At 32.5% G+C, this 110,885-nt stretch overlaps 3 protein-coding genes and 4 long non-coding RNA genes across 7 annotated transcripts; 1 reads left to right on the top strand and 6 right to left on the bottom strand.

Annotated features, from left to right (window-relative positions):
- Positions 1-17,005: 17,005 nt before the first annotated feature.
- On the bottom strand, positions 17,006-25,293 carry LOC143078406 (IgGFc-binding protein-like). The gene is made up of 5 exons (XM_076253279.1): positions 25,211-25,293; positions 23,571-23,624; positions 21,625-22,887; positions 20,872-20,899; positions 17,006-17,358 (listed from the first exon to the last, which is right to left on the bottom strand). Exons 1-5 carry the CDS (start codon positions 25,235-25,237, stop codon positions 17,126-17,128), a joined length of 1,605 nt encoding a protein of 534 aa, XP_076109394.1. The 5' UTR covers positions 25,238-25,293; the 3' UTR covers positions 17,006-17,125.
- Positions 25,294-39,836: 14,543 nt separating this feature from the next.
- LOC143078405 (uncharacterized) lies at positions 39,837-42,635 on the bottom strand. The gene is made up of 3 exons (XR_012979209.1): positions 41,414-42,635; positions 41,105-41,132; positions 39,837-40,499 (listed from the first exon to the last, which is right to left on the bottom strand). It is a non-coding gene; the product is annotated as an uncharacterized LOC143078405 (long non-coding RNA).
- A 19,545-nt stretch (positions 42,636-62,180) lies between these two features.
- Positions 62,181-65,523, bottom strand: LOC143080633 (uncharacterized). Its single transcript, XR_012979748.1, has 2 exons — positions 65,086-65,523; positions 62,181-62,926 (listed from the first exon to the last, which is right to left on the bottom strand). It is a non-coding gene; the product is annotated as an uncharacterized LOC143080633 (long non-coding RNA).
- A 6,902-nt stretch (positions 65,524-72,425) lies between these two features.
- On the bottom strand, positions 72,426-74,243 carry LOC143080631 (uncharacterized). Its single transcript, XM_076256563.1, has 2 exons — positions 74,088-74,243; positions 72,426-73,150 (listed from the first exon to the last, which is right to left on the bottom strand). Exon 2 carries the CDS (start codon positions 73,148-73,150, stop codon positions 72,560-72,562), a length of 591 nt encoding a protein of 196 aa, XP_076112678.1. The 5' UTR covers positions 74,088-74,243; the 3' UTR covers positions 72,426-72,559.
- Positions 74,244-74,469: 226 nt separating this feature from the next.
- LOC143080629 (uncharacterized) lies at positions 74,470-81,467 on the top strand. The gene is made up of 3 exons (XM_076256562.1): positions 74,470-74,552; positions 74,774-75,052; positions 80,603-81,467. The coding sequence occupies exons 2-3, from the start codon at positions 74,779-74,781 to the stop codon at positions 80,914-80,916; spliced, it is 588 nt and encodes a 195-aa protein (XP_076112677.1). The 5' UTR covers positions 74,470-74,552; positions 74,774-74,778; the 3' UTR covers positions 80,917-81,467.
- On the bottom strand, positions 81,019-82,894 carry LOC143080630 (uncharacterized). The gene is made up of 2 exons (XR_012979747.1): positions 82,632-82,894; positions 81,019-82,160 (listed from the first exon to the last, which is right to left on the bottom strand). It is a non-coding gene; the product is annotated as an uncharacterized LOC143080630 (long non-coding RNA).
- A 9,463-nt stretch (positions 82,895-92,357) lies between these two features.
- LOC143080628 (uncharacterized) lies at positions 92,358-107,293 on the bottom strand. The gene is made up of 5 exons (XR_012979746.1): positions 107,134-107,293; positions 106,758-106,811; positions 96,674-97,939; positions 95,757-95,784; positions 92,358-95,063 (listed from the first exon to the last, which is right to left on the bottom strand). It is a non-coding gene; the product is annotated as an uncharacterized LOC143080628 (long non-coding RNA).
- Between the last annotated feature and the right edge of the window lie 3,592 nt (positions 107,294-110,885).

Raw genomic sequence — 110,885 nt, 5'->3', positions numbered from 1 at the left:
TATTGTAGGTCAGTGGATTCGGGCACCTTTTTCTCCAGGATAAACTATATACCTTTCCTGGATTAACTAGTTTCATCTGGGTTTAATGAGCCTTGTATTGTTACATCACTTTGTTTTCTTATATTATATTTTGTTGGACAATTGATTGTGGCTTGCTTTTTGTCTTTTTCCTTTGTGTCCGTTATCTCAACATACATTGTATTGCTTGAAATTTCAAATGGCTTAAAAATACCTTGATGTCGAGGATTCAAAAAGAAGAAAAACGACACAGTATTCATATCCGTTTCTTTTTATTATATGTTATGCAATTATTTTTGAAATTATGATTGGAAACTTTATGCTGGGTATATCACACAATATCAGAACGTGAACATAAAATATTGAACTGTAATATGATTTCCAATGAAAGAGTTATCTAACAATTCAACTGACGTGATTAAAACAACTAGCTGCTACCGTTCGATATGATATCAGCCCGATATTACATAATGTAAATATTTTTTTCTCTTTCTATAATACTTAGGTTTTATTTGTTCATCTTTTAAATTAAAATATGATACTAAACATCGTTGCACGTTTGTCAATACTTGGCAATGAAAAAAACATTTCAATGATATTTTGTTCCCTCAACAAAGTACCATCAGCCGGCCGAAACGAAACAAAGCAATCTTCATTTATTTGTTTTGTTGTTTGTTTTACTTTGCTCTATGAATGTTTTATCATCCTACTTGAAAATAGTTGTGAATAAGATTTCGAATTCATACTCCTTGAAAACTATTTGTTCTCATGTGGTCCTCTTGCTAATTGTTAAGGTTTCATCTAAATCAATCAATCCATTCTTCAGTCTGCAATTAAATAGACATATAAATAGAGAGACGCAGAACCATTGTGATTCCTTTATATTCTCAACTTTTGTTATCAATAAGAATATTTAAAATTATTGTTCGTTCCGTTACTTTAAGTACCATACGCAGGGTGGGAGAATGAGCTTATAGTACAATGCAGAACAGAAAACACAAATTAATTTATTTGTCTTTACTTTTTGTTTGTGTGTTTTACAATGTGATTTACGCTGCTGGATAGTAATGTGTTCCTAGTTGAATCTTTTGAAGTTTTGCATTCTGCACTTTTACAAACAAAACGGAGTGCTATACTGGAAACGTCCATATATGAACCTTCAACTGAAGAATTACGTAACTGTGAAAACATATTTTTATCAATGGTAGAAGATTAATATTTTAAGATTAAACCAATGGATGCATGTTTTAAATCATAAGAAAGTACTCACAAATACTTTAAAACATAGCGCACTTTTCAGTGTAGGATGATTCAAAGTCTGCTTTTAGTATTTTTCTTAGCAGTGTTTATTATCAAGTGAAATACTGGTACAAAATAACACAAAACATACAACAAAAGGACAAACAAGCATGCAAACAAAATAGCTATCAAAACATATATTAAGCCAAAAAAAACAAACAAAACTCTAATAAAGTTTTGCAATAAAACAAACAAACAAACAAAAACAAAAACAAAACAAAATAAACCAAAATAAGATAAAACAGTTCTTAAGTACTGATTTATATATATGCACATCAAGCTAATGGGATGATGCACTTATGGTGGTACCCAACACTTTGACTAAAATTAATTATGCTCGTTTAATATTCATAAAGCTTTAACAAAATAATAACTTTGACCCTTTGAAAGAAATATAAAAATTTCAAAAAACTTGTACCAATCACTTTCATGGAAAATTCAAATATGAATATATAGCAGTAGGATAACAATAATTTTGATCGTTGATAAGCGTAATATTTCCTTAACAATAGAACGTGATTAAAACATTTAGCTTATTTTACAGATTTATCTCCCTGTAGTGTTAGATACCATCATAAGTGATTTCAAGGTTTGACAGACATAGTTCTGAAAAAAACATGAGACTCATCAGTGACTCTCACATCAAAATAGTTATAAAGCCAAACAAGTACAAAGTTGAATAGCATTGAGGACAAAAAATTTCAATTTCAAAAAGTTATGCCAAATACGGCTCAGGTAATCTATTCCTCCTGGAATAAGAAAATCGTTTATGATCTATTCTTCTATTGTTTTGATTTCTGTTACATTGTACAATAGTAATTTCTTCTGTTCATGTAGTTAACTTTCTGTTTTCGGTCAGACTAGTATTTTCTTCTGTCGTTGTAGGCAATTTTTGGTTTATGTTACAGTTATAATTTCTTTTTCTGTTGTTGATGAGTTTTGGTTTTCTGATACGCTCATAATTATTGTTTCTTTTGTTTCTATTATTGTAAAGTGATTGTTTTTGTTACCCTTGTATTTTATCTGTTGTTGTAGTTGATTTTTGGTTTTTAATTACACACGCTATTTTTCTGTTTTAGTATTATTTTTTTTTCTATTACCCTAGGTTTTTTTCTGTTGTTGTAGGTGATTTTTGGTTTTTAATTACACACGGTATTTTTCTGTTTTAGTTTATTATTTTTTTTTTCTATTACCTTAGGTTTTTTTATGTTGTTGTAGGTGAAATTTGGTTTTCAATTACACATGAAATGTCTTCTGCTGTGGTCGGTTGTTTATTGCTTTCTATCACAATAATAACTGCTCCAGTTGTTTACGGTGATTTTTGTTTTTTAATAACACCAGTATTTTTTTCTATTGATGTAGGCTTTTTTATTTTCTGTAACAATAGTAATTTCTACTGTTGTTGGTGATTTCTGATTTTTTCTACATAAGGAATACCTTCTTGTTTTAAGGTGAGCACCCTTTGAACTTTTAAGTCAAGAGATACATTCTGATCTTCCTATCAGTAACTGTTAATATTCTTTGATACTGTATTTTTCCTTACATCGTTACTACAATGCCCTTCTCTATTCACGAATGTGACCTTCCGAGTTAGACTTTTTACCAGTTTTGTAATAACACAAGCAACACGACGGGTGCTACATGTGGAGCAGGATCTGCTTACCCTTCCGGAGCACCTGAGATCACCCCAAGTTTTTGGTGGGGTTCGTGTTGCTAAGTCTTTAGTTTTCTTTGTTGTGTCTTCTTTACTACTGTTTGTCTGTTTGTCTTTTTATTTTTTAGCCATGGCGTTGTCAGTTTATTTTCGATCTATGAGTTTGACTCTCCCTCTGGTATCTTTCATCTTTCTATTACACATTTTTGGATTGTGATTTTAAATAAAACTTTTGATTCTAATGATTTTTACACGCCTGAAGCTTCTTTCTAGATTTACTTCATGCACTTGGTAAACCGTTATCCTATGGCTTTTCCTGAAAGAACTTTAGTTATGTTCTGTCAATGCTATCATTACAGCAACTGGGTGAAAGGCTTATATCTCAATAAAAATAGTTTAACCCATCTACATGTGTATGTGTCTTCCATAAATCAGGAACCTTGTTAGTGACTGACTCTATTTAAATCTAAATGATTTTTGTTTTGCAGAATGAAGTTTTGATGGAAGATTTTTGTTGGACTTACATTTATTCAAAACTTTTATACACGAAGCGATTTAGAACTTGATATTCTGTAAAGATACCTATCTAATGTTGAATTTTGACCTAAAAATGTCTTTCAATGAAGGATTCTTAGTTTTGAATTTTCTTTAGAGTTCGGTATTTGTTTTATCTTTTCTTTGTCATTTGGTTGTTGTCTGATTGCCATTAACCTCACATTACCTTTCATTGACCCTCATTTTCATATTCCATGTCAGTGGATTTGTGAACTTCCCCCCTATCCAATATTAAAGTTGTCTTTCTGGTATTGTTTTGCATCTCCACCTTTTTTGTTTTATCAACATTGTATTTATGTGTTCTTGAATGAGCCATTTGAGTTTATATCTCATAGTGTGTCTTTCTTTATTGTAATGTCACACCACTACTTCAGTTTAGGGTGAAGGTTGGCGCCAGTTAAAATATTTAAACTCGAGGCAATTGTTTGCACCTGTCGTATCGTATGTCAAGAACCTGTTGTTCAGTTGTTGTCGTTTGTTGATGTGGAACATAAGTGTTTCTTGTTTCTCGGTTTTAATATAGATTAGACCGTTGACTTTCCTGTTTATAACCATCTATTTTATACTGACTGTTTATAACTTATATAACTTCTTCAAAATAACAAACACATATTTTTTTCTCGTAAACGAATAAAAATTGACCAAAAATCTTTGAATGATGGATTCAAAAGAAAACAAACATTTACATAACTCTGCACTTAAACTTACAGAATGAGAAAATAAACAGCTTTAAACTATGTCTCCAATGCCTAGATAAACACATGATGTACTAATGATCTTTACAACTTAGATAGATTATTCAACATAAAGGAAATGTTTTGCAAATCAAATGTAATGGAAACATTCTGAAAGATTTGATAAAAGCACTTGCGACACAGATAAAAGCTAGAAATGGCTGAAATATTGAATTAACTTTGAAAAGATTTCTCGGCCAAATTATATGCCACTTTAGAAAAGATTATTAATAATATAAGATCCGAAGTAACCTATCAACCCTAAACCGTTTAACAAGCTTAGGTAGTGGTAGGTTTGCTAAAAAAAAAATAGAAACTACACAGTCAGCCAGACAGACCACGCCGTTTTCATCATGTACAAATAAACTCATCAAAGATACCAGGACTAAATTTAGTATATACGCCAGACGCATGTAGTGCATGATAATATTGTTTGATTGTTGTTGCTAGAATAAAACAAAACAACAACAACAATGTGATAAAGGAAATGTTTTTCCATACAGAATTATCTTTGTATCATACAACAAAACTACAACAGGTTTTCTCTAAACAATTCAGTGCGAAATGAATGTCAAATTATACGGAATCTAAATTAGAAACTACAAAACCTCATGGAAATAAAACAAACAAAATAACATGAATTCGATAATTGACTAATATGAAATTTACTGTAGGTTAAAGTTAAATGTATATATTAAGTCGGAGGGATTGCAAAATATCAAGGAAAAGGCGTATATTCATCATTTGAGTCTCGGCGGATATGCAACAAAAAAAAATATCGCTACTGAAGAGATGAGAGAAGGGTAATCAGCTTACAGGGTTATTTCAATAAAATTTTTCTAAATGCACAAAAACTGTGCAGCCATTTATCGCACCGATAAGTCACAATGTTCACGTTTTGCTTTCAAGGATCCGAAGGAGTTAGTTAATTTCAACTCAAAATTTAATTGCTGCCCCAAAGCTGCTGTTTTTCTTCCGTTTTTCTGGTGATTTATTTTTTTGTTTTGCTTTTGCGTTTATTATTATCATTATTTTGGTTCAAACTTCATGAATGTCATAAATCATTATCTAATAAAAGCAATTTACTTTCCAACAGAGCCCAAATGACATACACGTTAGCAAAATATTAATCATCGAACGCCCTTCAACAATAGGCAAACCCATAACCCGTGCTATAGCAAGACATAAAAGGTCCGACATGACATATAATGGCCATTTTTTGGTACAAACAATAACAGAAAACCAAATATGATATGCAGCAACAAACGACACCCACTAAATACCGGTTTCTGACTTGGGACAGGCAAGTACAGGTACTGATAGCTTTAAACATTTTGCAGGTGCTCATCCATCTATTACGCGAGAGAATGTGATGTTAATCATACTTATATTGTTTCATGAATGTTACATCACGTCAAAATACTTCTAATTAAAACTGTTTACATGCTTTTACAATATTCTCTTCTTTAGCATTTCTCGTTAAATCCTTTTTCAATCAAAAGGAAAAATACATGTATACTGGAATTTTATTGTCTAGATTTTTCAATATGTTTTCTACGGAAGCGTATTAGCGCCACACATTTTTTTTTTATTTTTCTTCCTATGTTTGCGTTATAACGCAAACCTTTGCGTTATACTAGTAACGCAAACCTTTGCGTTACAACGCAAACATTTGCGATATAACGCAAACCTTTGCGTTATAACGCAAACCTTTGCGTTACAACGCAAACCTTTGCGATGTAACGCAAACCTTTGCGTTATAACGCAAACATTTGCGATATAACGCAAACCTTTGCGTTATAACGCAAACATTTGCGATATAACGCAAACATTTGTTTTATCTTATTTCTTATTTAAGATTCAAAGGAAACAGTAGTTATTAATGGAGGAGGCTGGATATAATAAAATTTATCACCTTTGTAGTAATTGCAAAGTAAACTGCTTGAATAATTAGATCATATCAATGACTAATAATGAGCAGAATAATATAAGAAGATGTGGTATTAGTGCCAATAAGAAAACTCTCCATCTAAGTCACTATTCGTAAAAGTAAACCATCATAGGCCGAATTACGGTCTTCAACACGGAGCATTGGCTCACACTAAACAACAAACTATAAAGGTCCCCAAAAAAGATATCCAAGTTACTACTAGTATATATATTACAAAGAAAATTGAGTAAATTGAGGTTATACCTAAGAAAAAAATCAACCCTGCTAATATAGCTATAACCGAATATAAATATACTTCCAAAGTAAGCTCTCGTTTGAGAACTGTGTAAAGTAGGTTACATTCAAACAAGCTACCCTTTGGCAATAAATGTATAGAATGAAGATGTTTTATTAATAAAATTATGTTCTCTCTATTCAAATTGCTACCCAAGCATCTTAAAAATACTTCATTATATTAAAATGAAAATTCAATGACTTTCTATCAAAGAATCTTGATCATATTCTGAGATTTAAAAAAAATGTTTCCTTATTAATAATTCATTTTAAAGCAGAAAGATCATTTTGTCTATTTGACTTGGAGGTTTCACAATTGTATGACATTATTTTTGATCTTTCAGTTTTAATATGACTATATACTATATCTATTTTCTTGTTAAATTATATACTTTTCTAATGCACAAATCAGTCTTAATTTAAGTATAATTGCACTTCAATTATTCCATTATTCCTATGCATATTAATTATAATGATTTGGCCTTGTATGTATGTTTCTTTTTTTATCTACTAGTAAATCACATCCGAAATGAATGACAGACGGACATATATACAAAACTTAATGAATAATTGAAATAAAGATGTTTGCGTTATAACGCAAAGGTTTGCGTTATATCGCAAAGGTTTCGTTATATCGCAAAGGTTTGCGTTATAACGCAAAGGTTTGCGTTATAACGCAAACATAGGAAGAAAAATAAAAAAAAAATGTGTGGCGCTAATACGCTTCCGTAGTTTTCTTTTTGTTTGTTTGTTTTTTTTTTTTTATCAAAACACACTTTATTTATTGTCCTGAAATACGTCATCTGACCAAAGGCATACACTGTAACTACAAATCAATTCATATTTTAGTTGTTGATTATAAAGTAAATACAACTCGATATGAATAGAGATGTCACTATTATCGTTAAATGTTATCTATGTTTTAGTTCATTGACAGCTTTATCTGTACATATACATTGATGCTACATACTTTTTAACAAATTTTCATAGAATAAACCTTCATATGCATTTCTTATAAAAACTGGGTAATTGAATTGTAGTTGTTGACGTCACCACTCCCTTATTCCCTCTTCGCTTCCATCTAAACTAACATGTATCATATAAATCAAAAAAAGGCAGCCGAAGTTCGTATTTGGTAAAACCTTTCAGAATTATTTGCCTTCTATGCTCACATAGTGATTTATTATGCTTTTTGAATTTTTTATTAGCGCATCAAGGATGACTTTGTTTTATAGACGTAATGCGCATTTGGTGAACCAAATGATAACCAGCCTGATATCTTTGTTGATTTTCTATAAGAGCTTTTTAAAAAATCTGGGTTAATTTCAGATGTCCTAGATGTGTAAACTGTTCTTACTATTCTATTTGAACCTGTCATGATGATCATGACAAGAACATGTCACCTCGTACAACCCTAAGATCACTGGATGCAAAATTACTAGGTTTTTTTTTTTAACGTTTTGTAACAATTTTCCTTTTCTAGATTTTGTTATTTCTATCCAACAAGAGAAACTATATGTAAAAATTTACGACAATGATTCTCGTTTCCCTTTTTTGGCACCCTCCTATGATGTTTATAAATTTCAACTTAAATATGCCTGTAGGCGTATCTAGAATATAATGGACGTAATTCATATACAACTGGTAAATTAACTATTAACAACAATGTATATAAAGTGCGAATCCAGCTAGTTAATTTTCACTATCATATGCGAGTATGTCTATTGTAGAATAAAGGATCATGGGGAAACTGTATTTGTTACGTTTCGAAAATATCAAAATAATTGATTTGAAAGCAAGTTTCAAGATATTTTCATTGTGATATGTCTTTTTAATTTACAAAAACAGCATTAAAGTTCAAACAATTGTTATAAAAGCAACACAATACAGCATATCGATTATTGAAAGCGATCCATTTTCACTATAGATGCGATGAATTATCACTATTAGTGCAATCATTTCTGATGTAGAATTTTCGAAGATGCGAGGAATTTTTATTGTAGATTTATGTGTTAAATGGACTTGCAACAAATAAAAAGAAACTTTATTGATGACTTTAGTATTTATGACATTTTCAAATTAAAATACAAACTCCTCGTTCATTCTTTATCAAATATATAGCTATTCAAACTTGTAACAAAAACGCTTCTCAAAATGTCATATTGTATTCTTAACATTACGTTTTTACTTAATTATAACAAAAACTCAAAAGACATCTTATTTCATCAAGTTAAGGGTGGAACTTATTTTATAGAGATGGAACAAATTATATAGTAATTGTCTATGAAAAAAGTTCTCCCAGAACATATTTTCTGTGATATAAGTTCCACTGTAACGTTGTTCACAGGAGCAAATTTTGGCTCATACTATCAGCTCGGGGCAAGATCTCAAGTAAACATGAGTAGTATAAATGTTTTTAAACAGTTACTTTGAATCAGTAATCCGATTAAATTTTAGGATTTACTTCATTATTTTAGTTTTGATCTAATATTGCGTAGACCTACATCTGAATGTTCAAGGCTTTGTCATACTTTAAACGAAATGTCAACTCAAAAATTATACTAAAATCAAGGTGAATGTAATTAATGTATACTTGATGCAACTGGCCTAATAATTTCAAACTGAAACACCCCACATTATTTTCTGAGACATCAACAGGAGAGAAAGAATCATTTTAATTTGACGAGATCAAGAAGGTTTTTTATTTTTTCAAAATGAAGATATTACAAACGCCATAGCATATACGGTGGTATTGGATTATTAAATGTCAAAATTCGCCAGTATTCCTCACAGACAATCCTTTAACATGTATAATGCAAAAGGACAAACGTCATTGAAGACTCATGGGTGGCCTTCTGATGTTATCTGTTCTTTGGTTGGGTTGTTGTCTCTTTGACATATTCCCTGTTCCCATTCTCTGTTTTTTTTAAATTCATCGTATTATGAAAACGAACATTTGCAGTGTATTCTAATATGACGTGCTTTTTTCGCTTTTTTAATAAACCCATGCTTTAATCCAATAAAATGTGCACATGCGTATATTGACTATTACTAATTGAATTTTATGAAATTGTCATGCAAGTTATATATTTCAATAAATAAAAACACTTCATAATTCCTAAACGATGTACATGTTGTAACTAATTCATTTATTATGACTGTAATGCGTTGAATTCGAAATTGACATATTTGACCTAGAAACGACAACTTTTCATTCTGGCTGTTCAAATCTCCTCCATCTGAAAAATCACATTGCCAGTCGTTTGCTTGTTTACAAAAAAGGGAGGTTCATTGAAGAGCCTACACAAACGTGCTACACTTATACACTTCGGACATAGAAATTATCGTAACCAGAATCGAAATAATTTATGCAAGCTATACTTTGTTGTAGTTTTAACATGGGTAGGCATTATATTTGTGTTATTTTAGCCCTCACTATCGCTCGGGAAAAATAATCACGAATATAATGCCTACCCATGTTAAAACTAAAATAAAGTATAGCTTGTATCAATTATTTCTTAACTATAGGTAAGGCTCTCAAACATGAACTAAAATTACCGGTTAACCGGTTAATCGGTCGAACGACTATCCAAGTAACCAGTTAGGCAAAATTGTACGATTTGACAACACTCATAATAAGCTCATTGTAAATATATTAGAAAAGTAGTGTGTTTTTTATCCCTTTTTATCCCATCCCGTTTCGGTTTGAGCCATAGATATATGTTAAAAGATGTCATATGTGACAATGAGACAACTTTCCATCCGAGTCACAATTTATAAAAGTAGACCATTATAGGTCAAAATAAGGTCTTCAACATAGGGCTACATAGGGCTCACACCGAACAGCAAATTATAAAGGGCTCCAGTGTAAACGTTTCAAACGGGAAAACCAAAGGTTTAATCTATATCAAGATGTACGAAATAAGTGATGAAGTGTCATGGAAATGGATGAATAAAACCAAAGATAAAGATCCCTACCATTTATAAGAAATTAAATGGAATACAATTTCTAATGAATTTATTAGAGTGTTAAATCAAACTTTCCTCCGCAAGTTAAACTTTATCAAATCCTTCTCTTACTTTATCTATTGTTTGAGCAAGTCGACTAAATTAAGACTTTAATAGATAAAAAAAATCATATAGTGAAAATGCACCGCATATACAATACTAATGAATCGCTCTACAGTAAAAAATGAAAGTATAGTATCATTATTCGACAGTAAACATGACTCGCATAAAGAAAGCATCATAGTGGAATTTAGTTCAATATAAAGAAACTGAATGACAAAACCTATTCTACGTTATACAACTTTAATAACTGTGTTTAAATGAATATTTTTCTGCAACAGCATATTGCCTACTAGTTTTAAATCACCTGCATGATCTGTTCGTGAAATGTCCTAAATATTCCCCTTTTTGGTATATTTTTCACAACTGGATGGCTTTAGGCGCGATAAAACCCCGTTCACATCTCTTAAATTGTCTTAGTAGAATTATTTTTACTAAACATATACATTTTAACTCATTTTCTTCATTTTCTTTAAAAATCAAAAAAAAAATCGTCTGTGTATTTATCATTCTACATCAGAAATTTATGGCATATACAGGGAAAATCATATTTTAGGGTCCGCACTTTATAAACACTGAACAAGATAAAGTGTATTATTTAAGAAATGACTGTAATATTTTTTCTGTCTATGAAGAAATAACATAAAAAAATTGGTGCACACTGAATAACGCGCGTAGCGGGTTACTTAACAGTGTGCACCACATTTTTTATGTTATTTCGAATAGACAGAAAAAATATTACAGTCATTTCTTATAATTTAATTCTAAATTCCATTTTAAACCGTAGAAAACCATGAAAAAACGTTGATTACGTCACGGTCTCATGACTAAATTATGTATATGGGCTCATAACAAAATAACGTCAGTCAATCAGAAGACGCGTTACATCCAAAATTAATTATATGTAATTGGATTTAACTAGCTATAACCTTCTGTTAATACGGGTTTTCTTATATTGGTACTATTTGTTTTTGATTTTTGTTATACATGCGACAAGAAACTATCATGCTCCTGCATTGCAAAACTCCTAACGTGTAATGTTATTTTCTTTTGTCATACATGTACATGTAATTAAAGTAGGTATCGAAAATGTTGTTAGAGGGAGAGCTTTATGTGTATACTGTAGATAGAAAATCGATTTGACTCATAAGGTAAGAATGTTTTATTGCATAGAACTCAAACTTAATATACTTCTTTTAGATTGATTGATGATGTCCTTGAATATAACACATAAAAATTATACTATGCGTTTACGCTAAAATCCATCGAATTCAATGTTTATTCGTAATAAACATGTATATTTTTCATTGTTTGTCTAAATGTAGTCTTCTTGGGCAATTTTGAATCCTTGAACTATGGACATACGGGGAAATCTCATTGCAAAATTCCTAAAGCAAAACTCTCCTGGGTTTCAACAACTTTCAGGATTTATCCCATGACTGAATGGAATACATTCAGTTGAACGACCGGCTGTCGGACAGGGCACTCGCTTTTTCTGTTTCTGTGTCTGTTTTCTTTTTTGGAAAAAATATAATAAAAAGTATGGGTAACCGGACTACAGGTTGTGCAAAATTGTCAGATTGTGTATACATGTTGCATAGAAAATCCAATTTTGTGTGATAAAAAGAGCCATCTTAGTTGTCCAAAATACGTCATTTGAATAAATGTATACACTGGCTAACTTCCAATCAATTCATATTTTAGTTGTTGATTATAAAGTAAATACAACTCGATATGAATAGAGATGTCACTATTATCGTTAAATGTTATTTATGTTTTAGTTCATTGACAGCTTTATCTGTACATATACATTTATGCTACATACTTTTTAACAAATTTTTCACAAACTAAACCTTCATACACATTTCTTATAAACACTGAGTAATTGAATTGTAGTTGTTGACGCCACCACTCCCTTATTCTCTCTCCGCTTTCATATAAATAGAAAAAAGGCAACCGAGGTTCGTATCTGGTAAAACCTCTCAGAACTGGTAGCCCTCTATGCTCTTCACATAGTGCTTTATTAGACTTTTTGACTTTTTTATTCGCGCATCATGGATGAGGGTTTTTTTATAGACGTTATGCGCGTTTCGTCTACCAAATTATCAGCGTGATGTTGTTTCTATACGAGCTTTTAAAAAAATCAAGGTTGCTTTCAGATGTCATGGATGTATAAACTGTTTTTACCTTTATTTGAATCTGCCATGAAGTTCATGACAAGAAAATATTACCTCTTACAATCTTGAGAAAACTAGATGCAAAATTAATAGGTTTTTTAACGTTTTGTAACAATTTTCCTTTTCTAGATTTTGTTATTTCCATCCCACATAAAATTTAAGATAACAGAGACGATTCTCATTTCCCCTTTTCAAAATCGATGATGTCATTTGGCACCTTAATATGATGTTTATCATTTTCAACTGGAACGCTTTGCTCGTATCTGTAGCCGCGTTGTAGAAATAACAATGGACGTAATTCATATATTTTTTTTAGATGTAAATGGCTTTCAACTAGCTATAATTTTCTATAAATACATGTATCCATATATTGGTACTTTTTGTTTTTAATTTATGTTATACATGCGACAAGTAATTCCAAGCTCCTTCATTACAAATCACTTACAACTCCTAAAGAGGAATGTAATTTTCTTATGTCATACATGTACATGTAGATAAAGTAGGTATCGAAAAAGTTGTTCGATGGAGCGCTGTAAAATGTATACTGTATATAGAAAATCGATTAGACTCATAAGGTAAAAATGTTATATTGCATAGAACGCAAATTTAATATACTTCTTTTAGATTGGTGGTCGCTGTCCTTGAATATAACACATGAACAAATTGAAACTATGCGTTTATGTTCTAAATGTAGTCTTTATTGGCAATTGTAATACTTGAACTTTAAAAAATAATGTTATGCGCATTTGACATACAAAGAAATCTTATTGCAAAAATTTCTAAAGCAAAACTCCACTCGGTTTTCAACAACTTTCGGGATTCATCCTATGACTGAATGGAACACATTCAGTTAAACGACCGCCTGTCGGAGAGGGCACTCGCCGTTTCTGTTCAACAGATTGAGTAATGTTGAAATATTGCTTTTACAAATTCAATGTTTCACGAAATCGTTTACCATTAAAAGTCAGCAACATGATTGTTGGATGTCCGATTTTAAATTATCCTGGAGTTTTGTATTTTTGTCATTTTACTATTTACCAATTTAGTTTTGAAGTAAATGTATTGTTTGGGTTCGCTGTAATTTGGAAAATTTGATAAAAAAAATCAAAATTATCCTGGAGTTTCGTATTTTTGTTATTTTACTATTTACCAATTTAGTTTTGAAGTAAATGTATTGTTTGGGTTCGCTGTAATTTGGAAAATTTGAAAAAAAATGTAATTATGATAAGTGATCATAGCAAATTTTCGTAAACTACAAAATTTTAGAGAACATACATGTTTTAAACGTATGTATGAATGATTAATAACGTTTAATTTTGAAATTATTTCTTTGCAGTTGTCCGTTGTTAGGACAGATTTTCAACTGATTTTTCCAGTTTGTTCTTATGTTGTGCTATTACACCACTGTCCTTGATTAAAGTAGGACCAAGTGCCCATAAATATGATTATTTCCGCGACATTCTTAATTTGCCTGCCTCAAGTCAGGAGCTAGTAATTCCATGGTTGTCGTTAGTTAATGTGTGTCGAAAAAAAATCTTTGCGAAATTAAATTATTACAAATTATGCACTTTCACTTTTTCATTGTTTGAATTGTTTCACATTTTCATGTCAGGGCCTCTTATAGCTGAATTTATGGTATGAGGTTTTCTCATTGTCGAACATCATACGCTGACAAATAATTGCTTATTTGTCATTTAAATCTGCTGAAAGTGGTCTCACATGACATCTAAAATTATTGGGTATTTTTGACAAATTAGGGACAAATTATTTGTTTAAAATGAAATATTATTTCAAACTCAAACTTCTTATGAATATTTCAAAAATTGTATTTTAAATGTTTGTCTAAATCGTAGCTAATACCCCTTTAAGCTTTAATTAAAAGGACTTAGTGACTATTCATCAATCATCGAATAATTAAAAAAATAATACATTGTATTATCAAACAAATAAATGAATTATCTATTATCAATTCTTGATAAGCCTTATCATAGACATGTATTATTTTTTTATCAATTCGTGTCAAACCATTGACCACAAAGTTAGTTTACATCAACTCAATCTGTATTATGCATTTTACTTTCAAAGTTTTAATCTATTTGAATTGTTCTAATGCAATGTTAACGTTTTTAACATTGTACTGTAAACAGTGTGAAGATATATTTATTATGAACGTAATGGATGGTTATTGATTTTGATTTAATTAATAGTAGAAGCACGCGTATCAATAAACCATTACAACTTTATAATTGATGCTTTTAAAATTCTGTTTGTTCTTCTCAGTCATAAAAACAAACCAATCCAAATTCATGAAACAACTCAGTGCAGTAAAGTCTGGTAGTTCTATGGTCTTTACTCATGGTTGAAGGCCTTTTGATGAATTGTAATTGGTATCACCATCTTTGTTATTTGATCTTTGGTTGATATATTCTCATTTGTAATAATTTCCAATCATACTATCTCCTTATTTTTAATGGACATAATCATGAATTCAACTTCAGAAGTCGTACCTTTATGATCATTCGGCAAAATATTGTATTTGTTTTTATCTGGAAACTTTTGTCATTATCAGTAAATGTTTTATATATGAATGGAAATTTCATGCCTTCAAAAAAAATAAAATATTTTATATCCACCATACAAATACACATTATTGAAAACATTATTTTAGCTTTTGTTCAATCATTATTGAAAGTGAAAAAGTAAAATAATAAGTCAATGTTAACAGCTAGTTTGGTTCAGTTTTGTGTCAAAAAAAACTTTAAATCACTCTGATGAATTGTCCACTTGCAAGTGAATGTTACGACCTTAACACATGTGAACTTCAGCTCAAGTCTTAAGCTAGAGATGGTTTACGCAAGAACTAAGCGCGTTAAGCAAACAAAAGGAAACCAACATTGAATATGAAACAAGGGTAAATCATTTGGTTTACTGATTCGATACACAATACTTATACGGCTTAAAACGATGATTAACCGATTTTGTAAGCAATGATATGAAATAAAACACACATAGAGCAATTTAATTTCACATGTTAGTTATATTTTTATATTTATTATATGTTTAAATCAGGTTATATTATCGCCGGCAGTCGTCGGAGATCACCTCTATGGTTATTTAAATGACGTTTAGATTAAAATACACTAGCTATACTGATACATTTAATCGAGTTCATGCATCGTTAATTGTCTATCTTATACTTTTAATCATTTTAATATACGTTTTTGTATCTTTTTAATCAAATATGAATGTTTTAGTCAAATTGGTGAATATGAATTTGACAGCCAATGCCCCTTTTGCTTTTCAAAATTTATCTAAACCTGTAAAACTTATCTTTAATTTCTTATTTATAATTCATAATGTTTAATTTTTACTTAATTGTCCTGTAGTTTGTTACAAAAGAAAAAGAAACAATAAATAAGAAAGACCAATTTCCTTTATATATGTAATTATGATGAACTACTTTACAATATTTACTTGTCATTATTTAAAATAGTAAACTCATGGCTTTAGCAATACGCAGTTTTTATTAAATTCAAATTCTATAAGTTGTATGTTTTTATTTCTTCTGTCTAAACATAGCTTACTCCTGTGGGAGGGAAAGTACTGTAGAAATATCTTTGTTAAGAAACCTTCTTCCATTAATAGTTTTCATCCAGATCTGAAGCCATAGTGCCGGAGAGAACCACCGAATATCTGTAGAAAACTAACAATTCTAGTGAAATAAGATTGATGTTGAACGAATCTGCCGTGTGCGGGATTAGATAACAAACACAATGCTAAGAGGCGAAAATGATGAATTATTTTTTCTTTTTAAAAAACAAACTACTTTTGACATTCAGTCAAGTCTAAACTTGTTCAAAAGCTTAATACGCAAATGTAATGTTGACTCCTGCCATGAAAATGTTCCTTTTACAGGTCTTGTGTAAGAGGTTTTACATGTAACTTTATTTGTTCTTTAGATGAAATATATAAAGTACACTTTAATTTTTATTTTCCAGCGTTATAAGCGGTAAATGTTTTAGACGTTCTTCCGAGCAAGTTCTAGTCTGTATAAAATGCTTGCTTATTGATACATGTTTGCTTTGTATGTCTCGGATTGCAGCTATCGTATATGTATATTAAAAATTCGATAATTTGAAAGATTGTCCTGTAGTTGTTTGTATGTGTGCAATATCTTGAACAAAGATTTAAAGAAAATCATCACATCCTGCTGAATGTTTAAAAGATGCAATGATTTGTTTATCCCTCTTCTGTGCACATTGTTTTAACTCAGTGAAAATATAGATGATTTTAATAAAATACTATGACAAAACAAACAAGGAAGACTATCAAATCAATTTACATTAAACAACCAGTCAATCAAACCAATTTACAAAAAAAAAATGTTTCTACCTTTTTAATTCCGAATGAAATATAGTTTGAAATCAGTAGAAGGCTTTATTGAACTGCATTTGTCTTCATCTGTGTATAATAAGCATGATCCATCAGCTGACCGGAAGGAAACAATAGCACAAAAATATATTCTACACATTTTTATACATCCAATGAGTGACCTTGACACTGTCTTAAAGATAGGCGTGACAAAAAGCGTTCCATTATCTTTCAACTCCAATACAGAACTTTTTATTTCTGAAAAGAAAACATGTTGAAGTTATATGAAATAAAATTGGTAAAATGTGATGAGAATGACAATAATCAGAGAAGGAACGAGTTAAGACCATTTTACATTCGATAGTTTGCCATAATATTGCGCGGATACAAACAAATACTGCTCAATTCTAAAATTCTGTTAACAGCAATGACATTTTTACCACATGGTAGATTGTGGTTTGTCATTACGTCGTCTAATCTTTTAATTACCGAACATGACTTATTCCCGATTCTGACTGTTTTGCTGAGTGTGAATTCGCATTACTATAAGACGTGTTACGGTACTTATCTATCCCAAATTCATGTATTTAGTTTGATGTTGTATTTGTAATTTTCTTCGGATTTTGTCAAATTGGTTGACGTCTTTTCTATTAAATTCATGTGTTATGGTAAAGAAAATTAATCACCGTCTTCATTTATTAGTTTTGATTTTGTTCAACGTAATCTGTACGATTTTTATAGTTGAAGTTAGATTCAAAACAAACCAGACATATATAAAATATATGTATTGCTATTGATTAGTGTTGCAATGTGCATTGTGTTTAAATGTAACATCAGTATTTAGTTCTTTTATAATCTTAAATCAATCCTATTTCTATTTTATTTTTTAGACATAATTTTTCAAATATGACGTCATACTTGTGCTGTTTCAGAAATTCACATTGACGTAATATTGTGCCATTTCACAACTTCGTATGTGACGTCATGGTTATGACTTTTTGCGTTCAGGCCTGGTTTATCACTGAGTCGGGTGTGTCTATTTTCTGTGTTGGTCTTCAATGTATTATGTATTCGGGTTTTGTTTTCTGTAATTAGTTAAGACGTCAGTTTTATCATGTAAATCTTTTATATTCATTTGATAAAATTTACTGTTTACAATAGCATAAATTGTTCTATATAATAAGGATGTTCTTATCACAAGCAAAAAACCCTACCCGTATTTGGCACAACCTTTTTCGACTTTTGATCCTCAGAGCTGTACTACTTTGAACCCTTTTTTTTTTTTTTTTTTTTGACTTTCGAACTTTTATATCTGGGCGTCACTAGTAAGTCTTGTTTGGACGAGGCGCGTTTTTGACGTAATGAATTTTAAACCTGATGCCTTTTGTTATCTATTATTCATGTGTTTCTTTGCCAAATACGTTCTGCTATTTATTTGTATTGTAGTCCTGTATTATTATGTTGTCATTCTAATGTTATATTTAACAAAGCCATCAAAGTGCGAGGTTTGGCATGCCACAAAACCAGGTTCAACCCACCATTTTTTTCTTTAAAAATGTCCTGTACCAATTCAGGAAAATGGCGATTGTTATATCATAGTTCGTTTCTGTGTGTGTATCATTTTTACGTTGTGTTTCCGTTGTGTCGTTTGTTTTCTCCTATTTTTGAGTGGGAATTCACATTACTATAAGACGTGTCACGGTACTTTTCTATCCCAAATTCATGTATTTGGTTTTGATGTTATATTAGTTATTCTCATCGGATTTTGTCTAATGCTTAGTCCGTTGCTGTGTGTGTTACATTTTATGTTGTGTCGTTGTTCTCCTCTAATATTTAATGCGTTTCCCTCTGTTTCAGTTTGTTACCCCGATTTTGTTTTTTGTCCATAGATTTATGAGTCTTGAACAGCGGTATACTACTGTTGCCTTTATTGAGACCATGAATTGGTGTATTGTTGTGTTTTTTTGGTTGTTTTGTTTTGTATGTCACTTATTTCAAACGTTGATAATGATTTGGTCGTGTCAAATATTTCGATCAACTACATGTAGCTCATGAGTGTTAGTTTTCATATTGATGTTAAAAGGATATGTTTGGATGAAAAAGAAGTTACAGTAAACTAAACTTTCTTGAATGACTGCCCTTCTCTATTAAATGCATATTAAAGATGATTGTATTTTTTCACTTTTGTCAAAATTGAAACTAGGCCTTTTCAGTATGACATGTATGTCATGTGATATATTAAGGGTTTGGTGGTAATTTGCTTTTAAAAAAATAGATGATCGTAAAAGCAATAATATTTTAACGACTACAAGTTACAATACGTTTTTGGTAAAGTTGCACTTGACATAATGAATTTAATAATTATCTGACCATATACACAATATACAAAATATTCAATTAAGAAATTTTATTTTCCATTGTATACGTCACAAAGATAACTAATTGAGAAAATGCCAATGAAACCCATTGAGATATGAATGTGAAATCTGTGAATATTAACGAGTCGTATTGTAATGCTGATAAAAGTATTTCAAATATCTATAATTCAAATCTTATTTAGACTTGAACGCAGTTGTTGTTGGAAAATATTTTGATAAAATGTGTTGAAGTTTAACATGTTTTATGACATGTTGAATAAATAAAAATACGAAATCTATATTTTAAAGGAATTCAACAATCGAACTTTTTTTTATAACAAATATTTGAAAAATGTTTTTAAAGTTGTCCATGATTTCTTCCAATTTACTTATATTTTTTGGTGCAGTTTTAAGGTATTTGTTACCCCTTTGAATTTAACCGAAGCTTCAAAAGAAAGGAAATTAGTTATACGTACTATTCTCTGAAATATAAATTTCAATGAATCGTTTGTTGTGAAAAAATAATTAATTGTAATAAATTAAGGCCTGTCTAAAATCATAAATGCATTGAGATAAGTATATGGAATCAACCATACAATGAAAAATCTGTAAAATCAATGACAACCAAAAGGAAAGTCAATGTCAAAATTTGGTATTTTTTTAACATCTTTAGATAGTTAGAAATGACAAATTTCTTTTTTTCACAAAAGGCATTACCAACAATTTTGATTCTCATTTTACCATGAGAATCCAAACATGAAGGTCATATGATCATTTAAAAGAAGGGTGAACGATATCAGAGGGACATTCAAACCCATAGATCTAAAACTAACTGACGACACCATGACCAAAGATAAAAAGACAAACAAGAGTACATAAGACACAACATAAAAATCTAAAGACTAGGCAACTCGAACCCTACCAAAACAGGGATGGATCTCAGATTCCCCGGACGAGAAAGCAGATCCATCTACTAGTGTTTTAACCGTCGTGTTTATCATGTTATTCCAAACCCGTAAATGATCTAAATCGGTAGGTCACATTCGTAAAAAGGGTACGGACTTGTCGTTAAAACATACAGAACATATCCGATATCATCTGTGAAACGGATATATATCATAACGGTCAACCAACATTAAGTTTTCTGTCTATTCTATAGATATACGATTAACGAATTGTAAATAATTATACCATTTATGATGATGGTCAAGTATATATCAAAGAAGGATCCATACTTGAACAAATGCAAAGAATGCATGGCATCAAATTTTAGTGTTGAATTTGAAAAAATAAAATGAATTAAGTTCATAACACTTATGTGCCATTTTGACATTGCTTACTGAAATTTCTTAAGAATAATAGATACATACAAAACACATATGTATTTAATCATTGTTTTAAAGATAACACTTACGATTAAAGTTCAAATTGTCTTCAGTTTTCTAAAATAAAACATATATACTAAGTTTGTGTCACATATACTTGTAAAATGTGCAATTTGACATGCGTTGTTTTTAACTACAGATCATCAAACATCGTTTATATGTATGACAAATACGTGTATGAATTCAATAATTTAATCTCAATATTAAATACAAAAGACTACAATCAAAAACATTCTTAAGGAATATCGTCTATTTCCTTTTTTGGCCTACTGCAAACCATAAGTTAACATTTCCTTAGCCGTATTTGGCACAACTTTTTGGAATTTTGGATCCTCAATGCTCTTCAACTTTGTACTTGTTTGGTTTTATAAATATTTTGATATGATGAGTCTTATGTAGACGAAACGCGCGTCTGGCGTACTAAATTATAATCCTGGTACCTTTGATAACTATTAACACAAACCAACCAACTAAAAGAGTTCATGGACTTGTGTTACGAATTACAAAAGAAATGCTTGACTGGTATTCGAGTAAAAGTATCAACTATAGAATAGACACCACAAAATAAAACAAATCAACATGGTCTAGTAAAGATTAAACACAAAAACGTATTAATAGTCTTATCACCTCCCTTGGTTTTCATTTAGTGCATGTGAGGAAAAAAATGCGTTTGATTAAATAGAATACAGCAGCCAGCCCTTTTGTTACTTTGTATTATAACTACGACCGATTATTAGAACATTTATTTGAAAATAAAGAATATATTTAGATCAACAGTTTACCTGACTCAAACTCCTGCCAATAGATGTACCATATTCTTCTAAGCTGTGAATTCCGTATACATATCCCCAACATTTTGAAACAGCAGATAAACAAGTCAAAGTGTGTGCACCCTCAGACAAATGTATAGATGTATATATGAAATTTGTACCTTCGATTTCCTTCCATACAATAGACGAGTTAATACTCTTTTCGTTTAGAGTGATATTTATCGAAGAAATACTGTCGGCCAAAAGAACAAGCCCATTATACATATTTTTGCCTGGTGTGTTGAAACTGTATTCACTTAACCATGCATTTACTGGGCTAGGTAGAAGCAATCTAGCATCACCTGTATAACTTCCAGCAAGTTGTTTAGATGCTGTAGTTTGAGAAACTAAAACTGGTTTATCTGCAGTTATAACTGCTGCCTCAGATAAAGGTAAGTTAAACTGGTGGAATGACGCCTTTGTACCAACATTTGTTTTAATAAGAGTTCCGGATGTGTTTATCATTATATCAGTATTGTCCATGGAAGTGAAGACTCGGATAAGTTCTCCTTTTCCCGAATCAAACACGGGGTTACTGATGGCAATATAATACGTAGACCAAAAGATTGTAGGAACAAGCATTTCATATATCATGTCTATAGAAGTTTTACTGCTTATTTCAGGATTTCCAAGTTCATGTCCACTAAATGCAGCAATAGGGTAATTTGACGTCAGAACTGTTCCCGATAAATCGTCAGATGAAGTAAACTGAAAAACTTCATATTTATTCAGACTCATAGATAAAGTTTTTCCAGAATTATACGTGATACCTTCAAACACGAAAACGGCACCAGTGGGTATAGAAATATCAACTACAGTTTGATCTGCTATAGCTATCATAGAAGTAACTGAATGATAAGTACCTGACTTTGTTTTTAAATTGACAGATACGTGCTCAGTACTTAGAACTGCAATTGGATAAATTATATAGGAGTCACCTCCATTATGCTGCATGTTTGAGGCAAACAATACAATGAAGTTCTGTGCTGTGACCAGTATTGTTTTGTTACTTTTTGTTGTTCTTGAAATTGCAAGATCTATTGGAAGTTCAATAAATAACTCCGATCCATTTGTTACGACATAATCTTGATTTATTTGACTCAGCAATGGTGTTTGTACATGAACAGTAAAGCTTTCATTTAAAGGTGTTGTAATATAGAGACGGAGTAAATTGTTGTGTCTACTGTTGTCTGTAAATATGAGAACAAATTCTTTTCCGATGTGTGATCGACATTCCTGAAAAATTGTGTAAAAGTGACATAAATTCTTATTGTATATATTCATTACTAATCATAAGACAAACAAGAAAAGGATAGACGCAAAAATCTTCATGAAAGAATAACGGAAATGAAAAGAAATTTACCCAACAATTTATAATTAAAGAAGAGACAGAGCTTAAAATTTAAATGTTATTTTTCAACGATTAAACCCATCAAGAAGTAAGCTGATCATTTAATAATTAAAAAAAGGACGGACACGATCAATTACGTGTTATTTTCCTATTATAAAACCTATCAAGAATTTAGCTCAACAAATAATAATTTAAAAAAGGCAGAACACAGAAACTAAACAGTTACTTCCCGACGATAAAACATATCAAGAATCAATATTAAACTGAACAATTAATAATTAAAGAAAAGACAGAACACTAAATCGTAACTGTTAATTTCTGACGATTAAACCTCATCAAGAATTTAGCTCGACCATTTATAATAAAAAAAAAAGACGGGCACGAAATCTTAATTGTCAATTTCCGACGATAACACCTATCAAGTAATCAGGTATATGCAATTTATTGTCTGTTTTATAAAATATTTTGTTAAACATTTCCTTCAAAAGATGGATTGTTTAATTCTGTAAAATATTCTATATTTGAAAAAGTAATGTTTGAACCTAAGACACTAAAACAGTTTACTTACCTCATAAAATAGTTTCCCACTGACGGTTATCTGCAAGAAGAGTATCAGCAACAGCTGGAAAATGTTTCGAACATCAATTTTAGAAGTATTATTTATTTAGGGGATACACTGAGGGTATCATTTTGTTTAGTTATTGTCTGACATCGGGAAAAGTTGCATCAAGCGACAGTCTACAGCGTCATTTGCGTATTTATTCTCCAATCATTCACCTAAACATTGGACCTTTTTAGTGATGAAATTAAAAATAATCAAATACCAGGTTTGTCTAAACGATAGATACTTTAAATATTGAATTCTAATATTTTTCAATAATATCAATTGTCGAAAACAAAAACATTTGAAAAAATAGTGTAGCTCCTTATTACAAATATGAACCCTGTTAAAGATTGAATACATTGTTAAATGAGAAAAGATCGATACATACTAATTGAACAACTTGTTCTATGGTCATCAGAACCTCTATGGAATATGACGCACTGACCAGATCAAATAACCAGGCATTGATGACAGGAGAGAGATACCAAAGGGACATTCGTGCTCATTAGTCGAATCAGCTTAATATCGCAATTATTGTCATCTACTAAATTTTTAATTTCATGTCAGTGATTATTTCCTATCATAAAGGTTTAACTGAGAATTAGATGTCAGCACATCTGCAGGCTAATTATAATTATTAAATGCATGCATTTGATGTTTTGGGCCGAAAAATTTGCTGTCTTGTCGCCGTACACACCATGTATCCTTTCAATAAAAACTAATGTAAAATGAATTTTCAAATTAACTAAGTTTTTTTTTTTTGAATTTTTAGTTTTATCCCATTTTATTTATTGACTTTTCGGCAAAGAGAAATATTTTCACTTCCTTCTAAATGCTAGTGATATATATCGTCATGTATCCGCCGCAAAGAAAGTCTTGAATATCACTTTTCTCAAATTCCATGTGATCTAAATGTGTTACTACTTACAACAACTCTGTAAAACTATTTTGTATAAAACTTCAGAATTACCAAAGAAAACATCAAGAAGTAGGACCTAGAATCAATTTCACACTGGTAGAATTTTTAAAATATATTACAATCTTTACTGAAAAAGATAGTAAAACAGATTGATGTATCATAAACAGTATCATATGGTAGGTGGTATGTTGCAAGGCTTAATTTCTGTCTCGTCAAATTTTATATAATACTAACATAAATAATTTTTACTATTTTTATACAGATTATAAATATAGACGATGGACAACAAAAAAATTCCTTTTTGAAATAATTCAATGTTTAATTGTCTTTTAGATACAAATGATTTATTTAGATAAAGATGTCATTCGGTTCGAAATTTTACTATTACCTCTGTAAAATAACCGAGAGAAAAATGTTTTACATATACCAAAAGACACTGTAATATTCAAATGACAATATATTTCAACACCTTTATTATTTGAACACAAGGGGTGAAAACAAATACAGGGGGATTGGCCCTACCTCTTATAGGTTCATCTGATTCGTGTACCATTCTTCCCATGGTTTTTTTTGTGTCAATTTCCTAATAAGAAATAGTTTTGTAGGTAAATTTTAGCATAACCTTTTTAAAATAAGTATTTTTTTTTGTAATTAAAGTTAATAGTTCAGAAATTATAAAACTTACCTTGACTATAATCCTTTGCAAAAACATGTCTATATCCAAGCATGAACAAAGCGGTTATAATCATATGATAGCGTGATTGGCGATATTGAATATACTATTTGATTTCAGTCAAGCTTTTCAATTATACTAATTTTATTAATTAACATCACATTTTCACAAATTGAATGCTTCAATACAAACAGATGATTATCTTGCTTAATTTGATGGTTTATTTCAAATATTGAGGTAAACAGATTTTATTTGTTTTTCCTCTTACATTCGTTTGATGCGACAACTGATATCAGGTAATGACAGATATCTCCGATTCTGATCTTAAGCATTGTATTTGTGTCACAGTTCATTTTATTGATGGAGATAGAATATTTATAATGATGGTCATTTACAATAATGAAATACTTCAAATTCTTTAGCATTGTATTGAATTCTGCACATCACTATTCTAGAAATATAATCCCATCAAATTTAATGGATATGTTTAATTTCTAATCAATGTATTTATTATTTATTTAAACTGAAAGGATTTTAAGCCAGGATTCGTTTCAGTCAATTGACATAGTATTGGAAATGCAATTTCTAGTGAGGAGTTTGCTTTTACAAAAACAAATCAGATTGTTGATGATTAAAAATGGAAAATTGTTTTTGAATATAAAAGTTAAAAAGATTGTTTCGAGAATGGCAGTACTTGATAACGATAATTCAATTCATATATTTTTATCCGATTATAATGTAATTTTGGATGTAACGTGTCTTCTGATTAGCTGACGTCGTTTTGTTAATCATATAGACACAATTTTGTCATCAACGTTTTTTTCATGATTTACGCCAGTTTAAAATGAAATTTAGAATTAAATTATATGAAATAACTGTAACATTCAGTAAAGGTAAATACGTGCGTTATTTAGTGTCCATCACATTTTTTATGTTATTTCTTCAGAAAACACATTAACATGCAAAGCTCTGATTCCTTTCGCGGAATTGGCTCTACTTTTTGGACCTTTCGGATTATAGCTCTTCATCTTTTATATAAGCTTTGGATTTCAAATATTTTGGCCACGAGCATCACTGAAGAGACATGTATTGTCGAAATGCGAATCTGGAGCAAGAAAATTGGTACCATTAATTTTTTTACTACCACTGGTCGATGCCTCTTCTAGTGGACTATTAGTCCCCGAGGGTATCACCAGCCCAGTAGCCAGTTATCGGAACTGGCATGAAAATACGGATTTTTTTTGTGTTAATAAAATTTGCTGTTACACAATGATAGAAAATATTATAAATTAAGGAATGTATCTCCCTCATGCAAAGCTCTGATTCCTTTCACGGATTTGGCTATACTTTTTGGACCTTTTGGATTATAGCTCTTCATCTTTTATATAAGCTTTGAATTTCAAATATTTTGGCCACGAGCATCACTGAAGAGACATGTATTGTCGAAATTGCATCTGGTGCAAGAAAATTGGTACCGTTAATTTTATCACTACTATTGGGTCGATGTCTCTGCTGGTTTACTATTAGTCCCCGAGGGTATCACCAGCCCAGTATCCAGTACTTCGGTTCTGGCATGAAAATACGGATTTTTTTTTAGTTAATAAAGTTTGCTGTTACACATTGATAGAAAATATTATAAATTAAGGTATGTATCTCCCTCATGCAAAGCTCTGATTCCTTTCACGGATTTGGCTATACTTTTTGGACCTTTTGGATTATAGCTCTTCATCTTTTATATAAGCTTTGGATTTCAAATATTTTGGCCATGAGCATCACTGAAGAGACATGTATTATCGAAATGCATATTTGGTGCAAGAAAATTGGTATCGTTAACTTTATTACGGTCATTACTGAAATATTAAATATTAAATATAAAGAATGATATGATTTGATTTTGTTATTCGCTTTACCCTTAAAGGAATGATCATTTCATATTTTATGCATGGGTGTGGGTTACATTTTGGAAATAAATATAAGCTTATCAAAGATGGGATAAACATGTATATTCTTATCTACATAGTACAGGACAGTTTAGGAAAATAAAATAAATATTAGAGCTTTCTTCTCATAACAACAACAAAAACTATGTAAAAAAGAAGATGCGGTATAATTGCCAATGAGACAACTATCCACAAAAGACCAAAATGATACAGTCCAATTAGTATTACTAACACTCTTAATTCTGAATGGCATCAAATAAATGCACCCATCTTTCACAATGGTTAAAGCAAAGCGTCGGTCCTGTTCTTTTAACTCATTTTGCCATCAGTGTTCGGCAAAAACAAATCATTGCCGACGTATGAAATGTGATATGATTTTTTTTTAATATTACAAAGGCATTGAAAACAAAGTGAGATGTTACAGCAATATGATTGCGAGTGAAAAAAGAAAGAACGTTTGCGTTCCAGCTGAAAAAGCCTCCAATAATATTGTCTTCATATGTAAAAACTTTATTTTGGATGTCTCATTAAAAAAGCTAAATTGGTAATCTTACATATTCTTTAACATCATTTTCAAAGGATAAAGTTTTAGAAAATTACAATCTGTCCTGCTTTCCTATTGTATCATTATCAAAGAAACCGAAGAAAATTGACCGCTTTTATTTATACTAGATACCAAAAATTCACAAAACGCATTGTAAAGTACGATACATAGCAGTATAACCAAGATTTTCGGCTAAATACTTTCTAAAGAGTTGACTACTAATATTTCGACGGTAAAAGATGTTGAGTTGATATGTATTTCGCCAGTGGTGTCAACCAGATGTGGATTCTTAAAAATTCTAAAGATTTACTTCTAAATCTCAGTTCACAATGTCTGCGTTTTAAATTATAATCCTGGTACCTTTGATAACTATTATGGTAAAAAATTACATAAAATAACACCATTTCAAACTCAGTCCTAATCAAACATTTTTGTACGTGTCAATAAGGCAAATATTTTTTTTTTTAAATTTACCTATGATAATATTAAAGTCACAAGAAATTCAAACTTTTGCGACGTTGATCCTTTCATGTGTCGCGCAGTTGATTGATTGTCGAAATGCGCATCGTGCGCAGTAAAATTGGTACCGTTTATGTTCTTACAACAACTGGGGGGTCGATGCCTCTGCCTGTGATCATCATCCAAGTAACCAGTACATCGGGACTGGCATGAAAATACGGATTTTGTGTTAATAAAATTTGTTGTTACAAAATTTATGAAATCATTTAAAGTTAAGGAATCTCCCTCATGTCAATCTCTTATACCATGCACGGCTTTGGCATACTGTTTTGTCCTTTTCCGGTGTATAGCTCTTCATTCTGCTAATAAGCTTTGAACTTTTAAATATTTCGGCCTCGGGCATCAATGAAGAGGCATGTTATTATGCTTCGTTTTTTGGTGTCCTAGTGTGCTGTCGTAAATTCATAGCAGGTGTTCGTTGTAATTCTGTACCTTACATGCTGTAATGTACTATAATTTTATCTATTATTTTTTAATCAACAATACATTGCTTGTTGTTAACAAATTACTTCCCTAGTTCAGCATTCTAGTGAAGAGCCCCTTTATCTATTTTACCAGAAATCTAGGAATATTCTCTGATAATCATTCGTATATTACATTAAATCTAAACTAAATCATGATATATCAATCAGGAAATAAACAAGTATATTATGAAAATTCTTCAGTATCGATATGTATCTAGTTGTTTGGTAAAAATAGATTCTAGAAATAGTGTTTACTTACAGTTATCAATTTACTAGTATAGTTTGAAATCTTTATAGAAAACTGGGATCTGCATTATTTCAAATTTTCATTATTACAACAGCCCTAAGGATTACTATCATATGTTTCCAAAATGCCATTTTCTTGATAATTTCTGGAGTAAAAAAAGAGGGACGAAAGATACCAAAGGGACAGCCAAACTCATAAATCTAAAACAAACTGACAACGCCATGGCTAAAAATGAAAAAGACACAGAAAAACAATAGTACACATGACACAACATAGAAAACTAAAGAATAAACAACACGAACCCCACCAAAAACTAGGGGTGATCTCAGGTGCTCCGGAACGGTAAGCAGATCCTGCTCCACATGTGGCACCCGTCGTGTTGCTTATGTGATTACAAATCCGGTAAATAGTCTAATTCGGTAGGTCACATTCATGAAAGGGAAGTTAAAAGAAACTCCTTGAGAAACTGAATATTTATAATTATATTCTAACATTAAAAAATTGAATATGGGGTTAAAAAACATGAAATTTAATTCGAGACTTATACAATTCCTGATAACGATTTCAATCCATGGTCATGTTTTTTATTTTCGTGATCTTCAATGCAAGATCTATCTTTGTGATGTCTTACATGGCTAAGAACCTCTTATATTAAGTGTCTTTAAAGAGAAGGACCTTTTCAGGTCTACCAATTTTATGGAGGAGAGCATGATGATCGAAGTGTAATATTTGAACCCAATATATTTTGTTCGGCATAATTTGGGGTTTATTTGTTTTTTTGCTTCCCTTAACCGTTATATTTATAACAATTCTGTCTTCCTAGAGCATCACTGAAGAGACATTTAAAAGTTATTGTCAAAATTCAGATCAGGTTCGGTAAAAATAACTGCCTTTTATATTATTGTAATTTTGTAACTTTGTATCAGGTTTTTTAATAGAATCTCTTAAATTTGACGTTGCCTTTTTTTACTGATTAAATATCAACGGAAGCCAATTTAAAACTTCACAAATATATATTTAAATGCCAGATCACACACCATCAACATAGCATTTACTGAAAATTTTCTTACGATTTTTTAATAGCGTCTACTGCACTTTTATCTATAAATAATAGAACTGCGAACTTGAAAATTCATTTAATCTCGAACAAAAACATCCTTTACTGACCTATTAAATGTCTTTAAAAAAAAACATATAAACAAGACATAACAATAAATAATTTACAAAATTTCTCATTAGTATTTTATTTTCTTGTTAGATGGAATTATTTGTTTGTGAAATATCGTCAGAATATAACGTAACCGATCATATCATAGTTAAAAGTTCCGAACTAATTAGAAATTTACAATGCATGAATACATTAGTCAGTCCCAAACCAATTGGAACAGGTTACAAACTTTACGCTACATTGAAGACCTGTTGGTGACCTTCTGCTGTTGTTTTATTCTATGGTCGGGTTGTTGTCTCTTTGGCATATTCCCCATTTCCATTCTCAATTTTATTGTCAATGAGAACTAATGTTATTCAAATCATTATTCATAAATGCGTAAAATCATCTGTTAATTATAACTTCTGGTGTCATTTTGTCTTCTTTCAAAAAAAAATTACATTAGAGGGGGAATGGAGAGAATATACAAAATATATATTAATAAGGAGATGCAGAATGTTTGCCAATTAGACAGCTTTCAATCAAAGTTAAAGTGGATATAAGCAATTATTGACAACTGTATGGCCTTGAACAATGAGAAAAAACCTATATCAAATAATTGGATATAAAAACTATGAAACAATTCATCTATGACATGACCGACAACCACTGAACTACATGATTCTCAGTAAGAACAGAAAATACAGAAGGTTGCAGGGTTTAACATGAACACACTCAACCCCTTACCTTGGACAGTGGTGCTTAAGCCACCATAGGAACAAACTATTAAAAAAATCAGTTGAGAAAGGCTTAACTCAACAGATCGATACAAAGCAGAAAAGCATATAACGAAAACACTGACCGGACGTTGCAGAGAAATTTACATACCTCACAAAAAAGAACAGATCTGAGAGTACTCGCAGTTATTGAAAGATAGTTCAAAGCCAATAACAACTTATAAAACAAATGATGTATTTAACACCAATATACTAATCAATACACATTCATCATCCAAAGGATTTAAAGTAAAGAACTTCGACAAAAATATATGAAAAAAACCTTTACACCTTAAAAAAAAGTATTATATTGGTGATGATGAGTAGCTACTGCACAAGATCATGACCTTTTGTTTACTTCAATAAACAACTTGATTGTTGTAATTAAATGAGAAGTAGCTGCCTATTTTACCTATGACATAAATGCTTTCACGAAAAACACACCAAGAATTGTTATTTAATAGCCACAACAATACCCCTATTTGTGAATTGGTATGTATAAAAAGTCTAATTAGGTTTTTAAATTATATGACTTGTTGTTTTTATGGTACTTCATGCTCTCCCATGTATTAATTCTGCCTGATCAAAAACGCAGAAAGGAACAAATCTTGTCCATACCGACGTTCATAATTTCTATCATCCTGAATATTTAAATGTAATTATCAGATACATTCTTTCTCAAATCTATATTTTCACAGTTATAGTAAAGATCTGACTGTATATCTACTGAACTCAGATATGAGACAACTAGATACCAGGAGTACAAGGACCAGGATATAAATAAACTCATTTTAGATACCAGGACTAATTTTAGTATATACGCCAGACGCGCGTTTCGTCTACAAAGAACTCATCAGTGACGCTCGAATCCAAAAAAGTTAAAAAGGCCAAATAAAGTACGAAGTTGAAGAGCATTGAGGACCAAAATTCCTAAAAGTCTTGCCAAATACAGCTTAGGTAATCTATGCCTGAGGTAGAAAAGCCTTAGTTTTTTTCAAAAAAAATAAAAAATTTGTAAACAGTAAATTTATAAAAATAACCATATCAATGATAATTCATGTTAGCACAAAAAGTGCTGACTACTGGGCTTGTGATACCCACAGGGAAATAAATCTCCACCAGCAGTAGCATCGACCTAGCGGTTGTAAGTAAACTCATCATAGATACCAGGACTAAATTTAGTATATACGCCAGACGCTCGTTTCGTCTACAAAAGACTCTTCAGTGACGCTCGAATCCAAAAAAAGTTAAAAAGGCCAAATAAAGTAAGAAGTTGAAGAGCATTGAGGACTAAAATTCCTAAAAGTTTTGCCAAATACAGCTAAGGTAATCTATGCCTGAGGTAGTAAAGCCTTAGTTTATCAAAAAAATCAAAAATTTGTAAACAGTAAATTTATAAATATAACCATATCAATGATAATTCATGTCAGCACAAAAAGTGCTGACTACTGGGCTTTTGATACCCATGGGGAAATAAATCTCCACCAGCAGTGGCATCGACCCAGTGGTTGTAAGTAAACTCATCATAGATACCAGGACTAAATTTAGTATATACGCCAGACGCGCGTTTCGTCTACAAAAGACTCTTCAGTGACGCTCGAATCCAAAAGAGTTAAAAAGGCCAAATAAAGTACGAAGTTGAAGAGCATTGAGGACCAAAATTCCTAAAAGTTTTCCCAAATACAGCTAAGGTAATCTATGCCTGAGGTTGAAAAACCTTAGTTTTTCAAAAAAATCAAAAATTTGTAAACAGTAAATTTATAAATATAATAAAATCAACGGTACCATTTTGTTGCACCAGATGCGCATTTCGACAATACATGTCTCTTCAGTGATGCTCGTAGCCAAAATATTTGAAATCCAAAGCTTACATAAAAGATGAAGAGCTATAATCCAAAAGGTCCAAAAAGTATAGCCAAATTCGTGAAAGGAATCAGAGCTTTGCATGAGGGAGATACATTCCTGAATTTATAATAATATCTAATATTTTGTAACAGCAAATTTTAATAATTAAACACAAAAAATCCGTATTTTCATGCCAGTACCGAAGTACTGGCTACTGGGCTGGTGATACCCTCGGGGACTAATAGTCCACCAGCAGAGGCATCGACCCAGTGGTAGTAATAAAATCAACGGTACCATTTTGTTGCACCAGATGCAATTTCGACAATACATGTCTCTTCAGTGATGCTCGTGGCCAAAATATTTGAAATCCAAAGCTTATATAAAAGATGAAGAGCTATAATCCAAAAGGTCCAAAAAGTATAGCCAAATCCGTGAAAGGAATCAGAGCTTTGCATGAGGGAGATACATTCCTAAATTCATGAATTGTCATTGATATGGTTATATTTATAAATTCACTGTTTACAAATAAACAACTGTAAATAGTTATCAAATGTACCAGGATTATAATTTAGTACGCCAGACGCGCGTTTCGTCTACATAAGACTCATCAGTGACGCTCATATCAAAATATTTATAAAGCCAAACATGTACAAAGATGGAGAGCATTGAGGATCCAAAATTCCAAAAAGTTGGGCCAAATTTGGCTAAGGTAATCTATGCCTGGGATAAGAAATTCCTTAGTTTTTCGAAAAATTCAAAGTTTTATTAACAGGAAATTTACAAAAATAACCACATTATTGATATTCATGTCAACACCGAAGTGTTGACTACTGGGCTGGTGATACCCTCGGGGACGAAACGTCCACCAGCAGTGGCATCGTCTTTGTTTCAACAATAAGCTATATCAATATCGTATAGAAAGCTATATTAGATCGCCAGTAGGACAAATCCCGAAACAATTCAAAAGAAAAGTCTACAGCAGTACTTCTGCAGAAAAAAAATAAACGAAAATCGAATATGACAGACATCAACCAATGACAATAGCTTAAATACAGGCTTAAAACTGCGGACAGGAACATAAAGAATGGTGGTGGGCATACACATCTTTGAGATTGATAAACCCTCCTGCAACATGGGACAGTGGTGTTACAGTAGAAAACAGAAAGAAATTTTAAATATCAGTTGGAATCTCAACAAATCAGCATGAATCACATAGGGTACAGATCCAGGTCTGCGTAATATTTTGACTTACAATTAGAAATTGACAAATAGTTATCAAAGGTACCAGGATTATAATTTTGTACGCCAGACGCGCGTTTCGTCTACATAAGACTCATCAGTGACGCTCATATCGAAATATTTATAAAGCCAAACAAGTACAAAGTTGAAGAGCATTGAGGATCCAAAATTCCAAAAAGTTGTGCCAAATACGGCTAAGGTAATCTATGCCTGGAATAAGAAAATCCTTAGTTTTTTTCAAAAATTTAAAGTTTGGGAAACAGGAAATTTATAAAAATGACCACATTATTGATATTCATGTCAACACCGAAGTGTTGACTACTGGGCTGGTGATACCCTCGGGGACGAAACGTCCACCAGCAGTGGCATCGACCCAGTGGTGTAAATAGTTATCAAAGGTACCAGGATTATAATTTTGTACGCCAGACGCGCGTTTCGTCTACATAAGACTCATCAGTGACGCTCATATCGAAATATTTATAAAGCCAAACAAGTACAAAGATTAAGAGCATTGAGGATCCAAAATTCCAAAAAGTTGTGCCAAATACGGCTAAGGTAATCTATGCCTGGAATAAGAAAATCCTTAGTTTTTTCAAAAATTTAAAGTTTGGGAAACAAGAAATTTATAAAAATGACCACATTATTGATATTCATGTCAACACCGAAGTGTTGACTACTGGGCTGGTGATACCCTCGGTGACGAAACGTCCACCAGCAGTGGCATCGACCCAGTGGTGTAAATAGTTATCAAAGGTACCAGGATTATAATTTTGTACGCCAGACGCGCGTTTCGTCTGCATAAGACTCATCAGTGACGCTCATATCAAAATATTTATAAAGCCAAACAAGTACAAAGTTGAAGAGCATTGAGGATCCAAAATTCCAAAAAGTTGTGCCAAATACGGCTAAGGTAATCTATGCCTGGAATAAGAAAATCCTTAGTTTTTTCAAAAATTTAAAGTTTGGGAAACAGGAAATTTATAAAAATGACCACATTATTGATATTCATGTCAACACCGAAGTGTTGACTACTGGGCTGGTGATACCCTCGGGGACGAAACGTCCACCAGCAGTGGCATCGACCCAGTGGTGTAAATAGTTATCAAAGGTACCAGGATTATAATTTTGTACGCCAGACGCGCGTTTCGTCTACATAAGACTCATCAGTGACGCTCATATCAAAATATTTATAAAGCCAAACAAGTACAAAGATGAAGAGCATTGAGGATCCAAAATTCCAAAAAGTTGTGCCAAATACGGCTAAGGTAATCTATGCCTGGAATAAGAAAATCCTTAGTTTTTTCAAAAATTTAAAGTTTGGGAAACAGGAAATTTATAAAAATGACCACATTATTGATATTCATGTCAACACCGAAGTGTTGACTACTGGGCTGGTGATACCCTCGGGGACGAAACGTCCACCAGCAGTGGCATCGACCCAGTGGTGTAAATAGTTATCAAAGGTACCAGGATTATAATTTTGTACGCCAGACGCGCGTTTCGTCTACATAAGACTCATCAGTGACGCTCATATCAAAATATTTATAAAGCCAAACAAGTACAAAGTTGAAGAGCATTGAGGATCCAAAATTCCAAAAAGTTGTGCCAAATACGGCTAAGGTAATCTATGCCTGGAATAAGAAAATCCTTAGTTTTTTCAAAAATTTAAAATTTGGGAAATAGGAAATTTATAAAAATGACCACATTATTGTTATTCATGTCAACACCGAAGTGTTGACTACTGGGCTGGTGATACCCTCGGTGACGAAACGTCCACCAGCAGTGGCATCGACCCAGTGGTGTAAATAGTTATCAAAGGTACCAGGATTATAATTTTGTACGCCAGACGCGCGTTTCGTCTGCATAAGACTCATCAGTGACGCTCATATCAAAATATTTATAAAGCCAAACAAGTACAAAGTTGAAGAGCATTGAGGATCCAAAATTCCAAAAAGTTGTGCCAAATACGGCTAAGGTAATCTATGCCTGGAATAAGAAAATCCTTAGTTTTTTCAAAAATTTACAGTTTGGGAAACAGGAAATTTATAAAAATGACCACATTATTGATATTCATGTCAACACCGAAGTGTTGACTACTGGGCTGGTGATACCCTCGGTGACGAAACGTCCACCAGCAGTGGCATCGACCCAGTGGTGTAAATAGTTATCAAAGGTACCAGGATTATAATTTTGTACGCCAGACGCGCGTTTCGTCTACATAAGACTCATCAGTGACGCTCATATCAAAATATTTATAAAGCCAAACAAGTACAAAGTTGAAGAGCATTGAGGATCCAAAATTCCAAAAAGTTGTGCCAAATACGGCTAAGGTAATCTATGCCTGGAATAAGAAAATCCTTAGTTTTTTCAAAAATTTAAAGTTTGGGAAACAGGAAATTTATAAAAATGACCACATTATTGATATTCATGTCAACACCGAAGTGTTGACTACTGGGCTGGTGATACCCTCGGGGACGAAACGTCCACCAGCAGTGGCATCGACCCAGTGGTGTAAATAGTTATCAAAGGTACCAGGATTATAATTTTGTACGCCAGACGCGCGTTTCGTCTGCATAAGACTCATCAGTGACGCTCATATCAAAATATTTATAAAGCCAAACAAGTACAAAGTTGAAGAGCATTGAGGATCCAAAATTCCAAAAAGTTGTGCCAAATACGGCTAAGGTAATCTATGCCTGGAATAAGAAAATCCTTAGTTTTTTCAAAAATTTAAAGTTTGGGAAACAGGAAATTTATAAAAATGACCACATTATTGATATTCATGTCAACACCGAAGTGTTGACTACTGGGCTGGTGATACCCTCGGGGTCGAAACGTCCACCAGCAGTGGCATCGACCCAGTGGTGTTAACAAAAAGTGTTAACTTTACAGGAACAGAGATAATTTTGATATTTTCAATTTCTGTGTAGCAACATTCCAGAAGCGTTTGTCAATATAATGGAATTGTATGCGACTGTCAAAAAAAGTGAGAAGTTAAGCTAGCTATAAAACTAGGTTTTAATTCACCATTTTTTTCGAATGAAAATGTCAGTACTAAGTCAGGATTATAACAGTTGTTATCAATTCGTTGGATGTGTAAGAGCTTTCAAATTGTAACACATGCAGTCCTGCTTTTGTTTATCGTCATGGAATTGGTCAATAAATTGTACTGATAGGGTTTGATAAGAGAGAATTTTACCAAGCCCTGATGCCTCATGCATAGAAGATAATGCCTATACCAAGTCAGGATTATCAATTCGCTTGATGTGTGAGTGCTTATAAAAATTTTAGCACATGCAGTCCTGTCTTTGTTTATCGGCATGTAATTGATAAATAAAATGTAAAGGGTTTGATAAGAGAGAATTTTACCAAGCCCTGATGCCTTATAAATAGTTTTTTTTTACCACGGCGTATTTTAAAAGAAGTGATGTTACAGGTGTCTCTAATTGAGCCGGAATTCACCATCTAAATATAAAGGAGGGTTTTGGTAGGGTTATTTGTAAAGTCTTTTTGGCGATGTGTGATTATCTTCAACTCTGCTATATTCTGCCTCCATTTCTAATCCAATCGATGAGATAAAGAATTTGAAATACTGAGTAGACACTTGACAAAATTTAAAAACGTAGTAAAAAAAAGATGGTTAGGTTTTTGATTTTATAAGTTCTGTGTTAGTGGCTTTCACACAATCAGAAGAAATATATTTTTACATTGTTTTACAGTGACTTGACTATGGGTGTTACCGTTTACCTGTAGCTATTGTTCAACCAGATTGAAACGTTGACAATACAATTGGGACATTTAAATTGACCAGTTGGTTTGTAAGATTTAAATCTACCTTGATGCTACCTGTAAAAAAATTTATTCACCTAACCCAAAATTTCAGCATGGTTTTTTCCTGAAATTTTTCTTTACCTAGGATTATTCTATCAAAAATTTGAAAGGGTAGAAATATTTTTAGGTTTTCATTGTTTTAAATCCCCAGTATTGATAATATTTCTAAAATTTACCAAAAAAATCTTAATCAGTAAAATATTTTGTTAACTGCATATTAATATGCATGAAAATTAAAACTGTTTTTAAATAATGAATTATTCTTTAAATGTGTAACCCTCATACATAGTATTGTCCATTTGTCAGTGACACATGAAAGAGCTATCCAGGTGATTTCAGTTTCAATTTTCAGATGGATTATATGTTGTGAATTTCTTTTTAATGTCCCTTCAAGATTTTCATTTTGGATTATGATATTTGCAGTGTTTTTCTTTGAAATTTATTATAAGAGGATTTTTGTGGAAGAAATACTGTGTTCACGGAAAGAAATTTAATTTGCATAATATGGAATATTAGTTATCTAAAAGGTTATAAAAAAAATCAAACTTGAATGCAAGAATGAGAAATAATTGCAACACATTCATTATAAATTTTGGGATATATTATAAGAGTGATTCACCTGTTTAAATGGAATATATATCATTGGAATTATCATGGAAATGAAACAAAATGTTAAATTCATAAAGTGGATATAGTCTAATGTAGTGATAAAGTGAAATGAAAAAGTAAAATATTCCAAAATATTCCTAATGTTTGGATAATATGAATGTGAAATTGGAAGTAATCATTATAAAGTGCTGGATCTAAAATTGTTTGATTGGAATATATACATGTAAATGAAATAAAAACTCAATACTGTGGATGATAAATAATAAAATCAAGTGATATAGTGAAAATATATGAATAAACTTATCCAAAATATTTGTAAAGTGAGGATACTCATTTTAAATGTGATAATGGAAATGATCAAATATTGCAAAATTCAGTACCTGATTTTAGGGATATATATATCATGGGAAATTTAACAGAATACTGATATAGAGAAAATCAAGTTATATAGTCAAAAGCATGAACAAATATTCGAAAACTTTCATCATGTTCATAAAATTTGAAAAATGTTATAAATTATTTCTGATAAAGAAAATGGAATACTGGATGAGATGTAAAAAATGTAGAGTAAATAAAATAGTTCATTCAAATATGATTTTGATATTTCATTATGAATATACATTAACAATTTGTACAAGGAACATGTCAAAAACAAATTACTTTGAGCTATTTCCCATTAAAAAGCCAAACAGATATTAAAAAGGGTTTTTTTCAACAATATACAAGAAATCTAAGCACTCATAGTATTTGACTATGAAAACATTAAAGAGGAAACGTAGTGAATTATATGACATGCAATTAAATTCCTTAAATAAAAATACATCTGTCGCCCCCTTCTAAAATTTTAAATGACAGTAAAAACAAAATTTTTTTTTTCCATCTAAATGTTATGTTTTTTTGGTATTTCCATAACAAAAAGACAATGTTAATTTCTTTACCTGTTTTAGGATTCTCTGATAACAAAAAAACATGAGAAAAAGTTTTTTTTATCAAATTCACAGTGTTTAGTTAATGTAAGAACATGAAATAAGTTTGTGTCTAGTTATCAAATATAAGAAGTCATATTCTAGCATTATTCATACCATGTATAAACTAATTTAGACTGAATGCATATTATGTTATTCGACAAAGATAAAAATTGAAGCCTTGATGTCATATAAATTTTTTTATAAGTTTAAAAAAAAACTATCTCAGTTATACTACAACGGTAACAATTAAACAGGTGAAGTGATAGGATAGGAAATACTTCAGGAAAAAAGCATGCTGAAAGTTTTGGTTAGGTGAATAAAAAAACTGTACAGGTAGCATCAAGGTAGATTTAAATCTACCAAACCAACTGGTCAATTTAAATGTTCCTATTGTATTGTTAATGTTTCAATCTGGTTGAACAATAGCAACAGGTAAACGGTAACACCCATAGTCAACTCACTGTAAAAACTTTCAAAATCTTGTTATGATAAAAAAAAAATACAAACTATTAGCATGCAATCTTATGTTTAATAAGTAATATGTTAAAACGAATCTTCAAATAAGTAAGCATATAAATCACAATATGTTGATTCATTACAGTTTTATAGATTGATAAATTTACATGTATATTAAGTTAACATCTCAAAAGAACGAAATTGACTCGATTTCCGATTTTTCTGTCGAAAAGTAAAAAACGAAATGTAAAACAAGCCAAAATAGAATATTCTATTTCTTTGTTTCTATTATGAAATCAAAATCTTTGCTCGCAAAAAAATGTATCAAGGGACTAATAAGCAACAACTTATCTGTTTGGGACATAAAAAAAAGGCAAATGCTAATAAAACTAATATATCTCTGTTAAGGGTTATGCTCAGTAAAAACTGTAGACATATTTTTTAAAAGGTTAACATTTTACTATATTAATTAAAGTTCATTCACTATTTTCTAAGATGATAACGTCTAAAATCAGATGACACTTTCTTTGGACTACATGTTTGATCCTCTGTATAAAGATAACAAAGTCCATCTGTAGACCGAAAGGACAGGGATGAACATGAATACAAAAAGCACATCTTGCTGCATTCAGTGCGAGACCTTGCCATGTAACTGAAAACTGGTGTTGTCAACAGTATTTGATCGTCAATTAAATCCAATTCGATGATAGCTTTTTCTAAAAAAATAATGTGAAAATATAATTGAATTTAATTTGCTATGTAGCATTAAAGGATCAACTATTGCAGCTGTCTTCAGATAAAACAAAAACAAACGGGCTAAATTTAAAACTGGATTTATTTGGTCAAACAGTAAACATTTGCTTTATTCAAAACAAAAAAGAAAAATATATCGTTGGTTTCTCTTATTCCAAAACAGACTAGTATTTGGGAGTTGGTTTGCCCCTTCAATTCGTTTTTGATCTTTTATCAGTGCTGCTGTTTTGTGTTACCAATCAGCTTCAAAGCAACTTCAACGTAAATTGCAATCAAAGGTTTTTTTTTATCGAGAGTCACAGATGAGTCTTTTGTAAAGTCTGGCGTAAATGCAAAATTTCAATTTTGGTAACAATAATGAGTTTATTCAATTGCTTTGTATGGCTTTTAACGAAATATACATTTAAGGTTACGACTTCAGTTATGAATTGTATTTGTTTTATGAAGTTCAACAGTTGCAATAATGCAAACTAAATATAGTTTCTTCAAATTGATAGAAAAGTTTTCATATTTAATTAATATAATTGAACGATGTTTGCTGTCGAAATTGTTTAAAATATGTACTTACCCAAAACGTTAGCATCAGTTCTCCTTTTCTGTAAATAAAACATTTTAATTAAATTTAAGTTTGCGGTTGGTTTTTTTTATCCATTTTATCTTTTCCTTTTTTAATTAAATAAAAACAATTGATAATATACTTATCATAGATACCAGAATAACAAAACTTTAAATAACCAGCTACATTTTCTGGTATGACACATGTAATTTTACAAATCTAGAAATTTGTATCTCTTCATTGATATTGAAATTTATTCGCGAAGAACATACATTTAACAAATACGACTATAAGATTATGTTCTATTTCAAATCACTTTACCTTTGTAAAACTCCTTCCAATAGATGTACCATATTCTTCGCACACATTTATCCCAAAGACATATCCCCAACATTTTAAATTTCCGATGCATTTCAACGTATGAGCTCCTTGAGATAGCGGTAAAACTGTATAATTCAAATTTGTACCAGCGATTTCAAACCAGACGAGAGATGGCTCTAGACTCTCGTTGTCTAAAGTTATTGTATCAATAGCCTTACCATAGGCCACAAGAACAAGTCCATGATTAAAACTTCCACTGGTAGGCATTCCCGGTGTACTAAAAGTGTATTCATTCAGCCATGCGTTCACTGGGGCCGGTAACATTAATCTCGGATCTCCACTTGTAGAACCAGCAGCATACTGAGAAGAAGATGATACTTGCGAAACAAGCACGGGTTTGTCCGAGGTTATTACTGCTGCTTCAGCTAATACTAAAGGAAACTCGTAAAAAGACTCTTGACTCACATTTATTTGTGAATGAACTCCTGATTTGTCAATTATTACAGTAGCATTCTCACACAGCGTAAAGATACGAATAAGTTCACCGTCTCCGTCGTAAAACACAGGGTTACTGATCGCTATATAACGTGTTGACCAATACGTCCATGGAATGAGCATTTCAAGTATCATATCTCTAGTTCCCTTCGAACTAACTGATGGATTACCAAGCTGATGACCACTGATAACTGCTATTGGATAATTTGACACTATAGTTGTACCTGATAAATCATCCTCAGATGAAAATTGAAATATCTCATATTTCTTCAAATTGACCGAAAACTGACTTCCAAATGTATACGTTTTGTTATACTTTACTATGGATTTGTCGGGTAAACTAAGGTGAACAATAGTATGGTCCTTTACAGCAACGATTGCACTTGTTGACTTATATTCAACATTCTTTGATTTCAAATTAACAGATACGTATTCAGTACTAAGTACTTCAACGGGATAAACTATGAAGGAATCACCGCTGGTGGGTGGTTGCATATAAGATGCGAATAATGCAATAAAATTTTCAGCTTGAACAAAAATACTCTTATCACTTTTGGAAGTACCCAAAACGGTCAGATCTAAAGGAATTTCAACGACAGTCTCTGCCCCACCTGATACGGTCACTTTAATATTCGTGTGACTAAGTAATGGTGTTTCAATGTGTACAGAGAATGATTCATTTACCGATGTTGATAAGTACAAACGCAAAGAACTAGTAGTGTCAACGCCGTGAGGAAATGCAAGTACAAATTCTGTCCCTGAATTTGATCCGCTGTCCTGAAAAAATACGGTCCATATTTAAAAGATTTGTTATTAATTTATTGTCAAATTTCATCTCATAACAAGGCATGTTGTATATAGAGGTTTTTAATTGAGAAAACTGTTTGTTTAGGCAAAACTGTCGATATTTTACAAATCTTAATTTGTATTACTTTTTTATATATTATAACATAGCAAATCAAATTTTAAAGCTTTTTGAAATGGATAACTTTTAAGATTAAAACGGTTTTACAATAAATGTTGATAAAATTGTAACGTTTACTATAGTCGGTTTGAAAAGAGAGACGAAAGATACTAGAAGGACAGTCAAACTCATAAATCGAAAATAAACTGACAACGCCATGGCTAAAAATGAAATTAATTCTCAAATAATAAATAATCAAAAGATCTTAGATGCCCTGGTAAGATACGCAGATCCTTTTCCACATGTAGAAAATGCCGTATTTTAATTCCTATTAAGCGTTATTAATAAATCTGTCTATCATGTTGCTGGAGATAATTCGGCTAATTTTATATACTTTTCTAAAAGCAAACATACAACTTTCGTTTACGAAAGGTAGAACATAACAAGCCAATATATGACATGCACTGAAGAAAGAAGAAACATAAATATCAACACATCTGACATACGTTGGAATATGAAAATTTAGTCTTAGATGCATGATTTTTGTATTAGTTGTTATTGGCTTTGAACTAGCTGTCAGATAACTGCAAGTACTCTCAGATCTGTTCATTGTGTCTTTTTGTGTCGGGATGTATAAGTACCCGGCCACGTCCACATGTATTTTGGTCCATCTGATGAGTTGAGCCTTTTCAACTGATTTTTATAGTTCGTTCTTATGTTGTACTGTTATACCACTGTCCCAGGTTAGAGGGAGGGTTTGGATCCCGCTAACATGTTTAACCCCGCCACATTATTTATGTATGTGCCGGTGTCAAGTTAGGAGCCTGTAATTCAGTGTTTGTCGTTTGTTTATGTGTTACATATTTGTTTTTCGTTCATTTTTTTATATAAATAAGGCCGTTAGTTTTCTCGTATGAATTATTTTACATTGTCTTATCGGGGCATTTTATAGCTGACTATGCGGTATGGGTTTTGCTCATTGTTGAAGGCCGTACGGTGACCTGTAGTTGTTAATGTCTGTGTCATTTTGGTCTTTTGTGGATAGTTGTCTTATTGGCAATCATACCACATATTCTTTTTTATATAGGCGGACAAACATGTGACTTACGACGAAAAACGATAGAAATCAAACCGACATACATTATATTTACAATGTAATAAAGATAGAACACCAGCAAAACAACATATGACGTACGATAAAGAACGATAGAACATAAATAAATAAAAACTTATGAAATACGTTGAAATGATTGAACATAAAGAGATAAACATATGGCATGCGATGAAGAAAGATAAACAGACAAACATATGACATGTGATGATGAAAGATAAACAGATAAACATATGACATGCGAGTAATGAAAGATAAACAGACAAACATATGACATGCGATGAACAAAAGATAAACAGACTAACATATGACATGCGATGATGAAAGATAAACAGACAAACTTATGACATGCGATGAAGAGAGTCAACAGTTAAAACTATGAACAGACCAAAACAAGTTAATAAACTTCTCGTAATTGTATATTAGGCAAAAAGGACTATACCAAAGCGTCGGGTTGATTTGTTTAATTCAAAGAGTTATCTGTTGAGACCGATTGATGCTTTTTCGCGTTTCGTCTGATATATCGAAAACGCGGAAAAGTGGATGTCTGTGTTTTGCTTTCATTTTTTTTTTTTGTTTTGCCTCTTCTTATATAATCACGTTGTCATCATTTATTATATCAATACATATAGAAATTTTAAGTTTCATATTTCCTCAATTAAAGAATAAATTAAAAAGTGAATGAATTGTTTTTATAAACAGATTTTCCTATTTTAATTTTTTATCTAACTCTTATTTAAAATTAATCCCTGATAATTGAATATAGAAAATACAAATAGCGGGTACAACAATTTTATTCAAGTGATCTTATCGTAGTAAATAAAGAAAAACAAATAATGGGTAAAACAAGTTTTTCAAAACGATTTTATCATTGTTTTTTTTAATGAGAAAATAGAAATTATACCGATGCTGCATTAACTGTAGCTTCTTAAATTGAAATATAGAATGATTTTCTTAATTGCAATTTACCAAACCTTTAAAATACAATTTTTAGAACAAATTTCATTTAAACTTATTTATAACATTTTAATTTTAAAAAAATGTAGCGAAAACGTTTCAGATTAGTGGATTATTTTGATAAACATGATAAATATTTTTTCCTATCTTTTTTTTACAATACTCATTTTGAAATTAATGGCTGGCTATTAAAAAAAGTCACTATCCATTAATTGAAATATTTTTTCAGTCGTAGTTTTTTAATCCCAAAGGTGTGATCCAAATGCATCACTGGATCTTGGACAGGTTAACCCTCTATGATATCTTATTTAGTATAATAATTTTGTACCAATTTGATAAATAAAAAACCTGAACCAATTCAGTAACATTACTATAAGAGTTATACTGTTTGTATAATTAAAGTTTATTAGATTTTATTTATGAGGTCGTGGTAAAGTGTACTTAGAAGTACTGTGTATTTATTGCATTTAGGCCTCGTGGCTATCTGGAATACAAGCCGGAAAATGTTTCTCAAATATAGAGATTTCTTTAAAAGGATTTATAAAACATGCTGAAACTTTTTGAATGGCCATCACGATTTATGTTTATTGACTTATGACGAATGTTTGGCGGATAATCGTACAATGTGTGTGATAAACTGGTCCTAAAACTAACTTTTTGAATTTTAAAGTAAACTTAATTTGATTCATGCTAAGAAAAAATAGGGCAATACTTCAATAGATTTTAAAGTTGATAAACTACCTGGACATTGTTTAAACAGAATATTCTCTTCGAATAATAATAAGCTCGACGTTTTGAAAATTTGTGTTTGCTGCTTTCAAAGACGTTGCATTAAGATGAAAGAAACTTGATGGGTTTAATTGCCTATCCCGAGACAGGAGCCAGCAATTCAGTGGTTATCATTGGGTTTAAGTGCCTATCCCGAGCCAGGAGCCAGCAATTCAGTGGTTATCATTTGGTTGCAGTCTGTCATTTTTGTTTTTGGTTTAAATCTGGCCTTAACTTTTCTTATTTAAACTGTTTCGCAACTTGTCATCATCTGAGGAAAAGTTGATTTTTAAAAGTTGGATTTGAATATTTTAAGGTCCTTTTGCTCATGTAATTCCTCTACGGTTTCAGTTCATATACATCCTTGGAATAAAGTATTTATCGTTGAGCGTTCCTGGTGAAGGAATCCAAAAAAGCTCCACTAGGATAAGATCAAGACACTTTATATGAAAGTGGAACGTTAAATCACAATTTATACAACCTGAGATCCTTTCAACTGGAATGTCAGTCATAATTCAATTGACAAATATGTTCAGCATTGTACAATGTCGATGTTCATTCCCTCTACGCATCATCATTTCATTATGCTTAATACGAGAATGAAGCAAATTTTCTAAATATAATTCGATTTTAGGAAAATTATGATATGTTTCTAATTCTAATTTTAATGTCTACTTTTTAAGAATACATCGTTAATCACTCCTGTGCATGCTGTGGCCACTCCAATGCATCCATCATTTATTCAGCATACGATGCAAACGTTTGTCAAACACTTATTTCAAACTTAACTTGAAATAGAGAATTTACCCTTACGAAATACTCTTATCCACAAGAAACATAAATATATCCACAGAATTGTGAATCACATCATAAGACCTTCTATAAAACATTTTGCTCCGTTAATTTATTGTTGATAATATTTCTGCTTCAGGGTTATGTATTTCGGGATAAAATTATAAGTTTATTCTTGATTACGCTTATTACAGATCTTCACAGAATTAAAATGCAAATAAAAATTATAGCTTTAGATTTACTTACATGGTTGATATTTATCCCAGTTACGTAGTGACAGAGGTGTAATCCGAGAACGAGACACAACTGAAAAATATAGTTTTTATTATTACTTTATAACTTTACTTATAGTTTCGAACAGGGTTGTTTTTTTCTTTCTGATTTTCTAACTACTACAAAGAGCATTCTCTCAAATTATTTATAACTGTAAAATATGCGAGAAATTATTCAAACTCAACAACCACTTTATTTATATTCGTATAAACGATGATCAAAATTTCTGTATACATATATAATCATACAATTAAACTAAAACTGATTATTTTAGAATTATTGAATCGTTAAATACCATATAAAACACTTAAAATATTTACCGTATAGCATTTTGAAAGCATGATAATCTTCTGAAGATAAACGGATATGAAATCTTGACTCTTACTCCTATATACTAACAATAGGTGTTCGTGTTCTTGCGAAACGATATTTTATACCAATTGAATTTTTGAATTTCCTTATTAATAATAATAATCACTATGCTCTGAATTATTGAAAATATCATCAGATAAGTTTTTCTTACTTTCAAGAGATTTTTTGCGTCATTAATTTTAGCGAGGCAAAAATATAACTATTCATTATTCTTATTGTGTTTTAAATATTCAAATACATGTACTTTAAATTGTGTAGCAGTACGTTGTCGATTTCTGAAATGCGCTTCAAATTGTAGAGCGTAGATATTAAAATATAAATGTATATAAATATGTATATACAACTCGTTTAAACATCAGCCCAACAATGTTAGATTTGTAAATTTGCTTTCGCAATTTTTTTGTTCTTCCCTCGCCGGGATTCGAACTCATGCTACTGAAATATCGTGACACTAAATCGCCTGCACTGTATCCGGCGCGCTACACCACACGACCACCTTGGCTTCAAATATAAAGCTTTCGGTGGCCAGGTGTTATTTACCTTTCTTCGTCAATTTTAATCTAGCGTCGTACTACAGTACATGATATATAAGGCATAAAGATGGTATTGTTACAGATAAGCTTAATTATATATAGTAAAGGATCCTACAAATTAATGCAAGGAACAGTCACATAAATAATTATATTTATAAGTACGTCTGAACCTGTGACAACTCTACAACCGATTTCTCCATCGGATCACCAGCAGTAATGTTGATACATGGCTGTGTACATTTCTGTATATACAACTCGTCTAAAATTCAGCCCAATAATGTTAGATCGCAAGTTGTTTGTTCTTCCCTCGCCGGAATTCGAACTCATGCTACTGAAATATCGTGACACTAAATCGCCTGCATTGTATCCGGCGAGCTAGACCACACGACCACCTTGGCTTCAAAAATAAATCTTTATATATGAAATGATATTGGACAGCGTAGTACTCTGTTTAATAATTGACTAAGCTTAACAATTTGTAGGGTTTTTTTTTAAACAAAAGACCAGAGTAAAAGATGTAAAAACTTTGGATATTTGAAATACTAAGGGTTTTTCTGAGGAAGAAAACCCTTAGTATTTCAAATATTCAAAGTTAATGAATTGTTTTCTTTTTTTTTTAACTACTCCATTTGGCGCCAAAAATTAAAAAAAATCTTGAAAAGTCAAATGAAGTACGATGTTAAAAGCATTTAAGGCCCAAAGTTCCAAACCTTTTACAAAACTAAGCTCAGATAGTCTATTCCTGTGGTATAAAAATCCTTAATACTTACAATTTTTTTAAACAGCTGATTTCTACATGAATTGACTTATTTGAGTGATAACAGTGGTAACATTCGAAACCAGTTGAAACCAATTGAATACATATCTCCTGAAACCTACATTCCTTATCGATTGCTATGTCAAGAGGAAGACGTACATCATGTAATATTTCTTTTTAATTTGAAATTTTTCATTTCACTATTTACCAGTGCGTTTTTGCTGCTAGACTTTCCATTTTTATAAAGTCTTAGTTTTCTAAACTAAAAAATAACTCATAAAAAACTTTGGTATGAAATGGCATTTGTGGCTTTAAATAGCATAAAATGTATTATTACATTTTAATATGATTAATCAGAGATCGTAATTATTTAACAGTTACCATTATTATTGTAATAGATAAACCAGTTATTCGACAATGTCTGTTTGTATTGTATTTAAGAAATAAAACCAGATTTTTTTTCCCATATCAATACCTCCAGAATGTTTTCAAGGTATATCAACACTTTCAATATAGTCGTATTGTGCAATCGAGATATCAATTGGAAAAAACAATCTTTGTTAACAAGAAGATGCTTAAAGTAGTGACATTCATATGATGATTACATGATGCACACTAAGTTCCCACTAGTTAGTAAGAAATTTGACTTGTGTTACTAATGTTTTGTTTTTTCTATGATTTTTTTTTATGAACTGTTGTTTGTATTTCCTTTATGTTCATTAAGCCATGGTTGTCTTTTCTTAGACATGAGGAATTTGAATTCCAACTTCGGCATCGCTTCCATTTTGTTCTTGAATATAAAAAGCTGTAGATGCATTATAGATGTATATATTACATTTGAAATTATTGTGTTTATGATATTCGACATTTCGAAAAATAGAGCCAAAGTATATTTCTAATCACGAAGTGTAATCACTGGGGGAAAACACGGATGTCTGTGAATCCAATTATAAATGCAAAGGATTGTCAACCATTTCATAATTAATCGAAAATTAAAATAATCATTGAAAAAGGTCGTTATCTGATAATAAATACAATTATATTACATTTTGTTTTAATTGCATCCTGTTTTCTTGTATATATATATTCCTTAGAGAACATGGGTTATATACTAGATACTAATCTCTATTAAACACATGAAACAGCATATATAACAATAAAAGTTTGATGTTTCATGATGAAAATGATCACTTGTCTGATATCAAAAAATTTAAGCAATCGCCTTCGCTTTATTATCATTAATCCATGTTGATCCGTATAATGAGATAATTAAAAGAATGTTTATTTTTTTTGCTAACTTGGTAATTAAGCATATGTATAGAATGGATTTTCTTCTTCTTTTTTTTTGTCGATGTTTAGGATTATTACGTACTGATGTCGGTTCGTCGATTCGGTTGAGAGTAAGGAATTTCTGTATACTACAATTGCATACAATCTTAATAAACAGAAGTTCCCTTATTTATTTGAATGAGCATTTAAAAGAAAATTTTTAAAAAAAAAGTAAAAAAATGTTTACAGTAATAATGTAAAATGCGCTGTTGTATGTATATTTGTTAAACAAACGATTATTAAATGGATTCATTGAATATCTTGTATCTTTTTTTTTTTTGTAATTTATTTTTATTTCATCTGAAAATACACCAAGTATATATTGTGATACATAATTATATAATTAATTCATAACACATATATTGATATTAAATTTTTCAATAACAGTCTAAAATTAAAAAGTTAGTTATGCTAATTGTTCTAAATTTTCTACTGGATCATACACATCCTTTATCACTCTGGATTAGAATACCTGAATATGCTGATAAGGTTAATGATTGCATCAGCCTTCTCCTATAGCCACATGCATCACTGCCTATACAGTGATGTAAAACATGAGAGGTACCAGGAGAGGCCACCAGAGATCATTAACAGATAACATGTTAGACAACATGTTGGACAGAGTAAATGTCAACCTAAGTCAAGGGGAGATAATTCAAATACAATCAAACAAAAACTAGTATATCAATATATATATAACAATAGCAATAAACATATATAGTACTTTTAAGATGCACACAAATCACTGTCCAGTTGTGATGTGCATCAACATATTATTAATTCTACATGAACTATTATAAAGCCGTAAGTAAGTACATAAATAGAAAGATCTCTCCTCACATGTGAACTAAGTTTTTAATTAATTCCCATTTACTATCAAATTTCTCTCTTGCTCTAGGGGATCTGTAAAAGGAGGTAGATATTTTTTTCTATTTGGTAGGAATTTTTAATCATAGCTATGACACCTTTAAGAGTCGGTAATGAAGTATTAAAGCGACATGTATAAATATAATATTTAACCAGAATAGTGAATAAGTTTAGGGAAATATCCCAAGACTCTGACCCAAGAACAATATTTCCACATTAAGAATTAAAGTTAAATAAAGGCAACAGTAGTATACCGCTGTTCAAAACTCATAAATCCATGGACAAAAAACAAAATCGGGGTAACAAACTAAAACCGAGGGAAACGTATTAAATATAAGAGGAGAACAACGACATAACACCGAAACGGACCAAGCATCAGACAAAACACCACGAGAATAACAAATATAACATGAAAACCAAATACATGAATTTGGGATAGACAAGTACCGTGCCACGTCTTATCTCAATTTCTCAAAAATAAGAGAAAACACAAACGACTCAACGTTAAAATGCAACACACACAGAAGTCACTTTTAAAGGGGAATAAAAGTGGTGGGTTGAACCTGGTTAAATTATTTTCACTTTCATCTTGTATCTTTATCGCCATGAAAAACTATTTAAAATAAATGATGAGGTTTCCATTAATTTGTATGTTGAGACATTTAGTCGATTTCTGTAATTATTGCAAGAAAATACTGTATAGCAATATATGACCATCTATAGTAACATGTGTTTTTCATTGAATATCAAAATAAAATATTGGGTGATTTACGGAGTCGAGATAACGAATTTGTGTGCTCTCCATGTGTGTAAAAATATACAAAACGATAAACTAACTGGTGATGACCAAGAGGAGTGAACCTAGTAACTTGATCATCATGAAGTGGTAATGAAGCTGATAGTGAACTGTACAACTCAGTTTTCACGCAGTGATGTTGACTATGAGGAGTGAAATATACGACTTGATCGTCAAGCAGTGGTGTTGACTATGAGGAGTGAAATATACATTTTGATCGTCGTACCGTGGTGTTGACTATGAGGAGTGAAATATACAACTTGATCGTCGTGCAGTGGTGTTGACTATGAGGAGTGAAATATACAACTTGATCGTCGTGCAGTGGTGTTGACTATGAGGAGTGAAATATACAACTTGATCGTCATGCAGTGGTGTTGACTATGAGGAGTGAAATATACATTTTGATCGTCGTACCGTGGTGTTGACTATGAGGAGTGAAATATACAACTTGATCGTCGTGCAGTGGTGTTGACTATGAGGAGTGAAATATACAACTTGATCGTCGTGCAGTGGTGTTGACTATGAGGAATGAAATATACAACTTGATCGTCGTGCAGTGGTGCTGACTATGAGGAGTGACCCATACAACTTGTTCGTCGTGCAGTGGTGTTGACTACGAGGAGTGAAATATAAAACTTGATCGTCGTGCAGTGGTTTTGACTATGAGGAGTGAAATATACAACTTGATCGTCATGCAGTGATGTTGAATATGAGGAGTGAAATATACAACTTGATCGTCATGCAGTGGTGTTGACTATGAGGAGTGACCCATACAACAAGATCGTTATGTAGAGGTAATGAACCTGAGAAGTAACTCATACCAATCGAGTATTATGCAGTGAGGAAGAGAACCATTCAACTCAATCGTCATGCTGAATTAAAATTAGTGCACAACGGAAAAGGATCTTTATCGATTTCAGGATATTGGACAATTCATATAATGATAGGAACGAATATTACTCGTAGGAAAGGGAGTTAATTAATCTATAAAAAAGAACATCCGATACAGTTTGCAGTTGTATTGTCATTTTAATAATTTTGAAGTATGTTGTAGGCCTAGGCGAGTTGTAAATAATATTACCAAATGAAGCATAAGAATCTCCTTCACATGTATGATCTTGTCTTAGGAATTCATCTCGAATAAATAGAACTTTGTATAACATCACTTTGATTCAAACAATTTTTTTTATTAAAACTTACATTATCAAGATGCTTGATTTCTAGATTGATAACACATTTCTACCGTTTTGAGGATGTGTTTTCAAAAACAAATCGGCATTTATATGGTGTCCAATTGTGCTCCTCTTCTTGCCGATTTATTACTAAATACATATAAGGCTCACTTAATACACTACGTATATATATATATATATATATATATATATATATATATATATATATATATATATATATATATATATATTGCCTAACAATGTAATTTTAACACACTATTTAGTATGTAAATATAAGAATGTTTAAAATATTTACAAAATGATGAAAATAAACGCAATATTTCGCTAGACCAACTAGCTTTATCAAGCGTGCATCTATCCAGGTGAAATCGGATGTAGATGATAAGAAACTTTTGCAGCTCAACGTCTGTGTTGCACTGAACTGCCTTCAAAATAAGAAAATTTTGCAGCTCAATGTATACGACCTCTTGCATTTAGCTGCTTTGAAAATAAGAAAATTTTGCAGCTCAATGTACATGTTGCACTTGGATTTAGCTACCTTAAAAATACATAATTGGTAGTTGAAGTTAGCAACGTCCATTGGCCAATATTACGGGATAAAAAGGACGATGCTTTGTTTTAAATTATTCTTTATCTTTCCTGTATCTTTTTTCGTCTTTTTCGTTAAGACCATCAGGTTCTAAAGTGTGGAGTTGGTGGATCCAAAAGTTTTCTCTTCTCCTTCTCGCCGTGGTGTCCCATTCGGTGTTGACTTCTATAATTTGGAAAGTGACATTATCAAAAGGATGTTTCGTTGAACGAAGATGTCTTGTGAGAGGACAGTTTTTGTTGGTTTTGTACGATGAACGATGGTTATTGAGCCGAATATTAAATTTGTCCATTGTTTCTCCCACATACTGAATGCCACAAGTGTCACATGTTAATATATAAATTGAGTTCTCCGTTTTACAGTTGGAATTAGAGTAGATGGTATAATTTTGTTTAGTAACGGAGCTGATGAAAGAACTGCTTGTATTGGCAGCTTTACAACACAAACAATTCCTTCGACCACATTGTTTGTAGCAACCGGGCGATGGATTAGGCTGCTTGGTTAATACTTGATAAAGCTAGTTGGTCTAGCGAAATATTGCGTTTATTTTCATCATTTTGTAAATATTTTAAACATTCTTATATTTACATACTAAATAGTGTGTTAAAATTACATTGTTAGGCAATCTATAATTTTATTTGTGTAATTGAATTAATCTCTGTACTGATTAATCCACACTCCCATAGATTTGTATGTCATGTGCTGCTATTTATAGGCACTTATATATATATATACGTCTGAGTCAGTGACAACCCTACAACAGATGTATCCATCGGATCGCCATCAATGATGGTGATACATGGCTGTGTACATAATGTATATACAACTCGTCTAAACATCAACCCAACAATGTTAGATCTGTAAATTTGCTTTCGCAAATTTTTGGTTCTTCCCTCGCCGGGATTCGAACCCATGCTACTGTGATATCGTGACACCAAATCGCCTGCACTGCAGCCGTCCCGCTAGACCACACGACCACCTGGGCTCTCAAAAAAAGAGCTTTCGCTGGCCGTGTGTTACCTTTCCACGTCAGTTTTAATCTAGCGGCGTACTGCAGTACATGATATATAAGGCATGAAGATGTTATTGTTACAGATCAGCTAAATTATCTATAGTAAAGGATCCTACAAATGAATGTAAGATACAGTCACAGAAAATAATTATATTTATAAGTACGTCTGAGTCAGTGACAACCCTACAACAGATGTATCCATCGGATCGCCATCAATGATGGTGATACATGGCTGTGTACATAATGTATATACAACTCGTCTAAACATCAACCCAACAATGTTAGATCTGTAAATTTGCTTTCGCAAATTTTTGGTTCTTCCCTCGCCGGGATTCGAACCCAAGATGTTATAACATCTTCATGCCTTATATATCATGTACTGCAGTACGCCGCTAGATTAAAACTGACGTGGAAAGGTAACACACGGCCAGCGAAAGCTCTTTTTTGAGAGCCCAGGTGGTCGTGTGGTCTAGCGGGACGGCTGCAGTGCAGGCGATTTGGTGTCACGATATCACAGTAGCATGGGTTCGAATCCCGGCGAGGGAAGAACCAAAAATTTGCGAAAGCAAATTTACAGATCTAACATTGTTGGGTTGATGTTTAGACGAGTTATATATATATATATATATATATATATATGATGTCCTCTTACTAAATAATTCAAAGTTTGGTGAATATGAGCACCTGAGATCACCCCTAGTTTTTTGGTGGGGTTCGTGTTGTTTATTCTTTAGTTTTCTATGTTGTGTCGTGTGTGCTGTTGTTTGGTTTTTTTTTCTTCATTTTTAGCCATGGCGTTGTCAGTTTGTTTTAGATTTATGAGTTTGACTGTCCCTCTGGTATCTTTCGTCCCTCTTTTGAAGCTCTATCATATCGACTTCGAAATAATGGTTTCAACAAATTCAGTTATCTGCAGCATATTTTGACTTACGTCTAGAATTTGACAATGAGGGTCGGTTGAGAACAAAACTTTACATTATACATTTATGTGATGTGTTTGAGCTTTATATTTTGCCATTTTATTAGGGGCTTTCCTTTTGAATTTTTCTCGGAGTTCAGTATTTTTGTGATTTTACTTTTTACAACAAAAGAGAAGATTTCACAATTGTAAAGTTTCAATTTCTATGTAGCAACATTCCATCAGCGCCTGTATAAGGAGTAGATTTCTCCAAGTTGATATGATATTACAGAGCTAGCACGATTTTTTTGAGATAGGGTTGGTTTTTAGTTATAGAATACCTGCTTCACAGATAACGACGGATATGTTCAAATTGTCCACACTGTCCCTCCTTTTCCCCGAATGTGACCTATCGGATCGTTTTCATATTAGCAACATGACGGCTGTAATGTGTTCATAATGATCTTCTAAACCGTACAGAGTACCTGAGATCACCACACATTTTAAGTGGGGTTCGTGTTGCTCAGTCTTTTGTTTTCTAAGTGGTGTTTTTAAACTTTGTTTGTCTCTTGATCATATTCTTCTTTTGTTTTGCCATGTAGCTGTTAGTAAATTCTCGACTTATGAGTTTGAATGTTGGTATGTGTTGCCCCTCTAGGAATGCAACATATTTTGTATCGTTTTTCTAGTTTACTAGTACATATTTTAATATTGAATTCTATAAATCTCAGATTCTCCAATAAAGGATAATTATAATCAAGAGAACAAGGCCAATTTATATGAAAATTAAACAAATAGACCAATTTGAAATCTGAAAGTGGGGCAATGTGTTCTTGAACACTTTGATTTAATTCCTAAGATTTTCGCTTTCTCAATAACTTGTCCTCGTTTTAAACAGAAATTGGAAGAATTAAAAACAGTAGTCAACTTACTCTCAAAGCCGAATATTTGAATGCTTAGAAATAAAAGAACCAACTCAGTTGAAAAGCTATATAACTAAAAGGAGATTAAAAAGGCAAATTCATTCAGGTCAACTTTGTCTGAGACATTTGAAAACGTAGGTTTTTTTCATAACTTCTAAATTTATAACAGTAATCACTCCTACGCAATGATGAAGCAGAAGAGTCATTGACAGCTGAAAAATTATTTGGCTAGATGAAAAAAACTGAACATATGCATTTTAAACAAATTCAAGATTATGGTGTTTCGGAAGAGTAAAAACATAATAATTTGTCTTTGAAATAATTGGTAAAATGAAGAGCTTCACTAGTTTTGCTATTATTCTAGCTTTTTGTAAATTAAAGAAATAAAAAAAGGATATAGTTATTTTCATGAATATGTTTATCATTGTATATTGCTCTGCTGGTTTTGTAACTTTATAAGATTAGTTTCTATACTGAACGATTGCTGTTTGGTTTCTCTATTATTACTAGTAACCATAGTATTACTATTTTCATTATAATTAGTATTAGTATTATTATAATAATAAATGTTATTTTTATCATTATCATTATTACAATAATACGGGTGTCGTTATCTCCTTCAAGTTGAACAGCAGATTATTTCGTACTAATTGGTAATTTTCCTTCAATTTGGACGTGTTACCTTTGCAGCTTGCTCGTGTGGTTGCAGGTAAACCCCCATTTAAATGATAAAATATTATCTAACGGATATTCTTTTAACGGATATGGGGTAAAGGACTGTTAATATCAAAAGTGACACGGTCTATTTGATACCCAACAGTGTATATCTGTAAAGACACTTTATGTCTCCTAGTCAAAGCATTAAATCGATTGCAAACAGATTAAATGTGTATAAGTAACTGAATATCCTTCTTGTACAAATGGTAACAAGTTTTGTTTTGTCCAATATGTACAAAAAACATAGAAGTATGTCGACTTATCATTTCGTCTTTTCTCGATACTATCTGAATTTATAACTTCGATAAATTGGCTGAAATCGAATCTGGTATAAAACATTGATTTTTTTTTCTAATCAAGGGATTAAAGTTGAGCCAATATTTTCTTGTTGATGGACTATATGAGACCATTTCATCTCTGTTTTGTTTACAAATAATAACAAATTGTAATCTACAACTACATCTAAAAGAGGGACGAAAGATACCAGAGGGAGAGTCAAACTCATAAATCGAAAATAAACTGACAACGCTATGGCTAAAAATGAAAAGGACAAACAGACAAACAATAGTACACATGACACAACATAGACAATTTAAGAATAAACAACACGAACCCTTCCAAAAACTAGGGGTGATCTCAGGTGCTCCGGAAGGGTAAGTAGATCCTACTCCACATGTGGCACCCGTCGTGTTGCTTATGAGATAACAGATCCGGTAAATAGTCTAATTCGGTAGGTCACATTCATGAAAGGGAAGGGGATTGTAGTTACGACGTAAGGAACATATCCGATATGATTTGTGAAACGGTTATTCTGTCAACCAACTCGTGATGGCGTCCGTAAAATTTACGAAGTGATGATTTCAACTTCACCATTTGGAACTCTTGATTTAATAGCTTCCTTGTGAGCAACAACCCTCTATTAAGAAAATCATGAAAGGAAATGCAAGCACGGGAATATCTTATCAATTTGGAGATATATACCCCGAATGCAGGTGCTGCTGGAAGGTTGCTACTTAGAAATGGAAAGTTCACAATTGGAAAGCTTATTTATAAGAATGGTCTTTTTTATTTAAACTATAAATGACAATTTAATCCAAATAAATCAAGAGCCTTTTCCATTGTACCAGAAACTCCATACATCTTTGGTGGACATTACAGACTCCGAAAGGATTTTAAATGTACTCATAAAGAGTATTCCGTAATGAACGCAGTTTTATATCCCTATCACACTAGGACCACGATCCCGCTTCGACCTAAAACATTAGAAAAAAATTGGAAGTCGTTGTAAGATCGTGGTAGTCGCGATAATGCCATAGAAAGGACGCACCAAGTCTTCATGAACTTGGAGGTCCACGACCAACTTTGAGCATGTTTAAAAAACATTCGTTTATATCATCATTGATTTTCTCATACAACTAATTGATAGTTATCAAAGGTACCAGGATTATAATTTAGTACGCCAGACGCGCGTTTCGTCTACATAAGACTCATCAGTGACGATCATATCGAAATAGTTATAATGCCAAACAAAATAAAGTACAAAGTTGAAGAGCAATGAGGATCCAAAATTCCAAAAAGTTGGGCCAAATACGGGTAAGGTAATCTATGCCTGGGATAAGAAAATCCTTAGTTTTTCGAAAAATTCAAAGTTAAAATCCTCATTTTTGCGTCCCAACTCTTGCTTCATGTCATATCCTTGTTGAGTAAGTTTTACTTATATTTACTAATTATCGCCTTTATTCAGCACACATCTCTCCGTGGAATTGATGCGACTGTCATACTAGTGAGAGGTTTAGCTAGCTTTAAAACCAGGTTTGATCCACCTTTCTTCATAAGAAAATGCCTGTGTCAAGATGGGAATGTGACAGTTGTTGTCCATTCGTTTGGTGTGTTTGAGCTTTTGATTTTGCCATTTGAATAGAGACTTCCCGTTTTGAGTTTTGTGTTTGCATTTTTCACATTTTATAAAATCTTTATACCAATCTAAGTTCGAGATCTACATTTATTGTGCTCTTTATCTTTGTCAGTAATACGATCATATGGGTGCATTTGAGTTCCTTCTGTCTGTATTCCAATTGCTCAAATTTGTCAAAGGATGACATGTATGTCTAGATATTGTATTATTACCTACCTCAATCGTAATTTTTCTTTCAAAATTACTCAAACTTTCAGTTTGACCTACTTTTCTTCTACCCCTTCTTCCTTTTAAATGTAGTGAACGAATCAGATATCTATAGCAAAAGTCAAAAGGTTTTACCGTATCAGACATTTCTATGTAAAAAGCAATTTTACTGCTCTAAACTTAAAAACACCTAGTGTTTTTATCTCAAATCTCTATAAAATAACTACCTATTTTGATAATAATCGTCTTCTCAAATATCAGGCTTCCAATTTTTCACTTTTAAAAAAGGTATCGTTTTGATATAGCAACAAGGTTAATGCAAACGATAAAGTATATATATATATTTCCCCAAAAAAATGGGTTGTGTATATAATGACAATAATGTTTAATGCTGTGTCTGCAATAACAATAACAAATCAGTCTTGAAGTGAGAATAAAGCATTCTGGAGATCTGATTTCTCGAAAGGGATAGAGACTGTGTGGTCATTGTACATTGTAAATGTTGACTGTCCTTCTTAAATATTGACCGAACAGGTGTGATCATTCAAATAAGTGTTCAAGTTTCGGGACATATGATTTTTGCTGAACATATTTTCAGGTATTATTCTGAACTGCATTAATCAGTACCATTATGGTATTCTTCCAATTGATTTCTTACAATTACTTAATATTTTTTCGTTAACGACATCGAAGATAGTTATTATCATGACCTGTCCAGTGGAATTATATATTTGATGGTGACGATGAAAAAGAGTGTTGATGTAAACATCTAGTATGAAACAGCTTGCCTTAAATATTTCGTTTCAAGGAATAGTACAATTTTTTCCAAAATATCTGAAGTTGTTTTAACATAAACCCATTTTTCGAAAAACAAATGTGTTGACTGTAGAAACTAATTGAAAATTTCAGATTTGAAAAATCGCCAGGATCATAAATTATCTCTACCTTGAGACAATTAATAGTAAAAACATTATTTTCGAAAAATAGGTTTGTGTAAGAATAAACTCACGTAACTATACTATTCCTTGAAACGAAAATAGATGTGAGCTATTACATACTGATAATCTTTCATAATTTATTTGAAATCGCATCTTTGTAGAATTTACCTACTGTTGCCAACTGTGTATAACGTACCCATTCAGAAACGAAAAAAAATCTGTGAGTTACTGTATACTTGTCTTATTCTTGTTAATATTTTACACAAATAAGGTATTGTACAATAAATAGTTTACACAAAACAATTATTCTATAAATGGTGAAACTTAATATCTATGTTTAAATGTTATGCTTGCACTTATTATTTATATTTCATAGCGTGAGTTATGTGGATTCAATAGCATTGATTTCAATTCCTGCTAGATTAAAAGTAAATCACAAAAATACCGAACGTCGAGGGAAATTTCAAAGTTCTTCTGTAGAAAATGGTGGATTGAATCTGATTTTATGAACCTCTCACTTGTAAGAGTCGCATAAAATTTCATTATTTTGACAATGATGCGTGTACAATAAGCATACATCCAGTTATTATAATATTTCAAAGTAAAGAATAAGGTATATTCTCTACGTAAGCATTCTCTTAATGAATCATCATTTAAATTTGGCCGGCTTTAATTGAGATTCAAAAAAGTGTCAATTGAGTTCCATAGGGAAAACGTAAACAATTTACATTTAAATGATGGTGTATTTGTCTAATATTCTCTCTATGACGCGAGTCTTGCTTTTGTTTAATAAATGATACAGGAAAAATTAAATATGATGTTAAAGCTTTAAAGCGTTAATATACTCAATACTCGAATTGTTTGCCCAAAATTATATTAAGTATGCCTTTTTGTTCTGTTTTGTTATTTTCCATCGGAAATCGAGAAAAAGAAGTGTCACAAAAAGCGATTTTTACAGAGCATTACCTACATTGTGATGATTTCAACTTTCCAAATTAATGTCAACTTCTCTATAAACAACTAGAAAGCTCTTTTGTATTTACATTGCAGGTAAAACGTTACGCGTGTGCATGTTTACACTTTATGAATTTAGTTAACATATGCGCCAAACTATAGATGGAATGGCGGACCGGTTCAGCCGGAGCCCGGAGCCGAGGTCAACCGGAGTACCACCTGATTAACATGATTTATTTGACATTTAACAAATACACTCTTATTGAAGGCGATATAAATAGATTGTAATGAATCACATTGTAACGGTTGATACGAATAAGCAATTTAAAATTTATACAATGATAAAAAAAAAAACACTGATGTAATAAATGAAAAAAGTTACACTAAGTTTGTAGAAGATTCCTGTGCGTTTATATTTTATTTTTAAAAACTGATTACAACTTTTTATTTTTCTTGTTACAGTAGAAATATAAAAGGTCAAGTGAAAAATATAAGATTTGAAAAATCGCCAAGGTCATCAAATGTTCAAATGTTAACTCTACCTTGACACAATTTAGGTGGCAGAAACCAGTTTTTTTCACTAATTCACGTGCAAGTGTAGACCAAATTTAAAAAAAATTCTGTAAATAAATCTGAAAGATATAAACATGCTTTGATAATTTTTTGGTGTTCAGAATTGATTAAAATTGATAGTGAAGTACTTCTGATCAATGTTTTTTACGTGGTTTCCTTATCCCGCATTACCTACTTTTCCCAGTTAACGGACAAAATCCCAACAATTTTTTAATTTGGCACCCTATTCCAGACCTCAGTGCATCAAACCTGCTAATTACTGACAAGAAAATCATTCAAAAATATCTAATTTAATCACTTGCAACTCGAATAAACAACAGCTGAACCTATCCTTACCATCAAAATTTGGCACTTTCCAGTGTCCTTAAATAACCACCTGTTTTGACCAATGGAAAACAGGATAACAATGTATAGTTAGCCTTCAAACAGTATGTATATGGGACTCTAGATTTTTCATGTCAAACAAGGATAAAACCATGAAAGTTGCATATCAATGTAATCAGGAAAGGTAACATTGTGTAATGCAAACTTAGAATTTTAGATCTTTTTATTTATCACTGCTCACTGAAGTGACAAAGATAGCCAAAGTTTTTTAATACTAATTTTCTGCGTGGGACAATGGCACAGAGGCTAAGAACTGGTACCTGCCACCTTAAGCATTTTTTATATTGCATGTGTTTGACTTTTGATGTTATGTACATGTTTATCAGTCTTTTAAGAATTAAAAAATCTTAAATGAGAGTTATATTTCTTAATGAAACAAATTTTACAGGCTTTCAAAGAAAGGTGGTGTTTTTGCGGCATTTCATTCAAAATGTCATCTGTCACCGACAATCACAAAAAAATGCTTAAAAAATACTTCAAAGTGTTAGGCACAAATAAAAACCAAATAGATTGATTATGCAGTAAATTTTATTGAAAGAAAACATGTAAAAAGACCAAGAACATTACATGTGTATGAAAAAATATGAAAAATATTACCCCACTTTACAAATTTTCAGAGATTTTCACTTTAAAATATGTAATGAAAGTATAATTTTATCCAAGACATGTACCCATTTGTTAAAAAGGTCATTTGAAATGAAGACTTAATTGCTTTTATTTATAAATAATGTTACATTCAGTATCTATTTACCTCACATTGATTTATTATGTTAGGTTTAATATCTGACAGTCTAAGGGAGGTAATTAGTAAATATTTTGACAGCATCTATCAGCCTCTTTAAAATGACTCAGCATAGGACATAAAGTTCCAAATCTATCAACACATATGATTCAGAGGTGTTGCAACCCCATCCTTTCTATTTTTAATTCTTATTGCACTCTTCTATTTCAAATGACCCATTATTAAATTCCTTTCCATTTGATACACACAAGTTGAAAAAGTGATAGTCATTTATAATTTAAAATGGTTTTTTCTCGTCGAAGTTTCTTAAGAAATCGTTCAAAGCAAAAAACAATGTTCCAGAAGGGACATAAACACTTTCCGATACACAAGGATTCTTACAAATCAAGTGGAAACTGTTCTTTATCTTCTGATTTTAAACGTCCAAATTCACAGGAATACTTTGATGCTGTAAAAGTTCTGAGTGATAGCCAAACAGCAGACACTACACACCTGGTTCCTTCAAAAATGAGACCTGAAAAAGATAAGGAATGTGAAAATTTGGATGATTTTTCAGTATCTGAAGATTCAGAGGAAAATGTAATTGTAACATTAAAAAAATTAACAAATCTAATCATTGGATTTATGCCGCATAATTGTTCGTTCCCTAATCCAGATGTAGTCATGTCGAAAAGGTTAGGTATTTGTGTTTCAGTAAAGGTAGTATGTACAAATTGTGACTTTTCATCTGAACCTGTAAAACTTTATTCAACAATGAAGTCTCCTAGAGGCCCGGATAGTGGTGTCTTAAATAATGCATTGTTGATACCAGTGATAAAATCAAAAGTAGGTATTTCAGATATAATTACAATAATGTCTTGCCTGAACATTCAATGTTTAAGTCGGACCGTTATGCAACGAAAGGTCAACAAGATGTCAGATTTAATGGTTGACATGAATAAAAAAACAATGATCGAGAACCAAGAATATGTGAAAAAAGTCCTAGAATTAGCAGGACAAGACAATTCTTTTGATGCGGAGGTAGATTCTTCATTTAACAATCGCCCCCAAGCTGGGTTTGAAGCAGCATCGCAAACCTTCTGTCCTTTTATAGAGCAAAATACAAGTAGGAAGCTACCTGTAAATATGATAGCAGCAAATACATTATGTCCAAAATTAAATTGTAACCATAACAATGACAAATGTAAAAAAAACTACAGTACTGACGAGTCAATGGCTTCAACTGAAGGGAAATTTGTAAAACAACATTTAACTGAAATAAACAGTAAGAAAATTTTAAAGGTACGTTCTGTTACCAGTGATGCCTCTGCTCAAATTGCAAAATCTGTAAATGATTATTCTAGAGCTAATAACATACCGATTCGCCACTATAAATGCCTTGTCCACAAGTTGAGAACATTACAAAAACATTTGAGAAATATAAAACTAACCAGCTCAATGCATGGATTTGACAAGGATATTTTTGTAAGAAAGTTGGCAAGTGGTATAAGGGCCAGGATAAGACTAGAGTTCACTCGGATTAAAAGGCTCTCTGCCAATGAGTGCAGTTTTATTGAGCGCGGTAGGAGAGCAGTTGAAAATGTTATTCCATGTTTTGCAAATGATCATAGAAACTGTAGAAGAGATTCTATTGTTTGCTCTGCTCATCTATCCATGTACAATACAAGCCACTTGCCATATGCCAGGCATTTGGAACTGAACCAGAATGACATAATTAAATTGAAATCAGTCTTAGCAAAAAACTTTACCAACTCTGAGATACAGAAAATTTCCCGTCTTTCAACAACCAACAAGTGTGAAAGTTTACACAGTAAGGTATTTTCATTTGCACCAAAAAATACTATTTGGACAAGAAATTTTGAAGGTTTATGTCATTCTGCCGTCCATTCCTCATCTCTGGAAATCCTGTATATTACTTGCAAGTGCCATAGGACTAAAATACAGAAAGACGGATCCATTTATTAAAAATATGAGACTGCGGGACAAAACGGGTGAATATCATACACTCAGAAAAACTACTCGTCAGTACAAGTTTATCAGATTCAAATATAGGCGAAACAAAGGAAACAGGAAGTTGATGGCAAACTCATTATTTAACTGTGCAAATGAAAACATAATTAACGAACATCAATATGCTAACAGGAGAGACTTTACCTGAAGTTACAATATACATTTTGCGTATCCATAGTGCAACAAACATTCTGCATTATTTTTGCAAATCTTGCGCCTGTTATTTACACTTTGTGGTTCTAAAGATAAATGGTCTTTCCTTACACATAGTTCATTGTGACAAACATGTGAAACATTGAATTTATGATCAATTGGTTTAAAATTGTCATTCATAAAGTAGCTGAGTCTATGAGCAAAAATTTTAATTTTTTTCCCTCTAAATCTGGTTTCATAAACTCCATAGCCTTTTTTCTGTTGCCCTGTCCAGATCAAACATCCACTAACATATATAGTTTTTGTTTCAAAAACAGAGAAAAGCTTATTTTTTTCAATTTGTGTAAGGCTACATTTAAAAAAGTAAGACATTTGGGGTATTTACTGGTTTACACTATGAATACACAAAAAAATGCTGTTTTCCACTGAAAATATAAGCAGAGAAACATTGATACAGGGTAAATAATGTTTATCATGCATCTGTAACATTTTGTAATATCATATGCTTACTGAAAAGTCAACTGGAAGTAACATTTTTGCAACAAACACTCTCTTTCAACTTGTGTATAAAACTTGAAAATCAGTATCTGAATAGAGTTATCTTCCTTGAATTTCAAGGCATTTACAAAAAACATGAGTTCATCCCTGAAACTGTATTTTCTTACTGTTTTTGTGGTCGATTTAGGGTTAGAACACTTGAAATTATTTTTAAAGGGTGAAAGTAACCTTGTGTCTCTCATTTTAATTTCATCATGTATGTTAATGGTGGCAGAAACAAGTTTTTTTCACTAATTCACGTGCAAGTGTAGACCAAATTTAAAAAAAATTCTGTAAATAAATCTGAAAGATATAAACATGCTTTGATAATTTTTTGGTGTTCAGAATTGATTAAAATTGATAGTGAAGTACTTCTGATCAATGTTTTTTACGTGGTTTCCTTATCCCGCATTACCTACTTTTCCCAGTTAACGGACAAAATCCCAACAATTTTTTAATTTGGCACCCTATTCCAGACCTCAGTGCATCAAACCTGCTAATTACTGACAAGAAAATCATTCAAAAATATCTAATTTAATCACTTGCAACTCGAATAAACAACAGCTGAACCTATCCTTACCATCAAAATTTGGCACTTTCCAGTGTCCTTAAATAACCACCTGTTTTGACCAATGGAAAACAGGATAACAATGTATAGTTAGCCTTCAAACAGTATGTATATGGGACTCTAGATTTTTCATGTCAAACAAGGATAAAACCATGAAAGTTGCATATCAATGTAATCAGGAAAGGTAACATTGTGTAATGCAAACTTAGAATTTTAGATCTTTTTATTTATCACTGCTCACTGAAGTGACAAAGATAGCCAAAGTTTTTTAATACTAATTTTCTGCGTGGGACAATGGCACAGAGGCTAAGAACTGGTACCTGCCACCTTACAGTCAACACATCACTTTTGAAAAACATTTATTTTGTAACTTTCGTTATTTCCGGAATCGAAAAGTAATAATATTACCTGTTACAAACTGATGATGTAAAATAAAATTATTAAAAATCGCATCTCTGTAACTGCAACCTGAGGTTGTCAACTAAATATATAAGTACTTATTCACGAAGGAAACAAAACTTGGTTTTTTTTCAGTTACTGTAAACTTATAATTTTCAACACGTAAGATTGAACTATTATTGGTTTGTGTATAACATGTATAACGATAGTATATAAATGTTTATAGATTAAAATATCTATGTTCAAATTTAACATTTGCGCATTATTTTTTTTTTTATTTTTCATTGCGTGATTTAAGTGAATTTAATAACAATAATGGTTTCAATTCCTGCAAAGCTGATATAATGTATTGATTTCTTGAAACAAATCTTAAATAATTCACTTGTTTCTTTTGGTGTATTTTGTTTTCTCTAAATACATACAACAAGAGCAGTATAATACGCCCGATAACGATTTAATATGACCTCAAGCTTTGATGTATTCAGCTCAAAACTTGATTGATTTTCACGAATCTGTTCCATTACACTTGATTTACCTACAAACTTTCAGTAAGGGCTAAGATCGGCATATAAGCCAATTTGCTTCCGGCGTCAAACGTTGCCACCGAACGTTTTCTGGCTTCTTAACCGCTTCAGAATGCAATAAAATTTGTTAAAAAGACGATTTCTAGGTGCAACAATTGAGTTTTTTGCTTATCATTGTAGAAATTACATGTCCATACATTCCGCAATTCAAAATGTCGGCTTCCTTAGTTACAGACAAGGAGATAGAGAATTGTACGCTTACTATCATCCAATCAGAAACATTGATACAAAGGAATTACATTAGAATAAAAATTCTTAATCTATGTTTTGAAATTGTAATTTGGAAAAATAAGTGTTGATGGCAGATCCTTTCATCAGATATGCTTCACCATGGATCCAACAATGTGTCTGTTTTTAATGTATACTTGTAAATTGCATCTTCGGTGATGTACATGGATCCTTGGTTTAAACGAACAAAATATATGTAAAACAAGTGTTCAACCTAAAAAGTCGGCCCTATTTCTGCCTTTTGCGTGATGTAAAATTCATATTTGTTGCTTTATCAATCCTCAACCAATTTTGTTTTTCGGATGAAGACTTCAATTTGGAAAAATAATTCCTCTGTTAAAATATATGAAAAATTATGAATTCATGATCAAATCGGTATCACATGCTGTATCACCTTCGACTTATATCAGTCCCCGGGTATTCGGCTCTCGGTTTGTTATCGGACACTTGGATTTTGTCATGTTTTATTCTCTATATAACACAATCTATGCATGTTTATATTTAGTGCGATTAGGACTATGGTTTAATACAAATACAAATACAAACATTTAATTGGCACAAACTCATTAACGATAAATGGTTAAGACCCATTGCATATATAATTATTTTAATTTACATGTAACTTAGTAAAGTTACATATAGATATATCATATTATTTCACATCCTTATATCTAAACACTCTGACATGAAAGAGGAAGACAGTCTAATTAAGTAATAATGCAGAGTTATTATTTACCAATTTACAAGTAGAGAACTTTTGTCAACAGTGTAAACGTTATACTATTTTTAAAAATAACAGTTATTTATTTTTATATATTTCTCATTTCGAGGTCAATCTATTAAATTGTAATAAGAAAAGATGTGTATCTTCATTTTCCCCATTATTACAGACATACGGAAGCGTGACTATAGGTATATTTTTTGTTGTTGTTGCTATTGACTTGTTGCGTTATATTATACTTATCGATGTATTTTATGTCGACTTGTGCGGCGATACCGTAATAAGTTATGAAAAATATTGCGAAATAGTGTGCAATATCAAAACAATCCGATATGAAAAAATATTGACTTGAAGTCGAGCTTGAAGTAGATGTCGATATATTTATGCCAACATATGATGGTCTATGGTTGTTATGCAGACTTTGCGAAAGGAACGAAGTTTGTGGACGATTCCTCTACGTGGACATTTTGAATTTGCAAGCACTGATCATAAATTCTCTGTTTTACTTGTTTTAATAGAAATAAAAAAGATAAGTGAAAATATTAGATTTTGAAAACCGCAAAGATCATCAAATGTTATCTCTACCTTGACACAATTTACAGTCAACATATCATTTTCGAAAAACATCTATTTTGTAACGTAATAGTATCTGCTACAAACTGATAATGTAACATACATAATTATAAATAGCATGTCTGTAACTACCACCTGCTGTTGTCAACTAAATAAATAAGAACCAATTCACGACGGAAACAAAACTTGCCTTTTTCTAAAAATAGAGTTACTGTAAACTATTTATAAATAACACATTTTCTCATGAAAATTTTCAAAACGTAGGATTGTTCTATTTCTGGTTTGTGTATAACGATTATTCTATAAATGTTTATAGATTAAGATATCTATGTTCAAATTTAACATTTGTGCATCATTTTTTTTTATTTTTCATAGCGTGATTTAAGTGAATTCAATAACAATAATGGTTTCAATTCCTGCAAAGTTGATATATGGTATTAAATTCTTAAAAAACAAATGTTTCTTTTGGTGTATTTTGTTTTCTCTAACTAAATGCATACAACAAGAGCAGTATAATATGCCCGATAACGATTTAATATGACCTCAAGCTTTGATGTATTCGTATATCGCTCAAAACTCGATTGATTTTCACGTATTTGTTCCATAACACTTGATTTACTTACAAGCTTTTATGAAGGGTTAATGTAATGAGGCAGTGAGTATGGTATTTTTACCATGGAATTGTCAGTTTGTTTTCGACTTATGAGTTTGAATATTTCTTTAGTATATTTCGCCTCCCTTTGATCGACATATAAGCCAATATGTAACAATTTGCAACTTTGCAAAATATACACTCGTATACTAATTGTGGATCTAGATTGTTCATTTTCACTTTCGTAAGCGAGTACTGCTATTGTAGAATAAAGGATGTTAAAAAAATCATTTTAATACATGAATAAAACATGTTTAGCTCAGCTCCATTCTTTATATGTGCCTGTCTCAAATCTAAAACATGTCGTTCAGTAGTCGTCGATGGTATAACCGCCGTTTAGTTCATTCATTTTTGCGTTGTGAAGCGATTAACAACATCAAACTGAGAGAAACTGCATAAAACTGATATTAGTTATTTAGATATGCTGAATTAAGTACACAATGTGTATACAAAAAATGTATTGTTCACGTTTTATTTATGTTAAGTTATCACTATAACTTTGGGGAAAGAGTTCATGGGACACAGGTTATGCCCCGCTTACATATAACGTATACGGGATATAATTTATGAACGGTAAAAGTGGCGCTATCAAAATTTGTATTTGATCTGAGTTAAAATTGTTGTAGCGTCATTTTTTTTATCGTCCAAGAGTTATGCCTTTTTATAAATGAAAAACGGATGCTGAATTTTTCGTTTCCGTTTTCTAACCTGAGTGCGCCTTTACCAAATATTATGAAACGTTTACACAATGTTTCTATCCAAAAAACTCAGATCAAAGTCCTGTGAGTTATTGTAATAAGCATATTGAATAGGAATCATGACATTTCGTTGAGGCAAACTTCAGCAATGTTTCAATTTGTTACGGGGCACAACTTAAAAAGGGTAAAAGTGATGTCACCAAAATTCAAAGAGAGGCAAAAGATACCAGAGGGATATTCAAACTCGAATATAAACTGACTAAGTCATGGATAAAAAAAGAAAAGACAGACAAACATACATATGGCTCTGTCTTGTTGCTCATGTAAGTTCCAGCCCGGTAATAATTTTATTACGGTAGGTCACATTCGTTAAAAGGGAACAAGATGGTAGCTACGACGTTATGAACATATCTGCTATCATCTGTGAAACGGATATTCCTTAACGGTCAACAAACTCATGATGGCATCCGTAAAAGTTACGAAGGGACGATTTAAACTTCACCACTTCGAACTCTTGGTTTCATAGATTCCTTATGAGCAGCAACTCTCTATCAAAAAATCAGGATGTGTAATACAAGCCATTCAATATCGTAACACCTGGGAGATATATACTCCGTATGCAGGTGCTGCATCATTTATTCCTGTATCAATCTTAAATGCTCAGATGTAGCGTCTAGGGCATCATGTTACGAATTTCGTGTAATTTCATAAAAGGGACTGTCACACGTTCATGTGTGAGCTTTACTTGTATTTTAAAGGCTTCGCTATGACTAGATTATAAGCAATAAAAAGATTTGCCATTTGTTTAGGTATGCGTGTGTAGGGATTTTATGTTATGTATTAATATAATCCTTCTTCCTATAGTGTGTGAGGCTTTCACATGCCGGACTTTAAAGTTATTGTGAGACTGCCTATTCTAGAGGTGACGTGAACCAGATGTGGATACAAGGAAAATCCTAAGATCTTTTAGAGTACATATAATCTAAGACTCCTTCACCTTGCAATAAAATTGAGAATGGAAATGGGGAATGTGTCAAAGTGACAGCAAACCGACCATAGACCAGACAGCAGCAGAAGGTCACCAATAGGTTTTCAATACAGCGAGAAACTCCCGCACCCGGAGGCGTCCTTCAGCTGGCACCTAAACAAATATATATACTAGTTCAGTGATAATGGACGTTATACTAAACCCCAAATTTTACACAAGAAACTAAAATTAAAAATCATACAAGACTAACAAAATCCAGAGGCTCCTGACTTGAGACAGGCGCAAAAATGCGGCGGGGTTAAACATGTTTTGCAATAGTATTAAAACATTTGACTACACTTTACACAAGTATTCCCAATTCCAAACTAAAAGATTAATTAATCAAAAGAGTAGGTATTGCTTTGTTTCCTAAAAAAAAAGGCCAACGTAGATACAAGTTTATCCTGATGCAGAGTAATGTCTTGCAATTTGATTGGCTGACATTGTCCTAATAAATTTTTTTATTACGTAAATTGGAATTATCTCCCTTGTACGATTTACCTAATAAAAAATATTTAGTTTCTTAATAGTTCTTATATTTTTCATTTTTCACAGTTTTAAACTAAATATCTAAATATATTTGGTTGATATTGTCATAATAATTGAATTTAAAAATAATAATATGTAATATAACAAAATCATGATAAATTCGCTACACAGTGTGCAATTGTTTATCGAGTCAATAAAATGCATATCGGGTTTGGCTTCGCCTCACCCGATATAAACTTTATTGACCCGATAAATTCTCGTATTAGAACAATTGCATGCTGTGAAACTAATAATCTTGTCTTAGGGAAGGATAAATCCGACTTTGTAAAGAGTCACTCTAATACACACAAAATATTCTCTGAAACTGACATTATCAAGATGTTTGATTTCTTGATTGACAACATTTTTGTTGCGTTTGGAGGACGCGTTTTTTCAACAGACTTTTTGCATTCTAATGCGAACCAATAGTGCCCCTCTTCTTGCCGACTTGTTCCTTTATCAGTATGAGGCTGACTTCATACATTAACTTCTTATGAAGAAAGATAGCAATATCCTTTAACTTTACTTTCCGCTATATAGAGGATGTTCTCTCATTAAATAATTCAAAATTTGATGACTATGTTGAACGCATCTATCCCATCGAACTAACGACAAAGGATACAACAGATACTGTTAATTCTGTCTCATATATTGACTTACATCTAGAATTGACAATGAGGGTCGGTTGAAAACAAAACTTTACGACAAAAAAGATGATTTCACCTTCCCATTTGTGAACTTTCCATTTCTATATGGCAACATTCCATCAGCGCCTGCATACGAGTATATATCTCCCAATTGCTACGATATTCCCGGGCTTGTATTTCATATCATGGTTTTTTTTATTGAGGATTGCTGCTCACAATGAAGCTATTTAACCAAGAGTTCCAAATGATGAAGTTGAAATCATCTCTTCGAAAATTTTACTGACGCCATCACGTGTTGGTTGACCGTTAAGGAATTACCGTTTCCCAGATGATATCGGATGTGTTCCTGATGTCCTAACTACAATCTCCTTCCCTTTTCACGAATGTGACATACCGAATTAAACTATTTACCGGGTTTGTAATAACATAAGCAACACATGTGGAGCCGGATCTGCTTACCCTTCCGGAGCACCTGAGATCACCCCCAGTTCTTGGTGGGGTGCGCGTTGATTAGTATTATATTTTCTACGTTGTATCTTGTGTACTATTATTTGTCTGGTTGTTTATTCCTTTGTTAGCCATGGCGTTGTCAGTTTATTTTCGATATATGAGTTTGACTGTTCCTCTGGTATCTTTCTTCCCTCTTTTACCATTCTTGTAAATGACTAATTGTTTAATGAAGACAGTATCGTTATTCACACCGTTTATTTTATCTTCAACTAATACATTACAATAAAATATGACCACATGTTATACTACTGTACAATATTAAAGTTTACATCGGACATATTATTATAATTGTTTTAGTGGCTTAATTCAGTTTCAGAGAGGCTGAATGTGTAAAGACAATTTGTCAGAGTCAAGTAGTGCAACATATTCGATTTCAAATTTTTCATTCCATCTATTCTCAATGACGACATATGGAAGACTACCACATGGTATTACTGTTACGTCAGCAACATTTGGATGAGAGATCAAATCGTTCAGAATTATCCCATTAGATGGCTCCTCTGATGTTTCGTGTACTACTTGTTTCCAACAGTCCTGTGTTATCTGATTTCCATTTGAATTAGTTCCGACAGTGAGCAAACATAAAGGACTTGACGAAAGTGTCCCAGAAGCAACAGCAATACCTCCAGCCATTGCAGATCCAACACTTCCTGCAGACAAGCCTCCTACTAGAGCACCTGTGAAAGCACTGGCTGCAGTTTTAGTAGCAACAGCTCCAGCAATAGCTCCTGATGATGTACCGGTTCCCACAGCTGTTGCCATGGCAACCTTGAGAGGTTGAGATTGAATCCAAAGTTTTACACCTGTAGCAACAACCCCCGCAGCGGAACCAACAACTGCAGGTAAAGCATTACCAGTAGAGGTGATTATGAACGCACACGAACCGGCTGTTAATATCGTCATCTAAAATATATAATAACAAATATTTTATTTTAGTAATACCCTTCTTTGTTAATTGGATTCAGATGGTTGAGGAATAAATCAAGATTTGTTTTAAGCATCATTATTTAGAGAATGAATATAATCTTCTGATCTACTGTATATCCGTATTTCTGAACACAATTTATTTCTTCTTCAATGGGTTTTAATCAGATTAAACTTTTTTTCGGGTCTCCCATCCCCCCAAACCCCTTAGTTACATTGACAAGCAGCTTTCTAGTTCAATCTCCTCACATCCACACAAATCCGTATGTGCTAAGTAATGCGCCCATGTAATAGATCTTCAATTGATGAACAAAACGATGTGTGCTGCCTTTATTTTTAATATAAGAAGACGATGCCATTCGTTTTCACTTTATTCTGGCTTTTTGGAACTTATAAAATGGTCGTTCAGCTACATGGATCGTGCTCTTTCTTAATCTATAAGGAACTTTTAGTTTTTTTGGTTTTTTTTATGTTTGATAAGTTCTTCAATTTTATTAATACGTTTTGGATTATAAATTATTTAGCTTAAACTATTAATACTGATTCAATCGTATATTTACATTACGTATTTTTACGGACGCCATTATGTCTATAGAAGTAAACAATTTACAGAGACTATCAACTATGTGTCGATAGTGTTTTTTGTTCAATAAGACACACGGAAATTTTATATGAAAATAGATATAATCGCGTATAAACGTCTGCAATAACACAAACGGTACCAATTTTCCTGCACCAGATGCACATTTCGACAATACATGTCTCTTCAGTGATGCTCGTGGCCAAAATATTTGAAATCTAAAGCTTATATAAAAGATGAAGAGCTATAATCAAATTAGACTGATGAATTAATTACCTTAACGATGCACATAGAATATCTACTTAATTTAATAATCATTTATGTTAAAACACTAACCTTGTTTAAATGATGCCAAGCGACCACTGAATCAACCACCAAATGATAACAAAAGTTTCCGTTAAGTTGTTATCAATCATATAAAAATAACACCAGTACAATAACGGAAAACCAAATTCTTATACTGACTTATAAATAGTACTCAGTTACGATATATGTATGCAATACAACGTTATGCCAATCGCCTATCGTATATACCCCAAATAATAACAATACGCTTCGATGAAAATTTTTAACCTACATATAAAAAATAACGCTAGTACAAAAAACGAAATTACCGAATTGGAAATTTCCTCTTACACTGATTTATAAATAATATTGGAAATTTCTTCTTTCACTGATTTATAAATAATATTGGAAATTTCTTCTTTCACTAATTTATAAATAGTAATCATCTATCAGGTAGGATATAATATGTAGGCAATACAACGTGATGTATTCTTGACGGTGGGTACTGACAAAACGGTAAGTATGGTAAATTAACATTCATGTTTTAAGGGAGATATCGTTGAAATTCGCTGAATATTTATTTTTTTTTGTGGAGTTTTTTAAGAACATTATTTTTTTTTTATGATTGTAGATTAATATCAAAATGAACTTAAATATTTCGGAATGACCAATTCATTTGATAATCAAAAAAAATCTTGTAAAAAGAATAATGGCAATACCTTTTTTATCTTTCATAGCTAAAATGGTCATTGCAACGACTGCTTGTGCTGCTGCAATTATATCAGGAGGTGCAGCTGTGCCTTTTATTGGTTCAATTGCTGCATCTGGTGGCACTTTGGGCGGTGCTGCTGGAATGGGTGCTGGGACTGCCTCCGCTGTTGCAGGTGCAGTTGGAGCAGCAGCTTCTGGTGGAGCGATTGCAGGAGCAACAGCAACAGGAACAGCAGCTGGGGCCGGAATTGGCGCTGCTGTTGGAGGGACTGCCGCAGCAGGAGTTGGAGGAAGTTCTGCTGGCGGTAATATTTAAAATTCATCAAGCAAGATTTACACTTGCGGGCAGATTTTTTTATTCATTATGTACTACCAAAAATACTTTACCAAATGATGACATAACGTTGCTAATTATCGTTACCAGTTGAAGAATAAGTCATTCGCATTTCTGCATTTCTACTCTAGAGTGATATTCAACTTATTTGGTGGAATATTGGTGTCATTTATATATATATCGATGCTGTTCAGAATAATATTAGTAACATAGTGTGCTATTGATCTGATACGGTATATAGGGAGTCAGTGCATTCCATATGGGGTGAGATCGAATGTCCAATCCCCATATGATTTACTGACCCAATATACTAAGTATACCGTAATTAAGTCACAAGCACACTATGTAACGAATTTATCTTACCGACTACTAGTATCTTTTAAAACATGTAGTATTTAGACTAATGACCTATCAAAGTGAGCAAGTCTTCAATGTCGTTAGCATTAAGAAACTACTTCCATTGGTTTTTCAAGAACAAATGTCAAAAATGACAACTTGTTAGCTTTAAATGTGTTTATGAATTTATTTCAATCTTTCATCATCAAATTCATCGTCTGTTGAAACCTTTAAGATTTTTTCTCAGTACCGTTTTGTTTTTATAAAGGGACGTAATACCACCACTAATCGTGTATCGAAATAAGCCTCGCCTACTAACCTTACATGAAATATACACGGTGTCTACGCCGTTGCTTTTTACCAATCATATTCCTAAAAATGTATAGGAAGTAAGATAACTACTCAGATATTCCTTCTCTTCTTTTCTCTTTTTAAAAAACAGAAAAACATTAACTGGTTGGTGATTATTTTCCTGCGCATGCCTGGTTTAACAATATTGTTGATAATTAAAAAACATATTTTCTAATTTCATAATAATTTTCCAATTATATATATGTAAGTAATATTTTTCAATTTTTATTTTTAATTTTTGGTGTAAGATAAAAATAAGATACATATTTAAACATGTAGGTATTTTTAAGTGTGAAGGAGAATTTCTCTTGTAATTTTCTCCTTAATGCACTCAGTAATGGTGCTACAGGCTATTGGTTCAGGTAATTTGTTCCAGTCTTTTGTAGTTTGGCAGAAAAAAAATGAAACTGTCTTTGCTGCATCGAATTTGTCTAGACCTGGTGTTTGATTTGCTTTTAACTAGTATTTTAATATATGGTATGGCAATTTAGTTGTTTGTAATTCTATGGAACATATTTAATCTCCTTTTGAGTATTCTTTCTTGTAACGATGGCCAGTGAGGTGTGTTAAGCATTTTTGTTACATTTTTTAGTATATTGGTATTTAGAGCATACATATCTTGCTGCACGTCTTTGGACTTTTTTTATGGAGTTAATGTTCTCTGTTGTGTCAGGGTCCTAGACAGTGCAGCAGTATTCTAGTTTCGGTCTTATAATGGCTTGGTATGCTCGGACTTTGATGGTTACTGAGTTTGTTTTTAGATTTCTTCTGATGAATGCAAGGGTCTTATTTGCTTTCGATGTCATGTTCTGAATGTGTTTGTTCCACTTTAAATTTGATTATATACTAATGGCTAGATATTTTGCATTTTTAGCTGAATCAAGAATGTGACCATGCATATTATAATAAAAATGAATAGGTCTTTTCTTTTTGGTCACTCGAAGTATGTTGCATGTGTCAGAATGGAACTGCATTAGCCAGTCCTATTTCCACTTGATTGCCCCTACTAGGTCTTCATGGAGTTTAAGGCAATCTGATGTTGATTTCATCTGTCGGTAAATGATACTGTCGTCAGCAAAGAGCCTAATTTGACTGTGATGTAAATAGTCTGGTAAGTCATTGGTGTGTATTAAAAATAGTATTGGACCTTATATAGTACCCTGGGGAACACCTGATGTAACTGGTATGTTGTCAGAGGAATGGTTTTCTAATATGACTGTTTGTGTACGATTAGATACGAAATATTTCATCCAGTTTGTAGCTTGTTCCGATACACCAAAACAGTTAAGTTTATATAGTAGACAGTTGTGTGGAACTTTATCAAAGGGTTTTCCGAAATCCATGATGATTAGATCGGTTTGTATATTTTTATCGTAATTTGATGACAGCTGGTGAATTAGTGAAATTATCTGGGATTCGCAAGATCTATTTGCCCTGAATCCGTGTTGCAAGTCATGAAGTTTGTTGTTTGATTCAAGGTGTTTTATGATGTTGCTTGCAAGTATGTGCTCTAATAATTTGCAGGAAATACATGTTAATTAGTTGATCTATAGTCACCAGGATGATGTGTGTCTCCTTTTTTGAAAACAGGTGTTAATTATGCGTGATTTCAATCATGTGGTACTTTTCCTGTTTGTATTGATTTTGTAAAAATTAGAGTGAGTATGTCTGTGCATGTGTTCATGGTTTTTTTTAACACTATTACAGTTATGTTATCTGGTCCTGTTGCATTTTTATGATTTATATTTTTAATGAATTTATAGATGCCTTCTCTGTTGATGTATATGTTGTCCATTATTGGATTTGTTGATGGACCTTTGTCAGAGATTACTGTATTAGTCTGATATGTAAAAGCAGATTTAAATTGTTCATTTCATATATTTGCTTTTTCCAAGGGGTCTGTATATAGTAAACCTTCACTTTTAAGAGGAGCAATACCAGTGTTTTCATTGTTTTGGCCTTTTATGTATGAAAAAAGTTGTTGAGGTCGTTTGTTGAATCTCTGATTTTCAGGTTCTTGTATTTCAATGTTAAAAATTATGTTTTCGATATATTTCCAATAGGCATTTCTCATCTCTTTCTGTAATTGTGTTTTAATTTGTTTGAAATTATTAAGGTGTTTACCATGAAGTTTTTTTTCTTTTTATATAATTTGTTTTTCTAATTTATAAGTTTTTTCAAGTTTAAATCTATCCACGGTAGGTGAGTTTTATTTCCTATTAGCTTAATTGGTATATGCTTTTAGAACCTTTCTGTTGTTTTTGTTTTAAAGTAATTCCACATAATGTCTATTTCAAGTTCTAACTGGTGTTCTTCCATATGTGTTTTTGTTTCTTTCAGATCTTTTTCATGTTTTCCTAGTCTGCTTTCTTGTAAATGAATACCTTGTGTGGTGACTGTTTAGCTTTCGAAAGGAAATGGTTAATTTCAATGAAAATTATGTCATGGTCTCCTAGTAGTGGTAATGTTTCTACTCTGTTTACTAGGGATGGATTTGACATGCACAGTAGATCAAGTGTGCGGTCATTTCTTGTTTGTTTGTCAACTACCTGTGTGAGAATGTGATCTTGTAGTATGTCTAATATGTGTTGCTGAAGAGAAGCATCTGGTTTACTAGGTACTACCGATGAATTTGACCAGTCAATATTGCCTAAATTGAAATCGCCATTGAGCATGATATTTGCACTGGATATGTTGCATATCCTATTAAGTGAGGTACTTAGATGTTGTAGTGATTCGCCTTTGTCTGATGGTGGCCTATAGTATGCTCCAAGATAAGTGGTTTTATTTCCTTTTGGGGTTATTTTTGCCCAGATTAATTCACAATTTGTGTCTAGTTCAGGCACCTGTGATGTAATCAGTGTGTTGGTGATTATAGTATAACTAATCGCCGTATTTGAATATCAAAAATAAGACAACGCGTGACCGAACGACGCATGGATTAAACGAGTGCGCAGCACGAGTTTAATCCATAGCGGCGTTCGGTCACAAGTTGTCTTATTTTTTATATTCAAATACGGCGATTAGTTATTCTTTTTATTACATTGGCAAATGGCTTTTTTTATGAAATTAATGTAGAAAATGTAAGGAACTATATCTTTTTCCTACGCATTGACAATTTGTTTTGATCCGACGTTATCGACGTCTTGACAACGCCTATTGTTGTATGACGTCAGAGAGTGAAATAACCACGTTTATTTCACATGTGAAATTATCGGTTTTTATTTAACTGGGAAATCAATGTAATTCATTGCAACCAATGTAATAATTGCGAGTAACCACCTCCATAGCCATCTTTTCTGTGTTTAAAGTGTAGATGCATGGTGTATTTGGATAGTTAAATATATTCATATGCTGATGTGTCATTTGAAAGCCAGGTTTCAGTACCAAATATAACATCAGGTTTGCCTTTCTGTGTCTCCCTTTTTTAATTTTCATATTCAATTTACTCCTTTTAATAGGTTATACATTTATCAGTTAGTTTGATATGCTCGTGTGTTTGCAAGTAAGTCTATAATCGCAAGGAACGTAATATTTCCAAAACCAAAAGTAAAATTATCCAAGAGATAAAATAGTGAAATTTTAAATGAATTTTTACACAATTACAGGGATTTGTCATGCAAGCAGGTACTTCAACAGAGAATTTCACACTAAGTTGTTAATGGTAATATTATTTACAATCAAACACAAAGAGAATTATTTCTTTTTTTCTCAAAAGACACACTGTTTGACGTTATATGTCGTAACTTTAATCATTGCGTCTTGTATTTTAGCTTAATAACAGTTCGTTTTTAACAGCGTCGAAAACATGTCTAATTTTGATTCTATTCTTAATTGGAAAATGAAATTATTCTGAAACACATTTCCATTAATCCGTTTGTGTAGTGACATATTTTTAGCGTTCCAAAGGGTCGCGTTTTCCTGTGTTCTTCATTTCGTCGCAGTTTAAAAACTACCCAGAAGTTAAGCAGCTGCATTTTCTATAATAGTGTATGAAAGTATGATTTAGTGCTTTGAGCTTGTTTAATTAACTGCAAGCATTCTTTAACATGGTTGTATTAAGGGTTAAATTCAAAGTCTAATTCTTGGGGTTCTTCCATATGCTGAATCTAACGGTATATTTAGATTTTGGAATTTGGGCCCCGTTTTTTATATTGGTCAGAACTGAGGTCCAAAGGCAATATTTATTTTTTTTTTATTTCGAATAAAATTGAATTCTTGTGATTCTTTGATATGCTGAATCAAAAAGTAATTTAGATTTTTTTATTATAGGCCAGGCCAGGTTTACAAATTGGTCCACATTAAGTTCCAAAGTGTCCAAAATTGAACTTAGTTTGATTTTAAAAGATTGAATTCAAGTGGTTTTTGAAATGCTCACTCTAAACATGTATTTAGATTTTTGATTTAAGGCCCTATTTTCAAGTTTCAAAGTTTAATCTATGGTGTTATTTAATATGCTGTTTCCAATTTTTTGGCTTTTTCACCCCACTGAATTGAGATCAAAAGGGCCCTTGATTGAATTTTGTTTGATGAATTCTTGGAGTTTCTTTATATGCTGAATCTAACCATGTATTTAGATTTATGATATTGTACCATAATAGGTAAAAGTCCAATTTCATTTTTTTTTTTCAGGTCTTAGACAACATTCATTCTGTCTCATAAAACTTTGCTATATTAAATATCTAATGACAATCCGAAATTCAGAGCTGATTCAAACTTGAACGTAGTGTCCATATTTGCCCAAAATGTTAAGGGCTTGAACTCGGGGGTTGTATCTAGCTGCGTCTTTGTTTTGTTTTCTGTCAAGTTTTCTGACATTCTGATATCATTTTAGCTGCCCTGTTTGCAGCTGGAACTGGAGGAATTGGATTATTGGTTGTAGGAACGAGTACGACACAAGATGATGAACATATAACATACGATTGCTGGAAACCAGTAGTACATGACGTATCCGAGGAACTATCCAATGGGATGTATCTCAAGGACCTTCTAAGTCATGAAAACATACAAAAAGTAACAATGGTCACAGACTGTTCTACAAGTTTACCGAACATTGTGATTGAAAATATATGGAAAGAAGAATTCCAGATTGAGTACATGATGTTAAACACCACCGAGGAGATAGTGTGCCATGCAAAACAATTGTAAAATGTCCGTTTAAAATAACTGATTAAAGACATAGGCATGGGCATATTTCAGTAGTCCACTAGCATTGCCTGATTTTGTAATATGATAATTAATCCATTAGTACACAAGTTGGCAATTAAACAAAACATGATTTATAATAATCTATTTGCCAATTACCGATTTAATTATGTTATTTAACAAGTTGTTTGCCTCTAAACTACAAAATTTCGATGCTGCCCATGCAAATTTCTTCTTTAAGTTTGTTGTCCATATGAGTGTTTAAAACCAATTTTCAATAAAAAGTAACTATTGAATTCAAAATGTTTTACCTTAACAGAAAAATGAATGTAATTAAAAGGTTTGAAAGTCATGAAAAACTTAGATTATACACATCATGTACTTCTAAATTGATCTAAATTTGCACTTTCCGCTAGCTCTCGATTGTCAATAAAATTGGATGCCACTCCTAAGAAAAATAACTCGAACAAATAGATCTCCAATACGGAATTGGCAAATAGACTGTTGACTATTGCACATGTACATAAACAAATAAAAAATATTAAAATATTAAATTATAATATTATTTCTGTGTAACTCTTCCTAGTTAGTGGAGAAAAATACTAGTCTTATTTTTAATGCCTTTCTATGATATGATAAGTATCTACGACGATGCTGCACAAACAGAAGAAATATAAAAGTCTTAAATGATAGTCAATTGATACCAAAGGGATAACTCATAAATCGAAAACGAACGCCCTTTTCTGTGTGTGCCTGTCCTATTTGTTTATGTGTTCCTTACTTTGTACATAAATCAGGCCGTTCGTTTTCTCGATTGATTTTTTTTTATATTTGTCATGTCGATGCCCTTTATTGTTGCTTATGCGGTATTGGCTTTGCCCATTGTTGAAGGCCTTACGGTGACCTTTCTATGTCATTTGGTCTCTGAATGAGATTTGTCTCATTGGCAATCATACAATATCTTATTATTTTTATATTGACAATACCAAGGCAAAAAAGGAAAAGCGACCAAAAACGGAAAAAAATATGCTAAACACAACATAGAAAACTAAAGACCCAAAGGATGGTAAACTGATCCTGTTCCATGTGTGACACCCCTCGTGTTGCTCCCGGTTTCAAGTCTTATTCGGTAGGTCACATCCGCGGAATGTGTGACACCCCTCGTGTTGCTCCCGGTTTCAAGTCTTATTCGGTAGGTCACATCCGCGGAATGTGTGACACCCCTCGTGTTACTCCCGGTTTCAAGTCTTATGGTGTCAGACCACCAATTAAAAATCCCTATCTGTTCAATCAAATTTTTCAATTTTCACAGCTTTCTAAATATTTTACCTTAAGTTTAACTTCATAGAAACCAGGTATATCCTTAATTGTACATGTATCAGCTTTTTACATGCCAATTTTCACCATACCTTTAAAGCCTTCTAACAAAATAACTGACCATCAAACAGAGGTACTCCAAAAAATAACCTGGTTTTCTGGAAATCTAAAATTAGTATACTATGGAGCGCATTAATCCTCAATTTTTAATGCAAACTCATAGACAAGTAAATTTTGGCTCAAAATGATCTAGATATATTTCTCTTTCACCAAACGTTTCATTTCTGCAAATTTGTTGGTTAGTTTAAGTAAACAAGGACATCAAAAGCACTATTTTGTGTCAGAGTAGGGCTACTTTTACATACGTTCTAAATTGGAGGGAGTAATTGGTGGTCTGACACCTTATTCGGTAGATCACATCCGCGACAAAGATAACGGGGTTGGGGTTACGCCAATTGGGACATATCCAATACTAATTAGATTTGTTGATTGATTGTTTCTACAGACTCCTAATTATATATTGATATTGGTATCAAAATCAAGTGTCATTTATCTAGTAACTATTACTTGTAAAAATTTCTTCAGAGGTGATGTGACTTTATTTAATAGTTAAGAAAGGTAATGCAAATAAAAGCAATATGAATTAACCTACGTTTTAATCTTAAAAATAACAGGACATAAAAACAATGAAAGAGAAATCTCAAAACAGTGATTTGTCAATGCTTAAAACATTTAAAAGGAGTAAGTCCGTTAAAGGCTATATTTGGCTCCAAAAATTAAGTGCAATGTTTCAATATATATAAAATGCATTATTTTATTAAAAAGACATGTAAACATATGAACGAGAACTTATTTTGTCCAGCTTTTCTTTTGAAACAATAACGTTTACAACACAAATAGACCAAAATTAGACATTTTGGCTTTTGACAAAATTGTCTGAAATTTGACTAAATATAGAAGTGGGAAACACAGAGTGCAGGCTTCAGCAAACTAGATATTATCCCAGTTAGATCCGTAAAATGTTATGGCAAGCATTATGTTAAAAGATCTTTTATTTTCGACACATACGCTAGAAATAAGTATCTAGTGCAAAATTCTATTGAAATTTACCTGATTTTATTGAATTTTCGTGGAAGAGCTAAATGTGAACTTTTTAGATGCTTGATTTTTTTATTAGATGTTATTTTGTTTTTAACTAAATATCAGTAACTGATAGAGCTCTCAGAGTCTTTTTTTGTGGTGACGTATAAAAACCCTGCACATCCAGTCCGGATTTTTTTATCTGTCTTTCTGCTTTGTATCGATCAGATGAGTTATGTTTCAACTTAATTTTATAGTGTGTTCTTCTGTTATACTGTAACACCACTGTCCTAGTTTTACTGTTAAACTATTGTCCTAGTTTGTGGGAGGACTGGTGCCTGCAAACTGGTTGTACCCCTCCATTACATTTATCATTTTGGGGCCTTTTATATCTGACTATGCGGTATTGGTTTTGCTCAGTGTTTAAGGACGTATGGTAACATATAGTTGTTATCTTCTATGGCATTTGGTATCTAGTGTTGATTTGTCTCATTGGCAATCATCAACATCTTCTTATTTTTATATGTTTTAGAAATTTATACACCTGAACTCATTTTTTATTAAACGTATTATAAAATCAAACATGTATAGTACCCACTAATTTTTTAATATTGATATAAAACATGGCAATATTCATTTCAAAATTTATGAATAATGTGATGACTTTCTTGTTGGTGATTTTCCGTCGGCTCCTATCTCTTACTTAATTCCATGTAAAAAATTCTGCAAGGGTGAACATCAAATTGCATTATCCCTCATACAACGGAAATTCGTGATTATGTGACTCTATTTAAATAGCTAAACCGTGATTCAATAAAATAATAAACTATATACACATTTGCAAATATGCTTTTTGTTAAACATTTGTTTGTTTTGAGATTGTGACACAGTGATGACTGCTGTACCCATATTTTGACTATTTTACCTTTTATGTCTGTTTTGTTCACGCATCGTTGTAAATATAGTTGTAAATATAAAGGAATTTGATGCGACTGTCATACAAGTGAGAGGTTTAGCGCTATAGATCCAGATTCAATTCACCATTTTCTACATTTGAAAATGCCTGTACCAAGTCAGGAATATGACAGTTGTTGTCTATTCGTTTGATGTGTTTTATCATCTGAGGTTGTTATTTGATTAGGTACTTTTCGTTTTGAATTTTCCTCGGAGTACAGTATTTTTGTGATTTTACTATTTGCATTGAAAATTGTCATTCAAAAATCTTGTACTTCGGTACTGACATGATTTATAACAAACCTTTTTCTTGAATCGTTTGTTCATAAATAAATCAATAATAAAAAAAATCAGGTACATTTTCGTTTGTGTTTTTATTTGTTCCACTTTAGAGTTTCTGTTGTTTCGTTGTTTTCCTCTTATAGTTGATGTATTGCCCTCGGTTTTAGTTTGTAACCCGGATATGTTTTTTATCAATCGATTTATAACTTTTGAACAACGATATACTAATTTATTTAGTGACCACCTGCGGGTGTGGGATTTTCTCGCTGCGTAGAGACCGGACTTGCACTTTTTGTAATCAAAATCAATTTTGTGTATAATTTTGTGTATACAAAATTCAATTCTGTCATAACAAAATCATTTTTGTCTTACAAAACTATGTGACTTGTTTTAGGAGAACTTCAATTTTGTAATGACAAAATTCTTTTTTGTAGACAAAATTCTTTTTTGTAGACAAAATTTATTTTTGTCAAGACAAAAGTCAATTTTGTCAAAAAGGTATGCAAATTTAAACTTATTTGCATACAAAATTTACTTTCGTTTCCTGATATGGAAATTAAAACACAAAATTCAATTTTGTGAGACAAAATTCAATATTGTGACGACAAAATTTTTTGAAGTCAATTTTGTCTCACAAAAGTCAATTTTTTGTCACGAAAGTAGATTTTGTATGCAAATTTGTCACAGAATCCAAACTAAACTAATTTGCATAAAAAATTGACTTTTGTCACCCAATTTTCAAATTAGGTAACAAAAGTCAAGTCTGTGATACAAAAACTGAAAGATAATTTTGTATGACAAAATTTAAATTTGTAGTATACTACAAATTTTGTTAAACTGAACTCATTTTTGTTGAACAAAACTCACTTTTGTCCGTACAAAATTGAATTTCGAGTACAAAACCACAATAGTCCCGTTCGGCGCCCCGTACCTTCGGCTGTTGTCTGGTATTTGGTCGGCTTGTTGTCTCTTTGACATATTCCCGATTCCTATTCTCTGTTTTATTGTTGCCTTTATTAAGCCCCCGTCCCACAAGACCACGATCGCACCACGCTCACCGCGATCTAAAATAAATTCTGATCGTGGTGAGGTCGCAGTATGAGCGGCATGAAAATGTAAATTTCCGTTTCTTTCACGATTCTACTACATCCTCATTGCGCTTCTACAACGATCCCGCTACGATTATACTACGTTCTCACCGCGCTTATTCTGCGACCTCACTACGCTTATCAAGATCTTTCTACGATCATCGCGTTCTCACTACGACCATACCACGAGTTATCCGATTGAAACACGATCTCACCACGCTTCTACTGCGATTATAGCACGTTCTTACCACGCTTATACTGCGATCTTACTACGTTCTCAGCAATAACGACAACATCGTGTTCCATATCAATACATTTCCATTCCTTCTTTTTCTGATTAATACGTAGATTTCGCAGAAACAATACAGTCATGCCGCCCAAATTTAAAAGAACACGTGGGCATGGTGGTATGGGTTGATGTAGAGGCAGAGGGAGCTCTAATAGTAACGATCCTGATCCAGCAGAGATGTCGGACCGACCAATCCAACCTAAATTACAACCTATTGCTGGTCCATAAAGCTCAAATGACGATATTTTAGTGAAAGATACCAGAGATGACAAAGATGTGTCAATAGATATAGGAATATGTGGTATGAGCTTCAATGAGACAGCTCTCCATCCAAGTAATAATTCATAAAAGTAAACCATTATAGGCCAAGGTACGGCCTCCAACACGGAGACTGGGCTCACACCGAACAGCAAGCTATAAAAGGCCCCAAACATTCCTAGTATAAAACCGACGGTCTAATCTATATAAAACGAGAAGCATGGTTGAACCGTACATACATACAGACAAACAAAACCTGAAGAGATTTGATATATTTTATGTGAAAATGACAATGAGAATGATGGTCGTAGTATGAACGAAGTCAGGTCGTAAGAAGAGAGTGATGAGGTCGGCAAGAGCGTGCTAGAATCGTACTACGGTCTTGAACAGTGTGGTGTAAACGTGGTATAGTCGTAGTGGAAACGTAGGTGGGTCGCCGTGATAACGTGATGGTCGTAGTAAGGTCGTAATAACGTCGTTGTGAGATCTTAGCACATTCTTTCCGAATAGAATCGCTACGATGGTACAGCGACCTTTGCGATCTTACTAATACCCCAGTCCCACTAGGCCACGATCGCACTACGATCTGTGAAAAAAATGCAAATTTTGATGATCGTGGTACGATCGTGTAGGTCGCAGTAAGGTCGTATCACGGTCGTGCTGAGGTCTTCAAGATCGTGAAGAGCGTGGCCAACTTTGAACATGTTCAAAACAATCGTGGTGCGGTCGTGGCGAAATTAGGTCGTAGTAGAAGCGTATTGAGAGCGAACTAAGATCGTAGTAAGATCGCAAAGGTCGCTGTACAATCGTAGCGAAAGCGTGATTCTATTCGGAGAGATTGCGCTACGATCTCACAGCGACGTTATCACGACCATACTACGACCATCACGTTCTCAACTCGACCCAACTACGCTTCCACTACGACTTTACCACTCTGTTCACGACCATAGTACGATTCTAGCACGCCGTCCTCATCACGCTCTTCTCACAACCTTACTACGTTCACACTACGACCATCATTTTTATTGTTATTTTCACATAAAATATATAAAAAAAAAACTTGCTAGATTTTGTTTGGCTGAATATATTTATCCATTTACTTTAACGACTCAACCATGCTTCTCGTTTTTATATAGATTAGACCGTTGGTTTTTCCCGTTTAAATGGTTTAGCATTAGTATTTTTTGGGCCCTTTATAGCGTGCTGTTCGGTGTGAGCCAAGGCTCCGTATTGAAGGCCGTACCTTGTCCTATAATGGTTTACTTTTATAGATTTTTACGTTGATGGAGAGTTGTCTCATTGGCACTCATACCACATCTTCCTATATATATTGACACATCTGCAATAGGTTGTAATTTAGGTTTGATTGTCGTTCCGACATCTCTTGATGACAAGTATTATACTACTTATGTGTATAGTATCAGTTTAATTGAAGACTGGAGCTGGCTGAAGACGCCCACGTGTTCTAGTAGATTTTGGTGGCATGACTGTATAATTTGTTTCCGAGAAATCTCCGTTTTAATCAGAAATAGAAGGAATGGAACTATATTGATATGAAACACGATATTGACGGTATTGCTGAGAACGTAGTAAGATCGCGGTATGAACGTATAATAATCGTGGTAAGAACGTGCTATAATTGCAGTAAGATCGTGTTGCAATCGGATAACTCGTAGTATGGTCGTAGTGAGAACGTGAAGAGCGTAGAAAGATCTTTATAAGCATAGTGAGGTCGCAGAATAAGCGCGGTGAGAACGTGGTTTAATCGTAGCGGGATCGTTGTAGAAGCGTAATAAGACGTAGTAGCATCGTGAAAGCAACGAAAATTAACATTTTCATGCCGCTCATACCGCGACCTCACCACGATCTAAATTAATTTTAGATCGCGGTGAGCGTGGTGCGATCGTGGTCTAGTGTGACTGGGGCTTAAGACCTTAGTGCGCTCTCACTACGCTTCTACTACGATTTGATTTCGCCACGACCGCACCACGATTGGTTTAAACATGTTCAAAGTTGGCCACGCTCATCACGATCTTGAAGACCTCACCACGACCGTGATACGACCTTACTTCGATCTACACGATCGTTCAAAATTTGCATTTTTTTCACAGATCGTAGTGCGATCGTGGCCTAGTGGGACTGCGGTACTAAACACCTACCTTTAAAGTTGACCTTAGATAGATTTGCTATTATTTTAGGGCCTTTTTGGTAATATGGGGACGAAGTCCCCTATTACAGTAGAACATTCATTGAAAAAAAAAATCGGGAAAATTTCCCGAAATTTTCATTGTACTAATAAACTCAAAATCGTTCAAACTTTTTTTTGTCGCTTTTTTTAATTCCTGCATTTGCACAGAACGCAGAAATCTACTTCCTTCTTCCAGTCTCGTTGTCGTGCGACTTTGGGTAGTCTTGTAAAATATAGGAACACAATACCAATATTTCATTTTTAATAATTCTTTGGTGTCAACGTGATGATCGTAACTGCAGTTACGATCATCCCAATATGGCGGACACAAATATTGGGAAATTTGATAAGGCTGTTTTCACCACTTTAACAGCTTATTTTCAGATTTGTATCATGTCAAGAAACATCTTTATAAGCATTGCCTTTGAAATATTTTTTTCGGACAGGATGGAAAAGCAACAAGAAGAATGAAAATCGAGATACAAAAAATCACGATGATGATCGTAACTTTTATTTATTTTTATCAACGATGATCGTAACTTTTACTTAAGATGATCGTAACTGTCTGTTCCAACGAAGCATTTTTTGATAAATAAGGACAAATAAACCTGTCTAGTATGCGAAAAAATGTACGTTATCAGCTGATATTGTGATAATAATGAGGAACGATCACTGAGGGGAGGGTAACGTCTTATTGGTGAGTGGACAAATGGTTATGACTTCGCGAGATTTCGTATTTATTTTTTACCTTGTTCAATATTAAAATGCATTGTGGGTTAACAACTTTATATTGATTTCATATGTTTATATAAATAAGGTATTAGACAGTTCATATTAATGACCAGTTTGTTAAAATTGGAGATTTTTAAATTTTTTTCCTTACACTTTATAAGGACAATAGTACCTTTCGAGGATCTGGTATTTTTGGGGAATTCAGACTTCATAGTTTCTTTTATTAACAGATTTACGCTTTTTAAAGGAGAGGTTGACAAAATAAAGTATTAAGAAGTGTAATCATATCTGTTGGATGAATTAAACCCAATTAAACCGTCAATAAAAGGAGCTACTATTAGATTTTTATTTAGGGGAGGGGCTAGGATGAATAATTTTGTCCTGCATTTTTTATGTTGAAATCTCTATCCTGCGTTTTTATTTTTACTTTATTCGGTCCTGCTTTTTTCATCCTAATTTTTTTTTACATAAATTGTCATCCTGCCTTTTTGTTTGGCCAAGATGTTCATCCGGCCTTTTTTTACTCAAATCTCCAGTCCTGCCATTTTTCCAAATTTCCAGAATAGCGGTTTTCATTTATTCTTTGTTTAATTTTAAAATCATAATAATTTTTTTATCGTGACTGCTAAATAGGTTGTTCATTTAGTGAAAAAAAAAAAACATTCGTAAATTTTGAGTTACGATCATCTTTTTATAAATACAAGTCAAAGTTACGAACTATAGACGAAGTTACGATCATCATCGTGATTGTTTGAATCTCGATTTTCGTTCTTCTGGTTGTTTTTCTTTAATTTATGAAAAACACATTCAACGGCAATGCTTATAAAGATTTTCCTTGATATAAAACAAATCTGAAAATAAGCTGTTAAAGTGGAGAAATCAGCCTTCTAAAATATCCCTATATTTGTGTCCGCCATATTGGGATGATCGTAATTGCACTCACGTTGACGCCAGTGATGAATAAACGTTACTTGATGATCGCGTTTCTTTGTTTGCATGGAACATGACTTCATAACTTAAATAACGTCACAGAAAGATCCGTAACAACAGAACCAAAATCGGAAACGTTACGGTATTTCAGTTTCTTTTTTTTTAACAAATATTTAAGTTACAAAAAAAATAATTCATACAGACTTCGTCCCTATTCACATGTAATGCCTGCCTCATATTAAAGCTGTTTTACTGTTTCGAATTTTATACTTCTTTGACTTTCAAATATTCGACTGTGATAATTCCTTGTCAATCTATAGAAGCGCATTGAAAGCATGGAATAAGGAGTGGCCAAAGTATATACTAACATCTTGTCAAGATGACTGATTTTTTGATTGACCACATATCTGTTATTTTTGGAGGACGTGTTTGTCAATCGGCATCTTCATGGAAACCAACCGTGCTCCTCTTCTTGCCGGCTTAATCATTCATTTATGCATATTAGACTGACCGCATACAGGAGCTTCCTAGACATACATAACCTTCCGCTACATAGATGATATCCTCTCATCTAAGTAATTCAAAGTTCGGTGATTATGTTGTACGCAGCCATTTAATCGAACCTGACATAAATGATACAACAAATGCAATTAATGCTGTCTCATATCGTGGCTATCATCTCATAATTGACAATTAGGGTCAGTTGCGACCAAACTTTACAACAAATTAAGTGATTTTAGCTTCCAAATTGTGAACTTTCTATTTCTATGTATCAACATTCCAGCAGCGACTGCGTATGGTGTATATATCTCACAGTCGATACGATATTTGAGAGTATGCGTATCCTATTATAATTTTCTTGTAGAGGGTTGCTGTTCACAGATATGATATCAAACCAAATTTTACAAGTGGTGAAATTGACATCATCCCTTTCGAACATTTTACGAGTTGGTCAACCGTAATGGAAAATCTGTTTAAGAGATGACGCATTTATGTTGAGGTATTTTCTGTGTGGCATTTTTCTTGATGTTCTGCATTTTTGTTATTTTTCTTTTTTCCAATCGTCGTAATCATAATCCCGCCATCCTTTACACCTAAATGTGACCGACCAAATTAAACTAATCACCGGGTTTGTACTTAAATGAGTAACACAACGGATGCTTCATGCGAAGCAGTATCTCTATACAATTCCTGAGAACATGAAATCACGATCACTATCAGTTTTGGTAGGACCAGGTCTTTAGTTCTGAGAACTAGAAATCACGAGCACTATCAGTTTTTGTAGGACCAGGTCTTTAATCCTGAGAACATGAAATCACGATCACTATCAGTTTTGGTAGGACCAGGTCTTTAATCCTGAGAACATGAAATCACGATCACTATCAGTTTTGGTAGGACCAGGTTTTTAGTTCTATTTTGTGTTTTGTATACTGTATTTTAGGGTTTTTTCTGTTTTTTTTTTTTTTTTGGCCATGGCGTTGTCAGTGTATCTCAAATCCCCTTTGGTATCTTTCTCATCACTTTAATAAAGCTATTATTTTTCCCTTGTGCTTGTGATGCATACGTGTCTGTTTCTTGCAAGGTATGGTGAACTAGCATTTTTCTTGGATAACTTCTCTTTTGAGTGCCATATTCTCTCAATTTTAGGCCACTTTGAGTACAAAAAAAAATCAATAAGACGGACACCATCGTCTTTTCTTTTCACGTTATATTTTTCACTCTCAAACGTTTATAGGGTCGGAATTGTCCGTTATTTACACATCAGACCAAACTGGTTACTGAAAATTTTAATACATTCGTGTCTTTCATTTTTGCTAATGTGCTTTTTCTAAATGCCTTTTTTGTTTCTTTTTTACACATGACTTGGCTTTGCACTTACACATCCCGTCATTGTGTTATGTGCTATGGTAAATGTTTAGAGTCTTGTCTTTCATTTTGGCTAATGTGCTTTGTCTACATGCATTTTTGTGTTTCTTAGTTATAATTTGTTTGTTTTATAGTGATTGAGTTTATAACACAATGTTGGCTGCTGTACGTCAATTTTTGACATTTTTACCTTTTATGTCGGTTTCTTTATGTTCACACATCGTTGTATATATAATGGAATTTTGTTTTTGTTTAGGCATATATTACCTTAGCCGTATTTATGCATTGCAACTTTTGGGAATTTTTGGTCCTCAATGCGTTACACTTTTATACTTGTTTGACTTTCTAACTATTTTGAACTGAGCGTCACTGATGAGTCTTTGTAGACGAAACGCGCGTTTGGCGTATCAAATTATAAGCCTGGTACATTTGATAACTATAAAAAAATACATATATAAAATATAGTACATTATATTTTAATAACTAAATATAAATATAAGTGTAGCATACAAACCACAACATAAATTCACATGTACATTGACTTTACAGTTAATTGTGTTATTTTAACATTAGGCATAAAAGGTAAAAATATTACATAAACTTTAGAACAATGTTTTGAATTCCTTTCTTCCTACATTAAAGTCCGAGATAACATATGCCAAAATAGATGTTCAATTTCTATCTTTTTGTCCTATTCTTTCATTTGGAATTAAAAACCATGGATGCATAAATACCAAAGAAAATGAAAATTACTGAATGAATACCCCAAAGGTTACTGGATAAATAAAGGCAACAATAGTTTACGGTCGTTCGAAAGTCGTAAATCGAGTGAGAGGTAACAATTCCGGGTTACAAACTAAAACTGAGGTAAACACATCAAACAATGAAACAACAGAGCCACTGAAGAGCAACAAAAAAACAAAACGACAATGCAACACACACAGAAACGAACTATAAGATAACAACTGCCATTTTCTTGACTTTGTACAAATTTGGTTCAACCTACCATTTTTTTTTGTTTAAAAAAAATGGTAGGTTGAACCTGGTTTTGCGGATTTTTGCGCATTGTAAAATACAACACTAAAATGATTACATTACATGACAGGACTACAGTACAAATGAATGTAAGAACATTACGGACAGAGAAATACACAAATAAACAATACAATAGGAAATTTCGACATGCGTATTGTTATCAAAGGTACCAGGCCTACAATCTTATACACAATCCGCGTGCTTCGTCTACATAAGACCCACCAGCGACGCCCAAATCAAAATAGTAAAGAAAGCCAAGAAAGTACAAAGTTGAAAGGCACCGATGACTCCAAATTTTGCTGATTTTATCTATTCCTTGGACAAGAACACCAGTTGTATTTAGAATAATTCGAACCCTTGCAAACAGTAAATTTATAAAAAATGACTATATAACTAATGTTCATGTCAACACCGAAGTGGGGACTAACAACAGAATAAAATCGAACACGTAAAAAAACAAAGACAGCACATAAAAAAGCACAAAAAACCTGCTTGTCACACGAAGATGATGCACCAGTATGTAACCATTCATCTGTCCAGGACATTCGGGTCCAGTTCGTTTATAAAATACAAAACATTAGAAGAACCTACAACGAATTTAACAATATTCAACATGTATATTTTTTTTTTTGGTATAACATTACCACTGTTAAATATTATGCTTGAAAGAAAGATAAAGACAAACTTTGCTTCAGTTGACATTTGACAAACTTAGCTTCAGTTGATATTGTTTCCCGCAGCTACAATGTTACGCCCTATAACGGGCTTGCACTAAGGTAATTCAATCTACCCTTTAAGCCCGATTGTCATTGTTAAAATAACATTTGTCTGTATTTTCGCTTCCATTAGGTCCTTCGGTCCGTAAAACAATTGTTGACACTCTATATTCAACATCGTTCTAGGATTTTTACCATACTTGATTCATACTTAGTCCTTATGAATATCTAGATTTTCTTGTTAACACTCTACACTCTTCATAGTCCGTCATAGTTTCAATATGTTGACTTAACTTGGCATATACTTTACCATTATGAAAATACAGAGCCCAATTCATTTTCAAAGGTCAATTGTTCACCAATTATTACACCATATAAGAGACATCACTTAAGACGGTAAACGCCGAGGGAAAAAAGAAATGTAAAAAAAATAAATCAAAGAAATGTGAGTATCGAGGCAATAAGACGTTAAGAGACAGTCAGGGTCGTTTGGAACTTTGTGGAGACAGCAAAGGAACGAGCTAAAACAAACAGTTGAATGTGTGCATGACTTTTCGGAAGACATTTAACAAATGCTACCCAATCATACAACGCTATGTTTGTTAGGCAAGGGAAAAACAAAATCCAAAACTTGCATTTTAAAATAATTCATCAAGCATTCATCTTGTGTAAGAGGGGATTTGTGTTTTCCAAAATAGTTTTTTTTTCATCTTTTTTTTTTGGATTGTTAAATCTTACCAGAAGAATGAAAGCAAAACGATAGGTTGTCTCCTTTGGCAGATCAAGCGGCCATAAACCCTGTTCCTTTGTTTTTTGCACGAATTTGTTGATTCGGAGTAAAATAATAAAAACATCCCCCTTTTTTTCACAAAAGGTAAAGATTTGCCTTACTGTTTTATAATATTTTGCATTCTTTAATCACAATTACATGTATTGTTATAATTATCTTCAATTTAAAAATGTACCACGTAGTTCACATTTAATAATTATTTTTTGTTCTTTATCAACGCTCGATTGAGTATTTATGATTTTGGAGATGACCCCCATATCATATTGTATTCATCGTCCATCCAACACGAGCGCGAACAGTAGTATCGACTTTTCTAACACGTCTATTAGAATGGTAAATTGTAGAAAGAGAAAAAGGATTAAAATTTTACAACACTAATTATATATAATTCACTATTTTCTGAGATGATAGCGTCTGAAATCAGATGATTCTACTGTTGGAGTACATGTTTGATCTTCTGAATAAAGATAGCATAGTCCATCTGTAGACCGAAAGGAGAGGAATGTACATGAATACAAGAAACACATCTTGCCGCATTCAGTGCGTGACTTGACAGTTGTAGAGAAAACTGGTGTTGTAAAAAGTATTTGATTGTCTATCACATCCAATTCGATGATAACTTTTCCTAAAAATAAATGGGAAATATAGATATATCTATTGAATTTGAACTTCTCTACTGGGTTGAAATATTGACGATTGTAACTATCTTCATATCTAAATTGAAGGCACCAACGAGCTTAATCCAAAACTAGATTTATTAGTCAAACAGTAAACATTTTCTTTAATAAAATTAAAGAAGGGTAATAATTTAGTTCAAAATAGACTAGTATTGAGGAGCGTGTTAGCCACTTCAAGTCAGTTTGGACCTTTTATCAGGGCGGATCTTTTGCTTTTCCAATCATCTTAAAAACTACTTATAGTACTACATTTGATAGGAAGCATCCCATCAACGTAAATTGCAAAAAAGGTCTCAATTGCTTTATTTGGCTGTCTGCTTAATTTACTTTGAAAGTTTTTACTTCAGTTATGAATTGTGTTGTTTTATGAAGTTCAATAATTGCAATAATACAAACAAAATATAGTTTCTTCAAATTGTTAGAAGAGTTTTCATGCTATTCAAAGGACTACAAAGAATTTCAGAATACATTATCAGAATCATTATTTAAACATGTGAAGAAGAAAAAGAAACGACGAAGTTCATTTGTTGTTTCACAATATTTTGATTACAAAGAAAGATTTTTTCCATATGCCCTTTAATCAGTAAATCAATTATTTGACCGATTTTTTGCTGTCGAAATTGTTTAAGATATGTACTTACCCATAAAGTTTGCATCAGGTGTCTTTTTCTGTAAATAAAACATTGTAATTGAATTCAACCTTGCGTTTTTATTTTTATTATTATATTAGTATATGTAAGAGAATGATAATCCCTTTCTTTATTGTTAATAAAAGTACGAGCAAAAAAACGGTGTTGCTTTTAAGCTTGGGCTTCGTAATCGTAGATTTTTCTGTCGCACGTAGAATTTACCTAGCGACGATTAGCGGAGCTAGTTAAACAGATAATTTCGACAGTTATATCAAGTTTTGCGGAGTCAAGCTTAAAATACAATACACTTAATATCTCCAAACTAATGTAAAATATTAAAATAAATTCCATTTGATAAATATTTGGGCTTATAATGCCATCAATGAAAAAGTCCGCGAAACTGTTGCATTGTCTTTGGTATCTATGCAATATGACGTCATAGTATTATACTCCTAATGTCAAACATGTACTGTAGACGTATTTATACTTTTCGTAAGCTTCTGAATGGTTTCAAATTAGACAAAATGAATATTTTGAATAACATAATGTGACTTCTTTGATTATTACTTGAGAAATAACCTGCAAAAAAAAATATTGGAATTCAAAATGGTGGCTTTCTTAGTTACGGACTAGAAGAACGTCGAATCTAACCCTTCAGAATCTTCGTCAACGTCCAGTGAAAATTATCGATACTAATGCATTTCATTAGAATTCCAGTTTTCTGCATAAAAAAAACTTGATAATAATCTAATCATAGATACCAGGCTTACATACTCCTGAATAACAAGCCACATTTTTCTGGTATAACATATGAACTTTTACAGATCTATAAATTTGTATTTTCTTCATTAAAACTGAAATTTATTCACAAAGAACATACATTAAACAAATTCGGTTATAACATGAGACTAAATTTCAAATCATTTTACCTTTGTAAAACTCCTGCCAATAGATGTTCCATATTCCTCGTACACACCGATTCCAAATACATATCCCCAACATTTCAAAATTCCTCCGCATTTCAACTTATGATCTCCTTCAGATAACGGTAAAGCTGTATACTTCAAATTTGTACCAGCGATTGTATGCCATACTGATGATTGTAAGCTCATGTTGTCTAAAGTTGTTGTATCAACAGACGTACTATAGGCTACAAGAACAAGCCCATGCTCAAAACTCCCGCCTTTAGACTTTCCAGGTGAACTAAAAGTGTATTCATTCAGCCAGGAATGCAATGGGGCCGGTAACATTGATCTCGGATCGCCTCTTTTAGAACCAGAAAAGGGTTTAGAGGATGATACCTGCGAAACGAGCACACGTTTGTCAGAGGTTATTACTGCTGATTTAGCTAATTCCAGTGGAAACTCGTAAAATGACGCGGGATCAATCTTGATTTGTGAATGAACTCCTGATTTGTCAATTATTACAGTAGCCTTCTCACACAGCGTAAAGATACGAATCAGTTCGCCGTCTCCGGAGGAAAAGACAGGGTTACTGATCGCAATATAATGTGTTGACCAATACTTCCATGGAATGAGCATTTCAAGGATCATATCTTTAGTTGTAAACGAACTAACTGATGGATTACCAAGCTGATGACCACTGATTACTGCTATTGGATAATTTGACAATATAGTTGTACCTGATAGATCATCCTCAGATGAAAATTGAAATATCTCATATTTCCTCAAATTGACCGATAACTGACTTCCAAATGTATAGGTATTGCCATTATAAGTTACTGATGAACCGACAGGTAAACTAAGGTGAACAAGAGTCTGATCATTTACAGCGAGTATTGCAGTCATTGACTTAAGGGCACCGTTCTTTGAATCTAAATTTACAGATACGTATTCAGTACTAAGTACTTCAACTGGATATACAATGAAGGAATCACCACTATCAGCCTGCATATTTGAGGCGAATAGTACAATAAGATTTTCAGCTTGAACAAGAATACTCTTATAACTTTTGGAAGTATCGGAAACGGTCAGATCTGACGGAATTTCAACAACGGTTTCTTGTCCGCTTGATACTATTACTTTCATATTCGTATGACTAAGTAGTGGTGTTTTGATGTGTACAGGGAAGAAGGTTCCATCTACCGGTGTTGTTATGTACAAACGCAAATTACCAATTCTAGCGCCATCTGGAAATGCTAGTACAAACTCTTTCCCTGAATGTGATTCGCTGTCCTGAAATAAAAACATCTCTGGCCATGTTTAAAATGCCTGACAAATATACACTTTCTTATCTTATCACAAGACAAGAAGTGGTTTTGCTGCTTAATAGAGAAAACTGTTAATTAAGGAAAACATCTCTATATCTTTAAAAACTGGATTTGCAAGGCTTTTATATATGGTAACAGAGGAAGTCAATTTTAAATCTTTTATTAAAATACTAGTAACTTATCAACGTTTATAGTTATAGTGAAATTCTTGTGCTGATCCTAATGGATTGTTTATTATTTCTTTGTGATGGCAACCAGTTGTTACCAATTGAGGCTATATCGTATATGTGAAACGCAAATACGAGAAACGAAAACCATTTTGTTTTTTTGAGTTCTTTGATTATTTTCCTTTGCTTGTTTCCTCCCTTACGCGATTTCATCATTTAGAATAAATATATAGCAGATAAAAATCGTAAGTTTATATTCCCTCAAATGAAATATTATTATTATAAACTTTTCCGGTGACAAGTTTGTGATGATAAACAGATTAACCCATCCGATTTTTGTATTCAATTCGGATTGAATTATCAGAGCAATCTTATCATTGACATTTTTTAACATGATAGCGATGGTCATGCTTCATTCATTCAAGCTATTTGAATTGAAATAAAGAATGTTTTTTAATTGCATTGTACCATACGCTTTAATAAATAAACTTATCATAGAAACCAGGATTGATATTTTATATTTATGCCAGACGTGCGTATCGTCTACAAAAGACTCATCAGTGACGCTCAAATCAAAAATGTTTAAAAGGTCAAATAAAGTACGAAGTTGAAGAGCATTGAGGACCAAAACCTCCTAAAATTTTTACCAAATACAGCTAAAGTAATCTATTCCTGAGGCAGAAAAGCGTTAGTATTTTTAAACAAATTCAAAGTTTTGATAACAGTTAATTTATAATTATGACCATATCAATGACAATTCATGTCAACACAGAAGTGCTTTGAAATTCAAATTTTAAAAAAATTCTTTCTATAACTACTGAATTTATACTTTCTTAATTAAAAAAAATAATTGACACTTTTCAGATGAATTGATTCTTTTCATGACTCTTATTAAAAATTAATGGCGGGCTATTAGATCAAGTCACTAACCAAGACTTCAATTGATATAATACTTAAGCCTTAGTTTATCGCAAAGATGTGGTTACCTATTGGATTTTTTTCTAAATGAAACTTATTCAACTTCCCACCTTTTTTGGCCTTTTGACCCTTTTTTATTCGAGCGTCACTGGTGAGTCTTTCGAAGACGAAACGCTAGCCGGATGCAAATACAAAATTTCAATCCTGTTATCTATGACGAGTTTATTTATTGATAAAGTTATAAAATAAAATAACAAAAATACCAGACAGTGAAAATTCAAATAGGAAAGCCATTATCTAATAGCAAAATCAAAAACTCGAACACATCAACCGAATGGAAAACAACTGTCATATTTATATTATGACTTGATACAGTCATTTCCGTATCTATATGGTAGATTAAACCTGGTTATATAGCTAGCTTAACATCTTACTCATATTACAGTCGGATAAAATTCTATAATATTGACATTAATGTGTAAACAATACAAAACAAAAAATAATATAATAGGGTAAAAATGTTAAGAATAGGGTTTATTCCTTCTATTCCCACTTTTATAAATCTGTTCAAAAAACAACATTTCATGTGGGAATAGGAGGAAAACTTGTACAAACAAAGGATTATGTTGTACAACATTTTTTAATATTTTTTTTATTCACAAGCGATACTTTATAGGTTATAAATTATTACACCAGGGTTTTCGATATCACAAACAACTAGTCAAAACAATTACTAAATGTTATCATCGGTATAAGGACATCATTCGTAAATATAGCTCAACATGCAGACTTCTTATACGTTCAGGTATTTCACATCCAATTTTTTATGAAAATATTCTTTATAAAGCACAAAGGTGTCAGTATTCACCTCAAAAACTAACAAAACCTTTGAATAGACTTATTAAGAAGGGGTATAGTTACGATACTGTTGTCAGGTCATTAAAGATTGCATATTTTGGCGTTAATATTGATTCACTTATAGGGTCTTTGCATCGGAACTAAACACATTTATTCAAAAACCAGTTGTTGGCATGACACGGGTTATGTTCTTTTCATATATTTTATGATGGTATGATACTAAACCCCTAACGGGAAGGATTGTGCCTGATGTTCATATGATGAAATCATAATCTTTCAGTCAGTTTAATTGAAGTCTGGAGCTGGCATGTCAGTTAACTGCTAGTAGTCTGTTGTTATTTATGTATTATTGTCATTTTGTTTATTTTCTTTGGTTACATCTTCTGACATCAGACTCGGACTTCTCTTGAACTGAATTTTAATGTGCGTATTGTTATGCGTTTACTTTTCTACATTGGCTAGAGGTATAGGGGGAGGGTTGAGATCTCACAAACATGTTTAACCCCGCCGCATTTTTGCGCCTGTCCCAAGTCAGGAGACTCTGGCCTTTGTTAGTCTTGTATTATTTTAATTTTAGTTTCTTGTGTACAATTTGGAAATTAGTATGGCGTTCATTATCACTGAACTAGTATATATTTGTTTAGGGGCCAGTTGAAGGACGCCTCCGGGTGCGGGAATTTCTCGCTACATTGAAGACCTGTTGGTGACCTTCTGCTGTTGTTTTTTTCTATGGTCGGGTTGTTGTCTCTTTGGCGCATTCCCCATTTCCATTCTCAATTTTATATGTTATTTTTTATATGTGTATGAAATCTGTGATTTTGATATAAATAAATATGAAAGAAATGAAAAAAAATTAAAGTAAATTTTATTTCTTTTATAACACAAATTCAACGGTAGATTCAAGCATGCATTAGAATATAAAACAAACAATACAAGTTAAGTTAACAGCACTAAAACAAATCACACATTGTAGAACACACATTACAAATTCACTATACATTATTCTATAAATGTTTTAAACCTATTCATTCTGAAGAAGGTTGGAGTCTACATCACCAAACTGTACTGTTGTCACTTCAAGGCTGCGGTATCTATTTAATCTGTTGTTGATTTCGACATACTTTTTGGGGAGACACCTTCTTCCAACTGGCTGTTTACTGGATCATGGTCAGGGCGTAGCCTCAGCTTCCTCATATTTCAGTAGTTTTATTAATTTAAAGATTTTTGGATTTGCCATGTGGGTGCTTGACATGTTTCTTCAGCTTGCTTTACCATCACTCTAGATAATGTGTAGTCCTCACTCCCTGTTTTGTTTAAAGGTCCCATCAGCATTTTGTTACATACAGTCTTATGGATGTGAAGTTGTGTAACAGTGGATACTTAGCGCCGTCAATCATTTTGTGTAAATAGTTATCAAAGGTACCAGGATTATAATTTAGTACGCCAGACGAGCATTTCGTCTACATAAGACTCATCAGTGACGCTCATTTCAAAATAGTTATAAAGCCAAACCAGTACAAATTTGAAAAGCATTGAGGACCCAAAATTCCAAAAAGTTGTGCCAAATACGGCTAAGGTAATCTATTCCTGGGATAAGAAAATCCTAAGTTTTTCGAAAAATTCTGAATTTGTTACTGGAAATTTATAAAAATGACCATATAATTGATATTCATGTCAACACCGAAGTGCTGACTACTGGGCTGTTGATACACTAGGGGACGAAACGTCCACCAGTAGTGGCAGTGTTGTAAATAGTTATCAAAGGTACCAGGATTATAATTTAGAACGTCAGACGCGCGTTTCGTCTACATAAGACTCATTAGTGACGCTCATATCAAAATATTTATAAAGCCAAACAAGTACAAAGTTGAAGAGCATTGAGGATCAAAAATTCCAAAAAAGTTGTGCCATATACGGCTATGGTAATTTATTATAAAATTTGAAGAATACGCTCGGACAGTAGTAAAATATACCTTCACTATACTAGTATATGATATATGAAGCTGCTTATGTGTTAGATTCTTTTGAGTAACAAAGATAATTATATATCCAAATATGTTATCTTCTATTACAAATGTAACAGGAATGGTTCGTCACTTTTGGTAGTACGTGCCCAAATACCATTTATGTTGATTTCATTGTTTTACAGTAAAAATGGAAGGTTCTTCTTGCGTTTGTTGTACATGTAAATCTTGCAAGATGGGAAAGTTTGTTTGGGGTTCGCGGGTCTAAATCATTTATATAGGATTTCTCTATATTTTTCTATAAATGAACTTTATCTTATAGTTAATAGAAAAATAAAATAAAAAAGTGGGGTCACCGTTCATTTGCGCTCACAATCTGCCTTCGAAAGAAGCATACATTTTTGTAAAGGTGGTTTTTTTCTGTTGAAGTAATAGGAGAAATAAAAGTAATATCGAAATAAAAAATGAAATTTATTACAGAAATCGCTAAAATTTTACAATAATTTAGTTTAAGTACAGCTTATATGGAAATTATATTAAAAAAGATAGGTCACCGATGAGTTGAAAAAGATATTTCAATTTTAGAGCCAAAAAATGGCATTTTTCCACCAAAGGGAGATAATTTGGAACTTTTTCAATGATGTATACATTTTGAAAGTCATCTGGGGCCAACACGAATTGATTGTTTTGAATGATTTTTGTACCATATGATAAAGTAACAACTACAAAAGGAAATAAATAAAATTTGTAATGAAAAACAAATGTTTGATTTTTTTCTGAAATTTTTATACCCTCGAGCCTCCTTAATATTATCTTTCATTATTTTAAGGTAATTCTTTGAAGGAGGAAAAAAATATTACAAATAAAAATTATTCAGTTTTATTTTTTTAAATTGATATACTTAAAACAAATACAGGTAAATCTTTAGCGAATTTTAATTAACATTAATTGTTATAAAAACAACTTATTTATCGAAACATCTATTGTTATTTGCATGTAGGAATAGACGGAAATTTGATTTTTTTAAAATAGGAATAGGAGGGAGACATAATTTCCAAGAATAGGGATAAAGCAGTCAGTATTGTGTTATATTCTTACTCATAAGTACCGAGTCACACCAAAAGGTTGTTACCAAAAGGACTTAACAGTAAAGTTAACAATTAACTAAGAAAAACAAAAGAACACTATAACAAGAAATTTAGATAATAAGCAACCTCAGTACCTAGAATATATACTTCAAGATCATATTGTTTTATTTGTAGGTTGATACGACATATTTATCAACAAGGTCTTGATATCTTCCGATAAACTTTTAAAAATTAATTCGATTGTTCATGGAAAGCAACATTATCAATATATCTGAATGTGAAATTAATTTATCTGACTTCGGTCTTCTTTTAACAAGTGTCATATAAAAATAAGAAGAGGTCGACAAGGAGAGGCGCACAGTTTATTCTCTTATGAATGCCGACAATTTGTTGAAAAAGTCTACCTCCAAATTAAAAAAATATGAAGTAAATAAGAAACTTTGCTTCCAGTTTTATATTGAAAAGCATTGTTGATTATTTTACGATTTTGCAATTTCACATAGTAAACATGCAGGGTTGAAAAATAAAATAAATTAATAGAACTAATTTCAGAGAAAGATCGAGATTAAAAAATATCCAGATGTTCTTTTAGGTTTTTATAGAATCCACACATGGCTAATACCACTACACTAGTAAACAGTTTCACAGTATTGATGGAGACCCTCTTTCACTTCGGACAGGTTTTTTTTTTTATCAATCTAATGGACAGTTCTATGTAGAACATGTAGATGAACCGACGATGTACCGTTGCTTGTATGGTATTTTGTGACGCTTAGGTATCCAATACAAACAATGTCAGTCATCAGATTTGCTGTTCTATGTAATGTTCATTGACGCCTTGAAGGACTTGTGATTCGCCAAAATCTCGACCTTGTCAAATGATATGTTTTTGTGTGTGGAATTACCTTCAGGTGCGCATTTATTCCTAATTCTTTTACAAGACATTTGTAGTTGTATGATTTACACCAAAGACAACATAAATTGAAGCTTTCTTTCACAGGAACAATAACATATCTTTCGTAAAGAGAAACATGAGAAACAAGAAACACCATGACCCGGTCGCATGATTTTTATTCAGTGAAACGCAAAATCTGTGTTCAAACCGTAGTTTCGCATTTATCTTATTTTTTTAAATCTGACATTATAATTGATATGTGTACAATGTTTCCGGTTAATATAGCCATAAATTCATAGCAAATTTCACATAGCAAATAACTTCAAACCAAATCTTTAACATAAAACGTGACGGACAGACAGACTTACAGACGGACGGACGGACGAATTGTCAAACACACAGACGCTAGATGCACAGACGGGCGAACGGACAAAAAACAGGCGAACAGACGTAGAGGCCTGAAATGTACCAATTTATTGTATTGAAAATAACTTCCACCTATTGAATAATATAGCTGTTTGTATGATAAAGTAAAGAAAGTTTGGTCTTTATATCATTAGAATAGAACAGTCAGTATAGCTTGTGCTATATTGATGTTAAAGACGTCATACCATATTTATCTGGTTTCAGCATAGTCTTTTGGATTTCATTACCTTACGAAGTCAAAATACAGTGTACTAAGACAAACAGTATGTATATCATTGAGACTTCACTCGCAATAAATGTCGGGAATACAATTACAAAAAGATTTCTTCAAAGGAATTTTAAAAAAGTATTGGATTTTGTTTACTACCCAGATCGATATGTATCAACTATAAATTAAAACGTGGGGTTGGCGGTAAATATTGAGTGATATATTTATACTCAAACTAACGTTTGTTGTTTTAGAAAGTAAACTAAGTGTAATTGATACTGAACAAATTAGATCAGTACTGATTTTATAGGTGGGGAACTACCTGGATGATCGAGGTTGTAACAGTGTAATCTCTTCGAGTGAGCTCGATCTTCGATCGTATCAAACCGTAGATTTGAATATTGCTGTTTGCTGCTTCCACAAACGTGTTATTTAGGAGTGAAAGAAAAGACAAGTTGACGTTATGTCTCTGTCCCTGATAAGGGGTCTGTAATTCGGTGATTACATTGGTTGATGTCTGACAATTTTGTTATCTATTGTCATTAATTCCGCCCTTGTTAACCTGTTACACATGTCGCAATGCCACACTTGTTGTAGCTGAATGTACGGTTTGAGTTTTGCTCGTTGTTAAAGGTCATGCAATGACCTTAATGTGCTTACATCTTGTCTCATTGGCAATCATAGTACATCTCCTAAATTTTGATATCGAATTAAAAAAAGGACGTTTGCGCTTTTTTACCAGTAAAAAGATAGGACATTTGCGCTTCAAATACTATGTACATTTTTTGCGCTTTTGATTTTGATTCACATGTATTGAAGTGATCAAACATTTGCGCTTTTTACCTATGTATAAGTGAACCTAGATGTTTTGGAGAGTATCATTGAACAAAGGCGAATCAAAGGTCGGTAATTACTTTTAGATTCGTTATTATGATAAACAGGCACCCCAGTCAAGAATTCAGAAAGAGAAACTTTATTTTGTATTTGAAATGTGGACGAAATGCCAGTCAGAACAGATAACAATAGCTTTATTTTTTCACTCCTTATGCTTCAGATATCAAGCGACAAATGACCTGTGATGACTGTTCATGTTTAATGTCTTTAGAATGTTTTCTTTTAGTGATATTAACTTTTAAACATATATCAATGTGCTATGACCTGAATGTTCTATGAAATATACGTTGAAAAGATTTTAAAGCTTTTAACCATATAGAAAATATGACTTTTTCTCTGCCAGGTCAAACCTGCCGGTCCCAAGTCCGTATAAAGGAAGAGGGAAGTCATAAAATCCAAATATTGCAAACGCGCAAATGTTCTATGTAAAAAGCGCAAATATCCTTTTTTAAAAGGCACAAATGTCCTATGATTTGAAGCGCAAGTGTCCAAAATAAAAAGCGCAAATGTCCTATGAAAAAGCGTAAACGTCCCGCGCCAAAATATATGTAGCATATATGCTTCTGGCGGTAATTCTTCTATTCTTCCTTGGTCGGGATTCAAACTCATGCTACGGAGATATCGTGGCTCCAAATCGCCTTGCACTATGCCCGGCGCGCTAGACCACTCGACCACCTATGCTCGACAAAAAGTAAGTTTTCGGTGGCAAGCTTTCGTACAAGCTTTCGTGTGTTTATTTTTAGAATGAGGCGACTCCGCGCTTCATACAAAATGTACTTCGGTCAACGCTTTTACAGCCAAATGAATTTACAAAAGGGAGCTTTTTAAAAATTCTTAAATATAATATATATATATATAAAAGTACGTCTGAACCAGTGACAACGCCGCCACAGATTGTATCCATCGGATCACCAGCAGTGATGGGAATACAAGGCTGAAACATATTCTGTATATATAATTCGTCTAAATAGCAGCCCAACAATGTTAGGTCTGTAATTTCGCAAATGTTCGTTCTTTCCTCGCCGGGATTCGAACTCATGCTACTGAGAGATCGTGGTACCAAATCACCTTGCAATATACCCGGCGCGCTAGAAGACTATAGCGCTCTGGACCCCTCTGTCACCTCAACTTAACTAAAACTTAAGATTTTAGATGGCCTAATCATCCATTTTGTTCTGTGAATTTTATCCACAAAATTGTAAATCATATGAAACTAGAAAAGAGAATAGAAAAGGAGAGTCTGTCAAAGAGACAACGAGCAGAATACAGGCCATGGCCACCAATTGTGTTCAATACAGGGTATGAAGCGAGCTGGCTCCTAAACAACAGATATGCAAATATACTAAATTATTGAAACTAACTTACATGATTGATTGTTGTTCCAGTTACAAAATGATGGAGGTGAAATATGAGAAAGCACTGAAAAAAAAATTGGAATTGTTTTAATCCAATTATAATACAGTTGAGATATTAAACAGTAGTTTTATATGTAAATGTTATTTATTATCGGACTTTTTTTTTCTTATTCTCAAATTACTCCAGAGAGTATTTCTTTTGATTTATTTCAAACTTTACACATTTTACAGAAATTTTACAAACTCAGCTGTCAATATATTCGTATAGTAAGCGACGAAAAAGAAAAAATTGGTTACTATGAAAATTTAGCATCAAATAAAACTTGATTATTTTAGAATTATTGAATTGTTAAATCAAATATAATACATTCAAAAAATATACTTACCGTATTCCAATTTGAACGCATGTTCATCTTCTGATGCAACCTAAAATACTGATATGAAATCTTCACTCGATCTTTTATGTAAGTACAAAAAGTTTGTTTACTAGCGGAACGATATGTATTGACCATTTCCATTTACTTGGAACTTCCTTATTATAAGTAATCATCATTATTCCCTGAACTATTTTCAAATTCCTGCAGAGGAGTGTTAATTACTTTTCAGAGGTTTTTTCTGTCATTAATTCGAGTATAATTTAATTAAAGTATTTGTTATTTTGATTGTGTTATTAATATTTAAAGTAGTTTCATTTTGTAATTGGGGTTGTGCTTGAGGAAGCCAGTAGTACGTGGGGATTAATTAAAGTTGTTTTTTTTATTTTAATTGTGTTATTGATATTTAAAGTAGTTTAATTTTGTTATGGGAGCTGTACTTTAGCAAGCCAATAGAACATTGGTAAATATCCCTTTGATTATGTGCCTCAAAATTTGGAACAAAAATGGTAGAACTTTTATGACGTATTCCCAAGTGGGACATTTTCAAAAATGGTAAAACAGATATGTGTTATTGCGCATGCAAATGCATTGCTTAAGAATGCATTGCTAATGAGTGATTTTTATCTACGAGCATTTTTTCCCCTAGTTGAAACCACATTACTGTACATGCATGGACGTTGTCTGAAATCAACCAGACTACACTGACGAACAGCTTTTCTATGAAACTAAAACCGTTCAGATATCGATATATATTACTAACATGCATAGACTAGGAAGGTATTATGATCAATAAACTGTTTTACAAAACTTTAAAATAAGGACAAAATTATTGGCAAAACGTCAAGAATATGCGTGTCATACGTAATACTTTATATTATCTATATGTATACACACAATACTTTTAACATGTGGACCAGGATCTGCTTACCCTTCATGAGAACCTGAGACCCCTCCAGTTGTTGGTGGGGCTCTTGTTGCTCAGTATTTATGGTTTTCTTTGTCGTCTTTATTGTGTACTATTGTTTGTCTGATGGTCTTTTCTTTTTTAGCCAAGGTGTTGTCAGTTTATTTTCGACTTGTGAAATTGAATGTCCCTCTAGTATCTTTTGCCTCATTATAACAAGGATTTAAGTGCTCTTCGGTACAATGTAAACTCAGCAAAAATTCTGAAATAAAAAAAAGGACTTTCATTTTCATTTGCCACTCATACACCTCACACAAATCCAATTATTACATGTTTGATGATGACTTTCGTAATATGATTGTAGGTATTGTTCTTGGATAGAGAATAGAGGTTTTGAATAAAGAATAGAGATAAAGGTAGCATATGTGTGTGGGAATTCATATTGGTGAAACAAATAATATGTGTATAACAATGATTTTGATAATAATGTTAATAAGGTATACCACATCTAAAGCCCAAACGTTCTGAGTAAGGTATCTATAATATGTAAGGACAGTTTCGTGGACAAGACAGTTCATGAACAAGACAGTTCGTAGACAAAGCATTTCATGGACAAGACCGTTCGTGGATGAGATAGTTCATGGACAAGACAATGCGTGGACAAGACAGTGTTTGTGGACAAGACAGTTCGTTCGCTTACCTGGGCAGCATAGTAATATATGAAGGAGAAGCAGACACTGTGAGACATCCGAGCAAGAATAAGAAAAGCAAGAACGGCATTTTTAAAGCAACGTCACATCTGGAAGTCTAGCCAGGGGCGGATCCAGACATTTTAAAAAAGGGGGGTCCTAACCCAGGACAAAAAGTAAAAAGGGGGGGTTCCAACTACATGTCCCCATTCAAATGCATTGATCGTCCAAAAAAAGGGGGGTTCCAACCGCCAGTGCCCCCCCCCCTTTTTGGACCCGCCACTGCCAGTAACATCAGTAAGATCAGTAACATTCGACTATTAGAATATAAGTTGTATTTTTGACAGTTGCGTACTAGCAGTACTGCTATATTGGGGCAGAATGCTGGAGAATGCCGACCGAAAAGGACATCATCAAACTGTATTTTTGACAGTTGTGTACTAGCAGTACTGCTATATTGGGGCAGAATGCTGGAGAATGCCGACCGAAAAGAACATCAACAAACTGTCCAGTTTTCACAACAATTGCCTCAGAACGATTTTAATGATGTTCTGGTCACGTAAGATCACCAACGAAGACAATGTGAAAAATTAAAAACGAGAAAACTAACGTCTTTATTTATAACTAATGAATTATTTATTAACGAAAAACAAATATGACAGATCTAGTAACCACTGTACGACAGGCTCCTCATTGGACAGACACATAAAGAATGCGACGGGATTAAACATGTGAGCATGAAACAACAGGCTCCTCATTGGACAGACACATAAAGAATGCGACGGGATTAAACATGTGAGCATGAAACAACAGGCTCCTCATTGGACAGACACATAAAGAATGCGACGGGATTAAACATGTGAGCATGAAACAACAGGCTCCTCATTGGACTGACACATAAAGAATGCGACGGGATTAAACATGTGAGCATGAAACAACAGGCTCCTCATTGGACAGACACATAAAGAATGCGACGGGATTAAACATGTGAGCATGAAACAACAGGCTCCTCATTGGACAGACACATAAAGAATGCGACGGGATAAACCATGTGAGCATGAAACAACAGGACATGGAGACACTACTAAAACAAAAAAGATTGATATGGAATGGCCATGTTCTAAAAAGACCTGCTGAGAACTTGACCCGAGTCGCACTAAGATGGACAATCTACTAAAGCAATAAAAATGGATATAGAATGGCCATGTTCTAAATAGACCAGCTGAGAACTTGACCAGAGCCGCACTAAGATAGACACTCTACTAAAGCAATAAAGATGGATATGGAATGGCCATGTTCAAAAATGACCAGCTGAAGAGCTTGACTAGAGTCGCACTAGGATGGACACTATACCAAAGCAAAAAAGATGGATATGGAATGGCCATGTTCTAAAAAGACCAGCTGAGAACTTGACCAGAGTCGCACTAAGATGGACACCAGATGGGAAGAGAAACTAGAGGCTCTCAAGAGCCTGTGTCGCTCACCTGTATTTACTGATTCTTTGGAAATCATGTAAAATATGATTAAAACATGACAAATAGTATTATATATAAGATGTCATTAGATACTATAATAATATCTAAGATAAGAACAAAAAAACGCAAAATTTCTGTAAAAATTACTTATTCAGGGGCAGTGGCCCAACAACGGGTTGTCCGATTCTTCTGGAAATTTCAGGGCAGATAAATATTTTTGCCACCCGTCAGATTTACTTAAAATGCTTTAGTTTCAGGGTTATAAACCAAAAACTTCATTTTACCCCTATGTTCTATGTTTACCCATGTCGGAGATGTTGGTTGGAAGGCAAGGTCATCGAACACATTTGTTAAACTAAATATCCTAGTGATGATTATGGTCAAGATTGATTAAATTTGTCTCAGTAGTTTCAGAGAAGAAGATTTTTGTAAAAGATAACAAAAGATTTCGAAAAATTCATTTAAAATTTACTATAAAGGGCAATTACTCCTTAAGGGGTCAATTGACCATTTTGGTCATGTTGACTTATTTGGGGCAGCCCCGATGATCCGACACCCCGTTAGTCCGACACCCCATTGGTCCGACACCCCATTGGTCCGATACCCCGGTAGTCCGACACCCCAGTAGTCCGACACCCCTATAGTCAGACATCCCATTGGTCCGACACCCTAGTCTGACACGGAATAATTAAA

This window comes from Mytilus galloprovincialis, chromosome 6 (genome assembly GCF_965363235.1).
Source record: "Mytilus galloprovincialis chromosome 6, xbMytGall1.hap1.1, whole genome shotgun sequence".
Taxonomy (NCBI): Eukaryota; Metazoa; Mollusca; class Bivalvia; order Mytilida; family Mytilidae; genus Mytilus; species Mytilus galloprovincialis.
The sequence above is the reverse complement of the archived record's forward strand: the minus strand, read 5'-3'. Positions and strand labels throughout refer to the sequence as shown.

Bases quoted from the DNA above. Each gene is read 5' to 3' on its own strand.
- LOC143078406 (XM_076253279.1), bottom strand. From the start codon at position 25,237: ATGTTTTTGCAAAGGATTATAGTCAAG. The intron at 22,888-23,570 runs GTAAGTAAACTG...ACAATTTTTCAG, and splicing joins GTGGGAAACTATTTTATGAG to GAATGTCGATCACACATCGG. The intron at 17,359-20,871 runs GTAAGTGTTATC...TTTTCTTTTCAG, and splicing joins AGACAATTTGAACTTTAATC to AAATAAAAAGTTCTGTATTG.
- LOC143080631 (XM_076256563.1), bottom strand. From the start codon at position 73,150: ATGACGATATTAACAGCCGGTTCGTGTGCGTTCATAATCACCTCTACT.
- LOC143080629 (XM_076256562.1), top strand. From the start codon at position 74,779: ATGGTCATTGCAACGACTGCTTGTGCTGCTGCAATTATATCAGGAGGT. The intron at 75,053-80,602 runs GTAATATTTAAA...ATATCATTTTAG, and splicing joins TGGAGGAAGTTCTGCTGGCG to CTGCCCTGTTTGCAGCTGGA.